The following is a 144,179-nucleotide window of genomic DNA, read 5'->3' as shown; positions in this document are numbered from 1 at the left end:
GTCTTCCATTCCTGTGGTGGTCCTCATGAGATCCAGTTCCATCATAGCGCTTGATGGTTTTTCCGACTGCACTTGAAGAAACTTTCAAAGTTCTTGAAATGTTCCGTATTGACTGACCTTCATGTCTTAAAGTAATGATGGACTGTCATTTCTCTTTGCTTATTTGAGCTGTTTTTGCCATAATATGGACTTGGTATTTTACCAAATAGGGCTATCTTCTGTGTACCCCCCTACCTTCTCACAACACAACTGATTGGCTCAAACGCATTAAAAAGGAAAGAAATTCCACAAATTAACTTTTAAGAAGGCACACCTGTTAATTGAAATGCATTCCAGGTGACTACCTCATGAAGCTGGTTGAGAGAATGACAAGAGTGTGCAAAGCTGCCATCAAGGCAAAGGGCGGCTATTTGAAGAATCTCAAATGTAAAATATATAGATATTGATTTGTTTAACACTTTTTTTGGTTACTACATGATTCCATATGTGTTATTTCATAGTTTTGATGTCTTCACTATTATTCTTCAATGTAAAAAATTGTAAAAATATAGAAAAACCCTTGAATGAGTAGTTGTGTCCAAACTTTTGACTGCTAGTGTGTATATATATATATATATATATATATATATATATATATATATATATATATGTATATATACAGTGCCTTGCAAAAGTATTCATCCCCATTGGCGGTTTTCCTATTTTGTTGCATTACAACCTGTAATTTAAATGGATTTTTATTTGGAGTTCATGTAATGGACATACACAAAATAGTTCAAATTGGTGAAGTGAAATGGCAAAAATAACTTGTTTCAAAATATTCAAAAAAATAAATTACGGAAAAGTTGTGCGTGCATATGTATACGCCCCTTTGCTATGAAGCCCCTAAATAAGATCTGGTGCAACCAATTACCTTCAGAAGTCACATAATTAGTTAAATAAAGTCCAACTGTGTGCAATCTAAGTGTCACATGATCTGTCACATGATCTCAGTATATATACACCTGTTCTGAAAGGTCTCAGAGTCTGCAACACCACTAAGCAAGGGGCACCATAAAGCAAGCGGCACCATGAAGACCAAGGAGCTCTCCAGACAGGTCAGGGACAAAGTTGTGGAGAAGTACAGATCAGGGTTGGTTTACAAAAAAATATCAGAAACTTTGAACATCCCACGGAGCACCATTAAATCCATTATAAAAAATTGAAAGAATATGGCACCACAACAAATTTGCCAAGAGAGGGCCGCCCACCAAAACTCACAGACCAGGCAAGGAGGGCATTAATCAGAGAGGCAACAAAGAGACCAAAGATAACCCTGAAGGAGCTGCAAAGCTCCACAGTGGAGATTGGAGTATCTGTCCATAGGACCGCTTTAAGACGTACACTCCACAGAGCTGGGCTTTACGGAAGAGTGGCCAGAAAAAAACCATTGCTTAAAGCAAAAAATAAGCAAACATGTTTGGTGTTCGCCAAAAGGCATGTGGTAGACTCCCCAAACATATGGAAGATGTTACTCTGGTCAGATTAGACTAAAATTGAGCTTTTTGGCCATCAAGGAAAACGTTATGTCTGGCACAAAACCAACACCTCTCATCACCCCGAGAACACCATCCCCACAGTGAAGCATGGTGGTGGCAGCATCATGCTGTGGGGATGTTTTTCATTGGCAGGGACTGGGAAACTGGTCACAAATTGAAGGAATGATGGATGGTGCTAAATATAGGGAAATTCTTGAGGGAAACCTGTTTCAGTCTTCCAGAGATTTGAGACTGGGACGGAGGTTCACCTTCCAGCAGGACAATGACCGTAAGCATACTGCTAAAGCAACACTTGAGTGGTTTAAGGGGAAACATTTAAATGTTTTGGAATGGCCTAGTCAAAGCCCAGACCTCAATCCAATTGAGAATCTGTGGTATGACTTAAAGATTGCTGTACGCCAGCGGAACCCATCCAACTTGAAGGAGCTGGAGCGGTTTTGCCTTGAAGAATGGGCAGAAATCGCGGTGGCTAGATGTGCCAAGCTTATAGAGACATACCCCAAGAGACTTGCAGCTGTAATTGCTGCAAAAGGTTGCTCTACAAAGTATTAAGGGGGGTGAATAGTTATGGACGCTCAACTTTTCTGTTTTTTGTCTTATTTTTTGTTTGTTTCACAATAAAAAATATGTTGCATCTTCAAAGTGGTAGGCATGTTGTGTAAATCAAATGATACAAACCCCCCAAAAATCCATTTTAATTCCAGGTTGTAAGGCAACAAAATAGGAAAATTGCCAAGGGGGGTGAATACTTTTGCAAGCCACTGTATATACTGTATATATATAGAGTCACCCACAACCAGTGGATTATATGACATTTAATTTTATTCTGTTACTGTGGCATAATGAGCTCTACAGTTGCTTTAATTCAAATCTAATAAGGAACAGGATTTTTAGTTACATGAAGAGAGAAGACTTGAGGATTAAAACTGAATCAGAAATATGAATAAACCATCTAATAAGAAATAACCTGGATGGGTAAGGATGAGGTTTCTAAAGATAGTCCCTACTCTCTGTGATCTGGAATGCTTGACTGTAATCTTTCTCTCTCTCTCTCTCTCTCTCTCTCTATCTCTCTCTCTCTCTCTCTCTCTCTCTCTCTCTCTCTCTCTCTCTCTCTCTCTCTCTCTCTCTCTGTCTCTATCTCTCTCTGTCTCTCTCTCTTTCTCTCTGTCTCTCTCACTCTCTCCTCTGTCTCTGTCTCTCTCTCTCTCTCTCTCTCTCTGTCGCTCTCTCTCTGTTGCTCTCTCTCTCTCCCTCTCTCCCTCTCTCCCCCTCTCTCTCTCTCCCCTCTCTCTCTCTCTCTCTCTCTCTCTCTCTCTCTCTCTCTCTCTCTCTCTCTCTCTCTCTCTCTCTCTCTCTCTCTCTCTCTCTCTCTCTCTCTCTCTCTCTCTCTCTCTCTCTCTGAATATGTCTCTATAAAATTGGGACTTCTTGCCAATGCCGCATACCCAATGGCTACTTATGTCTCGGATCTGATGGTGTGCAAGTCTTCCAGAAAAAAAACATTTTACAATATTTTGTTTCACCGTTGGCCAGTTTTACTATTGTTGAAAGAAGAGCCACATGTTTGGCAGTGGATGTGCATTTTTTTGTTTCAAAGCTCTGATCTGCATGTAATTTTTTTCAGAGATGAGAGAAACAAAGAGTTCTGTCATGTCTTCCCTGCTGTTAGCTTGAGCTGGCCTACTTCCTAAAAATAGCTTCTGATAATGAGGCAGATTAAGAGTTTTAAATGTACTTCCCGCTATCACTCTCTCAGTTTTTCTATTTCCCCCATCTAGTCCCCCCCCCCCCCCCTAACTAAAATTGAACATTGAGAACCCTGTTTATATTTCATCTCTGGCTGCTAAAGTCGGACAGAACCAAGGCTACTTCATTCAGATTTTTCTCTGAATGTATTTGTATAATAAGACTCGTATTCTAAAGTCATACATCCCAATGACCGACAGGTGATTCTGATATCAATGGACTGTGATGCAACAGGTTATGGATGTTGTTTCCTCTGACAGGATCCATTTGATCATCAATCAACATTGAGCCTGTCTGTCTATCAGTGCTTGTCGTAAATAACGCCATGGGGAAACGTTTCATGAGGTAAAGAGGAGGGGAGAGAGAGACAGAGGGAGGGAGATATTGAGGGAGAGAGAAAGAGAGGGACAGAGAAGAAGAGAACTGAAGGGAGGGAGAGGGAAGGAGAGGAAGAGAAGGAGAAGAAAATATATGAAGGGAAAAGAGAGAGGGCGAGGTGGAGCCCATCCCTGGTGTCTGCTAGTAAAGTGTGTGTGTTTATGTGTGATGGAGGCTGATCCAGGGCCTGTGTGTGTGTGGTTGGAGAGGCTGCCTGCCTGCCAACTGAATCACTCAGCGTGGGAGTGTAAATATCCTCAAAGAGGAGTCTGTAGTGCCTGCTGCATGTGGGACCTCTCGCTCTGTCACTCTTTCTCCATCTCCCTCCTGTAGTTCATCTCTTTTCCTCCTTTCAGTCCCCCAGCACTCGTCCCTCTCCCCTGCCCTTTCTCTCACTCACCCTCTCCACCTTTATCTCACGCTCCTATCTCTCTGTCTCTCGCTCTCTTTATCCATCTCCCCCTCAGACTCCCTCCTGTTCACCTATCCTCTCAGCACGTCCCTCTCCCCCTTGCTCTCTTTCTCCCTCCCTCTCCCCTCTCTCTCTCTCGCTCTCTCATTTCTCTTTCCTGCAAGTTTACTTTTGTATTTGAAAACCACCTCTCTACCTTTCTCTCTCTCCTATCTCTCTGTCTCGCTCTCTCTTTATCCATCTCCCCCTCAGTCTCCCTCCCATTCACCTATCCTCTCAACACAAGTCCCTCTCCCCCTTGCTCTCTTTCTCCCTCCCTCTCCTCCCTTCGTCTCTCATTTCTCTCTCCTTCCATCTCTCTTAGATCTCTCTCTCGTTCTGTGAAAAGAGCTCTGTGACTGGACATTGTCGATTTATCAGAATGGTTTGGAGTTTAGTGTAAGGGTCCCCTGTATTTTTTGTCAGTATCTTGATGGCACTACTGTATATATAACCAAACACACAATTTGTTCTCTGAATGTTGTTGCTGTTTTGTTGTTGTTGCTGTTCTATTACTGTGGGACTGAGAAAAATAAGTGAATGGTGGCAATGGAAAACACTTGAATAGCCTGCAAAAATATTTAATAATAGAGTGAAGGTTGTCCACAAGACAATATACAGTATAGAGTAGCCTACATAATGCTTGGGGAAGCCGTGCCTATATTTGGCCGGCAATGCTAATTGCCAGTGAGGTGTAGGCCTATTCAGGGACATCATGCACCCCAAAAATCTGAGGGGGCACAAAATACATGAGGATGGTTGCGGGGTGGTTCCGAGGGGGGCTAGGCCCCCCGTTTGGAAGTTGGGAATTTTGCATTTTGCAAAAATGTGAAACAGCTTTTTCCTTCTATTTAGAGCCATAATTACTATGTTTGATTGTATGTAAAAAAAAAAATATATATATGTCTATTTTTCTGCATGTCTAAGCATACCTCTTGAGCTGTCTGTGTCCTCCTGACTGGTTTCTTTTTTTAAAGAAACTAAATATGCTTCTCTGCATCTCTGCTAAAATCTGGGTAAAAGATATAAAGGAATGTGAGTCTTATTCAGTCCATTTAGTTATTGCTTGCTTTTTTTAAGTCTACCAACCTTGCCAGCTACTCTAACTTGATTGACAGCCTGAAATGGCTTCTTGGTAGCTAGGAGTTTGGGAACCTATCTACGCTAGCTAAAGCCAACTTCATAAAATTGCTAGGTGGCTAGTAGTAGGGTATTAGGCCGACACTGTAACAAAATGCTGGAAATATACAGTAAAAACAATTACAGTTAGCTACTATATTTTTACAGTAAAGCACTGAATTACCTGTTTTGCTGTATATTTAGAGCAGCATACTGTGAATTATGGTGCATTGTGGGAAAGTGTTGTTGGCGGGGAAATAATCTCTGTCTCATTAACATATTTTGAGGTGTCCATTGTAAGAGGCTATAGTTTGTTGCACCTGTCAGTGAGAATGCTTTACCAATTGAACTGATATGTGGTAGTAGTGCCCTAACAACTTAATGTGTATAGTGGACAGATCAGAGTGGCAATAAGTCTTAAACCTTTACTGGTTGAGTGTTTTGCCCTGTAATCATGGCCAGTTTGGAAGCCATGGTTTAGGCCTCTATTAGTGCAAGTGATATAAAACACCAAATATTCATGAAAATGCTGCACTCAACATATACCAAGCAGCCAACCTGCTTGCACAAATTATATGTAATTACAGTAAAATACCAATATTACGATTACAGTAGCATTTACTTTCTTACAGTATAGTAGGCTAATTTTACTGTATAGTTTCTCTGATATTACACTAACTTACAGGAAGCTGGTGGCAGGTTACTGTGAATATTACAGTAAGATAAGAGTTCAGGTGGGCCTTCATGCTTCAACAAACAAAGGAAAGGAGGGGTGCTCAACAACAATGACAAAAATCATGAGAATGGCTTACCAAGAAAAACTTCCAAAAGGACTAATTCGAGGTTAAAAGGAGTTGGAGTGCTCAACAAAAAAAGGCAGAGATTTATTTAGTTTTGCTCACTTTAATCCATTGTACAGCATGTGAACATGTGACTGACGTTTTGACATCAAGCTGATGTCTTCCTCAGAGTGACCTGACCATTGCACTTAGCTTCTATTTATAGCCTTGTAGCACCACAAATGTCATATACTGTACATGCTCAAATGCATCTGCGGGGCTGCTTATATTGGTCAAACTAAACGAGCATTGAAACGTCGCATCGCAGAACATAAGGCTGCTATTCAAAATAAAAACACGGACTATGCTATTGCGCACCACTGCATCGAAGCCAATCATGACTCACCTTCCTCCCTGCGCTTTGTAGCTGATATCGTACATAAACTAAAACAAAGAGATACATTCTGGCAGTACTCCTTAGACACTGTGGATCCAAAGGGGCTAAACAATGATTTTTCACTGTCCTCGTTTCTATAATGTTGTTGCCCTGATTTTTTGGGGTCTCTGTGTCTCCTGATTCACAGACACCCAAATATCACCTATGTATATTTTGACATGGCCTATTGATTAACGAGACACACTATTTATCTTATTATTTTGTGCTATAATTTGCCATTTACCTTGAAACATGTTATCATTATAATTGATTTACATTGTTGTGTCTCAATGGGCAACTAGGATATAAATAGGAGCTAAGTGCAATAGTCAGGTCACTCTGAGGAAGACGTCAGCTTGATGTCAAGATGTCAGTCACCTGTTTGCATCCTGTGAGCAAAAATAAATTAATCTCAGCCTTTTTTTGTTGAACGCTCCAACTCCTTTTTACCTCGAATTAGTCCTTTTGGAAGTTTTTCTTGGTAAGCCATTCTCATTACAGTAACGTACTTGGCACTAGCCAGAGATGTGCAAAGATACATCAAAATACTAAATACTTTGAAGACCAATGTATCATTAACTACAACATTCCCAGAAATGGTTACAGAAACATTTTACTTGATATGACTGTGATGCGTAAAAAAATAAATAAACCTTAGTTTAATGCACTTACTGCACTGAGCTCATTAGAGTAATACCCAGCAATGTGCTTTGCAGGTGTTCATTTTTACATTTTGGTCATTTAGCAGACGTTCTTATTCAAAGTGACTTACAGTCAGTGCATTCAACTAAGGTAGATAAACAAGAACATATCACAGTCATAGCAAGGACAAATATTACGTTACTGTTACCGAGAATGGTGTTGTTGTTAAGTGGGCTACTTGCAAGTTTACTTTTGTATTTGAAAACCACCTCTCTACCTTTCTCTCTCTCCTATCTCTCTGTCTCGCTCTCTTTTTATCCATCTCCCCCTCAGTCTCCCTCCCATTCACCTATCCTCTCAACACAAGTCCCTCTCCCCCTTGCTCTCTTTCTCCCTCCCTCTCCTCCCTTCGTCTCTCATTTCTCTCTCCTTCCATCTCTCTTAGATCTCTCTCTCGTTCTGTGAAAAGAGCTCTGTGACTGGACATTGTCGATTTATCAGAATGGTTTGGAGTTTAGTGTAAGGGTCCCCTGTATTTTTTTGTCAGCATCTTGATGGCACTACTGTATATGTAACCAAACACACAATTTGTTCTCTGAATGTTGTTGCTGTTTTGTTGTTGTTACTGTTCTATTACTGTGGGACTGAGAAAAATATGTGAAAGGTGGCAATGGAAACACTTGAATAGCCTGCAAAAATATTTAATAATAGAGTGAAGGTTGTCCACAAGACATCTGCAACAGTTTACTAACCACTGCACTTCCAATAATGCACTGTAAATGATAGAATTACAGCATGTTTCTCTAGTCAGGTGGTACAGTAATATGCTGTACATTTGTGTTTCAGTAAAGGTCCTGTAAATCTACATTAATTTACTGGCTTCTGTGCTGTCAGTATTTTACTGTAAATGTATAGTAACCTACTGGCTACTGTGGTGCCAGTAATTTACTGTAAAAATTACTGGAAATAGTTTACAGTGTACAGAGAAATAGGGACTGAGAAAAATATGTGAAAGGTGGCAATGGAAACACTTGAATAGCCTGCAAAAATATTTAATAATAGAGTGAAGGAAGTCCACAAGACATCTGAAACAGTTTACTAACCACTGCGCTTCCAATAATGCACTGTAAATTATAGAAATACAGCATGTTTCTCTAGTCAGGTGGTACAGTAATATGCTGTACATTTGTGTTTCAGTAAAGGTCCTGTAAATCTACATTAATTTACTGGCTTCTGTGCTGTCAGTATTTTACTGTAAATGTACAGTAACCTACTGGCTACTGTGGTGCCAGTAATTTACTGTAAAAATTACTGGAAATAGTTTACAGTGTACAGAGAAATAACAACTAAAACAATGTACTTTTTTTTTCAAAAGCAACTGAAGCCTATGTGTGGTGACGCGCCAGCATCTCCCTCCCTTCCCTGCTGGCCGCGGTCGCTGCCTGGTGTGACATGATGCTTGGTATTCCATGCAGCAGCCTCCCACGCCCCGCAGCCACCCACGCCAGGATCTGCGTCACGCAGCCGCGTGGGAGTGAGAGAGAAATGTAGCAAGAGAGGAGCAACCAACTCGGAACAGTATAGGGGAGTAGGGATAAACCAATAGTTAGCAGGTCCTTTGTACTAAACTTCTATAACCCATACTCATTTGGCTTCTCGCCGTGAGGGGAGAATTGAAGAGCAAGAAAGGAACGAGAGGTTGGATGAGCGGTGCAAAGAGTTCTGCAGGTATATACGCGCCCGCGTTGGCCGCTTTCTTTCAATTTCTAGCAGGGAGCAAATTTCAGATGGGTCCATAGATGGACTAGAAAGTATGCTAAAGACAAACAACTTTAGATTGGATTTTAATAGCCTAAATAATTGTGTGGACACGGAACAGTATTACGGATAATATAAAGAAGAGAGATAGGCTAGGATAGTCGTTTATAATAGCCTATTGATGAATATTATTGATGAAGGGAGTGCACATCCTACGGTAACTAAGCCTCATTCATTCTGTTGGCACAACATTACGACGTTTTTTATGACTTGTATATGCGGAAAGTGGAGTTTTGCACTGTGCATTACACTGGCAGACAGTAGAAACAATATATATATATATATATATATATATATATATATATATATATATATATATATTACTCTCGCAGTGGGAGACGCAAACCCGTTTATTCCCGGGCGCAGGGACGGCGGCGGTGGGAGTCTATCGGCAGCTGTGTAAAGAAAGCATCTGCTTGCTCCCTCCCTTGCTTCTGTCGTTTTCCCACAATTACTTAAATAACGTATGCTTTCCTGGTGGATTTTAAGCATAGTTGGCATCGAGTACGTGACTGAGAACTTATTTGGTGCATAGGCCTGCTTGATTCAAGGCTTTCCAATAAGGAAGTGCGAGATGCTATCCTGGGAAGTCAATTGTCGTGATTTCAGGGTTGATTGTCATCATATTTACAATAATTTGAGATGACATTATGATAATTTCGAACAGTGAGAGAAGGCTTGAACCAATGACTCTGCAGTTACAGGGCCAGTGCAGTAGCGTACCTCTCCTGTGCCATAAAGGTCAGGACATCATGGCAGGACATAAGCCTAACCTAACAGGGGCCCCAGATAGCAGGAACACACTTCCTGGGAGAAACTGAGGCATTATCCCACCACTATCACCTCTGTAGCATTCTAGCAAAGGGTTTTCCTCAGATTTTCATTATTTTTTTGGACCGTGATTCAGCTTTTTTAAAGGGTTTCAAGTCGGAAGTAAGGGTACCCAAACACCAGCTAGAACATCTAGTAATAAATGCTTCATAATAGAACATAAGACATTGACAGAATTTGATGTTACCCAATGTCCACAGATGATGAGCATGGCTCCCAGTTCTTGGAAAAGCACTATCTTCCTTGTCTCTGAACCAGAATCTGGGTTTACAGGAGACGTTGAATATGGTGATTCTCCTTTAAGCCCAGGAAGCAGTCATTCAACTTGCCATTCACCAGCTTTTCAAGCTTAATAATGTCAAAATACGTTCAGTACTCATTGAGAAACTGTTGTCATTACTGCCATACCGGATGGTATGTACTTCCCAAAAAGGTAAAAATAAAAAGTTACATGCAACCAAAAAAATGCCTTGTCTGGAAATAATCTAAGTATTGTTTTTGAGCAAGTGTGCTGGCACCAAATCATTCATTACTGCCACGTACAGGTCGGCTGAAACAGCAGCAGGAAAGGTAATTGATTTGATCACCTACAACAGTGTATGAACGCCATATCAATCTGTTGTTTCACCCACGCTACACGGAATGCAATAATATTTAATGTAAGTAGATTAAGTAGACGATATAGGGTACGTTTTTACAGTGATTGTACATTTATAGATAAGCTTTATTTACTGTATTTTAATTCCATTACTAATATTGCAGGAGGTGCAGAAGAGGTGGATTTAAGAGATTTGAAGTCTAGGTTTGAAATAAAATATGGCATCAATTACTGTTCCAAAAGGCATTTGTCAGAACTTTTACTTAATGATGGTGCTCTAAACATGCGCAAATTCCCATAGGAACACAGCCATGTTAAAAGCGCAGGGCTTGTCTAACGTGCCATAGCTTCATTTTTCTCTTACAGGAATGATGGTCATATACATATGAGGAGAAAGCTGAAGTCGCTACCTACTGTATCCATTGATGTAAATATATCCCCTGTCTGATTCCCAATTCGTCCACTAGAAAGCAGTAGTAGATCACATGACGTCTCGTGGCCTCTTGAAACCAGTTGCGTCTGGTTTGGGTAGTGAGTCACTGTGCCAAAATTGCTGAACTGATTTTGAAGCCTGACATCTTAAAATGACCCTAGCAATTAAAAATAAACAAATAAGACACAGACAGGTGAGGAAACGTAAAATTAATTTTCCCATTCACTTTTCCTATTTTAAACGAGTGAGATAGATCACGGCGCATGTGGAGGATGCATGTGGATGGAGAAGGAAATGCATTGCTTTACAATGACCATCAGGATGTTCCCTTTCCATGCATACTAAATGTTTGCAGTTTTGATGACTTGCCCTACATTGCATACTCTAAGAATATGATGATAGCGCATTAGTTATGGTCTTTATGGGGGGGGGCGGTGGGGGGGGATTCTTATGACAATATTTGATTTCAATTTCCAAAAAGACAAGGGCCGTAGCGGGGGAGGGGGACAGAGCCCAAAACAACCATTCAGAGTTTAACAGGTTAATGTGTAATTTGAGAGCACTTTCCCAGGAACTGCAGTGCTGAGGCAATGGCCCGAAGCCATCCAATGTTATCACGCATTTGGTGAGAGCAGTGAGGGCTCTGATGAGGTTGTATAGCCTAAATGGGTTTCAGCAACTACCCCAGATAACAAGCCACTGAGCTCTCAGACTGTCAGTAGGACACAGCTTCTGTGTTAAATATTCAGCTTGAGTACAGCACAACCTAACTCTCTCTCCAGCACTGACAAATTGACCCTTTCTCTCCTTTGGATGATTCTTTACAGAACACGGTGGTTCTTTTGAGAAAGTTAGAGGTGGTTGATGCCATGTGCTATTTCTGAGAATAGCCAAAACATTGGATGCTTAGAGGGGTTTGGTGAAGGAGCAACTGCTTTGACCTCTGATATTAAGGCGTAAATGTGACTCAATCAACAATATCACAATGGAGCTTGAAAAGTTAATAACAAAACAGACAGAAACAGACAAATTAATTGATTCCATATTGGTATATGTAGCATGACAAAGGCACCAGTTATATTGTAAGTATCGAGTAGAATACATAGCAGTACAACAAGGTGTCCTTCCACCACGCAAATGGACATGTAAATTGCATCGCCTATTGGTTAGGTCTTATCTTTCTTCTTTATTGCAGGGTCAGAGAGGGTGAACAAGAAGCCATTTGTCACTGTCCACAAACATGTAGTCCACATGAAACAAGTGACTGTTCATCGGTGCCGTCTCAGTGTTCTGTATACAATAACAGCCAGTTCTTTCTGTCAGATTCAGCTTCTAAGGAAAGACGGAAAGAACTGGCTGTTATTGTAAACAACAACAGTATCTATCTTGTGTGTCTTTGTTCCGTAGTGTGCTCGGTAAAGGTGTGAGTGGGTAGGTGTGAGGCTTGCTCCATCGGAGAAAGGGGTAAAAAGGAAGCCCCTTTCGGCACGCGTTTGTCTGGATAAGGCTGACTCGCAGACAGGGAGAGAGAGAGCGAGAGAGAGAAGGAGAAGGAGAGGGGGAGTTGGAAAGAGGCTATGTGGGAGAAAGAAGAGATACAGAGTGGGGAAGAGAGTAAATGTGTTTGAAAAACAGACTGATGAAGACAGACAAGACAAACAGAGAAGGGGGGTGGGGGGGAGTCTGCAGCCAGGTGAGATGCTGACATTATGTTTGTGCTAGCTGCACTCATCCTCTAGCCTTCATACCCTGAATCAACGTTGTTTCCACATCATTTCAACCCAAAAATTCAATGTGATGATGTTGAATCAACGTTGAAAACTGATTGGATTTGCAAAAAGTCATTTTAACCTAAATCCAATGGCATGGTGATTTTTTGTTGTTGATTTCGCGTTGAATTCACGTTAGTTGACAACTCAACCAAATGTAAATGAAAACTAGATGTTGAACTGCCATCTGTGCCCAGTGGGTGTTCACTTGTGATTGACTTTTAATCGAGTTGTCAACCGACTCCATTAAGTACTGGGACTCAGCCACAGAGTGTGAGAGGAGGCACAGTGTCAGAGTAATAATCAGTTGATGAGGTGAAAAACACTGGCTACTGGGTTTAACTAGCAATAATATGGCAGACAAACAAACATTATATGGCTGGTCCAAGGGATAGAGCTGATTAGAACTGCACATCGGGATAGGCAGAAGTGTGAGTGTGTATGTGTGTGCGTGCGTGCGTGCGTGCTTGCATGGAGGGCACAGATGAAGTGGAGGGTGAGTCAAATCTAAATCAGCCTCTGTGCTAGCCAGCAACCTGCCTTGTATCCCGCCCTCACCCTTGCTCCATTTCACTCCCCTCACTGGCTGTGTTAGGTAAGCTATAAGCTGTACTGGGGACAGGGAGTGGGGGAAGAATGCACACACGCACGCACAGTGGTTGACTCCATGCTGAGAGAGAGAGAGAGAGAGAGAGAGAGAGAGAGAGAGAGAGAGACCACCTACGTGTGCTGCAGAGGTGGTGTCTGGAATGTGACTCTCCCTGGTCTCCAGGAGTGTGGCAGGCTCTCCTTAAGCTGTGTTCAGATCTGCCTCTCTGACTAATGATGCACCATTATCACAGCTTCACATTCTTTATTCTGCTAATCTAGCTACACTACTACACTACTTATTGGTTAGGCCGTAGTAGTATGTCTTTTTTATATTTTTGCTGTGTTTGTATATTCATAGATTATTTATGATGTATTTATTGCTCAAGTCTTTCAGATCTGAACTGTGCTTTGTTTCTCTGGAGGTTGATTTGTCTGTGTGTTTCTTTCAGGTATGGCGGCAGCGTTGCCCAGGACCCTGGGGGAGCTCCAGCTCTACAGGATCCTCCAGAGGGCAAACCTGCTGTCCTACTACGAGGCCTTCATCCAGCAGGGCGGCGACGACGTGCAGCAGCTGTGTGAGGCGGCCGAGGAGGAGTTCCTGGAGATCATGGCCCTGGTGGGCATGGCCAGCAAGCCCTTGCATGTAAGGAGGCTCCAGAAGGCCCTGCGAGACTGGGTCACCAACCCGGCCCTGTTCAACCAGCCCCTGGCCTCTCTCCCTGTCTGCAGCATCCCTGTCTACAAGCTAGAAGCTAACGGTAATGCTAACGCTAGCACCCACATCAAAGTGCCCAAGCTTCTGGCGGCGGCATGTGTGGGGGAGCCCAGGAGAGGCGAGGCGTCGGCATCAGGGGTGGGGGGCGAGGGAGGAGGGGGTTCGGCCTCAGGGTCTCCACTGCAGAGGGGCAGCGAGCCCCGCTTCTGGGCCTCCTTGTACTCCCACACCGGGGGAGGGGGACCGGAGAGCGAGCACAGCCTGTCCCCAGTGGAGTTGACCCTGGGTCTGGGTTCGCCCTCGCCCTCGTCCCCCCGCGGCGAGGAGGTGCTAGATGCCGCAGCGTTGAGGTCAGTGGTGGAGTGTGTGGAGCGGCTGGCCCAGGCGCTGCCCCGGAGCGACCCGGCCGACGTGAAGGAGGGGCTGAGGGGCAACAAGAAGCTGGCCAAGATGATCTGCCACATCCTGGACATGGACGAGGACGACCCGAGGAGGGCGGAGGAGATACGCAAGTACAGCGCCATCTACGGACGCTTTGACTCCAAGAGGAAGGACGGCAAACACCTTACGCTGCACGAGGTAGAGGGGGAAAGAGAGTGTGTGTGTTTGTGTCTATCATTGTGCAAAGAGTAGAACATTTTCAGATGTTTGGGAACTTGTTCGTTGGTATTCTGCTTTAGATACTTTTGACCACATGCTTTCAAGCTATTGAGAAAACCTGCTTTATAACTGCATAGAACATCTCTCTCTATCTCACCTCCACTCTCTTCTTCTCTCCCTCCTCTCCTCTTCCTTCTCCCTCTCTTCCCCTCTTCTCCTCCCCCTCTCTAACCCCCTCTACCTCTTCTCCTTCTTCCATCTCTCTATCTCTATCTCTCTATCTCTGTGTCTAGCTGACAGTGAACGAGGCAGCAGCTCAGTTGTGTATGAAGGAGGTGTCCCTGCTGACCAGGAGAGATGAGCTGTTTGGTCTGGCTAGACAGGTCTCCCGGGAGGTCACCTACAAATACACCTACAGGACCAGCAAGTGAGAACAGCTACCACACACACACACACACACACACACACACACACACACACACACACGCGCACACACACACACACATTCATCTTGAGGATGAATGGTAATACTTTCATGTGTCTGGGTGAAAGCCTTCTCATGAGTGGTTGATGAACAAAGTTGAAGTAAAAAATGTCACCCGATTTTTTGAGTATCAGATATGGTGCTCCACCCTCGTAGTTGCCAGCCAAGAAGTGTGTTTGTGCGTGTTTTTGCATGTGTGTTTGCGAACATATTTCTGTGTGTGTGTATGTGCTTGCCACTTCCCTCTCACTCCTTCTAGATGACAGAGGTCTAATCTGACATGCAGGTGCTTCCTGGCTGGCAACCACAAAGATGGAAAATTCCACCCAGCGCCGCGTGTCTCTCTCACTTGTTCTTGTCATTATGACGTTGCATGTTGGTTGTTGCCTTTGTGAAGTAGGCCAAGCCTAAGAAATGGGCATGTTTGTATATTGCAATCTGTGTACTGCTTTAAAATATAAGTTGTTGTCCTAAAGAACTTTGTTTGAAGTGGGTTTCATTCAAGCTTAGTATGTTTTTAAGAGACAGCAAATGTTGATACATGATCAGTTGCGCCATTGGTGTTGCACCAGAGGTTAAAGGGAAATGAATAAACATTTGACTATGTTTTACAGAAGTTTCCATATTTACAAAATCTTCTTGAGGCATTACAGATCAAGATACTGTTATCATGTACACTATTAGAAGGGTTATGCTCTTTAAAATGTTCATCTTGTAAACTCTCTCTGTCTGTCTGTCTGTCTGTCTGTCTGTCTGTCTGTCTGTCTGTCTGTCTGTCTGTCTGTCTCTCTCTCTCTCTCTCTCTCTTGCTCTCGCTCTCTCTGTCTCGTTCTCTCTCTCTCTTCATCTTGTAAACTCTGTCTCTCTGTCTGTCTGTCTGTCTGTCTGTCTGTCTGTCTGTCTGTCTGTCTGTCTGTCTGTCTGTCTGTCTGTCTGTCTGTGTCTCTCTCTCTCTCTCTCTCTCTCTCTCTCTCTCTCTCTCTCTCTCTCTCTCTCTCTCTCTCTCTCTCTCTCTCTCTCTCTCTCTCTCTCTCTCTCTCTCTCTCTCTCTCTCTCTCTCTCTCTCTCTCTCTCTCTCTCTCTCTCTCTTTCTCTTCTGTAGGTCCCGATGTGGTGATAGAGATGAGATTTCTCCCAAGAGGATTAAAACAGAGGTGAGCTCATCTCTTTCGTCTCACACCACATGATCCAACAACCACGGAGCTTTCCACAGAGTTTGACTTTATATAAGTTAAAGCTCACTCCTATATCCCCAGTTTCCTAACACCTTGTGTGCTGTTAGATTAGAAAAGGTAAATCCCTTAACAATCCCGGATTCCCACAGACAGATAGTGCATGGTTCTGGATGGGTGTGTCCAGCTCCTTTTGTTTGGATAGCTGCCTGTCAGCCAGCTTGGCCGTGTGGATGGGGCTCGGCGGACAGGGGGTGTGTCCCTCAAGACTACTGGGTGTCATAATGTAGGGGAAAGATCAAAGTTCACCGGAATAAAAACTTCCTCTGTCGAATCAGGTCACCTCCTCCTCCGCGCCTTACATAACACCCTAAGGACCCACAGTGAGAGATTGACTGACACACCTCATTGCATCCACTCCTTGTCTTTTGAAGTGCGTTGGATACAGCGTAGTAGAGGGCTTTTTCTGTCAGTGTGTCAATGCTTCTCTAGTTCCATTCCTCATAGTGTAGTGCAGGTGTTGAGTAAAGAGTTCCCTCAGAAACTCAGCTGAGTTGTTTTGAGTTGTTAAGTAAAGAGTGTCTTTGTGTAGGGAGCTGTTGTGAGCTGAGCTTATGGCAGCTGTCCATTCATCTCTCTCCAGTGGTATGTTTGATGGCAGTCCAAACCTCTGATGTGAGTGAGCTTCCCCTACACCTCCACAGACCAGGGGTGGGCCAGGGTGGGACTAGCTAGCTAGCAGGCCCACTCCCCCCATCACCTTCCCCCTGTTTCACAGTCCTCCGTGGGAGTCACATAGCAGACCTTGGTAGAACATATACATTTGTTTGAATTAATGAATTTGTTGAAGTGAATTATTTTCATATAAAATATATTTTCTGAAATGTATTGGAGGCTACTGAAAATACTTGCTACAATTTAATTTGATCACTCTTTTGTGCTGCAAATGTTCCTGCACAGCAGGAAATGCAAACTTGTAGTGTATTCAAGGTTAGAAAGGCTTCTAAAGTTTGTAATTTCCACTTTAAAATGTCAGACTTGATTTGCCCTAATGAAAAACGTATCAATTAATTATAATCCACATTATAATTCAACATTTCCTGTTGATGCAGGATTATTTTCCTGCTGTAGAAAGGCTCAAATTAAGATCCTATATCTGTACATACTTGACACACCGCTGTCCGTTTTTCAAAGATTTTCAGTTTCTGGCACTTTTCTCTTACTAAGGGCGAATTATTCCCACAACCTGGTTGTTTTCTTTTAACTAACACACACACACACACACACACACACACACACACACACACACACACACACACACACACACACACACACACACACGTACACACACACACACTACCGCCACCCTCCCATTAAGAGCCAACCACACGCCCACATGGACAACACAAAAGCCCAAATGAGCTTTTACATGATATCACCGCATGGGCGTGCTCGGAACCACCCACCCCCATGCACTTGCGCAGTTGGGTTGTCCGCACGCACACACAGTACGCATATGCTCTTTGTCTCTCTCTCTCTGTCTCTCCCCCTCTCTCACATAGACACAGTCTGACTCCACGCCTTCTGTGGGTGCTGTGAAGGCGTGATAAATCATAAGGTGTGGCGGTAGGGTGAGCTCAGATTTACGTCACCAGCAGACATGCGTTAACCTTCCCCCTACATCCTTCACTAACCCTGTACGGAGAGGAAGGACTTCCCTTTCAACCCAACCTGGCAACCCACTGTCTCCTTATTCAGACCTCAATTTCAACTTCAGAATCCCACAAACAGATCTGATGGTAGACATGCTGAAAATAAAACAGGTATTCTTCACAGGAGATAAGTGTGACAAGCATCCTCTGGAGAGACTGGGTGACATTATTTCAGCTAGATGGCATCATGAGTAGATTAGAGTATAAAAGGAGAGATAATCAGAATGGGACCATGGTCTGATAGTGGCATTCCTCACTGTCTCTGTCTCTGTCTCTGTCTCTGTCTCTGTCTCTGTCTCTCTCTGTCTCTGTCAGGAGGGCTTCTTTGACCTACAGGAGGCCCTGCAGGCCATCCACATGAGACAAGAGACCCTGAGGGAGCAGCTGGCCACAGCCAAGTCTAAAGGAGAGGAGACCACAGGACGCAGCATCCAGGTGACTACACTACCCCTCACTGACTGAATGTCTGAGGGACAGATGGACAGACTGACGGACAAACAGACATAAAGACTGGCTGGCTAGCTAATGGCTTGCTGTCTGACTGCCTGTCTGTCTGATTGACTGACTGACTCGCTGGCTGACATTCAGTCTGCGGGTGGGTGCATAGGCTGGGTAGTACAAATGAGAAGAAATTAAGTGAGAAAGCGAAGATTCACCACTGTATATAATCAGCAGAGTTATTGACAAGCTCTTTTGTTTTATAATACAGTTTGTATCCTCTCGCCATTTCTCATTTCTAATTGAGGAAAAACAGAATCATTAAAGCAGTAGCACGTCGGTGCCTTCTTCCCCGTCTGTTACGACATCATCACCATGCTTAAAATACCCGCCTAATTATCCCTCTTCAAATTGCAGGCTTCTTTTCTGTATTCTTTGGAGAGACAGACGAGACAGGAAAGTGTAGATGCAGGAAATGGCTGACAGATACGCGTAAACAACGAGTATCTAGACTAGAGAAGGGACTTGAGATTGTGATGCCCTTTTAGATGGTCTGTGATAGAACTTCAGGCTCAGTTCTTTGTGTGTTATGTGTTTTCTAATGTGTGTGGATGTGTGTGAAAAAATCGTACGAACTTCATTTGTATTGTGCGTAATATCTTTAACTCTGATTATGTGCATCTGTGTGTGTGTTATAGCTGCAGCTGGAGCATCTGCTGGCCAGGCAGATGGAGATCCTCCACGAGGCCAAGGCCCAGGACAGACTTCAGACCCTGGAGTGGAGGGTCCCTATGGGGGGCTTCAAATTCAGACACAGCACAGACCCAGAGCACCGCCACCATGCCAACGGAGGCTCCACTGACAACACCGGACTACAACCAGGTCAGACGTTAGACATTTATGTTGGGAAGTGTATATTACACCTGCAGAACGAAAACATAAGGTTAGCCATAGGGGTCAGAATTACACTGAACAAAAATATAAACGCAACATGTAAAGTGTTGGTTTCATGCGCTGAAATAAAAGACCCCGGAAATTTTCCATATACACAAAAAGCTTATTTCTCTCAAATGTTGGGCACCAATTTGTTTACATCCTTGTTAGTGAACATTTATCCTTTGCCAAAATAATCCATCCATCTGACAGGTATGGCATATCAAGGAGCTGATTAAACAGCATGATCATTACACAGGTGCACCTTGTGCTGGGGACAATAAAAAGCCACTCTAAAATGTGCAGTTTTGTCACAGATGTCTCAAGTTTTGAGGGAGCGTGCAATTGACATGCTGACTGCAGGAATGTCCACCAGAGCTGGATTGACAGTTCGTTTCAGCCCAGGACCTCCACACCCGGCCTCTTCACCTGCGAGATCGTCTGAGACCAGCCACCCGGACAGCTGATGAAACTGTGGGTTTGCACAACCAAATAATTTCTGCACAAACTGTCAGAACTGTCTCAGGGAAGCTCATCTGCATGCTCGTCATCCTCACCAGGGTCTTGACCTGACAGCAGTTCGGCGTCGTAACCAACTTCAGTGGGCAAATGCTCACTTTCGATGGCCACTGACACGCTGGAGAAGTGTGCTCTTCATGGATGAATCCCGGTTTCAACTGTACCGGGTAGATGGCGTTGTGTGGGCAAGCAGTTTGCTGATGTCAACGTTGTGAACAGAGTGCCCCATGGTGGCATTGGGGTTATGGTATGGGCAGGCATAAGCTACGTACAACGAACACAATGGTATTTTATATATACAGTGGGGGAAAAAAGTATTTAGTCAGCCACCAATTGTGCAAGTTCTCCCACTTAAAAAGATGAGAGAGGCCTGTCATTTTCATCATAGGTACACGTCAACTATGACAGACAAAATGAGAAAAAAAATCCAGAAAATCACATTGTAGGATTTTTAATGAATTTATTTGCAAATTATGGTGGAAAATAAGTATTTGGTCAATAACAAAAGTTTCTCAATACTTTGTTATATACCCTTTGTTGGCAATGACACAGGTCAAACGTTTTCTGTAAGTCTTCACAAGGTTTTCACACACTGTTGCTGGTATTTTGGCCCATTCCTCCATGCAGATCTCCTCTAGAGCAGTGATGTTTTGGGGCTGTCGCTGGGCAACACGGACTTTCAACTCCCTCCAAAGATTTTCTATGGGGTTGAGACCTGGAGACTGGCTAGGCCACTCCAGGACCTTGAAATGCTTCTTACGAAGCCACTCCTTCGTTGCCCGGGCGGTGTGTTTGGGATCATTGTCATGCTGAAAGACCCAGCCACGTTTCATCTTCAATGCCCTTGCTGATGGAAGGAGGTTTTCACTCAAAATCTCACGATACATGGCCCCATTCATTCTTTCCTTTACACGGATCAGTCGTCCTGGTCCCTTTGCAGAAAAACAGCCCCAAAGCATGATGTTTCCACCCCCTTGCTTCACAGTAGGTATGGTGTTCTTTGGATGCAACTCAGCATTCTTTGTCCTCCAAACACGACGAGTTGAGTTTTTACCAAAAAGTTCTATTTTGGTTTCATCTGACCATATGACATTCTCCCAATCCTCTTCTGGATCATCCAAATGCACTCTAGCAAACTTCAGACGGGCCTGGACATGTACTGGCTTAAGCAGGGGGACACGTCTGGCACTGCAGGATTTGAGTCCCTGGCGGCGTAGTGTGTTACTGATGGTAGGCTTTGTTACTTTGGGCCCAGCTCTCTGCAGGTCATTCACTAGGTCCCCCCGTGTGGTTCTGTGATTTTTGCTCACCGTTCTTGTGATCATTTTGACCCCACGGGGTGAGATCTTGCATGGAGCCCCAGATCGAGGGAGATTATCAGTGGTCTTGTATGTCTTCCATTTCCTATTATTGCTCCCACAGTTGATTTCTTCAAACCAAGCTGCTTACCTATTGCAGATTCAGTCTTCCCAGCCTGGTGCAGGTCTACAATTTTGTTTCTGGTGTCCTTTGACAGCTCTTTGATCTTGGCCATAGTGGAGTTTGGAGTGTGACTGTTTGAGGTTGTGGACAGGTGTCTTTTATACTGATAACAAGTTCAAACAGGTGCCATTAATACAGGTAACGAGTGGAGGACAGAGGAGCCTCTTAAAGAAGAAGTTACAGGTCTGTGAGAGCCAGAAATCTTGCTTGTTTGTAGGTGACCAAATACTTATTTTCCACCATAATTTGCAAATACATTCATTAAAAATCCTACAATGTGATTTTCTGGATTTTTTTTCCTCAATTTGTCTGTCATAGTTGACGTGTACCTATGATGAAAATTACAGGCCTCTCTCATCTTTTTAAGTGGGAGAACTTGCACAATTGGTGGCTGACTAAATACTTTTTTCCCCCACTGTATTTGATCCCCTGCTGATTTTGTACGTTTGCCCATTGACAAAGACATGATCAGTCTATCATTTTAATGGTAGGTTTATTTGAACAGTGAGAGACAGAATAACAACAAAAAGATCCAGAAAAACGTGTGTAAAATTTTTTATCAATTGATTTGCATTTTAATGAGGGAAATAAGTATTTGACCCCTCTGCTAAACATGACTTAGTACTTGATGGCAAAACCCTTGTTGGCAATCACAGAGGTCAGATGTTTCTTGTAGTTGGCCACCAGGTTTGCACACATCTCAGGAGGGATTTTGTTCCACTTCTCTTTGCAGATCTTCTCCAAGTCATTAAGGTTTCGAGGCTGACGTTTGGCAACTCGAACCTTCAGCTCCCTCCACAGATTTTCTATGGGATTAAGATCTGGAGACTGGCTAGGCCACTACAGGACCTTAATGTGCTTCTTCTTGAGCCACTCCTTTGTTGCCTTGGCCGTGTGTTTTGGGTCATTGTCATGCTGGAATACCCATCCACTACCCATTTTCAATGCCCTGTGCTGAGGGAAGGAGGTTCTCACCCAAGATTTGACGGTACATGGCCCCGTCCATCGTCCCTTTGATGCGGTGAAGTTGTCCTGTCCCCTTAGCAGAAAAACATCCCCAAAGCATAATGTTTCCACCTCCATGTTTGACGGTGGGGATGGTGTTCTTGGGGTCATAGGCAGCATTCCTCCTCCTCCAAACACGGTGAGTTGAGTTGATGCCAAAGAGCTCGATTTTGGTCTCAACTGACCACAACACTTTGACCCAGTTCTCCTCTGAAGCATTCAGATGTTCATTGGCAAACTTCAGACGGGCCTGTATATGTGCTTTCTTGAGCAGGGGGACATTGCGAGCGCTGCAGGATTTCAGTCCTTCACGGTGTAGTGTGTTACCAATTGTTTTCTTGGTGACTATGGTCCCAGCTGCCTTGAGATCATTGAAAAGATCCTCCCGTGTAGTTCTGGGCTGATTCCTCACCGTTCTCATGATCATTGCAACTCCACGAGGTGAGAACTTGCATGGAGCCCCAGGTCGAGGGAGATTGACAGTTCTTCTGTGTTTCTTCCATTTGCGAATAATCGCACCAACTCTTGTCACCTTCTCACCAAGCTGCTTGCCGATGGTCTTGTAGCCCATTCCAGCCTTGTGTAGGTCTACAATCTTGTCCCTGACATCCTTGGAGAGCTCTTTGGTCTTGGCCATGGTGGAAAGTTTGGAATCTGATTGATTGATTGCTTCTGTGGACAGGTGTCTTTTATACAGGTAACAAACTGAGATTAGGAGCACTCCCTTTAAGAGTGTGCTGCTAATCTCAGCTCGTTACCTGTATAAAAGACACCTGGGAGCCAGAAATATTTCTGATTGAGAGGGGGTCAAATACTTATTTCCCTCATTAAAATGCAAATCAATTTATAACATTTTTGACATGTGTTTTTCTGGATTATTTTGTTGTTATTCTGTCTCTCACTGTTCAAATAAACCTACCATTAAAATTATAGACTGATCATTTCTTTGTCAGTGGGCAAACGTACAAAATCAGCAGGGGATCAAATACTTTTTTCCCTCACTGTATATCTTTTTTTTTGTGTGTGTCATTTAGCAGACGCTCTTATCCAGAACGACTTACAGGAGCAATTAGGGTTAAGTGCCTTGCTCAAGGTCACATCAACAGATTTTTCACCTAGTGGGGATTAGACCTTTCTGTTACTGGCACAACGCTCTTAACCACTAAGCTACCTGCCGCCCGATGGCGATTTGAATGCACAGAGATACCGAGACAAGATCCTGAGGCCCATTGTCGTGCCATTCATCCGCCTCCATCACCTCATGTTTCAGAATGATAATACACAGCCCCATGTCGCAAGGATCTGTACACAATTCCTGGAAGCTGAAAATGTCCCAGTTCTTCCATGGCCTGCATACTCACCATACATGTAGATTTGACCTAGATAGTTTGTGTATCTATTGATATGTAGGCTACATGTGCCATTTTTAAATGTTTGTAGTTCTGTTCTTGTCTATTAATGTTCTGTATTATGTCATGTTTCATGTTTTGTGTGGACCCCAGGAAGAGTAGCTGCTGCATTTGCAACAGCTAATGGGGATCCTAATAAAATATAAAATACCAAATACCAAATATAAACTGTAACTCAGTAAAATCTTTGAAATTGTTGTATGTTGCGTTTAGGTTTTTGTTCAGTGTAATCAAGTGTGGAAGTTAGGTTTAGGAACGAAGGTTAAGGTTCAGGTTAGGTATAGTTTCAATGACGCTTAGGAAAGGGTTAGGGAAATGCATAAAAAGTTAACATTGTGTAAGCATACCACCATCCGCCACCATTCTTTTTGTGCTGGTTAAATATACTGCCTTTATGTTTAGTTTCTCAGTCACGCTTTAATTTCTTCCATTCTATTTCTCAGCTGTTTGTGGAGATTTTGGGGAGTTTCAGGAAGGATCCACGTGTGTGTGTATGATCCTCATATAGGGAAAAACAGACTTATGTAACCATAAATGCTATGAGATGCTTTCAAGCTTGCTTTGAGTACCATAGGCTGCTATTGTATTGATCTGAAGCCCTCTTAAGAGTGCGTGGTGAACACAAAGGATAGAGGGTGACACCTTTCACACCCACAACCTCACACAGTCAACAGCATGACACTGCAGTATTAATACTGCCTATTCTCTTTCCCTTCATGCACACTCACACACACAGACATACACACTGAAACACACACACAGGCACACACTCACACCAGTGGAGGCTGATGAAGCGAGGATGGCTCATACATGTACACAGCGTGAGTTATCTTCCTTTGTGCTCTACCTCTGGCTGATCTAATGGGTCTTCATTGACAGCAATGTGGCGTGACTAACACCTTTTTATTTCATACACAGTACACACACCACTCTTTCATTTAACAGCCTCTATTCAGTGCAGAGAGAGACATAGATAATGGCATTTTCTACAGAACAGACACAAATCATTATTTTGAGTAACGGGTGTTTTAATGGCTTTTTATGAGTTGAATTGAGTGTTAGAATAGAATGGAATAGATAAGTACTTTATTGTCATTCTGTTTTTATAAAATTGTTGGCCTTACCTAGCTGTGTGTTCCTGCAGGGGAGAGGCCACTGAACCTGCGGGTGGCGGGTCAAAGGTCGGATGGAGACATACCCCTGGGGAAACAGCTAGCCAATGAGCTGAAGAGGCATCACAGCAACGGGGAGGGAAAGACCCCGGTGACGAGTCACCATTGCAATGTCGAGGGCAAAACTCTGGCCACAGGTCTGCACCTAGAGATTCTCTATTATAGTTCATTCACAATGAATCATTTGATATGGAATCAGCTCAAAGATTCCATCACATTTATCCTTCATTCTGAATCATTTGATACTGAATCAACTGGTTGATTCTCTGTCATACTTCACTCATGCTGAGTCATCTGATAAAAATCCAACTCCTCCTATTTGTTTTCTCTTTCTCATTCCAGAAAATGGGAACGGGGCCGACTTCTCCCAAGGGGCTCTCAACCTTTCCGACAAGAAGACCATCAAATCAGAGCCAGAGGATTCCAGATAGCACCTCCTCCTCCTCCTCCTCCTCCTCCTTCCTCATCCCTCTCTCATAACACAGTCGTCGTCAGTCAATACTAAACAAGCACAGCTACAGTAGAGCCTTAACAACCAATGTTGCCTCAAGAAAAGGGATTTTACTTTTTGTTTATTTTTTGCCAAAGCACCTAGAGAGCCTTTGTTTCTTTCCTTGTAGAAGCCCAGTTTTTTGTGTTTTCACTGACTGTGTTGATTCACCCTCCCCTCTCTCCTTTCTTACTATCAAGACTGATGGCGAGGGGTCTGTAGATGTCATTTTTGTACATACATAATTCTGACTCTGAAAAGTGTTTGTTTGTCATTGATGTTATTTAAATATATGCTGTGTAGAATAAGGAAATTTATTTTTGGTGGACTATAGGACGTCATTTACGTCCAGATTGGGAAGTTGGATGTCTCAGTTGTTACGAGAACAGGTTTGGCTCTGGTTTGTTAAGAGTGTACGAGGACAACACCAGCAGATCCTGGTGGTATTCCCTTTCACTTTGAGTCAACCAGGATTTGGCTCAGAAAAGTCTTATTCAATTTGACAATGTGGTCCGATTTGATCAAAGCACTAACAGTAGGGTGTACAGTGAATTCGGAAAGTATTCAGACCCCTTGACTTTTCCCCACATTTTGTTACGTTACAGCCTTATTCTAAAATGGATGAAATACATTTTTTTTCCTCATCAATCTACACACAATACCCAATAATGACAAAGCGAAAACAGGTCTTTAGAAATGTTCGCCAAAAACAGAAATATCTTATTTACATAAGTATTCAGACCCTTTGCTATGAGACTCGAAATTGAGCTCAGATGTATCCTGTTTCCATTGATCATCTTTGAGATGTTTCTACAACTTGATTGCAGTCCACCTGTGGTAAATTCAATTGATTGGACATGATTTGGAAAGGCACACACCTGTCTATATAAGGTCCCACAGTTGACAGTGCATGTCAGAGCAAAAAATAGTCCGTAGAGCTCAGAGACAGGATTGTGTCGAGGCACAGATCTGGGGAAGGGTACCAAAACATTTCTGCAGCATTGAAGGTCCCCAAGAACACAGTGGCCTCCATCATTCTTAAATGGAAGAAGTTTGGAACCACCAAGACTCTTCCTAGAGATGGCCACTGTGAAATCGGGGGAGAAGGGCCTTGGTCAGGGAGGTGACCAAGAACCCGTTGGTCACTCTGACAGAGCTCCAAAGGTCCTCTGTGGAGATGGGAGAACCTTCCAGAAGGATAATAATTTCTGCAGCACTCCACCAGTCAGGCCTTTATGGTAGAGTGGCCAGACAGAAGCCACTCCTCAGTGAAAGGCACATGACAGCCCTCTTGGAGCTTGCCAAAAAGCACCTAAAGGACTCTCAGACCATGATATTTTTTTTAAATCTGGTCTGATGAATACCAAGATTGAACTCTTTGGCCTGAATGCCAAGCGTCACGTCTGGAGGAAACCTGGCACCATCCCTACCGTGAAGCATGTTGGTGGCAGTATCATGCTGTGGGGATATTTTTCAGCGACAGGGACTGGGAGTCAGGATCAAGGGAAAGATGAACGGAGCAAAGTACAGAGAGATCCTTGATGAAAACCTGCTACAGAGCGCTCAGGACCTCAGACTGGGGTGAAGGTTCACCTTCCAACAGGACAACGACCTTAAGCACACAGCCAAGACAACGCAGGAGTAGCTTCGGGACAAATCTCTGAATGTCTTTGAGTGGCCCAGCCAGAGCCCGAACTTGAAGCTGATCGAACATCTCAGGAGAGACCTGAAAATAGCTGTGCAGCGACACTCCCCATCCAAACTGACAGAGCTTGAGAGGATTTGCATAGAAGAATGGGAGAAACTCCCCAAATACAGGTGTGCCAAGCTTGTAGCGTCATTCCTAAGAAGACTCAAGGCTGCAATCGCTGCCAAAGGTGCTTCAACAAAGTACTGAATAAGGGTCTGAATACTTATGTAAATGTGACATTTCAGTTATTGTATTTTTTAAAATTTGCCCAAAAATTGAAAAACCTGTTTTTGCTTTGTCATTATGGGGTATTGTGCGTAGATTGATGAGAAAAAACAAAACAATTTAATTTATTTTAGAATAAGGCTGTAATGTAACAAAATGTGGGAAAAGTCAAGGGGTCTGAATACTTTCCGAATGCACTGTATATGGGATGACAACTTTAGAGACAATTTTATGTGATAACGTCGGGTGTGTATTATATCCATCAAGAATAAGCACAAGTAGTCCTAGCTGCCATATTTTTCAAATGGAGACGTTGACCTTCTCGATATTACTAAATGGAGGGAATTAAAAATATTGTGAACCACGAAACAGTAATAACTTAATTTGAAAGGAGGGTTTACCATCGCACCTTCTCACTTTGAGTAGTACAATACCAATTGTGTGTTAGTAGAGCAATACCGTCTTGCTGTTGTTGAGGAACCAAGTGCAAATGTCTAGTTGTCCCAGTTGTGGGGATCTTGTTCACTGTACAGTTGTTATATTTCTTGTTCACTAGCGTTAGCCATAGTCCTAGGTCCCCCCGGCCCACACCCATCCTCTAGATGACCTGGAACAGATATGCACTATTGTTTGATTCTAAAATGCATCCTCATGTTTTTAGAATTTCCATCAAAGTATTTTGATCGTTTCTCATAGTCTCCCATGAATGACGTGCTGTACATGTTTGTATAGAAACGTTTGAGTAATGTAGTCAATGACATGCATTTCTGGGGTACTAGGGTCCTCTCTTAATGTCACTTTAGATCAAGCCGTTTTAGAGCCACCATCATATGAAGTAATTTGTCAGGTTTCCCTCTCATATTCATATTTTAGTCACGTACCAGTTCAGCTGTCTCACTAATTGTATTGGTGTTTAAAATGATTACCTCTTCTTTCAGTTACACTGATAGATTATGTTCTCTATTCTCATGCAATAGTTAAATGGACAGTTCACTAAAAATATACATTATATGATTTACCACTTACCATGTTTCATGTTTTTAGAGCACAGTATTTGATGACAGTGCCTGCAATGGTGTGGTTAGCTTTTGGTCAGGAGTGGCTAGCCAGAGGATACTGACACGTACACAATAACCAGGATAAGCCTGAACAACTTTAGGGTTGATCATTGCAACACCATGGAGTAAAAAAACATGTGAATTTGTATATTTAGTGAACTAACCAAAATGTGAGGATAAAATATACATGTTTATAATCTATTGGATGAATGTATTTTTGTTCAGAACACAAATAATTTTTAGCATGCAAATCTTTGTTAATTTACCTAAGTGGGGATTGTTATCTAATGGCCTATTGAACATCTACATTCACCCTCACTTTGAAAACCGTATTGTTAAGTAATTTGAATGTCTAAATAGTTTCCCACTACGTCATGGAAACATTTTGGCAGTATGATTGATTCATAAATGTTTACCTAATTCTACCTAATTCTGTACCTGACTGTTTCTGTATTCAAAATAGCAATCTCCAAATAAAGTAAGGCAACCACAAGTTGGCTCCAACAGAAACAGACTGGCACCCAGGCTACCACCAACCAGCTTCACAGAAGGAGGTTATCTGAACCACCTTAGTTCCTTGTGAGTTCCTGTTCCTCTGCACCACCTACCTTTGTTCTTGCACTCTGTTGAACTTGTAACGGCTTTGTATTATACAGTAGAATTATACATTTATAACTGTGGGATGAAACTATGTTTGTTGTCGATAGAATTTGTTCTTATCACTGTTGTTGTTGGTAAAAACGTCATTAGGTTATGCATTGTCATGCCCCCTATTGTTTTGTAAACACTAATATATTTACTTTGTTATACAGCACATGAACATTAAACTCTATTTTTTGAGATCTGATGGTGGATTACTTTTCATGCGGCTGTCCTCAAAATAATTGATGTGCTTTATATTTAACTAAATTGAACAAAAATCTAGTTATTAGTGGAGAGCTCAGAGTTCTGAGAAGTTCTTAGCTTGACAAGCCAAAACAACTTCTGAGAACTCATTTGAGGTAAAATTGAGGTAAATGTCCTCTCCCCTATGATAGGGTTGCAGATGCTCTCTCTCTCTGAATCGAGATAACAACCTGAGTAGATGAGATTTGGGCGGCTTTTTGTGTCCTTAGCAAATACTGTGCTAGTTTTGCCTTCAGAAAACCCCAAAGAGGTGGATGTAAGAGCATCTACGAGGGTGTACATCGAGAAAAGGCAATTCAGCCTGCACAATTCTCCATCTCTTTCAAGTCCAAAAAAACTACCTACAAAACTACATTTGCATACAAGATTAGGAAATTCTGCCGCTGCAGTGCTTCTGAACAGAGTGATTCTGATTCTCCAGCATACAGCATACTCCAGCTCATACTCTCAAACCTTTGACTCTCAAAACCATCTTAGTGTCCTTATTCATGTTTAGCCATTTAAACTCAGTTACCATTTGGATGTTTTTGAAAAACTTCAGAGGAGAGGACATTTTCAAGTCACTGCTATGTGCTATGTTCTTGGAAACAAACAGTTATACACAGCATGTATATAGGTCTGATAGGTCCTATCAGATGCCTTGGTGTGGGTGTGTTACACATAGAAATAGAACTCTGATATATTGTATGTACAGTGCCTTGCAAAAGTATTCAGACCCCTTGGATTTCATCAAATTTTATTGTGTTACAAAGTGGGATTAAAATTGATTTCATTGTAATTTTTTGGTTAACATCTACACAAAACAACCTGTAATGTCAAAGTGGAAGAAAAATGAAATGTCCTTTTAAGATAAATAAAAAATTGTATAACTAAAATATAGTTGTTGTATAAGTTTTCAGCCCCTTTGTTTAGGCAAGCCTAAATTAGTTCAGGAGTAAAATTTGCCTTAACAAATCACAGAATAAGTTACATGGACTCACTCTGTGTGAAATAATAGTGGTTGACATTATTTTTTTATGACTAATCCTTCCTCTGTCCCCCATACATACAACACCTATAAGGTCCCTCAGTCAAGTATTGAATTTCAAGCACAGATTCAACTACAAAGACCTGGAAGCTTTTCGAAAGCCTCATAAAGAAGGGCAGTGATTGGTAGATGGGTAACAATAACAAATCAGACATTGAATATCTCTTTGAGCATGGTCAAGTTAATAATTATGCTGTGACTTGTGTATTAAACCATCCAAACACATCAAAGATACAGTTGTCCTTTTGAACTGAGCTGCAGGACAGGATGAGGCCATTGGTGATTTTAAAACAGCTACAGAATTCAATGGCTGTGATGGGAGATAATTGAGGATGGATCAACAACATTGTAGTGACTCCACAATACTGACCTAACTGACAGAGTGAAAAGAAGAATACAAAAATACAGAATACAAAAATTCCAAAACATGCATCTTGTATGCAACAAGGCACTAAAGAAATACCGGGGGAAAAAACACAGCAAAGGAATACACCTAAATGTAAAGCCTTATGTTTGGGGCAAATCCAACTCATCACTGAGTAACTGCCTCCTTATTTTCAAGCATGGTGGTGGCTGCATCATGGTATGGGTATGCTTGACATCGCTGAATACTTATGCAACAACAATATTTTAGATATTATATTTGTATTAATATTTTAAAAATATGTATGCATTTTTCTTCCACTTTGAAATTACAGTATTTTGTGTAGATTATTGACAAAAAATGACAATTAACTACATTTTAATCCCACTTTGTAACACAATAAAATGTGAAGAAATCCAAGGGGTCTAAATACGATTGCAAGGCACTGTAGTGTTACACAATAAAAAATGAGTCTCATGTGACTCATCATGTAGTAATGATACACCTGTCTGTTTGTCTTCCTAAAGTCTCATCAGTCTATCACTTTCTATTCAAGGAGTAATGGTTTTCCTCTAGTGGCTTGCGAAAGTATTCACCCCCCTTGGCATTTTTCCTATTTTGTTGCCTTACAACCTGGAATTATGGATTTTTGGGGGGGTTGTATCATTTGATTTACACAACATGCCTACCACTTTGAAGATGCAAAATATTCTTTTTGTGAAACAAACGAGAAATAACACAAAAAAACAGAAAACTTGAGCGTGCATAACTATTCACTCCTCCAAAATCAATACTTTGTAGAGCCACCTTTTGCAGCAATTACAGCTGCAAGTCTCTTGGGGTATGTCTCTATAAGCTTGGCACATCTAGCCACTGGGATTTCTGCCCATTCTTCAAGGCAAAACTGCTCCAGCTCCTTCAAAATGGATGGGTTCCGCTGGTGTACAGCAATCTTTAAGTCATACCACAGATTCTCAATTGGATTGAGGTCTGGGCTTTGACTAGGCCATTCCAAAACATTTAAATGTTTCCCCTTAAATCAACTCAAATCAAATCAAATTGTATTTGCCACAAGAGCCGAATACAACAGGTGTAGACATTACCGTGAAATGCTTACTTACAGCCCTTAACCAACAATGCATTTATTTCTTAATAAAAATGTAAAATAAAACAACAACAACAAAAAAGTGTTGAGAAAAAAATAGCAGAAGTAAAATAAAATAACAGTAGGGAGGCTATATACAGAGGGGTACCGGTGCAGAGTCAATGTGCGGGGGCACCGGCTAGTTGATGTAGTTGAGGTAATATGTACATGTGGGTAGAGTTAAAGTGACTATGCATAAATAATTAACAGAGTAGCAGCAGCGTAAAAAGATGGGGTAGGGGTGCAAATAGTCCGGGTAGCCATGATTAGCTGTTTAGGAGTCTTATGGCTTGGGGGTAGGACCTAGACTTGGCGCTCCGGTACTGCTTGCAGTAGCAGAGAGAACAGTCTATGACTAGGGTGGCTGGAGTCTTTGACAATTTTGAGGGCCTTCCTCTGACACCGCCTGGTATAGAGGTCCTGGATGGCAGGAAGCTTGGCCCCAGTGATGTACTGGGCTGTACGCACTACCCTCTGTAGTGCCTTGCGGTCGGAGGCCGAGCAGTTGCCATACCAGGCGGTGATGCAACCAGTCAGGATGCTCTCGATGGTGCAGCTGTATAACTTTTTGAGGATCTGAGAACCCTTGCCAAATCTTTTCAGTCTCCTGAGGGGGAATAGGCTTTGTTGTGCCCTGTTCACGACTGTCTTGGTGTGTTTGGACCATGATAGTTCATTGGTGATGTGGACACCAAGGAACTTGAAGCTCTCAACCTGTTCCACTACAGCCCCGTCGATGAGAATGGGGACGTGCTCAGTCCTCTTTTTTTCCCTGTAGTCCAAAATCATCTCCTTTGTCTTGGTCACGTTGAGGGAGAGGTTGTTATCCTGGCACCACACGGCCAGCTCTCTGACCTCCTCCCTATAGGCTGTCTTATCGTTGTTGGTGATCAGGTCTACCACTGTTGTGTCGTCGGCAAACTTTATGATGGTGTTGGAGTCGTGCCTGGCCATGCAGTCATGGGTGAACAGGGAGTACAGGAGTGGACTGAGCATGCACCCCTGAGGGGCCCCTGTGTTGAGGGTCAGCGTGGCAGATGTGTTGTTACCTACCCTTACCACCTGGGGGCGGCCCGTCAGGAAGTCCAGGATCCAGTTGCAGAGGGAGGTGTTTAGTCCCAGGATCCTTAGCTTAGTGATGAGCTTTGAGGGCACTATGGTGTTGAACGCTGAGCTGTAGTCAATGAATAGCATTCTCACGTAGGTGTTCCTCTTGTCCAGGTGGGAAAGGGCAGTATGGAGTGCAATAGAGATTGCATCATCTGTGGATCTGTTGGGGCGGTATGCAAATTGGAGTGGGTCTAGGGTTTCTGGGATAATGGTGTTGATGTGAGCCATGACCAGCCTTTCAAAGCACTTCATGGCTACAGACGTCAGTGCTACGGGTCGTTAGTCATTTAGGCAGGTTATCTTAGTGTCCTTGGGCACGGGGACTATGGTGGTCTGCTTGAAACATGTTGGTATTACAGACTCAGTCAGGGACATGTTGAAAATGTCGGTGAAGACACTTGCCAGTTGGTCAGCACATGCTCGGAGTACACGTCCTGGTAATCCGTCTGGCCCTGCGGCTTTGTAAATGTTGACCACTCAAGTGTTGCTTCAGCAGTATGCTTAGGGTCATTGTCCTGCTGGAAGGTGAACCTCTGTCCCAGTCTCAAATCTCTGGAAGACTGAAACAGGTTTCCCTCAAGAATTTCCCTGTATTTAGCGCCATCCATCATTCCTTCAATTCTGACCAGTTTTCCAGTCCCTGCCAATGAAAAACATCAGCATGATGCTGCCACCACCATGCTTCACTGTGGGGATGGTGTTCTCGGGGTGATGAGAGGTGTTGGGTTTGCGCCAGACATTTTCCTTGATGGCCAAAAAGCTCAATTTTAGTCTCATCTGACCAGAGTACCTTTTTCCATATGTTTGGGGAGTCTCCCACATGGCTTTTGGCGAACACCAAACGTGTTTGCTTATTTTATTCTTTAAGCAATGGCTTTTTTCTGGCCACTCTTCAGTAAAGCCCAGCTACAGTGGGGAGAACAAGTATTTGATACACTGCCGATTTTGCAGGTTTTCCTACTTACAAAGGATGTAGAGGTCTGTAATTTTTATCATAGGTACACTTCAACTGTGAGAGACGGAATCTAAAACAAAAATCCAGAAAATCACATTGTATGATTTTTAAGTAATTAATTTGCATTTATTGCATGACATACGTTTTTGATACATCAGAAAAGCAGAACTTAATATTTGGTACAGAAACCTTTGTTTGCAATTACAAAGATCATACGTTTCCTGTAGGTCTTGACCAGGTTTGCACACACTGCAGCAGGGATTTTGGCCCACTCCTCCATGCAGACCTTCTCCAGATCCTTCAAGTTTCGTGGCTGTCGCTGGGCAATACGGACTTTCAGCTCCCTCCAAAATGTTCTATTGGGTTCAGGTCTGGAGACTGGCTAGGCCACTCCAGGACCTTGAGATGCTTCTTACGGAGCCACTCCTTAGTTGCCCTGGCTATGTGTTTCGGGTCGTTGTCATGCTGGAAGAACCAGCCATGACCCATCTTCAATGCTCTTACTGAGGGAAGGAGGTTGTTGGCCAAGATCTCGCGATACCTGGCCCCATCCATCCTCCCCTCAATACGGTGCAGTCGTCCTGTCCCCTTTTCAGAAAAGCATCCCCAAAGAATGATGTTTCCACCTCCATGCTTCACGGTTGGGATGGTGTTCTTGGGGTTGTACTCATCCTTCTTCTTCCTCCAAACACGGCAAGTGGAGTTTAGACCAAAAAGCTCTATTTTTGTCTCATCAGACCACATGACCTTCTCCCATTCCTCCTCTGGATCATCCAGATGGTCATTGGCAAACTTCAGACGGGTCTGGACATGAGCTGGCTTGAGCAGGGGGACCTTGCGTGCGCTGCAGGATTTTAATCCATGACGGCGTAGTGTGTTACTAATGGTTTTCTTTGAGACTGTGGTCCCAGCTCTCTTCAGGTCATTGACCAGGTCCTGTCGCGTAGTTCTGGGCTGATCCCTCACCTTCCTCATGATCATTGATGCCCCACAAGGTGAGATCTTGCATGGAGCCCCAGACCGAGGGTGATTGACCGTCATCTTGAACTTCTTCCATTTTCTAATAATTGCGTCAACAGTTGTTGCCTTCTCACCAAGCTGCTTGCCTATTTTCCTGTAGCCCATCCCAGCCTTGTGCAGGTCTACAATTGTATCCCTGATGTCCTTACACAGCTCTCTGGTCTTGGCCATTGTGGAGAGGTTAGAGTCTGTTTGATTGAGTGTGTGGACAGGTGTCTTTTATACAGGTAATGAGTTCAAACAGGTGCAGTTAATACAGGTAATGACTGGAGAACAGGAGGGCTTCTTAAAGAAAAACTAACAGGTCTGTGAGAGCCGGAATTCTTACTGGTTGGTAGGTGATCAAATACTTATGTCATGCACTAAAATGCAAATTAATTACTTAAAAATCATACAATGTGATTTTCTGGATTTTTGTTTTAGTTTCCGTCTCTCACAGTTGAAGTGTACCTATGATAAAAATTACTTACATGCTTTGTAAGTAGGAAAACCTGACAAATCGGCAGTGTATCAAATACTTGTTCTCCCCACTGTATGTGGAGTGTACAGCTTTAAGTGGTCCTATGGACAGATACTCCAATCTCCGCTTTGGAGCTTTGCAGCTCCTTCAGGGTTATCTTTGTTCTCTTTGTTGCATCTCTGATTAATGCCCTCCTTGCCTGGTCCGTGAGTTTTGGTGGGCTGCCCTCTCTTCGCAGGTTTGTTGTGGTGCCATATTCTTTCCATTTTTTAATAATGGATTTAATGGTGCTCCGTGGGATGTTCAAAGTTTCAGATATTTTTTTATAACCCAACCCTGATCTGTACTTCTCCACAACTTTGTCCCTGACCTGTTTGGAGAGCTCCTTGGTCTTCATGGTGCCGCTTGCTTGGTTGTGCCCCTTGCTTAGTGGTGTTGCAGACTCTGGGGCCTTTCAGAACAGGTGTAAATATACTGAGATCATGTGACACTTAGATTGCACACAGGTGGACATCTGAAGGTAATTGCCATCCAGGACCTCTATACCAGGCGGTGTCAGAGGAAGGCCCTCAAAATTGTCAAAGACTCCAGCCACCCTAGTCATAGACTGTTCTCTCTGCTACCGCACGGCAAGCGGTACCGGAGTGCCAAGTCTAGGTCCAAAAGACTTCTCAACAGCTTCTACCCCCAAGCCATAAGACTCCTGAACAGCTAATCATGGCTACCCAGACTATTTGCACTGCCCCCCCACCCCATCCTTTTTACGCTGCTGCTACTCTGTTAAGTATTTATGCATAGTCACTTTAACTCTACCCACATGTACATATTACCTCAACTACCTCAACTAGCCGGTGCCCCCGCACATTGACTCTGCAACGGTACCCCCCTGTATATATAGCCTCCCTACTGTCACTTTATTTTACTTCTGCTCTTTTTTTTCTCAACACTTTTTTTTTGTTGTTGTTTTATTTTTACTTTTTTTGTTTAAAATAAATACACTGTTGGTTAAGGGCTGTAAGTAAGCATTTCACTGTAATGTCTGCACCTGTTGTATTCGGCGCATGTGACCAATACAATTTGATTTGATTTGATTTGGTTAAACCAGATATTATTTAGGAGGTTCATAGCAAAGCGGGTGAATACATATGCACGCACCACTTTTCCGTTATATATTTTTTAGAATTTTTTTAAACACTTCACCAATTTGGACTATTTTGTGTATGTCCATTACATGAGATCCAAGTAAAAATCTATTTAAATTACTGGTTGTAATGCAACAAAATAGGAAAAACGCCAAGGGGGGTGAATACTTTTGCACTAACCTTTCTATCCTCTGACACATAAACTTTACAGTCTTCTTAATGCTTCTTAATGTACAACAACCTCACTCAGAGGGCCTCTGTTACTGATAAGGCTATATGGAATGTCATTCACATAAAGGGGTCACTGGGCAAAAGCTTTAGTCTTTGTTGTCCTTTGACATGTCACATCATATCAACACATTCTGAAACTTCAAAATGACTCATCTCTGACGCACTGCCTGTCTCCCTACGCTTCACATGCACTTGGACTGATAATACAATAGTCCCCTCCACCCACTGCAACCCACAGCCCTGTGTCTACATGCATACACACACACACACAAGCCACCATGGCGTGACTCGGGGACACACCGTCGAGCCTAGCAGGACTGAAAAAAAGCGGGCACTTTGTCATGCTCATTTAGAAGGCGTTAAACTGACATTCGAGAAAGTATGGGCTGTGGTATATTATCCTGTCCTCTTTAGAGGACTTTTTAAAAAATATAATCCGTTACAGATAAACCTGAGTAGTGCAGTTGATGATTACTCATTAAAAACCTCCACGACCTTTTTATCTTACAAATGTGCAGGCAGGCGTCTGCAATGTAGTCAGCCTGGAACACAGCCATTGTGTTTGCCATGCGTTATTTTTCCACAAGAGAGCTATTTTTGGTCTAATTTTAGATTATTTTAGTGAATAATCTTCACTCTTTTTTCTCACAATAGGCTATGTTGGTAGCTATTTTTTTATTTTCTGTACGGGTGTGGTAGCGAGAATAGAGTCAGAATGAAGCTTGTCTGTGCACATTCAAAAACTCTTTCATTGTGGTTGCTGAAATTGATATGAATGCATTTAAAATCAATAGAGAGGAATTCATGAAGTGTCAGAGTTTACAATTTCAGAAGCAATGTTATAACTTTGTGTAATGGCCATCTAGTGGAAAGACTGCTGTCATTACACTAATGGATGCACCCTATATGGTTTTGTTTCCCCCAAAATGCTTCCTAAATGTTGTTTTCTCAGAAAGAGTCTGAGCTCCAGTCTTATGGTCTTGTTCACATTGATGGTGATAACTTGAATTACTATTGAGGACCAATCAGGTAAAATCCCGGGAAACAATTTTCTTTATTCTTTTAGAAAGTTTCAGATTAAGTGATATAATTCTGACATTATTGAGATGTTTTTATTATTGGAAAATGTATACAAATGTACTAAAGTAATGTCCCCATTCTCCTGGATTATTATCACATTGTTTTGAACTGTCATTCAAATTTGTATTTATCATCAATCATGAATACCACTTCTGTAATTTGCTGTTGTAGGAAAAGATGAATAGCAAGGTTAAAGTGATGGGTTTGTAATTCAAATAAGAGATACTTGTTTTAGATGTATTCAATATGTGATACTTGAAGATTAATCCCCTTGTCCTAAAACTTACATATGTTTTCAAACTCTCTTCTGTACATTGCATGTAGCTGTATTTGTTCATGGGTCACAGCAGAGGTTCAGCATCATTACAGTGAATGACAAAAAACTATATAATAATTATCAGTATGGAATAAACCACCAGATGGCAGTATAGACTTGTGGACCAGAAATACATGTTTGCCCTCTGAAACAGCTAATGTTTATGTTATTTAACTAGGCAAGTCAGTTAAGAACAAATTCTTATTTACAATGACAGCCTACACCAGCCAAACGTGCACCACCCTATGGGACTCCCAATCACAGCCGGTTGTGATACAGCCTGGAATTGAACCAGGGAGGCTGTAGTGACACCTCAAGCACTGAGATGCAGTGCCTTAGACCGCTGCGCCACTCGGGAGCCTCTGTCCAGTTGAAAACAATTTTTTCATGACTTTCTTTCCCAGTTAGAATATTATAATACCTAACACTTCTCTGAACTCTTCGCAGAAAGGAAAGACATTGCTGAAAATAGAAAAGCCTTTGCTGAAATTGGTTGCAGTGAAAATAATTAACATATTCCCACATTAATTAAGTTTGTGACCAAGGATTTAGGCGACTTTGGCGATGTTATTCCAGTTAAAAATAAAACTACTGTATGTACACAGGAGAAGTATTTCCATATTGTATCATATAGCATCATAGCATAGCTCACTCATAAAGGATATTGTGGTGAATCCTCAGTTGAAATACATCTCCAGTTTAGGTTTTTCAGATATTGAATAAGAGAAATAACCTGGATGCCACAGTCCTGGAAATTTGCTTCGGGCAAAACTTTAGTCTATAAGAAATGCGGTGAATAACAGCTGCATCTGCAGTATCAACATCTGATACATGTGTTTGTGACATACTTGAGTTGGGCCATGATGACTAATGTGTGAGACTCTAGTCAGCATGTGGCATGTGGAACGTCTTATCTCAGGACAAAGGAAGTGATTGATTAGTTCTGATTATGAGGAACTGTGTAGGAAAGGTCATCAGTCTGTAAGTCTGGGGTCTGTCACTTCTCAGATGGTAAATTAAAGACTTTAGATAGACTCCAGGTCTGTTACAGTGTGGATCACCAGGCTATAATGCAATAAAATGCTGGTTAGATTACAAGTTATTTACCTTTAGGGGAGATTGGGGTAAATTGAGGCAAAGGGGTAAGTTGAGCCACCCTTGTTTCTAGGAAACCATACAATAAATTAAGAATCAGTTGGGGTCTCTGTAAGCTTCAATATGAGGTCCTAAACTTAGCATGAAAGTGCATCCTTGTAGCTGTGTGGGCTAATATAATCAAGATGTTTGCCTTGGGGAAAGTTGAGCCAATGGCTATAGAGTAATTTGAGCCAATGGCAAGTTGAAGAAATTGGAGTGGTTTTCCCAGGCGTAATGCCAGGCAGGTAACAACAGGGCCTATGTTAAAAGTGTTTTTAAAAAAGTACAATGTGTTAGGTATTAAGCATGGGTTAAAATATGCTTCAAATGATTAAAAGACAAAAAAACAAGTGTGATTGTGTTGAATTGTGTTTGGAAAATAAAGCTAGACATGGTTTTAAAAAGGTAGTGGTAATATTTCATTCAGTACAGGCTGCTTAGCTTAAATTGATTCCCCTTCTCACCCATGAATAGCAAGGTTTTTGTAAGTCACTCTGGATAAGAGCGTCTGCTAAATGATGTAAATGTAAATGTAAATGTAAATCTACACACAATACCCCATAATGACAAAGTGAAAACATGTTTTTTTATTTTTTTTATTTTATGTATTAAAAATTAAATACCAAAAGATCAACTTACTTTACCACATACAATGTGCCAAGAGACCACTTTTTTTTGGACAAGCTATATTATCAAAACTGTAATGTTAACATGAATTCTGAATATTTCCAGGGATGCACAACATCCTGAAATATACTGTATGTAGATATCTTTGTTAGAAAGAATACTATATTTCCCTTGAAGGAGTGATGCTGAATGTAAAAAATGGCTCAACATTCCCTGCTCTCCCCTACAGTAGTTATTGGATGACTTCAATCTCATAGACCTATGCTGTTATGGCAGTTTGCATTGTGTTATTTAGATCAAGTGATTTTAGACAGGAGTTGTGCAACCCTTTAACTTTATCATCTTGAGTGTTTTCAGTTTTTCTAACAGGTTGCCATACATAGGCCTTAATCAAAATAATACAAACATAATACAGATGGATGCAGTGATATTTTTGTGAAAATTGATTATTCGTTTTAAAAAATGTGCATTTTCCTTGATCTGGGTTCGTAGACTAGGCTGTAGATACACTGCAACTAACAAGCTCTCACAGACTCCAAAACATTAGCTGCTCAATGCTCTCACTTTTTAGTTGTGCAGTTGGTAACAGATAACTAGTGTAGCTGCCTGCCCCTGTGAAACGCTGTCACATAACATATAATTGATCCGTTAGAATGGACTACTTTGTCAGGTTGCCTGTGCCCATGGCCATCTTTGCCAAATTAAAGGGTACAACAGTAATGTATTCAGTGTGTGTTTGTTGAAAAACTAGGCCAATCTTTGGGCTTGCCTGAGCAAGCTACCCTCGCTAGCCTTGATTGTCTTTCTGGTTCTGATCCATACTCATTTGGCCGGCATATTTTGTTCCAGCGAATGTCTAGGTTGTGTATCAGTAACTCGGCATACCTCATATGTCAGAGTTGATTGATTTATTTTATTTTGAGTAAATCAATTTGTACCGTTTAAAAACTGTTTTACAAGGAATCCAGAGGATGACACATGAACGCGTGAAACCACTTATTTCCAATGTGGTCCTCAGTGTAGGACAAAAATAGGACATAACACACAGGAAAATACAGTTGTCCTACTTTTTATTTTGACTAGCCTGGTGAGGACATCCAACCAGAAGGACAGTTGTCTTCTATGAGGGCTCTACTATACTAGATAAATGCCTCCTTTATTCTGTGTCTCCTCCGGTGTCAGCTAGTGAGGTTGGGAGAGTTGCAGTGACCCAATTATCTTTGGAAGCAGATTCACAAGGGTCCGCTTAGATGCTCTTTGTTTACCACTTCTCAGAACAAGGCTGTCTGATTCCGTAGAATCTGGCTGCTCCGAGGCTCTTTCCCCCCAGAACTCTGCCGCAAATCAGGGGCAGCAGATGCGACAGGACTTACCGCTCGGCTGTTCTCCATTTGAATATGTCTGTCTTTCTCTTTAAATTTGTCAAAATGTACAGATAGCAACCAAGAACTGTAAAGAACAGATACACCATATTTGTCGTTGGCCTCTATAGGTCTAAAAGTTACCCAAGCAGCCAAAGAAACAATGATTTCCAGCATATTCTCACAGTTTGTAGGCCTACGTTTACTCTTCACAGCACACTGCTCATTTTTCATCCCTGGGGTTCATAACAAAGGTTTCTTTGTTTTCCCCCCTCTGTTCCATGAGATCTCGAAGAGATAGTTGTAGATATGACTTCCACCTCCCTTCCCTAGCCCCCAACAGTTGAGCTGTTTTCTGAGTGCCCTCTCCATGGGGCCATAGGGGTGATAAATTACATGAGCTCAGTTCAACACTGGCTACATCCACTGACCTCCATGAGTAGGTCGCCACAGCCGCACAGCCCGCCCCATCACAACTGTCTGTTTTGACGTTAATGGAAAGGCTGTCTGTTGCATAGTGATCCTCGGAATGTAATGTCCCTCTGTACCCTGTTGAATAAATTACAGAAAACATTCAAATATTCATGGTATTACATTTTTCTTCTCACATCCCTGACTGATTTTTTACATCTGTATGGCAACTTTGCATAGTGAATCTTTTTTCCTCTGTATTACAGTGCATGATGTGTAGTGTCTCGTGATTGAGATGAATCACTCTAGTCATTTGTAAGAATATCAAAATGAACATCACAGGATTCCTTGTTTGCCTGGGTTCTAAACTGGAACTGTGATTGCATTACCCCAGTGAACCAATGTGGTCTGCTGTTCTATGTGCTCTGGTGGTCTGGTGGACCTCTCCTGGTGGTCTGATTGTCCTCTGGTTGATCCTCAACCAATCTCCATGTAAGCTACATGATTATTGATTAGTCCCTATGAAGGTCCAGTGAGGTCCAATACAGACCATAATCATGTATCTTACACTCTCATTCCACGAAAAGCAGACAGAGACAGTAGACAGACGGACTCCGAAGCTTGACGTTCAATAAAGTATAAAGACATTTAAATGGAAATTGTTTTAACTATTTTGTCATGTAAGAGGTAAGTACTGTAGGATTAACTGATGCTTGAGTACAGCAGAGAACAGCTAGTCAAATTCCATAATGCATAAAGTAGACAGCCACGCAGGCAACAGATGCTTTCCTTTGTTTTTATGTCTCATCCTAGTGCAGAATTTAGTTGTACAGGCATTCTTTAAAGGGATAACCAACATGGCAAATTCTTTTGATAGCGTCTTGTGGTCCGTGGTAAACAATATGGTTCCTCTATATCTGGTTTCAGATGGCAATGAAACCTCCTTTTCTAGAATGTTAAAACAGATGTCAGTGTTCCATGACTATACCTCATATGTTGTTGACTTCAAAAACTAGGTCAAAGGCTTTAGTAGTGACATTTCTGTTGGAATGCAAATTAACCAATTAATAGTTGTATCTCTATATTTCACCATAATTATTCCAACCCTTCTTCATTTTCTATTCAATTATTATTTTTTATTTTTTATTCAGATAAGCATTCATTGCCCTTATTGAATTTCAGATTACAATTCATTTCATTTTCCATGAAGTATTGGATTGAAGTGATGTAGCATACATTGGAATGAGCTACCCAGCTTCAATTTGCTGAGGTGATTTAACCCCAAATTGAAACTTGTTCCAGAGCGAAAGAAAAGCGTTTTGCTCATCAGCTGGCTGCTATAGCATGCTTTACATGTACTGGGACGATGACACGATGTAGAACCATTCTAGAAAGGTCGGAAGAATGTAAATCATTCCAGTGAAGGTCACCTAAGTCATATGTTGGGATGTCTGCTGGATTCACGATATGACAGTCCAGTTTAGTACTAGTTTTCTCTTTGTTCTCCCTTAGTCAGCCAGTCTTCTTTCCAGATGATCCAACTCAGGGAAAAACAGTGAGAGAAAAAATGTGCGTATGGAATTTATTGTTGTGGAAGTATGATATGGGCAGCTGAATACGTCAGACTTTGAAGCAATTTTGCACTTACTTCATCATAAACCCTGACTCATTGCAGCACAAAGGGTGTGTAAATGAGAACTAATTGGATCTGTCATATGGTTCATGTTGCAACATCAGTGCCTGTTGGCACAGCCAAGAAATTCACAAAAAGATTGGAAACATTGAAAAGAATGTAATTTGTAATTTGCATTTGAGTCATAGATTAGCACACACATTTTCAGTCTTTGATAATGGAAAGGAAGGACATCTGTTGTCTCTTTTGGGCTGTATTGAAACTAAATCCTCATCCTTGACAAATATTTGTGAGTTTACAGTCTTTATGTACTGTCATGTTGTTATCATACTCTATAAGCAAGTCTATAAGCAAATTCATTTTCTTATTCCTCAATCACTTTTTCACATTTGATGTCCAAACTAAGTCCAAGTTTTTAAAGAAGTTTAACTCATGTCCTACAACACTGTGTGTACTAGTGCCTGTGCCACTCAGGCTGGCGTCAGTCAGTCCAGTGACGGTATTCTTCTCCTGCCATTTTCCCTGTGGCTCAGTAACCATGGTGGTAATTTGGTTTATTTGCAATTAATACACACACACACACACACACTTTCCAATAGTCGACTAAAGGAAATACGAAAATGAATAATGCGAGATATGTTGGTGAAAACGCTTTTATACACAAATATTGATATAATATCCATCATATCGAAGTAAACTTGGAGTCACGCGATGACATGTTATGTGGTCCTCCCACTACGACTCGTTGAGAAAGTATGCAGTTTATTAGGATACAGATGAAATATATGATGATGAACTTCACAGGGTGGTGAAAGTGCAAGGTAATAAGCTTGATCCTCCTTTCCAATACATATCGAGGATCTTATTCTGGTGACATGATCATCGATGCTTGTCTGCCGTTAGACAAATATAAATAATCTCGCTCTTTTGTCCATAATAATCTCATCATGTAGTAGGCTATACGTGCGCCCTGCGCACTGTTGGCTAAAGCGCACGTGCCAATATCAGAGTGCGCACACTCTCTATATCGCAAATGTTTTTGTGAGAAAACCATCAACAGAGTTGAAAATAAGATGGAAACACATTTAACTTGTATTCTTTATTTGGTACATGGGAATTTAACCGCAAAAGGTATTTTTAGGTGCATTGCGTCATCACGCACAGTTTTTTATATGCAACAAGTCAATTTGATGGAAACACATCTCTGGTGGGAAAATGCACATATTGTTTTTATGCGGATTTGTGAGTATTCGCATGAAAATCTGTCGCCAATTGGATGGAAACCTAGCTATTGACAGACATTGGTAGCAGCATAACGTTTCATAGTTCTTCATAGGAAGGGAGTTAGGGTGGTTATTCTAGTGACATTGTCTCTATAGACGTCTCAACAAATGTTATTATTATTTTGGTCTACTTGTGAATATAAATGGATGTAATTGAACCTATGGTCAGTCAATTAGTTGTTTAATTTCGGTTAATCGCTCAGCACTATAAGTCAAAGTAATTGAAAAGTAATTATTACTTAAAATGTGTATGTGGTACTGACTATAAAACTAAATGAGAAGTAACAGCAACTAAATGTTTTGGATTTCTGTTAACAAATTAACTTTTTACCCAGCATGCTCTACTGCAGGTTGGTTTTTTGGAATTGTTTTTAATATCTTCTTTTTGCATTTACATTGAGTGATTGATTGATTCATCTTATGCAACAAAAAGATAAATAACATACATTTTTCTAAACTAATCCAATCATTTAGTTAGATATTTGTTTCACCCGTTACTGAATTGGTTGTTCCAGTTTAAATGGCTTATGTATTCTCCTCATACTATTCCTAACCCTGGCAGTTATTATGAATGCAGGTTGTGGGTAAATAAAAATTCCAACTGCTGGATATCCTAATTCCAATAGGAATTACACATTGTTATGCAAGCCAGCATAATGTGACTTGCAGGTAGGGTTGCAAAATTCTGGTAAATTTCCCAGGTTTTCCAGAACTCCTGGTTGGAAGATCCTTGGAAATCCTCCAACCAGGATTTTTTACCAGAAAGTTACAGAATTTTGCAACCCTAATTGCAGTCCTGATGTGGCCTGTAAACCATGAGGTTCAGGACACTGTATGGGTAACGCATGGGCTCAGAATTAGGGCAAAAATATATGTAATGTAGCGTCATATAGAGTTTAATGATAATATTCACCTAGGAATTCACTTGGTGAAGGCCAAAGGCCTGAACAAATTCAACAACCATGTCTCTGGCACTAACAAATACAATCATGGGTGGTAACTCTACAGTTCACATGAAAAGGCAAGGCACACTGGGAAATTATATTTGAGGCGTAGCTTAGTGGGGGCGTTACTCAAAACTTGACCCCCTACAGGGTCACAGTGACTCTATCATTTTGAGTAATGACTACAAAATCACTTTAAGTAACTGTACTCAGATACAGTATATTAAGTGCAATGGGTTTTCTCAAAAGTTTAGAATAATGACAGCACATTAGGGTTTACAGTGATCAAGTGCTCAGTTGGCAAACGCCTAGATTCTTGAGATCTGTGCAATTGTGAAAGGAATGTTTGGCAGAATTGACTCCTTCCTCGCTACTCCAGGTTAGGGGAACCACGGCCAACAACAATAGTTCCATTGGGTAAATTCACAATTATGTTCTGAGAAATTTAGGGCACATGGTTTTGCGCTATTATTTCTGAATTGTTCTATGATCTAAATACAGATTTTTTATATGAATCGATTTTTACCAAAGTGTATTTTTTCCATGGTAACATATGCATTTAAAATGGAACATCAGATTTGTAACATACAGTAACAGATGACCTTCAGCTAAGGGAAGCTAATTGAAAAAGACTCTTCTCATCCCCATAGTGACACTGAAGAGCTACTCAACTATCCTGCCATGCAAACTAGCTCCCTTAGCTCCCCCCCTCTCGACCCTATTCTCAACAAGCTGCTGATTGTAGTCTTACAAGTCACACAGATTCCCCAATAAAGCCACAGTCAACAAATGGGATTTTACAAACAATTCCACAGGAAGTGAAGATCTAAGCTGCCGCTGTTGAGCAAAGGAAATACATCTGCACAATTAAATGTGTCTGTCCCTGCTACCTCTACTCAATGTTAAACTTCTTATACAGGGCAAAATGGACATCTGTAAAAAGAAATATTACCTCAAAGGTCTGGGATTGATGTAACATACTGTAAGTGTTTACTAGCTGTCTACCCCCGCTTCAACAGTTGTCTAGCTGTCTGTCTGTCTGTCTGTCTGTCTGTCTGTCTGTCTGTCTGTCTGTCTGTCTGTCTGTCTGTCTGTCTGTCTGTCTGTCTGTCTGTCTGTCTGTCTGTCTGTCTGTCTGTCTGTCTGTCTGTCTGTCTGTCTGTCTGTCTGTCTGTCTGTCTGTCAGCTGCTGTTCTACTGTACCAGCATGCTCAGTGCTGGAATTCTCCCCTTATTGACTTAGACACATGTAGTACTGTATACAGACATACAGAATCACGGTGTCACTCACATACTATTGTGTTCTAGAAGCTTTGCCCATGATTCATGAACTCTGTAGGTGTTCTTGTTGATATTGATGGCAAAAATATATGACTGAGCCTGATGACAATATTTTACTCTGAAACAGCAACTACTCCAAAACACAATATCAATTCCCTTTTTTCATAAAATGTAGTTAACTGTAGATTTCCCCTCGCTCTCAGTGATACCAAAAGCTTCCCTTTTCTATCGGTTGTCCTTGCCATGTTGGGCGGAAGCCCAACTTGACCATTAAGCAGCCCATTGAGAGTTGGCCATTTGGCGGACAGTGAAAAGACTGAGCCTGGAGAGCACTGTGGCCTCCTTGGATACTAGATAGCAATGCACTGGATCGATGGTGATTGGCATTGTGTGTTTCCCCACAGAGGCCCCTCTTTATTGAGAAGCAGAGGGACTGGAATTGGCAACTTCACTAAGGGTGATCTGGGGCTAACCTCTGATCTGTGGTGATCTGTCATTAGTTCCTTGTCCTTCTTGTCTTTTTTTGCACAGGACAGCCCAGCTGACCTGACAATTTAACACCTTATCCAAAACATTGGATTACTGGGAGCTTCAGGGGTAGATCACAGGATACTGCAGCATTGAGAATAAGCCTTGGCTAACCCTGCAGTGCTAAACCTGTCTCACCAGACAAATATATATTTTTAGGTATAACTTCATGTGTTATTTCATTGGAATTACACGTTTATTACATTCCCTCAAAACATCTCAGCTAAGGCATTATGTGGATAATTTAATCCAGGTATTGTCTTCACTCAGGCAATGGCAAACCTCCATTGATCTAAGCTTATACCAGTAGTCTTTTATCTGGACCGCCAGAAGAATTGTGTGCATGCTGCATAACAGGGCTGAACAAAGATAAAGTATCTGGGGTTGAATGAACAACAAACTTTTCACAGTTGTCCTCTGAAGAGGGGCGAGGTAAGGGGCCCAAGCACTGCGCTGTCCTGTCCTACCCAGACCTACACACTAATCCTCCGGTGGTGACGTCACTCAGCCTGTCTCCAAACGGGACGCGGTGCAGCAACAACTCCAACTCTGTGGACTAGTTTGGCGTTCGTTGTGCATCTCCGGACGCAACATCACCCGTTAGCTGAACTTTCAACAGACTCCTCAACTTCGGAAACTCTGGGAAACTAAAAATGGGTAGGTTTCTATTGAAATATCAATCACTTTTACCTGTTAGACTTAATATTTTACAATGACAACTTTTTCCATGCCTGTTGATTATTTTTGGTCCTCCAATGAGATCTCTCCGCTCAAACCGCATTTAAAAGTGTCATGTTTACAATAGCTTTCCACCCAATTTATTTGTATCTGACCCGGTTTAGTAGGCTATCAGCATTAGAGTAGTTGACCAACTCGTACAAGGCGATTATAGGGAGATAAGTCTGAAAGGATTTCCCTACTGCCAGGCGCAACTCGGCATGGGCTGGGAAGTTCCAACAGGAGTTGATAACCCACGTCACTATCAGCGTTGAGGAAGTACATTCCTCATACTGCTCTTTGGTGTCTCAACCACTAACTAAATGGGTTATTGATCACAAATACATGTTTATAATGGCATCTTGTATGAGTAATTTTCCTTTGTAGATTGGTTTTGATGGAAGAGATCATAATGTTTTGACTATTTAATTTAGTTGATGAATTGGAAATGCATTCTCCAATAGTTTATATAGAGATGCTTCAGATTGTTATTGATTAATTGTTGGTGTAATATCTGTGGAGCTTGTGGAGATTTATTTGCAGCTACATCTGGGTATGCAACTCTGTATTAATATATTGAGCTGTTACTAACGAGTTTGAGAGTTGTGTGAGTGTGGGCAGACAGTGGATGAGTTTCAGTTTGACTTTATAAACAAAAACATATATTATGATATATAATTAAGGTATCAAAACACTTAGAGTCCATAGACTATACACCCTCCATCAAGTTTAGCACTGTGTCTCAGGTAGGCTAGGCAAGTGATGCAGTGCTTTGCCAGTGAGGGGCTGGGAGTTGTACTGGGGTGTAATTCCTGTGTCCTACTTGACTCTCTGACTCAGTCCCAAGTGTTGGCCATCTGTGTTTCCACCCAGGGGATGCCTGCCTGGGAATAGGGAGCGCCAATGCTATGGATGTTCAGCAACTTCTTAAAGGCTCCCAGCAGACTTATGGGCTTTGGGCTCTAAGAGGCTGTCGGCCAGATGGGACAGACAGTATAGAGCACTCTCATTTACCCCCACATTGTCTATGAGACTGTTAATCTATAGTCAGTGTCTTTTATGTTCATAATATCATATCACACGGTCCTTCATTAATAGGAGTAGAATCATTCTCATTAATGCAGAAATAGATAGTTGATGCTCTCCAAGGTAGGCCTAAATGTTGCTTTGTTTTTTGGGGCACTGAGCCTTCCTTCTCACATGATAGATCGATTCTAAGAAAACAAATGGAATAGCGCTCTAACATAAGCCTGTTGATTTGCGATGGTGCAGCTGAGGCTATGGAGGGACTGGGAGGGGAGAACACTGTCAGTGTGAGAATGTGTATCAGCATTCATTAATTCCCCCTGAAGCTCCCACAGTGGCCTCTTTGTGTTCCTAATTTGGATCGGCTCCTTTGTGTGAGACTTTAGTGGCTGTTGATGCTGAGGGAAATTCACTGAATTGCAAGTTGCAGAGTAGACAGACTCCCTGTGAAATAACACATTGCGGCCCCTCATCCTGTATCTCTCTCTCTCTCTCTCTCTCTCTCTCTCTCTCTCTCTCAGGGGATATTGCCTTGCCTTGCAATTGACCATTGTCCACTGCCTCAAGGCTCTGTTCATATTCATATGTCTCTCAGTAGGATATTAAGGCAATGAGAATGAGAAGTTAGATTTGTATTCACTTCATCCTACCATTGAGTACAGTAGTGAGTGCTGGTGAGCTTCTTGTAATGAGGTATTGGCCGGCGCTGTTGTTGAACCTTTCTCTAAGATGTTATCCATAACTCACGAGAAAGACTAATAAGACGTGATCTAGCAGCCTGTAATGTGTTGATGACTGTATTATCACTGTGGAAAAGTGGCAAACAAGCGTGAGGATCTTTCCAGTGGTTCTGATGGTTGACCTGTTTTGTATAATGAAATGAATGTCTAACAGCTGTTTAAGGATATTTGTTGTTCTCCATGCTTCATGGGAAAACACAGAGAAGACTCTGCTGTAAATTAAATCAGGAATGCAGGCATGGACTGGTGACTACATCCCAAAAAATACAGGATGCCTTGAAGACATGGAGAACAGATGATGCCAATCAGAAATGAGACTGTAGGTTACTGACAACTGTCTAGATGGATTCCCTGGTGTCTTTCATCTGGAGGTGGTGTCACATTTAAAACATTCCCCACTGTTTCTCTGATGCCTCTATGGTGTTATAGTGGTATTATAACAGTGGATATATGGACAATGTGGGAGGATGCTTGGGACTGGGACCTCCGAAGTCCAAGACTTGATTCAGTGAGGAAGCAGCATGGAGTTAGATGTTCCAGATGTTCTGCCAACTTCTACTCAGCTCTATAGTCATGTGACTCTCACCTGTTTACTCAGCATCGGTCTACGTTGCTATGCACCTCCTCCATGCCAACAGCCCCGAGTAGAGATTGTGGACTCATGCAGCACTATTATGGGATCTTAACTATTGCCCCTAGGGAAATGACCATGATATAACTGAGGGAGGATAACTGTTTTATAGTGCTTGTGAGGATCATGCATTTTTATGCAATACAGCAGCTAAGAACTTGTGTTTTTGTTTGCAATACAGGGGCCTAGGAGCTGCTTCTGGCTGTTTCATTAGTCAAAGTACTTTACAGATGACAATGATCAATATGTTTCTGCCATTTCTTGATCTACAGCCGGTTTATAGAAACTCTGAAAGGAGAGAGGAGGCAGATGCAAAAAGGGGAAACTTACAAGCCTGTCATTTTCCCTTTTATAGAGACAATTGAATTATATGCTCATTCGCATTTAGGGCTGTCTTGTGACTGCAGGAGTTAAGGCTAATCAAATACAGCGAATGATGGACTTACTTGACTCTGAACAGTTCCTCTCCTCCCCTTGATAGACAAAAAAATAAAAATAGTTTTTCCTGCATGGAAACTCTCGAACCCCAAAAACTGTTTTGATCTGCACTTAACACAATAGTTCTCTGGAAAGAGTGATTCACCACTGGCGTCAAACCTCAAGATCTAAACATTGCACCATTGTTTATGACTGTAATCGGAGAGAGAGAAAAAATCACTTGATTGCTAACCCAAATGGATAATGTAATTTTGAAACTCATTCGATTAAACATCTCATGGGTGCTGTTGTCTGTCCTCCGATTGACTTATCTCTATTACTCATGGTTTACGGGTAGAAATTGGTGGTGACATAAGTCTTGTGTCGATTGTTGTTAATCTCTCTCAATCCCAAAGTCAATGTCTCTATTGACTGTAATTTCAGAACATCATTGTTGACTACATTAACACCAACAGAGAAAACAGACACATTGTTTATCTCTGCCTCATGGAAATTATCTATCCCAGACGTAGTTGAGAAACATGAGTTGAGGTGGTTCCTCCTTGGGACTGTTTTGAACTGCCTCTCTGCCTGGTCTTTGTGCAACCATCTGGGATGTCTGGAAAGTGTCTGATTGTTTTTGTCACTCCAAGCAGTGTTACTGTGACAGGGGCATATACACAGTGGACACGTCTGTGCAGTGACCCTGCATCCTGAGCTGGACGAGAAGAAAGGAGAGGAAAGGAGAGGAAAGGAGAGGAAAGGAGAGGAAAGGAGAGGAAATGAGAGGAGAGGAGAGAGAAGGAGAGGAGAGGAAAGGAGAGGAATCCTTCCATAGCTGTGAAAGTCATGCCACAGGGCAAGTGTTTTTTGCTCTCTGAATCAGCGGCTTGTCAACTGATGCCTGAGCAATAACAGAGGGTGAGATTTCCCATGCTCTGAGATGATTCAAGGTGATCTCAGTTAGAGGTTGTGTGTGGGAGCACAGCTGGTACCAGGCCTGGCCCACTCCAGGTAATGGATACTGGAACAGGGGACAGCTCATGAATAACTTCCCATCCATATTTTTGTGAAGTCTGCAGAGACACAGTTTTGCCTGTTTGCTGTTCAAATGCCTGGTATTCTCACATGTGACCGCTGTCATTTTACCACCTGTGTAAGAATGATGAAGTTAGAAAGGATGATGTAATAACACATTTACCCAGCCACTGACGCAACCATTTGTTTATTATAAAGTTTCATCAATCACAATTTCACCCACTCTCTCCCCACATACTGTATGTTTCTGTTGTTATTATTTAGACAATTTCATTTTCAGCATTTCCGATTTTTCATTACTCTTTATATATGGGTTTGCGGGCATCAAATATGCTTAATATCCATGTTAATGAGGTATTTGTTGTAATAATTGAATGATTTCTGGGCTTCTCTCCATTTGGCAGAGGATCTTACTGAGCATCTTTGGAAATTAAGCAGCAGATGAGGCCCACATATCCTCTCAGACAATCTGAGCTGCTCTGATGTGAAACCACTTAGTCCAACCAAAAAAACTCTGCTATTTAATACCTTTCTCTTTCTCCCCCCTCACCTTTCTTCTCCTGTTCCACCTTCCCACCTCTCCTGCCGTCTCTCCTCCTTCTCTTCTTTTCCTTCTCCCCTCTTCACTGCTCATTCTCTCCACTCGTCCACACCTCTTATCCTCTCTTCTCTGTCTTCACTGTGGATGGTTGATTGCCCGCCACCAACATTGCGGCTCCGTCCAAGCGCTCATTTTAATTTGTTGAGCTTAGTAAGTCCTCCTTCGGTCACAAAGAGGGCCATTGTGTATTGTGATATGAAATGATAGGAATAGAAGTTCCTGAGTGGGAATGCTTGCTCAAGCATGGCCTGTCCCCCTCACTTTTATTAAGGGCCTATTCACCGCCCCACAGTGGGGGGGGGGGGGGGATTCACGGCTCTGACCTCCAGAGTTCACCCTTGTTAGAGAGTTGTCACATTGCCACATGGTGCTGGAAACGGGATGAAATCTCAATGCCTAAAAATGTCCCGAATATGTAAATGAGTACAGCCGTCCTCCTCCAGATTTGCTAGGAGCTGAACACTTGTTCCGTTTGACATTGTCTGTGCAATTTTTTGTTGAGCTTGTTTTTTTTTTCAATTGAAACTAGGTTTTTGTTATTGAACATTACCTACAGAGTAACAAAGCTTTTTTTTTTTACAATAGCCTTTTTGTTAATACATTTTTTTTTGCATTCTGATAGTATAAAGTACCTTAGAACATGAACAAACCCATTATCGACAAAGTGTCTTCAGATACTGTATGCTGGCAGTGGCCCTAGCCTAGCTGAGGGTATAGGGGATATTTGTCCTCCCTGTCTGTGGACAAACACTCTGTATCAGTGGTTTTTGTCTAGCACAGAATGTGTGGTCCACACAAACATTTCCAGAAGGCCTGGGTGAAAGCCGACAGTAGACCACAGACCGACACAAAAGCAGACAGTGGGCCACAGACCGACACACTGCTGATGTGCATTCACACCCTCATTGAACAGGCCACTGTAGTGCATCATGCTCTGCTGCATGCCGCCTAAATCAAATTACACAACACTGGAGAGAGAGAGACACACACATTTTCCATGACACCAACACACCATTTACTTTCTGATACACTCGCTCCTCTGTCCAGCCTACGCATGGGGACTGTATCGATGCGGCGGAAATCAATAACCATTTCCAGCATGACCCAGAACTATTGCCAAGCTTCGGTTAAACAAATAGCCTACACAGATCATAAAGTATATAGGCTAGGGCATAACAGTCACTTTGTTTCAGGGTCAGGAATAGTGGCTTGACGTAATTGGTATATAGTGATAGACAGCATCATGCCTAGCTACTGATACCAGGGGCAGAGACAAGTCTGAAGGGCCCCAACCCTTCAGTACTAGATCAGGATCTGGGCCAGTGAATTAGCTAGTAGGTCAGAGGGTGAAATGGGGGTTAGTGATAGTGTCAGCAAAGATGGGGCTGATGCAATTAACAAGATAGGCTACTTCCTTTGGATTTGTATCTTAAGCTTGTGGGAGCAATAGTCTTTCAATGATACGAGCATGAAATGTCTTACTGTATCTCTGCAGAGAAAGCGAAAGAATGAAATTAAATCCAATAGGACCGAAGGAGCCCCAATAATCTTTCACCTTCCATTTTATAATGTGCCTGAAATAGACAACTGCTAGACACTTTGTGGTGATTTTGCTGTCAACAGTGATGGCTCAAGTGAAACATTGGAGCCATTTTCTCATTGTCTTCTGACCTTGTTCAAAACCACCGCTTGAACTTCTCATGTTGTAGCCTTGATCTGTTTTGTTTGCATTTCAGTTTAGGTCAGTCTTTGCTTTTTATGGATACATAAAAACTGAACTGTTTGACTGTGGATGGCAGTTAGGGTAGCAGCAACAGAGTTAAAGTAAGTCCAAATGGTTTGGAGCTTCCAGCTAATTCCCTCCAAGGTCATCTGCAGAGAGCCAGAGAGAGAATATCCCCAGAATACATTATGCTGTGGGAGACTGGGAGTGTATTGTGGTGGCGGAGGACTGTTATATACCTTTCATACCTAGACGTTTTTCCGTTAACTTGATCATGCCGCCAACCTTTTGACACCTTTTCTTTATATCTGAAAGGTATTGCAACAAAGCCTGTACTTTTATTACTGCCAACCGACCAAGCCACGATTGAGGTAATGTATTTAAAGTCATGCCAACCCCTTAGTACAAACGTCGCCTTTCATCTTACCATCTTTGGCACACATTATACCATGAACATTCTATTGTTGTCCGACATCAAACCACAGAAATGCTTTTAATGCATTTTTTTCTCTCCATTTAAATGTATGTAGTTCTGTCCTTGAGCTGTTCTTGTCTATTGTCACATAAATGCTTTGGCATTTAGCCTGGGGGAATGCACACTGCCATGTCATGTTTTTTTCTTGACTTTGATGGGTAAATATTTAAAGGCATCATATTAATTTTTACTATAAAATATAGGCCATATGTGTGTTGATTGTGATCAGGTCAGTGGAATGTAGGCTAAGTGTGTCTCTTGTCTGTTTAATGAAGAAAAAAAGAACTATTGATTTCATTTGCATGGTTCAGCAGACCTGTAACATAATTAAACTCAAAATATGCTATTCTATTATTTTGAAAATACATTTGATTAGTCTTATAATGTTTCTTAGGACCTGCATAAACAAATTAATAATGGATTTATTTGTCTAGCCAGCTCATATAATTACCAGAACATAGACTGACAACGTTTTGAGTAGCCAACTTTTTATTCACCATAACAGGAAAATGCAAGGTCATTATTTACAAATTATTTACAAGTAGGCTATGACAAGCTGCTAACCTACCGTTGTGAATGTGAAGAAATTAAAGCAGTGGAAGGTCGGAATTTAAATGGAGGAATAGAAACTACAGCTGTCATGTTACCATGACAACGGTCACAACAACAGGGTCAAAGCTGAATGTCTCTTGCTCCTTCCAGGCAAAAGCAATGGCTATATAAAAGGTGAATGCCAACAAGAAAGAGGTAAAAAATAGGGCTGTTTAAAAGAAACATTGACCAATTGTTTTTACAGGCAACATACCGTGAATCCTATGTGAAAGTAATATTAAAGGAGGCTGTAGGACAAGCCTGTTGGCCAGGTGCCCACGAAGCATATTCAACAACTTCACAGATAGCTCTTTGTGCTCGGCTCTTTTAGCGCTGCTGCTAAACAACCGTAAGACAAAGGCATCTGGGGTTCCCCAGTGCAGCGCTGAGAAGTGTTCACCATATGAAGAGGCATGCTGGCCTGGCCCGGGCCATTCACATGCAGCCCAAAGGGTACGCTGGAGATGTATCGAGCAGACTTTTAAATGCAAACTAAAGTAACCTTCTCATACTTCCTCTGGGCCTCTTTAGGACAACATGAAAAGGAATACTTTTGTGAGATCTGGTTTAACACCCAAGTATCTGGTGGTGTTTACCTGTTGCATAGCTGTGGATGGATACTGCTTATGGCATTCTGATGGAATTTGCTAATGGCCCAATAGAGTGAAATCTTATTATTTTGACTAGTTTTATGTGAATAAAGAATTATATTTATCAAATCCAATCAAGCAAATTCCAACCCCCAAATACTGTACAATTTGCAACGTTTACGAAAAGCTGTAAAATGAAAAGATACTAATTAGACCAATGTCCTTATAATCAAATCATAATACATCAATGCTATTTAAAGATACATTTAAGAGATAAATCAGTTTAACTATTCCAAAGGTCATCGTGTACACACATTGCCTAACTCCTTTTAAATGTAGAATATTCTTAGCACATGTTAGATGTTACTGTATGTAATACACACATGACGACTCCCTCTCAGTCAGCTCACTGCCATTCTAAAGCATGTGACTATGGAACCAGTGTCTCAGAGCATTGGCCATGTTCAGCTAGGAATGATTTTCCTGTGTAATGAGGGTTCTGAGTCAAGCTCACATTGTCCACCTGTCATCCTCCTGGGATTGTCTTGATAGACATAGAAGACACCTCTGCCCAGCAGATGAAAATATCTGGAATAGCTGAGCGTTCTGTCCGGATAAAGCGACAGCTGCAGGAAACCCAATAGCTTGTGTATCCAGGGATCACATTTGCCGCTAAGACTGTTTGGGGATTGAAAAAGTGGAATAAAGAATGTAGTTTACAGTATCTAGAGCAATGACTGATCCTCAAATTCTCTCAACACAAATATGAGAGATGTAGAAAGATATCTTGTGTGTTGGCTGGTAAAGAATTATCAATATTATTGGTAACATTTATATCTTGACCAAACTATACCGGAAGTGTTTTTGCTGGTGTATAGGTAGCATCACTGTGGTTCTTTGGTTAATGGGACAGTATTTAAGCTGAGAGGATTTTGTATCATTCTAGTTCATTTATGAGGAAATGAGAAGTGAAAACATTGAGAACAGTGGGAGAGCTGCAAAGCCCTGGACTAAGAGAATGTCAATGAGAATGAAGCTTCAGGGCCTGGGAGAGGAAATCCCAGATGTTCCTGTCTGAAAAACAACTTGACCCCATAACTGTGTTCAGTGAGCACCACAGACCAAGGGAGACCAGGGGTGAGGAGTTAGTGGTGCTGTATGATATTTACACTGCTGCGATGTCTCATAAGTCATTTTAATGTCTGACATCTGCTCTATAAGAAACAAATGCTGTAACAATAGAGAGGCCACAGCTGAGATGAAAACATAATGCAGTGAAGGAGAGAGACCATCTTGAACATAGGGAGCAACCAGCTTCCTGGTTTACTGTTACCCAAACAGGGTTGGGACCAATTAAAGAGCTTTGTACAACCGTATTGGGAATAGTGGACCTTGTTAACCAGTAGGATTCAGTGTTTCCACTCTCCTCGTGCCATACTCACTGCTTTATGAACAGGGTGAGACATCAGTATGTGTGTGTGTGTGTGTGTGTGTGTGTGTGTGTGTGTGTGCGTCATCTACTTGACTTGATCAAGTTCAAAGCTGCTGGTTTCATTTAGGCTTAACAAAAGCTGTTTATGTCGGCTGGCCGGCTTTTCAGTTATGGTCAGTTTTTTTCTGAAAACAGAATACAAAATGGGATTATCTTTTTGTGTTTTATATCTGATGTTTGGCTATCGGCAATGGAATTGAGGGATGTCTGTGTTTTTGGTCTGTGGTTCACAATTGGACTGGGGTAAATCTAATGAGGAATAACATGGCTTCAGGACATATTAAAGTATGCACTGTCAGATGCATGAGCTGAGCTAATTTTAGGCTGCTTTTCAGGGTGCAGAGGGAGGGCAGTTGGAAATTGGAATTCAGCTTGCAGTCTATAGTGTCTCTAAAATGATGTCTGTTATTTTTCACGTTAAGATATACCAAACAGTTGGTTAAAACTGTGTTGTGTCCTTTAGGATGGTATAATGTACACATTCAGCTACAGCTGAGAGCATGAGACATTTAGAAGTACTGTACAGTACAGAGGCTGATGTTAGCATAAATGGGTCATCCACAGTCTGTGTTTTCACCGCTCCCTCTACTCTATATCTCCTTAGGCATACCAATAGATACACAGACAATTATCCAGTGTAAAACCAAAATAGAATGTGGGAATTTTGGGACCCTACAGTTCTGATGTGGCCTGAGGTACAATTATGCACTTATAACTAAAGGTACAAAGGATGACCTTACAGGGTACCACTACAGTGACAAGTGAATGGATGAATGCAACAACCATGTCTCTGTCACTAACAAATACAGTCATGTGTGGTAACTCTACAATTTACTAAAAAGACAGGGCACTCTGGGAAATATTTGAATAAGGCTTTATTTAACACTGAGTATATGGGTCCACATACTCAACATTTTCAGTGTTAATTTAATCCTTTCAGTGTTCATTTCTTATAAAAAATAACACTGGAGAATTTCCGGTGTAGAGTAATGGAATGACCCACTCCCTTACAGGTCAATGTTAATGCCCAATACTATTACTAAAATAGATTAGTTTCCATCTTCATCTTACAACACTTGTGACCCTATATTCACTTAGTCAGAATTGAATAAAGGATAACTGGTCAACACGTCTCCTAGTTGGTGCCTGAGGCGGGGTGGAAATGCCAAGTTCAGGTTGCAGCAGGTCTTTGTCCTTCCAGGATCCAGCTCCAGGATGCGGAACATGGCTCACAGAGCCGGGTTAGGAGGGTTAGGAGTGCTGCATGGCAGAACAAAGGCATTAAAGCGAGCTGCCCCATCCACTCCTCTGTTGTCATAGCGCTGCTGATGAATCCTGACACTCCTTTAGATGCCTGGCCTGTGGAGAGAGAGAGAGGGAGAGAGAGGGAGCTCTGGCTGGGCTGAATGGAGGAGGAGGTCCCTGTGTTGAAGATGTCTGGGAGCCTCAAGCCCCGGAGTTAGAGTAGGGTAAACTGTGGGGTCAGGGGTGAGAGGTTGGCAGCATGAGGCTGGAGACAATAGGTATGCCGATACGGAGACCGCTGGAAGAGAAAGAGCTCCCAGCAGCTGTGAGAGAAGGAGGGAGGAGGAGGGAGTAGGGGGTGGTCATGGGAAGCCCCCAAGATTAGCCTGGGAGTCTTGTCTCTGTGTTTCATTATGTCTCCATTGTGTGTGTGTGTGTGCATGCGTTTGCGTGTGCGTGTACTCTCATGCATGTCCCTACCCCCTGTGTGACAAGTAGCAAAATGAAAGACCTGATCAGAGATAATGTTATGCACAATCATAGCAGCTGTAGCGTGGGAACTTCTGGAAAGTGATTATAGTCTCATTAGAAACCGTTGGGACACAAGTAAAGCACTTTTCTTTGAGAGACTATCTGAACAATAAGCATATTTTTGCCCTTAGTACGATACAGGCTTTTAGCAAATTTAGACCATGAGCAACCTCATGCTTTCATACATGCAAGGAATATTAAATGCATTATAATTCCGTGGACACATGCAATGACCATACTGTATGATCCATACTAACTTTCTCATAGATAGCGAGGCAGGCCTACTTATCCATTCAATTCCAGCACTTTTATAATGAATTCTATAGGAGCAGCTGTTGTTACTAATGAATATTCATGTACACAGTTGATTTCTCAGGTCTGAGGTTATTCACATGGCTGGCTAACAATGTCAAGTTTGTGTGCCTCTTGTTGCCTGAAGGACATGTTCAGATGTACTGAGACATGAGAAAGTAGCATAAAGAGGGCAGGAAAACAGTATTCAAGAGTCAAGTAACACAGTATTCTCACAATGGAGATACAGCAGATGGCTGTTAATATTGGTGTTTACTGCTGAGTAATTACAGCAATGAGTTTTTGAATTATTTATGATACAAGTAGTAGTACCATGAACCTTGTGCTGGGCTGGATATAAAAGGCTTACGATGATGAACATTGTATTTAGGAGATTAAGTTCACTGAGGTGAGGTTCTGTTTCATGCTTGATATGGTCCAGCTCCAATGAACAGCACACACTTCAAATCTGGGCTTAATGAGTTTTCTCTGTCTTCTCTGAGATTATAGCTCAGCAGGACAAGTGGGTGCAATTTCAGTTCATGACCATTATCGTTTGTAATCACGGAGACTGAGAGATTTATTTGCAGGTCTGTGATGTGTCAATGTGCTCCTCTCTTCCCCTGAGAGATAGATAGATAGACAGAGTGAGGAACGGAGGGGACAGATTGACAGATTAGAGGGATATCTTCCCCCCTGGCGGCTGCCTGGCTAATGCCCTTACCAAATGAGTCTTCAGACACACAGAGAGCATACACCTAGAAACAGCTTCTTTAAAAGGGTAGATCTAGCCTGGTGGTCCAGCTTGTTTGTACTTTAGTCAAAGACAATTATAGAAGACTTGGCTACTGTTTAGTATAGTACCAGGCTAGGATAGAGCTGTTATTCTAAAAGCAGAATTGTAGCACCAATTTTGTTTCTGTACTGCTCAATGTCAAATACAGTTTGTTATTGTCACTTGGGAACAATGAGGGTTGTGCCAATTGCTTTTTAAGAGTTCTGTTCATTACCTTTTCTTTGAGAAGAGTCTCCCTGCCTCTCCAGTTTAAATAACTCAAAGACCTTTCTGGAGAAGATGGAATGATTACTGAGCAAAGAAAGGAACCCATGGCTCGCCTGTGGAGTGGAAAATGTCATTCCAAATGCTGCTATTAGTGGCTTATTTTATTCCAGAAGAATTATTGAATGAGCTGCATTTACCCCTGTGAGCCATAGTGATGTGCTTTGTTTGATTTACAACCCACATTTTTCTAGTAGCCCATATTTTCTGGGGTAACGGGAGAGTCTTACTGGTTCGTATTCTTTCAAAACTATAAACATACAGTACATATAGCCCAACTGGAACTATCTATAAGTAGTATGGTCCGTCCATGTCATCTGAACTGGATCTTGGAGAGCTACATGCATACCTCGCTACTTGCTTATTAACTTGATAAGTGTGGCTTTTACCACGAAGATTCAGGAGCCTTGTCCAGACAAGAGGCACGAGTCAAACATCCCTCTTCTTTTCACTTTAAGAATAGTCTTCTATATTCCACCGAAGAATGTCAACAGACCCATGTACTTCTAAAAGGAGACAAACGAGATGGTTTCATTCTACCTGGAAATAACTGCATTACCAAAGCTCTGTAAACTCTCATAATTTTTATTAAATATATATATACACAGTTATAACCCAGCCTTGTCCAGGTGCCAGCGTTAAAATGCAGACAAGGTCTTCAAGCTTTCATCCTCTTTGCTCTCTGCGTTCTGCCCAGCCAATGGCTTTTCAAGCCTGATGGCGGTTTCCAAGGTGGAACAGACAGGAAGCGCGGTAATATGAAGCATCTGGCGCTGCTCACCACAGCCAATCCCAAAGGCCCGCTGGAGGTTCCAGCTCTGGGAGTGTGAAGTCACATGAGAGGGGAAACATGGCTGCCAGGCATCCCCCAGTGTGGCTTCTCTCCTTCTCCTCCTTCTTCTTCCAGACCTAAAACGACAGCAACACAAACATGCAATTAGAGAAGCACTGAGTCAGAGGTCCGGGGGATTATTTAGTCAAACACTAGCTAGCAATTACACCAGGCAGAGAATGTCTCCTAGACCAGAGAGAACAACACAATGGGTGGTGTGTCAAACATCAAACCCAGAGAACCAGTCTCGTCAGCAGATATGGGTTGCTAAAGAGAAGCATAGTATCTATGAAGAAGATAGCTAAGGTTAGCAAAGGTGATGAACTTTCAAACACAGCCAACATGTTGACATTGTGTAAACAACGCCTGTCAGGCTAATGGAGTTTTAAAGCACAAAAGCCTAATGTGTTGGTATGCATGAAGAGACTCATGATGCACCACACAATGAACCTGTGGTTTGTTTTCAAGAGGTTAACAATATATCAAACTGTGGCCCCTGAAGTGTCCCCTCAAGCAGTTGAAGGAGTTATGACATATTCCATGTGTTTTTGATCAGCATTCAAAGGCTACCAGCTTGAGGTGTAAACAACATGGTGTTGTGTTATTTCCCAAGTCCTTCAGTTGTGGATTTGTGTACATTTGAACTTTAGAGACCCTTGTTTAAATCTTGTCTACCCATTTAGCATCACTTGATTCCAAATTCACTCTGTGAGGTTTTCTTTGCAAATCCATGGATGCAATAATTGTAGTTTACAAAGTTGAATTTATCAAATCAGTTGTTATAGCTAGCATGTCAGTTCTACTGTAAACTCAAATATTTTCATAAGGGAAGAGGTAAACAATGTTTTCAAACTATGATTGTATTTCTATTATGGCCATTCAGTAGCGAGTTCTACATTTGTCCTAGCCCGTTGCCTTAATGAGGCTCATTACTGACAGAAAGCCTGTTGTGGTATCCTCCTCCCTACATGGATCCCTCTGTAATGAATGAGGACAGTTATTCTTAAAAGGCAGTTTTTCAGCAATAAAGGAGAGGTATTTCCGCAGAAGAGGTAAGTTCAAGGGCCTCAAACGGTGCATCAGAGCATTAGAACAACGACTGGCAAACATTAGCCTGGGGTTAATTGGAAGCATACGAGTTGAATAATCCTTTCTTAAAGACCTTAGCAATGTTTCCTTTACGTGGACATGTGGACTGCATTTTTTATGGGTTTGGTACATACACTGAGTATACCAAACATTAGGAACACCTTCCTAATATTGAGTTATTTTTCCCTTTTGCCCTCAGAAAAGTCTCAATTCGTCAGTGCATGGACTCTACAAGGTGTCAAAAGCATTCCACAGGGATGCTGGCCCATGTTGACTTCAATGCTTCCCACAGTTGTGTCAAGTTGGGTGGATATCCTTTGGGTGGTGGACCATTCTTGATACACACAGGAAATGGTTGAGCGTGAAAAACCCAGCAGCGTTGCAGTTCTTGACACAAACCCGTGCGCCTGGCACCTGCTACCATACCCTGTTCAAAGGCACTTAAATATTTTGTCTTGCCCATTCACCCTCTGAATGGCACACATCCACAATCCACGTCTCAATTGTCTCAAGGCATAAAAATCCTTCTTTAACCTGTCTCCTCCCCTTCATCTACACTGACTGAAGTTGATTTAACAAGTGACATCAATAAGGGATCATAGCTTTCACCTGGATTCCCCTATGTCATGGAAAGGTGTTCTTCATGTTTTGTAGACTCAGTGTATGCGTGCGCTGCACACTAGGCTAACTATAAGCGGAAGGTTGAGACAGAGACTTGTTCAGATAGATAAACTACAGGGCTCAATGCTATATGTGTTGCATTTCAACTGCCTTTGTTATTGTGGAGCCACTTACAGTAAATGGGTCAACAAACAACAGAATGGATATGCATAACAAATCAGTGACATAATGGATGATGCAGCATGCCAACCATGACGTCAGAAATATAGAGCATATTGACTTATGAAGTCCTCCCACAAAGTGGGTCAACACAGTCTACCGTGGCGTGACGTTATCTGGGGTGATCGCCAACCTAAACCTGCTTCATGGTTTCCTGGCATAAAAGTCTACCAAAATGGCTAGATGTTTGAATATTTCCACCCTGGCCTGCTACACCACATAACTCACAACTCATCAAACTTTATTGTTATCTGTCCTGTCTGTCATAGACAAGGGACAGGATGTTCACAACTCCCTGCGCCCCACCCCACCCTCCTTGATCCAGTCTCCAGTCCCCAGTAAAAGGAGTTAGTATGTTGAGTCTGAGCCTGTTCTGTTGTTAGTGTGTATTAATGAATGGTGTTGGGGCTGAGGCCATAGGCTTAAGGCTTGGGAACTCCTTGGTCCATGAGAACTCCTTCCTCTGTATGGGCCAGGCAGGGCACAGGTCTTCACGGGTGAGTGAGCACTCAGGGAGCATTCAGGACCAGTCTCACGCCATAAAGACTGAGCCCCAATGCAGCTCCCTGCATTCTACTGTGCTTCATCATCGTTCAGATTGTGCCCTTGACAAGGGGGCTGGTACACACTCTTAACACTGGGACTGAGTACGCAGTGACACCCTGCTTTGTCAAGTATGGCCGACTGATCTTCTCATAGTCAAAGTAGTGTTTTGGGGCCTCAATGGCTATCATGTTTCAGGCAGAGATACATTTTTGGTAGTGTTGAGATTGTTCTCATAGAAAGCTATCCATCTAGTCTGAAAGGCCCACTGGTGGTTTATGAAGATGAACAAACATACGTTTACATTTCAGGCTGATGTTATATTTATATTATATCAACTTGTGCACCGCAATAGCTTGGCCCCTAAGTACTGCAACTGTTCATTTGCTGCCTCTGAAATGTTCTGAAGTCCTAACATGTTTTTGGTGTTTGAATACAATAAGGATAGAGACATGTGGTTTGAATGTGGAATGCAAAAGGGAGGGAGTTATTGTTTTGAAGCTGGTACTTACAGAAAAGTGCAATATCCTCACAGTCAGGATTACACAGGCCATTCTTTTGAGGTTTTTTCTCTTCCAAGATCTGGTCTCTTTTCTAGCTAATGTTTTCTCTGTTGGAAATAGGACTAAGTAAAGAATTGATTTGCTGCAGAATACCCTAGGACAATAAACATGAACTTGAGCAAATTTCTGTTCTGATCTTGCCTTGAGTGAATTTCGCAGTTCTTAGAAAAATAGCATTCTACAATGTCATTTAGACATTTTAGAATGTGATCGTTTTGAACAGTGGCTAGAGATTTAGGGTTTGTGCATGCAAAAGTAATAAAATAATGACGACCTTTGCTGCATAACATTACATATTTAGGATGATTTATGTTAAAACAACAGTCAACTGCTGATGACCTGATTAAACAAAGCCCTATTTAGCCAGGGGGAGAGAGAGAGAGAGGGGGGGGGGGGAAAGAGAGCGAGAGCGAGAGCGAGCGAGCGAGCGAGAGAGAGAGCGAGAGAGAGAGAGAGAGAGAGAGAGAGAGAGAGAGAGAGAGAGAGAGAGAGAGAGATACTGCTTTCACATAGGATTTACGGTAGCTGTGTCCGAATACCCATACTAGTATACTACATACTTTAACTGCATACTATGTACTCATCATCGCATACTATTTAGCATGTACCGCTTAGTAAAAAGTATGCTGTATGCCACGGCCGCAACACGTATGTAAGTCGCTCTGGATAAGAGCGTCTGCTAAATGACGTAAATGTAACAGAAATGTAGCGGCTCCTGACTGGCTGAGTAGGGGCGGGGCCCCCAATTTGATTAATTTCTCTAAACTCTGGATAGAACAGAAATGGAGTTATAGGCCTACTCAGGCTGGTTATAGGCAGACTATCAAATATGACCTATACCGTAGCCCATATAGCCCATCTATCCTATTTAAAAAGGACAGAAACAGATAATTTGGTTCCATTTCAACATATTAGTGAAACCAAAGTGCTGTAACATACAGTACAAGTCAAAAGTTTGGACACACCTACTCATTCAAGTTTTTTTTATTTTGTTTTATTATTATTTATTATTTTCTACCTTGTAGAATAATAGTGAAGACATCAAAACTATGAAATAACACATACGGAATCATGTAGTAACCAAAAAAGTGTTCAACAAATCTAAATATATTTTATATTTGAGGTTCTTCAAATAGCTACCCTTTGCCTTGATGACAGCTTTGCACACTCTTAGCATTCTTTCAACCAGCTTCATGAGGAATGCTTTTCCAACAGTCTTGAAGGAGTTCCCACATATGCTGAGCACTTGTTGGTTGATTTTCCTTCACTCTGCGGTCCAACTCATCCCAAACCACCTCAATTGGGTTGAGGTCGGGTGATTGTGGAGGCCAGGTCATGATGCAGCACTCCATCACTCTCCTTCTTGGTCAAATAGCCCTTACACAGCCTGGAGGTGTGTTGGGTCATTGTCCTGTTGAAAAACAAATGATAGTCCCACTAAGCGCAAACCAGATGGGATGGCGTATCGCTGCAGAATGCTGTGGTAGCCATGCTGGTTAAGTGTGTCTTGAATTCTAAATAAATCACTGACAGTGTCACCAGCAAAGCACCCCCACACCATCACACCTCTTCCTCCATGCTTCACGGTGGGAACCACACATGTGCAGATCACATGTTCACCTACTCTGCGTCTCACAAAGACACGGCGGTTGGAACCAAAAATCTCAAATTTGGACTCATCAGACCAAAGGACAGATTTCCACCGGTCTAATGTCCATTGCTCATGTTTCTTGGCCCAAGCAGGTATTTTCTTCTTATTGGTGTCCTTTAGTAGTGGTTTCTTTGCAGCAATTCGACTATGAAGGCTCGATTCTCGCAGTCTCCTCTGAACAATTGATGTTGAGATGTGTCTGTTACTTGATCTCTGTGAAGCATTTATTTGGGCTGCAATTTCTTAGGCTGGTAACTCTAATGAACTTATCCTCTGCAGCAGAGGTAACTCTGGGTCTTCCTTTCCTGTGGTGGTCATCATGAGAGCCAGTTTCATCATAGCGCTTGATGGTTTTTGCAACTGTACTTAAAAAAACTTTCAACGTTCTTGAAATGTTCTGGATTGACTGACCTTCATGTCTTAAAGTAATGATGGACTGTCATTTCTCTTTGCTTATTTGAGCTGTTCTTGCCGTAACATGGACTTGGTCTTCTCCAGAGTGGCGCAGTGATCTAAGGCACTGCATTGCAGTGCTAGCTGTGCCACTAGAGATCCTGGTTCGAATCCAGGCTCTGTCGTAGCCGGCCGTGACCGGGAGACCCATGGGGCGGCGCACAATTGGCCCAGGGTAGGAGAGGGAATGGCCGCCAGGGATGTAACTCAGTTGGTAGAGCATGGCGTTTGCAATGCCAGGGTTGTGGGTTCGATTCCCACGGGGGGACAGTATAAAATAATGTATGCACTCACTAACTGTAAGTCGCTCTGGATAAGAGCGTCTGCTAAAATGTAAATGTCTTTTACCAAATAGGGCTATCTTCTGTATAACAGCCCTACATTTTCAAAACTCAACTGATTGGCTCAAACGCATTAAGAAGGAAAGAAATTCCACAAATTAACTTTTAACAGGGCACACCTGTTAATTGAAATGCATTCCAGGTAACTCCCTCATGAAGCTGGTTGACAGAATGCCAAGAGTGTGCAAAGCTGTCATCAAGGCAAAGGGTGGATACTTTGAAGAATCTCAAATATAAAATATATTTTGATTTGTTTAACACTTTTATGGTTACTACATGATTCCATATGTGTTATTTCATAGTTTTGATGTCTTCACTATTATTCTACAATGTAGAAAATAGTAAAAATAAAGAAAACCAGTTGAATGAGTAGGTGTGTCCAAACTTTTGACTGGTACTGTATATCAATTAAATAAAGTAGCCTACACACCAAAACGTTTTAAAAGTTCAAATCAAAAGGCTATTGCACAGAAAAACGTGGACAATCGAGTGCATCACAAATTCAGAACCGCTGGACAGCAACATAATGAACTAAAGCACTGATTATTGGGAACGAGATCAGGATAACTGCTAATGCTTGATCTATAAATAGAATAATTAAATAGGTAGCTTAGCCTACAGAATTAAAACAATCCATGTGTTCAAATCAAAAGGCCTGATCACATCAATAACGCAGCCACATTCCGAGTCCTCGGTGCTGACACATTCAGAAATCAAAAGATGGTTTAGTATTTAGTTTAAAAGCTCTGGCGAAGGCCAAGAGAACAATAAACACTTCAATGAGAAAACTGAAATCCACTTTTTTTTGTTAGCAATACTTCTGTTTTCAAAGATGTAGCCCAGGGTTCTTCAATTCCGGTCCTGGAGGGCCGAAACACTTCTGTTTTTTATTTCTACCTGGTAGTTAATTGCACTCACCTGGTGTCCCAGGTCTGAATTAGCCGCTGATTAGAAGGAGAGGATGAAAAACAGAGGTGTTTCGGCCCTCCAGGACCGGAATTGAAGAACCCTGATGTAGCCTATGATGCAATACTCAATAAAAACGACTTAGCCTACATTTATTTACAACACCACCGCAGAAGCTTCGCTATTAGGCATCTTCCCAATTAAGTAGCCTAGTTTTGTTTATTGGCTACTTGAAGAGAACTAAGAATAATAAAGCCCCCTTTACTGGCTCAAATAGCCAACCAATTAGCCTGTTACCAACCCTTAGTAAACTAGTGGAGGAAATTGTGTTTGACCAGATACAATGCTATGTTACAGTAAACAAATTGACAACAAACTTTCGGCATGCTTATAGAGGAGGACATTCAACAAGCACAGCACTTACACAAATGACTGATGATTGGCTGAGAGAAATTGATAATAAAAATATTATGGGGGCTGTTTTTTTAGACTTCAGTGTGGCTTTTGACATTATCAATCATAGTCTGCTGCTGGAAAAACGAATGTGTTATGGCTTTACTCCACCTGCTATATTGTGGATAAAGAGTTACCTGTCTAACAGAACACAGAGGGTGTTCTTTAATGGAAGCCTCTCCAGTATAATCAGGATCAGGAATTCTCCAGGGCAGCTGTCTAGGCCCATTACTTTTTTCAATCTTTACTAATTACATGCCACTGGCTTTGAGTAAAGCCAGAGTGTCTATGTATGCGGATGACTCAACATTATATATGTCAGCTACTACAGGGACTGAAATGACTGCAACAAAGAGTTGCAGTTAGTTTCAGAGTGGTTGGCAAGGAATAAGTTAGTCCTAAATATTTCTAAAACTAAAAGCATTGTATTTGGAACAAATCATTCACTAAACTCCAAACCTCAACTAAATCTTGTAATAAATAATATGGAGATTGAGCAAGTTGAGGTGACTAAACTGCTTGGAGTAACCCTGGATTGTAAACTGTAATGGTCAAAACATATTGATATAACAGTAGCTAAGATGGGGAGAAGTCTGTCCATAATAAAGCGCTACTCTACCTTCTTAACAGCACTATCAACAAGGCATGTCCTACACGCTCTAGTTTTATCGCACCTGGACTACTGTTCAGTCGTGTGGTCAGGTGCCACAAAGAGAAAAATTGCAATTGGCTCAAAACAGGGCAACACGGCTGGCCCTTGGATGTACACAGAGAGTAAACATTAATAATATGCATGTCAATCTCTCCTGGCTCAAAATGGAGGAGAGATTGACTTCATCACTGCTTGTGTTTGTGAGAGGTGTTGACATGTTGAATGCATGGAGCTGTCTGTTTGAACGACTGGGACACAGCTCAGACACCCATGCATACCCCACAAGACATGCCACCAGAGGTCTCTTCACAGTCCCGAAGTCCAGAACAGACTATGGGAGGCGCACAGTACTACATAGAGCCATGACTACATGGAACTCTATTCCACATCAGGTAACTGATGCAAGCAGTAGAATCAGATTTAGAAAACAGATAAAAATACACCTTATGGAACAGCAGGGACTGTGAAGCTACACAAACATAGGCACAGACACATGCATACACACACGATAACATACGCTCTATACACACACGTACACATGGATTTTTTGTTGTAGAAATGTGGTAGTGGAGTAGGGGCCTGAGGGCACATGCTTAGTGTGCTGTGAAATCTGTTATGAATGTATTTAAATGTTTTTTTAAATGTATAACTGCCTTAATTTTGCTGGACCCCAGGAAGAGTAGCTGCTATCTTGGCAGCAGCTAATGGGGAGCCATAATAAATACAAATACAAATACTAGGGGCTATCACTTGCAGCCCACCTCGAATTCTACTAGAAGAAGAGCCGAAATGAGTATAACATCCTGGCATTTAAACCATACTCGATTTTAGAAAATTAACATACTTTAAAATGTTTTATTTTTGCATACTGAGAATGCGTCATGCGTTGTGACGTAGGCAGTAAACTCTTCTCCCATCCTGCCTCCCCTTTGTACGCCCGGTCCGGTCTGGACCCCGGCGCGATGCTCCCCCTCTCAGTCCTCCCGCGATGCACCAAGTCCTATCTGGACCCTGGTGTAGGAGCCCTCGACCCTGGAGCGGGGCTGACGTCTAGTCCCGGCCCAGCAGTCCTCCCGCGATGCACCAAGTCCTGTCTGGACCCTGGTGTGGGAGACCCCGACCCTGGAGAGGGGTTGACGTCTGGCTCCGGCTCGGACCCCAGTGGAGCGGATGGCTCCAGCATGGGGGAAGAGTAGACGACCGGACCCGGACTAGGAACCGGTGAAGCGGACTGCCCTGGCTCTGGTAGGGAGCAGATAACCGGAGCTGGACTAGGCACCGGTGGAGCGGACTGCTCTGGCACTGGAGTGAAGCAGCTGACCGGAGCTGGACTAGGCACCGGTGGAGCGGACTGCTCTGGCACTGGAGTGGAGCAGATAACCGGAGCTGGACTTGGCACCGGTGGAGCGGACTGCTCTGGCACTGGAGTAAAGCAGCTGACCTGCGCTGGACTAGGCACCGGTGGAGCGGACTGCTCTGGCACTGGATTAACGCAGCTGACTGGAGCTGGAGACTCTGGACTGCAGACCATCGCTGGGCCATGGACCATCACTGGAGTCATCGGGCCATGGATCATCACAGGAGGCTTCGTGCCATGGATCATCACTGGAGGCTTCGTGCCATGGATCATCACTGGAGGCTTCGTGCCATGGATCATCACTGGAGGCTTCGTGCCATGGATCGTCACTGGAGCCCGACAACAACCGACAGCTGCCTCTGATTGGGAACCACACCCGGCCAACATAGAAATATATAAATTAGATTTCACACCCTGACCAACCCAACTAGAGATCTCAATGTCAGGGCGTGACACCAGGAAGGAGCAAGAGACATTCAACTTGGACCCTGTTGTTGTAACCGTTGTCATGGTAACCCGACAGCTGCAGTTTTTTATTCTTCCATTTAAATTCAGACATTCCACTGCTTTCATTTCTTCACATTCACAACAGTAAGTAAGCAGCTTGCCATAGCCTACTTGAAAATAATTACCTTGTATTTTCCTGTTGGCTACTCAAAACGTTGTCAGATAGCCTATGTTCTGGTAATTATATGAGCTGGTTAGGCAAATAAATCCATTATTAATTTGTTTATACACTATGCAGGTCTTAAGAAACATTATAAGACTAATACAATTTATTTTCAAAAGAACAGAATACCATATTTTGAGTTTAATTATGTTACTGGTCTGCTGCCCCATGCAAATGAAATCGATTGTTATTTTTTTCCTTCTTTAAACAGACAAGAGACACACTTAACATACATTCCCTTGATCACAGTCAATACACATATGGACTATATTTTATAGTAAGAATTAATATAACGGAATATAACAGGCTAAAATATTAATAATATTTTCCCCACACATTCTAACTTGAATGTCAAGAACATGTGGAACCGCTGTCATGTGACATGTCCACATTTTTTGGCCCATGTCCTCATTTGTTTTTGCTGTAGAAGCATTAGAATCTGCTCTGTCCGATCATGTAAAGAAATAAATAATCGGACCTGGATGAACCTCTGTAGGATGATTTCAGAAAGATGCTTTTTTGATCCACGTTGGATGTGATAACATCGCACACTGTCTCGTCTTTGAAACTCCCCAACAGTTATTTTGGCTGAAGACAGCCTACTAGCGATTTGTAGTTTAAGTTAGAAACATATGCATATTAACCTCTTAAGGATCGGACTATTTTTTTCAATTTTCGCCTAAAATGACATACCCAAATCTAACTGCCTGTAGCTCCGGACCTGAAGCAAGGATATGCATATTCTTGATACCATTTGAAAGGAAACACTTTGAAGTTTGTGGAAATGTGAAATTAATGTAGGAGAATATAACATTAGATCTGGTAAAAGATAATACAAACAAAAAACATGCGTTTTTAATGTTTTTTTTGTTCCATCTTCTTTGACATGCAAGAGAAAGGCCACTAGATGGCAGCAGTGTGTGTGCAAAGTTTCAAATTGATACAGTGAAGCGTTGCAATACTGGACTATTTTGTATCAAGTCTGCCCAAATGTGCCGAATTGGTACATAACATTTTCAAGTACATAGCTATAGAGAACATACAAAAATGATATGGTAATACAAAATGTAAGTTTACACACTCCCAGGAATGTCATACATGATGGATCATTAGCTTATACACTAACTTTCACACATCTAGATGGCCGGGCGGGGTGGGTGTGGAGCCAGAGAAAGCAGGGGTTCAAACTGTAGAACCCAGTTCCTACATTTGAATATAAAAATTGATTTTATCAAACAAAACTATGCTACATTTTATCTCTGGGACCCTTAGGATGACAAATCAGAGCAAGATTACTGAATGTAAGTACATTATTTACCTTCAGAGGTGAATGTATCAAACCAATTGCCGTGATACATTTGTTGTTGTTGTGCACTCTCCTCAAACAATAGCATGGTTTTTTTTCACTGTAACAGCTACTGTGATTGGACAGTGCAGTTCGATTAACAGGAATTTAAGCTTTCTGCCCATATAAGACATGTCCTGGAAAGTTTGCTGTTATTTACAACAGTCATGCTAATCACATTAGCACACGTTAGCTAATGCACCAATCCCGTAGAGGTTAACCCATCATTTATTAGCTAAATATAAGTGTCACGCTCTGGCTCCGGGACTGTGTAGTTTGAGCCAGGGTGTATTCATTTGGTTGTGTTGGGTATAGGGTGTGTTCATTTGGTTGTGTTTGGTTTTGGTTGTAGTGTCTTGTCTCGTCATGTGACTCCCAATCGGAGGTAACGAGTGTCAGCTGTCGGCTCGTTATCTCTGATTGGGAGCCATATTTATACTGTCAGTGTTCACCTTAGGGTTGTGGGTTTTTGTTCCATGTTTCAGTCTGTGTACTGAGGACTTCACTATCCGTCATTGTTTATTGTTTTCTCGTTCGTGCACTTTAACTTTAATAAAGTCATGTTCGCTACAAACGCTGCGCTTTGGTCCACTCCTTCCGTAGACGGCCGTGACAGAAAAACCCACCAAAAAAGGACCAAGCAGCGTGTCCAGGAGCAAGGAGACTGGACATGGGAGGAAGCGCCGGGTAAGGAGATCGAGAGGCTGGCGATGGCCCAGGTGGGCAAATCGTGGTCCTGGGAGGACATGCTCGGGGGCAAGGGACCTTGGGGGAGGATCAAGGCCCTGGCGAGAGAGGAGCAACGGCGTCAGCAGGGCCATCGTCGGAAGGACGAGAGGCAACCCCAAAAAGTTTTTGGGGGGGGGCACATGGCTTGGGCGGCTGGGCAGCAGGAGGCTGCCACAGGGAGACGTGGAGAGAAGGCTACCGGATTACGGGAGCCATTGGCGAGTAGAGGGAGGGAAGTAGTGGAGGCACGGCGTGAGAGACTGAGGTGTGTTACCAGTCCGGTCCGGCCCGTTCCTGATCCCCGGTTAAGGCCAGTGGTGTGTGTTCCCAGTATGGACCGGCCTGTTCCTGCTCCACGCACAAAGCCTACGGTGTGCGTCGACAGCCCTGTCCGGCCTGTTCCTGCTCCACGTACCAGACCTACGGTGTGCGTCGCCAGCCCAGCCCGGCCTGTTCCTGCTCCACGCACTAAACCTACGGTGTGCGTCGCCAGCCCAGCCCGGCCTGTTCCTGCTCCACGCACTAAACCTACGGTGTGCGTCGACAGCCCTGTCCGGCCTGTTCCTGCTCCACGTACCAGACCTACGGTGTGCGTCGCCAGCCCAGCCCGGCCTGTTCCTGCTCCACGCACTAAACCTACGGTGTGCGTCGCCAGCCCAGCCCGGCCTGTGCCTGCTCCACGCACTAAACCTACGGTGTGCGTCGCCAGCCCAGCCCGGCCTGTTCCTGCCACCCGCACCAAGTCTACGGTGCGCGTCGCCAGCCCGACCCGGCCTGTTCCTGCCACTCGCACCAAACCTACGGTGCGCGTCGCCAGCCCGGTCCGGCCTGTTCCTGCCACCCGCACCAAGTGTACGGTGTGCGTCGCCAGCCCGACCCGGCCTGTTCCTGCCACTCGCACCAAACCTACGGTGCGCGTCGCCAGCCCGGTCCGGCCTGTTCCTGCCACCCGCACCAGGTCTACGGTGCGCGTCGCCAGCCCGACCCGGCCTGTTCCTGCCACTCGCACCAAACCTACGGTGCGCGTCGCCAGCCCGGTCCGGCCTGTTCCTGCCACTCGCACCAAGCCAAGGGTGCGAGTCGTCAGCCTGGTCCAGCCCGTTCCTGCTACTCGCACCAAGCCAAGGGTGCGAGTCGTCAGCCTGGTTCAGCTCGTCCCTGCTACTCGCACCAAGCCAAGGGTGCGAGCCGTCAGCCTGATCCAGCCCATTCCTGCTACTCGCACCAAGCCAGGGATGCGAGTCTTCAGCCTGGTGAGGCCTGTTCCGGCTCCACGCACCAGGCAAAGGGTGCGTATCGTCTGCCAGTTCCGGTCCATTCCTACCTCACGCGCCAAGCCAGGGGTGCGCGTCGGAGGTCCTGATCCAGCAAGCTGGGTTAGATCGGACCGGGGGCACTACGGGGGGAGTGAAGTGGGGTGGTGGTCAAGCCCGGAGCCGGAGCCGCCTCCGAGGAGCAACACCCACCCAGCCCTCCCCTATTTTGGGGTGTAGGCGCGGTCGGAGTCCGCGCCTTTAGGGGGGGGTACTGTCACGCTCTGGCTCCGGGACTGTGTAGTTTGAGCCAGGGTGTATTCATTTGGTTGTGTTGGGTATAGGGTGTGTTCATTTGGTTGTGTTTGGTTTTGGTTGTAGTGTCTTGTCTCGTCATGTGACTCCCAATCGGAGGTAACGAGTGTCAGCTGTCGGCTCGTTATCTCTGATTGGGAGCCATATTTATACTGTCAGTGTTCACCTTAGGGTTGTGGGTTTTTGTTCCATGTTTCAGTCTGTGTACTGAGGACTTCACTATCCGTCATTGTTTATTGTTTTCTCGTTCGTGCACTTTAACTTTAATAAAGTCATGTTCGCTACAAACGCTGCGCTTTGGTCCACTCCTTCCGTAGACGGCCGTGACAATAAGGGCCTTTAGATATTTACCAGTCTAAGTCAAGAAAAAAAAAGAAATGGCAGTGTGCATTCCCCCAGGCTAAATGCCAAAGCATTTCTGTGACAATAGACACGAACAGCTCAAGGACAGACATACATTTAAATGGAGAGAAAAAATGCATTTAAATCATTTCTGTGAAGCTTTGTGGTTGACAAGGACAAGTTTGATGTCGGACAACAATCGAATGTTCATGATTTAATGCGTGCCAAAGACGGTAAGATGAAAGGCGACGTTTATACTGAGCGGTTGGCGGGACTTTTAAATACATTACCGCAATCATGACTAGGTTAGTTGGCTGAAATAAAAGTACAGGCTTTGTTGCTGGCAATACCTTTCAGATATAAAGAAAAGGCATCAAAACATTGGTGCCATGGTAAAGTTGGCGGGAAAATGTATTGGGGTGAAAGGTATAAGAGAGAGTGAATGAGAGGAATTCTCATGGGGAGTTCTACTGTATCTCCAAAAGAGAGAACTGCACTATATCTCCTGGCCAGAGAAAGAAGAGCTGACTGTTGATAGGGAGGGACATGAGTGTCATCATCACTAATTTGTTCACTCTGCAGTTCTCACAATCTATTTAATTGGATAATTACAAGGTTCACCATAATGCCAAGCCTCAAATGAACCACTTATATCAATTAGCATCAATCACATCCAAATCACCACAAAGCTAAATCTTTGTCATCCTCACATGTACAATGCAAATCTGCATTTCTATACTATGAGATTTAGCTCATGTAGAATTAACTTTAGATGTAGTTAGCCGTACTCATGTTCTGACATTTTTTAAAAATTCTTCAAACGATGACGTAAACTCTTTCCCTGAGGTTTTATAGGGGAGATAAATGAAAAAGCTTGCAGATCTGTGCAGCCCAGCGTTTGTTGTTATAAGATCCCTGCTAAGTTCACTTCCCTGACCCCTGAGGCTCCCCTCTCCTCTTCTCTCCCGCTGCTCCCCCTCCTCTCTGTGGTGTGGAATCCGTGAGAAGACCCCACTTTACCAGCACTCCAGCAGCAGGGCTCCACACTCAAAGACGACTCTCTCATTAGCATGCCTCAGGACTCTCCCCAGACTCAGACTGCTTCTGACAAACAAACACAGCCTCTCTCCAAGTCTCCTCTCTCTGTCTCTCACTGTCTGTGTCTGAATGTCTCTATCTGTCCCTACTCTGTCTCTGTCTGTCTCTGGTCATCTCTCTTGTTGTCTCCTTGTCTCTCTATCTCTGTGTCTATCAATCTATCTGTCGCTCTGTTTCTATCTCTAGGAGACTCTTTTTTTATTTCCCTCTCTCTTTCTCACTCTCATTATTTCAGGCATCCTTTGTCAGACTTTTCTTCACTTCTCTCTGTCTCCTTCTATTTCCTAATGCCTCTACCATACTCATGTTTTTTTTTCTTTCTCTTTCGTCCATTCTCTCCCCGTCTTTCCTCTTTCACCCGTACAAACAGCGGAGATGCTCCTTTTTCTTGTTCGGAGGGGAGGGATCATCCACCTTTTCTTGTGTCCTTTTATGTGCGAGTTAAAAGTTACCAGATGGAGGGGAGACAGCGGTCAGAGGTTGTTAATGTATGCCACGGGAGCAGGGGGCATTTGGTGCAAATCAGAGGCCTGCCCCCCTCCCCCAAACTCCTCCCGTCCCCCTCCCCCACTTTAACTGTGGTCGGATGGGAAAGAGAGGCTGGCAATTGTGAGCTGACATACATTCTCCCCCATTCTCCCCCAGCAGCACACAACACAGAGTGGGGCTTTCATCAAGTGGAGCCCCCCAGCAGCCAAAGGAGGGGGTCCCTACTCTTCCACACACATCCCCTCCTGTGATGTAACCAGTCCATTCTAACCAAGCAGGCAGGCAGGGCAGGCAGCCCCCTAATTGTCATTCATGGTGCGCCTCCCTGAGCCCGAGACGCCTCAGAGGAGGGAGTGTCTATGGGGGGTGAGCAGTGGGGTCGGTTGATGCATAGCAAGTGGATCCATAGCTACCCAGGCTGAATGCCCAAACAGTCAGTCAGTGTAAATAAAGCAGACTTCCTGGGAAAGTGGGATCTCAAGTGACGTATGGTGGAGCATTAGGTTAGCTGGCAGCGTTGCTTGTGGACCTCTAAGCTACAACCAAATCTCATCCGACAAGACCTCTGCATCTTGGAAAGGAACTGTGATATACTAGGAGCTGTGCTTCAGTCAATCAGGGCAGCACAAGAGAGAGAGTGCAGGACAGCAGGAGCGAGAGGGAACGTGCAAGTGAGAGAGAGTGAGGGAGAAAAAAAGAGAGAGCGAGAGTGAGTGGAGGAGAGAGAGCGAGGGAGAGATAGGAGGAGAGAATTCTGCTGAATGGAAGCATTTTTGGTGGATGGGATAAAACCAACCATGGAAACTACATCAGAAGATAACCAAGAGCAGAGCCAGGAGAAAAAAGGTACCAGAATGAACAGTAACAAAGGAGATGTTTAGCTCTTCTCACCACCTTGTTTACTGGGGCTTTAGCCTACTTGAGGCTGCTTGGGTTCACACCACACAATAGCAGGGTGGACTCTGTTCAGCGGGGGCTCCATTCACACACTCAGTGTCTCATCGCTCCGCTTTAAGCAATTGCAATCTCACTCTGTTTTTCCTCATTCAATACAGTCGATGATGTGATGGTTGTATGTGGTGTTGTATTTCTGTGTGTATTTCTGTTGGACATTGCACAGTAGATTACCCATGCAATATGTGGAATATGAAGAATATATGAGAGGCTGTTGCAAGTGTATTGGGAAGGCATTGATTGCTTGTGCATGAGACCTTATTTGTTTTCTATGTCGGTGTCTCTGTCTCTCAGCGTGTGGAGGATGATTTATTTTATGTTGCTGTTGTCACTGTCATTATTGGTCCCCTTATGAAGGACATATTTCATGTCTCATCATTAGTGAATGTTTATTACTCTACTGTGAGTATTGGCTGTTATCGGTGGGTCGCTGGTAATGAGGTTGATGAGAGTGTGTGTGTGTGTGTGTGTGTGTGTGTGTGTGTGTGAGGGGGGAGGGGGGGGGGGGGGGGGGTGTCAAGACAAAGAGACAAGCACATCATCAGTCCCATACACAGCGCTACAGATTAATCACTCCTCTGGGGCAGAGGCTGGCTGATCTGTCAACACCACACACATGCACACACAAACACGCATGCACACAACGGTAGACATTCTCACACAAACACACAACCACATCGTCAGGAATCAGTTGCAGGACAGGGATATATTGATTTGTTCTCCTCCTGTTTCTTCTGGTTCTCCCCCAAGAGAAAAGGCTACCTTTCATATCAAAGCACACAAATGATCAAATCAAATCAAATCAAATTTTATTGGTCACATGCGCCGAATACAACAGGTGCAGACATCACAGTGAAATGCTTACTTACAGCCCTTAACCAACAGTGCATTTATTTTTTACAAAAAATGTAAAAATAAAACAACAACAAAAAATTTCGAGAGAAAAAAGAGCTATATATACAGGGGGGTACCGTTGCAGAGTCAATGTGCGGGGGCACCGGCTAGTTGAGGTAGTTGAGGTAATATGTACATGTGGGTAGAGTTAAAGTGACTATGCATAAATAATTAACAGAGTAGCAGCAGCGTAAATGATGTGTGTTTTTATGTCATTGATGTTAGATGTATCGAACAGTAATCAAATACATCAAAGGCAGATGGGATGTTGATTTATTGGTCATTATATTAACCTTTATTTATTGGAATTATTATGTTTTGGTAGTACCAGCTCACATTTCTCTCTGTTCAGGTGGACAGTTCCAGCAGGATTGTTGCTTTGGAGCGTTGGCTGTTTTCCAGAGCTAAAGCTTTTGACAAGACCAGAGAGGCTTTACCAATGCACTCTGTTTGTCACTACCTTTGTTTACAGTGCATTTGGAAAGTATTCCGATCGCTTGACTTTTTCCACATTTTGTTACGTTACAGCCTTATTCTAAAATGGATTAAATGTTTTTTCCCCCCTCATCAATCTACACACAATACCCCATAATGACAAAGAAAAAACAGGTTTTTAGAGATGTTTGCAAATGTATTAAAAATTAAAAACTGAAATATCACATTTACATAAGTATTCAGACCCTTTACTCAGTACTTTGTTCAAGCACCTTTGGCAGCGATTACAGCCTCGAGTCTTCTTGGGTATGACGCTACAAGCTTGGCACACCTGTATTGGGGAAGTTTCTCCCATTCCTCTCTGCAGATCCTCTCAAGCTTTGTCAGGTTAGATGGGGAGCATCGCTGCACAGCTATTCCTTCTGGAAGGTTCTCCCATCTCCATAGAGGAACTCTGGAGCTCTGTCAGAGTGACCATCGGGTTCTTGGTCACCTCCCTGACCAAGGCCCTTCTTCCCTGATTGCTCAGTTTGGCCAGGCGGCCAGCTCTAGGAAGAGTCTTGGTGGTTCCAAACTTCTTCCATTTAAGAATGATGGAGGCCACTGTGTTCTTGGCGACCTTCAATGCTGCAGACATTTTTTGTTACTCTGTGCCTCGACACAATCCTGTCTCGGAGCTCTACGGAAAATTCCTTCGACCTCATGGCTTGGTTATTGCTCTGACATGCACTGTCAACTGTGGAACCTTATATAGACAGGTGTGTGCCTTTCTAAATAATGTCCAATCAATTGAATTTACCACAGGTGGACTCCAATCAGGTTGTAGAAACATCTGAAGGATGATCAATGGGAACAGGATGCACCTGAGCATAATTTCGAGTCTCATAGCAAAGGGTCTGAATACTTGTGTAAAAAGGTATTTCTGTTTTGTATTTTTAATAAATTAGCAAACATTTCTAAAAACCTGTTTTCACTTTGTCATTATGGGTATTGTGTGTAGATTGTTGAGGATTTATATTTATTTAATACATTTTAGAATAAGGCTGGAAAAAGGGAAGGAGTCTGAATACTTTCCGAATGCACTGTATACCTGAAGATGTCATATCACACACACACACTCACACACACACTCACACACACACACACACACACACACACACACACACACACACACACACACACACACACACACACACACACACACACACACACACACACACACACACACACACACACACACACACACACACACACACACAAACAAACACACACATCTCAATGTCATTATGAATTACAGTAAACAGTAGTCTGAATAGGCAACCCCAGTCATTGGCAAGCATTAGCCAGCATAACATTTCTTTGCTCTGCAACACAAGTAATCAATACGATCCTTTGATGTGTGAGCGAGGTTAGACCACTTCATCCCTAGAGAATGATCATTGCTGTCTTTCTAACTGCTGATCCACCTCGTGTCTAGGAGTGTGGAAAATCCTAATACCTCATAAATAGTGTTTTGGCCGCGCCTCAGTGAGTGGAACAACAAGCAACAACACTTAGCCCTAGCAGCAACCAGGGCACATCTGTTAATAATGAAGCTAGATGGCAGATTAGGCCTGAGAGCTGTTATTAGCTGCTCAGTGCTGCTCAGTGCTGCCAGGCTGACTGGGTTTAGTAACAAGGGTGAGGAGGAGTGCTGGGGTGTGTGTGTTGCTTGATGTAGAACAGAAGATAATTTAAGAGAAAAATTGGAGGACGTTACTGTTTTTATTTTGTCGTTTGTGTTCTCTGTTGGCAGCTTCTACCTTGATACTGCAGTAGGAAATACAACCCAACACATGTCAAATGGCATAACTGTCCTGACTGTAAATCACATCTCTATAGTATTAATAGGGAGCCAGGAAGCCACAAAGTATTTAATATATACTGAACAAAAATATAAACGCAACATGCAACAATTTCAAATATTTTACTGAGTTACAGTTCATGTAAGGAAATCAGTCAATGGAAATAAATTCATTGGGCCCTAATCTATGGATTTCACATGACTGGGAATACAGATATGCATCTGTTGGTCACAGATACCTTAAAAAAGAGGTAGGGGTGTGGATCAGAAAACCAATCAGTATCTGGTATGACCACGATTTGCCTCATGCAGCGTGACACATCTCCTTCACATAACGTTGATCAGGCTGTTCATTGTGGCCTGTGGAATGTTGTCCCACTCCTCATCAATGGCTGTGCGAAGTTGCTGGATATTGGTGGGAACTGGAACACGATGTCGTACGTCGATCCAGAGCATCCGAAACATGCTCAATTGGTGACATGTCTGGTGAGTATGCAGGCAATGGAAGAACTGGGACATTTTCAGCTTCCAGGAATTGTGTACAGATCCTTGCGACATAGGGCCGTGCAATATCATGCTGAAACATGAGATGATGGCGGCGGATTAATGGCACGACAATGGGCCTGAGGATCTCGTCACGGTATCTCTGTGCATTCAAATTGCCATTGATCAAATGCAATTGTGTTCGTTGTCCATAGCTTATGCCTGCCCATACCATAACCCCACCGCCACCATGGGGCACTCTGTTCACAACGTTGACATCGCCCACACGACGCCATACACGTGGTCTGCAGTTGTGAGGCGAGTTGGACGTACTGCCAAATTCTCTAAAACGACATTGGAGGCGGCTTATGGTAGAGAAATGAACATTCAATTATCTGGCAACAGTTCTTTTGGACATTCCTACAGTCAGCATGCTAATTGCACACTCCCTTAAAACTGCACATTTTAGGGTGGTCTTTTATTGTCCCCAACACAAGGTGCACCTTTGTAATGATCATGCTGTTTAATCAGCTCCTTGATATGCCACACCTGTCAGGTGGATGGATTATCTTGGCAACGGATACATTTGTTCACAACATCTGAGAGAAATAAGCTTTTTGTGCGTATAGAACATTTCTGGGATCTTTTAGTTAAGCTCATGAAATATGGGACCAACACTTTACATGTTGCATTTATATTTTTGTTGAGTGTACAATGGAAGTGTTTTTCCTCATGCAATAGCTACCTGTCTGCAGTTATCCTCCCCATACAATAATGAGAACAGCTGTCATGATCTGCATTGCTCAGCCTAAAGATTCAAGATTTTACTGGTGGGCTTTATTCGGTTCCCACAGAGGGTCCCAGGCAGCTGTTGGGGATTGAGGGGGTCTGTGTGGGGGCTGTGTGGTGGTGTTGACAGGCTTTGGTGGGTCACGTGACAGCTGGTGTTGAGGGATGGACGGGCATGAGGAAGCAGCCCTAGCTGTGGAGGTGGAGTCGATGGAGGGGTCTGGAGCTAGAAACATGTGGATGAGCTACAGCAGCAGGGTTTTAGGTCAACCCCCCTCTTCCATATCACTTTCTCTCTCTCTTTCGCTCTCTCTCGCTCTCTCTTTTACACACAAACGTCTCTCTCCTTCTATTTCTCTCTCTATCTCTGTATCTCTCTATCTCTAACCCTAGTCTCTCTTTCTCCTCCTCTCTCTCTCTCTCTCTCTCTCTCTCTCTCTCTCTCTCTCTCTCTCTCTCTCTCTCTCTCTCTCTCTCTCTCTCTCTCTCTCTCTCTCTCTCTCTCTTCTCTCCTCTCTCTCTCTCTCTCTCTCTCTCTCTCTCTCTCTCTCTCTCTCTCTCTCTCTCTCTCTCTCTCTCTCTCTCTCTCTCTCTCTCTCTCTCTCTCTCTCTCTCTCTCTCTCTCTCTCTCTCTCTCTCTCTGGACAGTCTGCTCTCCCCATATCTCTCCTAATGAGCCATCTGATTGACACAGGGGATGATTCCTGTTGTCTTGTCAGATGCCCAGATCAACAGGATGCTTCTGGAGTGTGAAGTGGGCTGCCACCCATCTCCTCCGCCGCACTTTGTGCCAGCGCAATGCATGCTGGGCGGACAGGATGGAGCTCTGTGGTTGGCCTGCCCTGTGCTCCAGTCCAAACTAAGAGGCTGGAAGAGCAGGGCCCTGGACCAGTGCTGCTCTGAATGGGACTTTGAGACTGCAGCTTGACGGGCTACACACACTGGCTCTTTGTGTCAGGGCTCTTTTGACTGCCATCCATACGGCAGTTTCTCTCTCTGTCTCACTCTCTCTTTGTGTTTCTGACTCAGGCTCTATAGCATGACCATAGTAATGAGAGGCTCAACAGTTTGGCATGGTGTGACTGCAGATGGTCACAGTTGTTCTGTTCACTTCTCACATCCCTCCTTGTCTCTCTGTTTGTCTGTCTCTCAGAATACCTCTTTCTGTCTCTGTCTCTCGCTCTCTTGCTGCTTAATCTCAGCCTCTGTCCCTCTTTCTGTCTCTCTCCCTCTCCCTTGCTCTTTCTGTCTGTCACTCCCTGTCACTTCCCTATCTCTCTCTCTCCCTCTCTCTCTCGGTCTGTTCTCAGTCCCTCCCACTCTTGCTCAGTCTTTCTGTCTCTGTCTCTCCCTCCCTCACCCTCTCTGTGTCTTTTCAATCATGAGGGAGGGGATGAGTGGAGGGAGAGTTATGGGAGTGGTTTAACCAGGATATCAGGCAGACCCTAGGAGCATGTGAAAGTCATCAAAGAGAAGAGGGCCAATGTGATTTTCATTTGGAGCAGCACTCTATTCGGGGAATGCCAGGAGGCTCCATCTTGTGTGTGATTACGTGTGTGTGTCATCCAGAGAGAGAGTAAACAAATCCCCTTCTCTCTCCCTGAGGAGGACTTTACTACAGAACTCAAGGCCTGTAATATCCTGTAATATCTGGTGTACTATAAAGGCCTAGATTTATAGAGAAGAGGTTTATAGAGAATCCTCTGATCTGAGTTGTGTGGCAGGTTTAGCCAGCATGAAGGGTTTGTGTGTTGTTTCTGATCTAGTCCCTGGTGCCAGGTGTCACGCCCTGGCTCTGGGGACACTGTTATGTTGAGCCAGGGTGTGTAGATCTATGTATTCCATTTCTATGTTGGCCAGTGTGGTTCTCAATCAGAGGCAACGAGTGTCAGCTGTGGCTGGTTGTCTCTGATTGGGAACCACATTTAAACAGGCTGTTTGCCCACAGTGGTTGTGGGATCTTGTTTCTAGTTGGTTTGTGTTAGACCGTGAACTGTCACGTTATCGTTTTGTTTAGTTTGTCGTTATATCGCTAATAAAGAGTATGTTCGTCTGCAACGCTGCGCCTTGGTCCTCATCTCTTACCGACGATCGTGACAGAAGATCCCACCAAGACTGGACCAAGCAGCGTGTCCAGGAGCCATCGCCAGGGAGATCTCTAGCAGATCTCCTTCGCCTCCTCGACTGGGTCAAGCCGGGTGAGGAAGAGAAGGGCCGGACTTGGAAGCAGAAGGGCGAAAGTCTGGCGAGGGACATGGAGACCTGGTCCACGGGTAGGAGAGACGGCCAGACATTTTTTAGGGGGGGGCTAACGCCGTGGACGACGGGCCAGCAGGAGACCGCGACAGAGCGGCCCAGCGGGTTGGCAGAGGAGGCCGCCAGGTTACGGGGGCCACTGGTCGAAGAGGGGATGGAAGGTGTAGAGGCACGGCGAGAGGTACTGGGGTGTGTTACCAGTCCGGTCCGGCCCATTCCAGATCCCTGCGTAGGGCCAGTGGTGTGTGTCCCCAGTACGGTCTGGCCTGTTCCTGCTCCCCGCACCAGGCCAATGGTGCGAGTCACCAGCCCGGTCCGGCCCGCTCCTGCTCCCCGCACCAAGCCTATGGTGCGCGTCGCCAGCCCAGTCCGGCCTGTTCCTGCCACTCGCACCAAGCCAGGGGTGCGAGTCGTCAGCCCGGTCCAGCCTGTTCCTGCTCCACGCACCAAGCCAGGGGTGCGTATCGTCAGCCCGGTCCGGCCTGTTCCTGCTCCCCGCACCAAGCCTATGGTGCGCGTCGCCAGCCCGGTCCGGCCTGTTCCTGCCACTCGCACCAAGCCAGGGGTGCGAGTCGTCAGCCCGGTCCATCCCGTTCCTGCTCCACGCACCAAGCCAGGGGTGCGTATCGTCAGCCCGGTCCGGCCCGTTGCTGCTCCACGCACTAAGCCAGGGGTGCGCATCGTCAGCCCGGTCCGGTCCGTTCCTGCTCCACGCACCAAGCCAGGGGTGCGCATCGTCAGCCCGGTCCGGCCCGCTCCTGCTTCCCGCACCAAGCCAATGGTGCGCGTCGCCAGCCCGGTTCGGCCCGCTCCTGCTCCTCACACCAAGCCAGTGGTGTGCGTCGTCAGTCCAGCGCGGCCCGTGCCTGTTCTCCACACCAAGCCAGTGGTGGGCGTCGTCAGTCCGGCACGGCCCGTGCCTGTTCCACTGGTGCCTGGTCCGGCACCGGTCAGATGCGTTACGCCGGAGCTAGAGCAATCCGCTCCATCAGTGTGCAGTCCAGCTCCGGCCAGCGGGGCCAGACCGGACCAGGGGTACTTTGGGGGGTTGGAGAGGGAGTGGGGATCAGGCCCGGAGCCGGATCCGCCGCCAAGGCGGAGTGCCCACCCGGTCCCTCCCCTGTGGTATTTAGTTGGCGCGGTCGGAGCCCTGGCTCTGGGGACACTGTTATGTTGAGCCAGGGTGTGTAGATCTATGTATTCCATTTCTATGTTGGCCAGTGTGGTTCTCAATCAGAGGCAACGAGTGTCAGCTGTGGCTGGTTGTCTCTGATTGGGAACCACATTTAAACAGGCTGTTTGCCCACAGTGGTTGTGGGATCTTGTTTCTAGTTGGTTTGTGTTAGACCGTGAACTGTCACGTTATCGTTTTGTTTAGTTTGTCGTTATATCGCTAATAAAGAGTATGTTCGTCTGCAACGCTGCGCCTTGGTCCTCATCTCTTACCGACGATCGTGACACCAGGCCACTACCTGTTGATGGCCAATCTGTTCTTACACTGTACATCACTCCTCTCACAACCGTATGCCCATTTACTCTCACTCCTGTACTGAAGCTCTCTGGTAAAAAAGTAGTTTCAATATCATCTTTGATAAAGTTGTAATGTTCAAGTGGTGAATGGGAGAGACACTTCAGCGATACAGATTGAATAGAGCCCTAGACTGCAATAGCAAAAACGGGGACTGAGAATCGTCTAGTGGCCCTGGAGACTTCAGTTATTGTTCCTATACTACAGTGTTTCTCACAGTCTGATATTTGGACAAGAAGAGCAAAAGGGTTAACACTGCTGTCCTCCTATAGTGTACTATTTAAACTGACAGGGAAAGACTACCACACTATGTATGTGTGTGAGAGAAACTGTGCTTACTGCCCATCACTGTGCTAAAAGACTTACCCATAGGGGACCTCCTATCTCACATCCATAATCAGTACCGGATATTATTACTCCTCTGTACTGAATGAATCTCTGCAGAGTTGAGAAGACATAAGAAGAGATTAGTACCACATAATGCAAACATGATGCATGATGGTCAATCCAGACAGCCCTCTCTATGGTCCTTTGTGAAGTACCCATTGAGGATCTGTGTAGGCGATAAATTTTTTCAATTTTCTCCGACTCATGTACCAAAGAACAAGTCCTTTATAGTGGTTCTATGTAAATAGAGTGGTATTATTGTGGTGGTTACACGCTAAACCATGTTAGTGGGCCTGTCTTGGTGCCAGTTTTGTTTCAGGGTTAGGGTTAGACGTAACACACTATCCAGTCAGCAGCATGGCGAACGTTACTCCAGCTGAGAAAACACCACCTCCGATTTATATAGTTATTAAACGCAACACCTTAGGAGAGAGGCACAAGGCTTCTCCATGGAGAGAAAAGGAGCTTTGTGTGTGTTTGAGGAGTGGTGTTTAACAGCATTCCAAGTTGTAATAGCATCACAGTCAGTATTGAGGGGACAGAGAGTTCACATGACAGCGTACTGTAATACAGTAGAGTACAGTACATTAGCTTTCCAGTTTAACTAATGTGTTCTGGGAATGGAAAGCAGGCCAGGTGATTTTTGTTAAGGACCTCTTATCAAATGGATGGTAAATTGATCGGATTTATGGCCTCTCTCTCTCTCTCTCTGAGTTAGATGTTGACATTGCAGCTTGACCTTCTCTCTCACAGTACAGGACAGGCAACAGGGGATGTAGGCCACTGGGGTGAAGCTGATAGATAGAGTGCCTGCCTGCTACTGGGCAGCTTAGGGGTTAAAGGTGAATGGATGCAATAGATTCCCCTTGGTTCAGTCATGTGTTGAAAATTGTGATGGACTAGAGACAAATGTTGCCCTTCATGGTTGGATCTAATAATATCAGGGCATGAGATGTACAATATATGTAAAGTGGCATATGATATCATGAGTGAGTAGGTGATGTGCTCTGGTATTAGTAATTCATCCAAATGAGTGATATGATGTGGACAGAGGCTTGTCTTTACAGCAAAAAGACACTTAATAAAGCCATCATGTCCGCATTTCAACCATGACGTGCCACTATTGATTGAGCTCCAGTGAGTTCATAATGGGGCAGTGTGAACGTTGTTATTGCTTCTGTCACTCAAGTGTCTATTTGACACAAGAATGATTTTGTTATGCAGCTCAGTCTTTGTCACGCTCCCCATCAGCAGTGATATTCGTTACTTTAGGAGGGGGATTGGATTCACTGGTTGATTGTGTTAGTTGGTTGTTTGGTTGGTTTCATGACACATGACTTCCATGACTTGGAGTGAAAGCCAATTTATTTCCCCCAGGATCAGACATATACCTGACAGTAATGGATGATCGAGGACCAACACAAGAACAGCCCGTCCTCTGAATGTGCAGTGTTTCACTGTGGCTGAGCTCTATATCCTGCTGGTCCTGCCTGCCATGTGTGTCTATGTGGGAAATGTGGTCCGAGTTAGCCGTTCCGTCGCGCCTAACCTCGAGCACACTCACTGGGTTGTGGTTAACGTGCTGCCATGGCAACTGTTATTCACCAAACCTGGGACAAAAATGTTTTTATCCCTCTGTGTGACACAAAAGACTACGGGATGAACTTTCTGACAACACACAACTATTGAATGGCCCTGTTCTGGCTCTAATATATCTGTTTAATTTCCTTTGTCGCCAGATAAAGAGGACAAACACAAACAAACTTTCAGGATTCCCACCTCATGGAAGAGGCTTGGATTTCGATAGGCATATTTTGCCCTGTCTCTCTATCTCAGACTTTTGCATTGGAGTAGTCTCTAGAACATGCACCAATGGGCTTTTTATGTTCTGCTGAAATCATGGCTGTGCATTTATTGAGTGCCATGTCTACTGACAGTTAGTAAGCCTCCATTCAGGCCATATCCAATGGAGGAAACAGTTGTCTGTAACACCATTTTCCACACTTGAACAAATCAAGGTGAATCTATGAATCTATCCATACAGTTTTATGGAACACACATTAGTAAGGCCTTCACATATGCACATCACTCTCCAACCAGGACCAGGCCATGCTATAAATCTACAGCCTGCTGTTTGAAATACAACAGCCTTCTAGACAAACATGTGGATCTTATTGGCACATTGTGGTCTGTTTACATACTGTCTGTCCAGAGGCACTGCTCTGCTGGTGCGTCTGTACCAAATAGGCTACGGTGTCTTCGGAAAGTATTCAGACCCCTTGACTTTTCCCACATTTTCAGCCTTATTCTAAAATTGATTAAATAAATAAAAATCCTCAGCAAGCTATACACAATACCCCATAATGATGAAGCGAAAACAGGTTTTTTGACATTTTTGCAAATGTATTAAAAATAAAAAACTGAAATACCTTATTTACAAAAGTATTCAGACCCTTTGCTATTAGACTGGAAATTGAGCTCAGGTGCATGCTGTTTCCATTGATCACCCTTGAGATGTTTCTACAACTTGATTTGAGTCCACCTGTGGTAAATTCAATTGATTGGACATGATTTGGAAACGAACACATCTGTCAGCCATCTCTGCAGCACTCTTTATGGTAGAGTGGCCAGACGGAAGCCACTCCTCAGTAAAAGGCACATGACAACCTGCTTGGAGTTTGCCAAAAGGCACCTAAAGACTCTGAGACCATGAGAAACAAGATTCTCTGGTCTGATGAAACCAAGATTGAACTCTTCGGCCTGAATGCCAAGCGTCACGTCTGGAGGAAACTTGGCACCATCCCTACGGTGAAGCATGGTGGTGGCAGTATCATGCTGTGGGGATGTTTTTCAGCAGCAGGGACTGGGAGACTAATCAGGATCGAGGGAAAGATGAATGGAGCAAAGTACAGAGAGATCCTTGATGAAAACCTGCTCCCGAGCACTCAGGACCTCAGACTGGGACGAAGGTGTACCTTCCAACAGGACAACGAACCCAAGCACACAACCAAGACAATGCAGGAGTGGCTTCGGGACAAGTCTCTGAATGTCCTTGAGTGGCCCAGCCAGAGCCCGGACTTGAATCCGATCGAACATCTCTGGAGAGACCTGAGAATAGCTGTGCAGTGACACTCCCCATCCAACCTGACAGAGCTTGAGAGGATCTGCAGAGAAGAATGGGAGAAACTTCCCCAATACAGGTGTGCCAAGCTTGTAGCGTCATACCCAAGAAGACTCAATGCTGTAATCGCTGCCAAAGGTGCTTCAACAAAGTACTGAGTAAAGGGTCTGAATACTTATGTAAATTTGATATTTCAGTTTTGTATTTTTAATAAATTAGCAAAAATGTCTAGAAACCTGTTTTTTCTTTGTCATTATGGGGTATTCTGTGTAGATTGATGAGGGAAAAAAGCAATTTAATCAATTTTATAATAAGGATGTAACGTAAAAAAATACTTTCCGAAGGCACTGTATACCATAATACAGTAGGGGAGATGGATACTACAGTACAACTCATCTGGGTCATTTCATTCTGCCATTATGAATTGCCATTGATTTCCATTAGGGTTTGGCTGGCATCCACAGGACAGTAGTGACCTGTCTGCCTCCCATTAGTGCACTTCAATTCTAGCGATGAATAGTCAGGACAGGCTGCCCTCGCTGGCTGCACAGACAGACAGACAGACAGACAGACACAGCTAGATGACCATACTGAGTGGCAACGGTGAAGCTCAGTCTCATTCTAGCATGATGATCAAGGTATGATCAACCATCACTCATCATAAATTGTCATCAAAATACCACTCCACTCTCCACTCTGTCTGATGAGGAGTGTGTGTTGGCGGTGTATGTTCATTGTTTTGTAGTGTATTGGTAGATGAGGATTCTGGGATGATGAGTCATTTAGAGGAGGTTGAGAAAGTCAGTACATGTTCTTATTGAGTTCTGATGAATAATGAATAAGTAAATGACCTCTATTGTACTGTCATTGGTTACGCAACAGCTAATTTGAATGTTTCAGTGAGTTGAACTTGAAATGTCTCCCTAAACTCACTACTGCAAAGATGGCTATGTATATGATTTAAATGCAGAGTGCACCAATACTTCAGCTCTTCTGTGTATGATAGAGTGAAACACAATCTCCTTATATGGACTTTGCAATGTTTCTGGGCAGAAGAAGTGTCACTGTTACACTGCAGCCTACAGTGAAAAGTTCACAGAACAATTTAAAGAGAATGTCAGAAAGAAAACAACTTCACTTTAACTAGTCTGTGATGAATGATGATTTCAATAAATTGACTGATCTCACACTCTTTTTCTCTCAATCTGTGTTTCCATGTAGGTTGCTTTGAGTGCTGCATCAAGTGTCTGGGCGGGGTGCCGTATGCGTCACTGGTGGCCACAATCTTGTGTTTCTCCGGCGTGGCCCTGTTCTGTGGCTGTGGCCATGTGGCCCTTACCGGCACCATCAGCATCCTGGAGAACCACTTCTCCAAGATCACCTCTGACCACGCTATGCTGACTGACGTGTGAGTGACCGCACCTCTTTATACTGACCCCATGAGTAGGGTTAGGAGTTGTAGACCATAACCTGACCATGAAAAACAGTGTTCCCTAGTTATAGACTATAACTAGGTAATTACCTATAAGTAGGGCCTGGCTAACATAAGTATCCTACTGTATGGTCAGAGTAGAGCATCAATAAGATACTATTGGATCCCAAGCAACACAAACATAGGCACAGACACATGCATATACACACATGATAACATACGCACTATACACACACGTACACATGGATTTTGTGTTGTAGATATGTGGTTGTGGAGAATGGGCACACACGTGTTGTGAATTTTGTAATGAATGTATTGTAATGTTTTAAAAATTGTATAACTGCCTTAATTTTGCCGGACCCCAGGAAGAGTGGCAGCAGCTAATGGGGATCCATAATAAATACAAATACCTCATCCCAAAACATATACATCCTGATTCAGGCAGTAGCACAGTGACTATATGTCTACAGCGATATCTTGAAACACATTTATTTCCACTTATATATCAACCCCTTTTATCTAAATGAGCTGAGCCTCCTAGTGTAAGCGTAGATAAGCCCTATCCATAAATTACAAGTACTTCTATATAGATATGTTCTTTCTTCAATGAGCTCATCACGACGACTATTTTTAGCTGTTAATAACCCCTGTCTGAACCTTATCCTGGAGACAAGGCCTAATATGGAGCTCTTCTTATTTTAATCCATTAGTCTAAGGAGAAAAACAGAGGAAAGAGAGGACAGGACAGAGCATATGTTTTGTGTTGAGGTTGAAAGGGGAGTCTCTGTGAGTGCACTGTTTAATTGAAGATGTCTAGCAGGCCAATCGGTCTTTTAGTAGGTTATTTCCCCAGGCATGTATCACCTGTTATCTGTCCAGGATGGGTGAAGGGTTTGGGACTGTTTCTCCTTTTTTGGGGGAAACTGAGCCAGTCATCCTCACTCGAAGACATCTGTTTACAGTTCATCAGACAAAGTTGTTCATGATTTCAAGATTTTCACAGAATGAATGGTGTAGGTTGCATTTTTCCAACCCGAGCCTAATGTGAACTGATTAAGCTCTGTGCCTTTGATCACGCACGGGACACTAAGATGGTTTGTGTGTGATTTGCTCCTATACAGAATACAGCTGATGCAGTACGTCATCTATGGCATCGCCTCCTTCTTCTTCCTCTATGGGATCATCCTGCTGGCCGAGGGCTTCTACACCACCAGCGCTGTCAAGGAGCTGCACAGCGAGTTCAAGACTACCATCTGCGGGCGCTGTATTAGTGGGATGGTACGTCACTATCAACACCACTGGACTGTGATTACCATGCACTGAACTTACACGAAACACAACCAACCAACTCACTGCAATCTCGACTGGCTATCAGACCATTTGTTCAACAAGATCGAAACAACATTTGTTTAAATATTTCCACCAAACCACATGATGCTTTAATCCTGGTTAGATGCGATCAATCAAACAAGTTGATGAAAACCATAATGAGCAAATATTGTTGCAAATGAACACACAAACAGTCCCTCCCTTATAGACCTACTCATCAAATAGGCTGCGAAAATGCTGTTTATGATTCCATTCTGCCTAATGCTAATAAGATGCTGTGTATTTCTGTCTGTCTGTGTGTGTGTGTGTGTGTGTGTGTGTGTGTGTGTGTGTGTGTGTGTGTGTGTGTGTGTGTGTCTGTGTGTCCCCTCAGTTTGTGTTCCTGACCTACATCCTGGGTATTGCCTGGCTGGGTGTGTTTGGTTTCTCCGCCGTGCCCGTCTTCCTCTTCTACAACATGTGGTCCACCTGTGCCGCCATGAGGTCACCAGTCGCCAACTTCACCAACGTGGACTCCATCTGCGTGGACGTCCGTCAGTACGGTAAGAGAATGCCTCAGTCACAATCAGGGTCATCTTCATTAGGTACCATGTGATAGAAAACAGACTGAAATTAGGGAGGGACTACTTAAACTTGTCCAATAAGAAACACGTGTTTTTGTTTTCTGTTACCAACTTCTTGTTACGGTGTGCTTTACTGAATATGACCCATATTTCACCATAGTGGCTGAGAGCCAAGACAGTAGTGTGATAAATAGTGAATAGGATAACAAACCACATGTGGCATCTTTTCTACAGCTCGATTTGCCTCCCTGTGTCCTCTCAGGTCGAGTTTTATAGCAGCAATAAGACATAATGTTCAGTGAGTCGCGTTTTACAGCTTTAATACACTCAACTCTCCAATTATGACATTTTAATGGTGATTTGAAGTTACAACCATTCTGTAAATTCTAATGTGATATGTGACTATGGGCCATTAACGATTTTACTCTGATTTGTTTACTGCATGACTATCTGAATTATATGAAGACGTTTTATGAAGACATGATGTGAAGAATTTGCTCAGTATAAATATTAACCTTTGACTTTAACGACTGACTGCAGGTATCATCCCCTGGAACGCTACACCAGGCAAGGCTTGTGGGTCCACACTAGGAGACATCTGTAATACTAGTGAGGTAAGGCTTCTCTCCTCTAATTCAGAGTCATTCATTCACAGGTGACATACTGTCTATTATTTGGTGTCATTACTTTGAGATGCATGCGCTCACAACCATATTATGTGTTGGGGGCCACAGAGAAACAACAAATTGTATTCAATGAAAACACCCTTGCCTTTCCTGAACTAACACTTGCACTTGTCTTTTCTTACTTGCTGACAGCTACTTTATTGAGGACAAATGTACTTACTATGACTGTGATATGGGGTTGTCTCACCTAGCTATCTTAAGATAAATGCAGTAAGTCGTTCTGGATAAGAGCGTCTGCTAAATGACTACAATGTAAATGTAAGTTACTGTACTGTGGTACTGTGTTCAATCACATAAATCAATGTTTTTTCTTGTCTTTTTTAGTTCTACCTGTCCTACCACCTGTACATTGTAGCATGCGCTGGAGCCGGGGCCACCGTCATTGCTCTGGTAAGCTCACCTCTCTCTCTCTCTCTCTCTCTCTCTCTCTCTCTCTCTCTCCTCTCATCCTCCCACTCAGTCCATCCTTGCACGGTTTGTATCTGACTGTAGAAAATGAATCCAGTGCTCCTCTCCTCATTTCCCATATGGTTTATGTAACCTCTGTAAAGCAGATTACACATAGGCTTTTCCACATCTCCAATCCCATTCGCTGTAAACTATCTGCTTAGATGCCCCTGGCCCCAGTCTTATTTTAGGAAAAAGGAAACAGGGTGGAGGCTTGCCTTGGCAATGTGTATACAGTATCAAGGAGAATCTCTGTAAGGATATAAACATTTGTAGACTAAATCAGAGTGCTTTGAACTAAGGCCACCACATTTCCAAAGAGTCCCATCTTGGGTGTTTTGAAAACAATGAGTATGATAGAACAGGAAAATTATTTTAAAAGTCTAGGCCATCGAGTTCATTTTGTTCTCTGATTGCTTCCAAAGATAGTTTCACAAGTTTCTACTTAACGCACATCTGAAAGTGACAAACATTTATATTTTACTAATACTTTTTTTTTTTTTACAAGTAAAAATGAAAGATCAGTTGTTGCCCATATGGCAGCCATGCACATTCCTGGAGTGTTCTCTTACCGCCTGTATTCTGTTCTCTTCCACCAGCTGATCTACATGATGGCTACCACTTATAACTTTGCCGTTTTGAAGTTTAAGAGTCGAGAAGACTGCTGCACTAAGTTTTAAATGGTGTTCAGAGACACAGCACAGTACAGTCTATGACACTAAACTGAATAGAGACAGCAGCCACTTACTACATGGACTAAAAACTGACAGAAAATAGACAAAAACATATCTCCATTAGTATTCACCTAAAGTGTAAATAGCTGATTGTATGCGTCCTTTAGCATTTGATATCCAGGTATAGGCCTGTCGGAAGGTTCAACGGTACCCAAGGAGAGTTGTCTTCAGAATGGGGTGGTGTATAGTTGGCAGGGTTATGCTTTTCTCCAGCACATGTTAAGATCTGATTAGAACATTAAATCAGTAATAACTCCCTTAAATGAATAGGAAGACAAAAAACACTTAATCACAGGACAATACAGTATTTTGAATGAGTTCTCAGGCTTCAGTCAGTGCTATGACTATCGCTCTTACATTTGGGGTGAAAAAAAGTATTCGTTTTTTACTAATGGTCAATTTGTCTGAGGACCAGCCAGCCTTGTCATAGTGCCTTTTCCCCATTCATGTTTTCGGTTTGATCATGTGTACTTTTGTATTTTCTTGGTGCAAGCCACAAAGTGTTACACAGAGAATTGTCAGTATTACAAGCTTCTGTCACAAACTAGCTCCTAAATCGTATATAGATGTAGACACTCTTCATCTGTAAGATGACATAGACAAGATGAACAGTGTTGTACAGTAGCACTTCAAAAATAACTGCACATATAACTAGTATTTTGAAGGGTTAGGCCAGTACCAGGGGTATATTTTTGCTCAAGGTATATAGCCTCAGTTTATGACTTCATACATTTTATAAAGGAGGTTTTCCTATTTTAGAGGAGTAATGTGATTTTTTTATGCAAACTGATGCATTCATAGCTTCAGCTGATAGTTTCATGTTTTGTTTAATTCTTTTTTCTCTGACTCATCCAGAAACTGCCAATCAATTGTTTAAAGAGCCACTGTTGTTTTTTTTAACACTGAGCCTGCATGCTTACTTGTAGTTTTTTTGTATTCCTTAATCTGTTTATGATTACTTATATTCCATATTTCATAAATATTTAATTATTTCCTAAGATTTCTGAAGACTGTAGTTATTATTTTTCTCTTTCTATACAAAATAAACAATCTTTGTGTACAAAATATCCTTAATGGTCTATTTTATTCTCAAATGAAAGACAGACGCTAACTGAGAACACTACCAATGACAGAACACAGGAAGATAGGGTCTACTCCATCTCACATCTCAATCTAATTTCCCACTAACCTCTGACCTTCACTAACCACCATCCTCATCAAGCTTGCACGCAAAACCTCAAACCCCACTCCCCTTCAAAATGTCTCTTCTGTAGTACTGTTTGTGCATAGTGTAATAATAATGTTAGTTGTGTCGATAATAATGATATAACATTACTGTGGTTTGTCTGTTGTCAGCTTAACGTTGTGTTATATGTGTGTGTGACGTAGCTCTGACTCCTGTAGCCTGCTTTGCATCTTGACATGCTCACCGGCCATCCACCTCACCCTTCTCTTCCAGATCCACTTCCTCATGATTCTCTCAGCAAACTGGGCCTACCTAAAGGACGCCAGTCACATGCATGCCTACCAAGACATCAAAATGAAGGAAGAGCAGGAGCTGCACGACATCACCTCTCGCTCAAAGGAATGTCTCAATTCCTACACATAAGGATTACGCCCTCGTCCGCCCCTTACACCTCTATGGCTACACACACACACACACACACACACACACACACACACACACACACACGCAGCCGCACCCAGGCTAGCTCATGCGGCCTACCGGCCCAAGAGAACACTCAGCTCCCATAACCTGCCAGCTGCCCTCATGCAGCACAGTAACACAGCTCCTAACAAACTAATGCATCAATGTCGCTTTCTGCAACTAACTAACCAAGACGTGTCGGAACCTCTGTTTTGTGTTTTGTATGTGAATATACTTTTGTTTTTATTTTTCTAATTGTCGAAGAAGACAAATACACCGTTTAGAAAAATGCTTTTTTTTGTTTTCTTCCTAATCAGTCTTTGCTGGTGAAGCTTGAAACATTGCACTATTCTAACACAAGAATGTAAAGAAATAGTGAAACTTGTTTTAGAGTGTTCTGTTATGATTCTGGCCTGACTGTTGGGCATTTATGAATAAGAGAGAGCAGGAAGTTCGTGTCAGCGAAAAGAGAATCTGATTTTTTTAAATCAAAGATGCAGTTTTGATAACACTTCATAGCACAACATGAAACGCCTTACAAAATCACAGTTATATTAAATGTGTTGTTTTTAATTGCACACTTGTTTGGTCCTCCTGGCTTTGAATGGAGAGAATATAAGGAAGAGGAATATGAAGGCACAACAACATTCCATTGTAGAACAGAACATGCATTTGTTGGCTTCATTGACAATGTATTTATGTTACCCCTCTGCCCATTAAAACTACGTTAGGTTTAGATGACTTTTCTCTTGATAGTAGTTTTCCTATTTTAGGGCTGACATTGAGTTGAAATAGGTATGCTAATTCTGATTCTAGAATTTCACAATTTACATTCATCACGTGCATAAATAATGATGCAAAATACTAATTCCCTCAGGTGTACAATAGTGGGCCTACGTAGGTACACTTTATGTACATACACAGGTATTTTACTTAACCACGTGCCCATGTAACTGTAAGCAAAACCGTGGTGGTTTCAGATTTTAGTCCTTTTGGAAGGCAGAATACCTTACACTAAAATACATGTAAAGACTTTTTAAACTCTGGCAAGTGAATGGTGCCAACAAGAGTTATACTGTTAGACTGACCAAAATATTTCATCACCAAAGTGTGATACCATGAGTAATAATTAGTATCATTTTTGTTTATTAAATGCAGCATTTTTATAGCCAGTCTACATATAATTTAAAATGTCATGGTTAATGTCTTTGTGAGATGAAAAATAAATTTCAAATTTGACAATAGAGCATGAGGATGGTATACTACCCTGTTGGACAGTGGGGCTTGTACATCCAAATTATTGTTGGGATGAATAAATGCTTCCTATTGTATAGTGTATATCTCTCACAGTTAATTCCAAATTCCCATGTGACTTGAAGTTCCCTTTTGCGATTGTTAAATGTTCATCCCTATAACTACAAGATACAGGATGCTTACATTTTACTTGGTTGAGAAAAAAAATGGCTATCTGTAACGAAACATTATTTGATTGAATGTGATGTGCTTTGTTACCATGGCAGACCTTACGATTTAGACAGTGCAAGTAAGATGTGTGAATGTTATCCCTTCTACATCCAGGCTAACTCAGTCTTAGGATGTGGATCTACAAAAAAATCAGTGCTTGTATGTGTACAGTGTAAAGATGTTACAAGTCAGGAATCTTTTTGTGATGTTTCAATCTTGTTTTTTATTGAATATATAACCACTTAAGAAAAAAAGTTTCAAAATCTCTTCAATTGCATTTCAGTATTGTTTTTGACATGCAATTGTTAAAATACTGACATAATTACTGATGTAATATTTTTCTGTTAGGTAGAGGAGACACAGGGATATTGATGTTTATTCATTATTGCATGAAGGAGAAAACTGTTTCTGCAGTGATACAGGTGATGTGTAGTCATTTGTACTGACAACTATGGTAGGCAGTGTTTGCCTGTTTCCTTTTTTTTCTTTTTCTAACAGAGAACAAATTAATCCATTGTATGTCCATTGTATGGCATAGTAGTCCTAGGTGTTTCTTAGTTCTTATTTTTCCAAGTCTGAAGTATATGAATCCTCTGTAGTATTTTGTAACCTAATAGTGTACCCCATTTTTTCTATGAGTGTCAAGGGCTTCCTTGTGAATTTATTTCAAGTGATACTTAACGCCTCACAGTATTATGAATATTAATCATCACCATATAATTGAAAATGGCAATCTGACCATGAATAGAATACGGTTCAGACAAAGTTTATAAGCCACTGTAAGTGTTGATTGACAACATCTTATTTTGTGAACAAAGCGGTCTCAGAAATATTGTAGAACAGATTCAAAAGTGGCCTGCAGGAAGATGACTGATGTGAAGTGAATTACTTTGATCATACAGTCTCATTATACAGTGCTTCCTGTGAAAAAAGTACCAAAAAATAATAGAAATCAAAATGGCTACCGATCAATCCCCAGGAGGACACCAATCCAACATCCTGTCTGACTGGGATCCACTGACATTTCTCTCTCAACCAGCCTGTTAACTGTTTTTATGAAAATAAAAAAGACTAAAATGAACTCCATTCAATTATGTACTGCATTTCTTTTCCATGTCAATGGGTATAGAACCTAATGTCATGGTACACACACACACACGCAAAAGTTGTAAGCAAGTGTCGATAAGTCACTTTGAGGCACTGTGTCATTTATAAATCGAAGGTTTATTAGTTAATGAACCAAGACTGACATTTATACAAAAAAACAATAAAGTAAGACGTACAGTAGTATTGCACCTTTCTCACATACGTCTTCACACTCTGTACCACCTCACCAGAACTCATCTGCATCTTCATGTGAGAAAGCAACGCTAAAGAGGAATAGAATAATCGTTTATTAGTATTAGTCTATGGATAGGATTGAAAAACACGTTCTTGATAAATTGGTCTAAAAACCAAAATACTGGTATATCAGAGGAGAGGAGGTCCTTTCTTGTGAAGTGAGTCAGGAAACCTCACTGACAGTCTCTCTGCCAGATCTCAAATCTGCCAAACTCTTCTCCTCTCTCACAAGCACTGTGAAATGTTTAGACTTACCTGTCATCTTTCTCATCAGACAAACTCTTGGCCTCAGGGCTCCTGTGTTCTGGCTCCTCTCTACCAGCAGGGCTCTAAAATAACAACACAAATTCAAACACTCCACTGGATACACTCACCTGCTGCTTCAGTTCCACAAGAAAAACAAAGCTTGTCAGCAGATTTGTTGACACCAACAGGTCTTCACAGAAAAGTGTGTGTGAGTGTGTCGCACCTGTACATGCTGACTCCGTCTTTGCTCCATGATCATCTTCATGTACTTCTGGAGTGGATCTTTGTCTGAGGACGGGGCTTTCTCCTCCTGAGGCTCTTCTGCCTCCTTCGGTTCTTCCTGCCCTCCTCTCTCCTCATCTTCCCCCACCTCTTCATACTGCTGCACTTCTTCCAATAGCTAAGAAACAGATAGGTCAATCCATCAATGTTAAGGTCATTTTAGAAGGAGTCTAAAAACTTGGAAATTAATGAATAAATCAATAAAGGTGAATGTCAGCGCAACAGTCTAGTAGTTCATCCCTACCCTTTCTTGCTCCAATCTCTCCAGTTCTCTCAGCTCCCTCTCCTGGGCTTCCTCCTTTTCCCTCCGTCGCTTGTCTTCTCTTTCTCTCCTCTCTCGCTCCCACCTCAGCTCCTCCTCTTCCTCCTCCTGTCTGGCAGGTTCATCCAGAGTTTGTTGAACTTCTACAAATCAAAGTGGGTTCACTTGAGTTAAAAGAATGAGCTGAATCGGTGCTCCCTGCACAGTGGTTTTAAACGGGACTACCATATTGCAGTATAGTGGTGAGTTATCAAACATCAAGTTGGATAAAACATGGCCAGAGTATGGCCATTGCATTGTGGGTGGAGTGACAGATCAATTAGTCTAAAAGTTGGGTGTGCTCTTCTAGGGAGAGGGGATGTGCTCCATTACTAACCCCCCTGCAGCTGAGTCTCTGTGAGGTCCCAAGGGGCCCGAGATGGGGGGACAGTCAGGGGCCCATCAAGGGCCTCCTCCTCAGGGCCTGCCGTGTCCAGGAGCAGCTCTGGAATGTGTCTGGGCTCTGGAGGGTGGGGGGGGAGAGAGAGAGAGTCACAATGAGGCCCTTTATGCTCTGGCCATAAAGCAGTGAGGCCAGGAGGACCAACACAGAATACATAATCAGCTGCCCTTCATCCATTGTGCCGGGCCAGTGAGGCCACTCTGGAGGCCAGTCACACATTCATTAAAACACAGCCATTTGAAAACAGACATAACTGATTTAGTAGTATGTGTTGTTGTTACAGTGATTTATAGATAACCTGTGTAAATGTATGGAAAGAGTAATTCCTGATTAAGGCCACCTTAAACTGATATGCATTACTAGCAGTCATTCTAAATGGGATTCACCAGTAAAAGTATGAGAATGAAGGCAACATATGGGGTTAGGAGGGGCATTTGGTATGGGCAGACATATGGCATACTATATGGTCCGTACCCTCTGTTGGTTGGCACTGATTCAGCACTCAGATTTTAAGATGCTTCTCATAGGTGAAAACATGCCTGGATTTGCAAACACTCCCAAATCTAATATGGATCAGTCAATCTGCAACATCAGATGCAGAAAACCTTGGATGCATCATTTATAATGAAATATGTGAATATTTCAATGCCACTGGTCAACAACACAAGCAAATATCCCAACACCATTCCTGCAGTGCTGAAGGTGCTGCTGCCCCCCCGCCCGCCCCTGCCCTTCCCAAGGTATGATTCCAGTATTACAGCATTACAGTGGGGAAACGCACAGGTGCTGTATGTTTAGGAAGCAAAGCATGCTGGGAGCACAGAGGGCTGTGTCATCTCTGCCTGGCGTCCTATAGAGAAGGCTTCTGCCATCTCAGATATCTCCAAGCCACAGCAGATATTAATAGACTGACTCCAGCATGGCGAACAGCTGCCCACGAATTAAGGTGACATTTTAATCATAATGCCGTTCAATGGTTACGGTCAACAGAGATTATATAGTGGAATGTAATAATACGACTGGAAACAGACACATCAATCATAATTCAGCTTGGTGTTATAGTGCTTTGTATTTTTCACGGTAGAATGGAAAGGTTGACTGGTTATGAAGTAAATCCCACTATTTAAGGACGGGGGACGATGTACAATAAAATGTACGTAGTAGCACATAGTCAACATAATGTGAATTGAAGTACATTAGAGTCATCAGTAGTGAAAAGTATTATGTAAACTAAACCCCATATTGAAGAAAGAGAGATGGATGAGTCATTTTGGTCCAATTTCAAGTACATATTAAAACTGAACACACCCCCAGCACAATATCCCAGGAATATACCCTGCACCTGTTGTGTCATCTGCTGCTTCTCAAAAAGCAAGACGGACACCAACACAAGATAACAAAACTGATCTGGGATTAAGAGTACCTGGCAAAGGCTCTGTGAGATCTTCAATGGTTATCTTCTCAGGCTGAGGGGAAGACTCTGACTCTGAACTGGAGAAGATGATTTGCTGTACCTGTGGTGGACTACAGACAAACAAACAACTGTACCACTGAACTGAATCAATCGTAATATATTGTTATAATGCCCTTCATGTGGTGAACCCTGGTGCTACCTGCATTGGCCTCGTGCGGTGCTCCTGAGCTGAGGGCTGAGAGGTGGGGAGAGATTGGAGGTAAAATCCCCTGCGCACGCCACCTCTCCGTGGAGCAGGGGGAGGGGGGAGAGCTGCCTCTCAGGAGACAGCACAGGAAACGCCACAGACGATACCTCAGCCTCTGAGAATGAGAGGAGGAGCAACTGTTAGCTACAAAATGCAGCAAACGACAGAAGATACAGCTTCAGCACTGTCATATGGGGTTTCAAAACGCTTAAAATGGTAGGGCTTAAAGTGGGAAAAAAGATGGAGATGACAAGATGTCGACTAAAACTCAGTATATGTTATGGACTGACTCAATGAATCACAAGTTATGAATGGGATATAAAATACTAACTATACACCAAGACAAGCATTATTTTGAGCAATGACAATGAATTATTTCCAAAACACATTTTACAGTTTTGGCAGTAAAGCGCTTGGGACATTAAATCCGTTTGAAGTGAAACAACCCACTAAAACAGATTGCACGCTCCTACCTTCCACAGGCTCTGTGTGAAGCTGCCTCCTGGAGAGGGAGAGGGGTGTGGAAGACAGGCGTCTAGGGGGAGAGGAGCTGCCTTCCTGGGGGCGTCTGTCTCCTGAAAACCGGGCCTCACTGAAGTCCAGGGACTGGATGTCCCTTCCACTCCCTGGACCAGGGTACTGATGCTGGGCCTGGTCTTCAGCGAAGGTCACTCTGGGCTGGGGAGAGGTGGGGACTCTAGTACGCTGGGGAGGGGGTTGTCGTTGAGGGGAGAGAGGTCTGTGTGAGACCTGTGGATGCTGGGGTGAGTGGGGCCGAGGGTGGGGGGTGACTTGTTGTCTTTGGGGCGAGCGAGGGCGTTGGTGAGAGATATGTTGCCTCTGAGGTGAGTGAGGGCGGGGTGATACCGGTGCTCGTTGGGTTGAGAGACATCGCGGGGGCAGCATGTGAGACACCGCCCTCTGCTGGTAGTTCCTGTAAGCTTCCTCCAGCGTCTCCGCCTCCTTCTCCAGCTCTCTGATCCTGGCCTTGGCCCCGGCCACCAGCTCAGCGTCAGAGTCTAGGGAGCTGCTCCGCCCCCAGCGAGGCCTGCGCCCTCGAGAGGGCATCACACCTGCTTCACACACATCATCATAACCCGCTGCCCAGGCTCTCAGGACACCTCTGTCCACATAGATATCAGGGGGCACTAGTTTATCAGGACTGAGCTCCAGCACTGAGCGGTCCACTAGGGAGGGCTTAGGGTTACGCAGGACCTCGTTTTCTAGAGCTGCCCACCGCAATCACACAGAACCAAGAGATGAAAGGGGGAAAATAAATGGGGAGAGAAAGAGGAGAAGATGAGGGCAAAGACAAAATACCAACCACCATAAGGAGATAAGATGGAGAAAGTGATTTGTAAACTAAGTCTAAGGGTGCTTGTCAATATCATGAAGTGGATTCCTCTCCTGGTCTCCATTCCTTCATCTGTACTGATCTGAGAACAGCGATTAAGCGAAAGTAGTGTGTCGAAAGCCTACTGTAGGACTTGCTTTCACCTGTTCAACTTTTGAAGATCAGAGCAGATGAAGGAACAGGAATGAAGAGAGTCAGGACAGGCCACTACTGAGATGCAGACTACTACACAAGCTAAGCTACAAAGGCTAGGCTTCATGAAAAATACATAGTTGTGTAGCAGAGCTAGATCCAGAAACTACAATATGCACACATGATTCAGGGTGACTAGCCATGTCAAAAAAAAAAAAAAACACGCCACAAGGACCATGTACCTAGTTGTGTTTGTCGGAGCTGCATCTTGATGTCTTCTGCATGGGTGGTCATCCACTGAGTCCTCTCCTCACATTCTATGAGCTGGGCCTTCAACTGGGCAGAGCGCTCCACCTGGTATACACAGACACAGTCAACAAGAGGTTAATACAGACAGAGAACACCTCCAACAGGTGGACACAGCCAACAAGATGTTACAGACAGAGAAGAAGACCCTGCAACAGGTGCAAGATGACATGCAGGCTCCCAATTGGACCGAAACCCAGATGTAAGGCCTAACTATAACCATGAAGAACTAAACGTCAGGCCAGTTGTGTGTTAAAGAGAAGAAGACGCTCTACTCTCCACATTGTTTCCCACACTATCAGAGAAGCATTGTGTCACTGACCTCATTATGGAGCTGGGCCTGCAGCACCTGTCTGTGGCTGTCAAACTCCTCCTCCGACAGCCTCCTGGCACTCTCCAGCCTCCTCAGCTCCGTCTGTAACGCCAGCTGCTCCACCGACGGCCTGCCCAGATCTACGGGGAGACAATCGGATAGGAGAGTCACAACATCCCGGCTAACAGCTTACACATTAGAGCACTCATTGTACAGTATATCCAATTACCAATCTTTAACTTTTCAACTATGGACAAGTAATAATGGGCTTAGGTTGAGTATTTTTCTTAAAAGCATTGTGACAATGCCCCAGAAATGTCAAGGGAGGTTTTGTGGCAAAAACTTTCATGTCAGGTGAAAATCAGAAGTTATGTGATACGCTCCAGTTAATCTCCTCAGCTAGCTACAGTACATTGGTTTGGCTGAGATGGTGCTGGGAGGTTGACATTATCGAGCACATGGTACTAGCCTAACTCTGTGGTTAATGAAGCCTACTGTTAGTAAGAAAGAGAGAGGAGGGGAGGGGGGGGGAGAAAGAGAGCGGCCCATTGGTCCCCCGTCCACCCTTCTCCTCTGACAGGAAGAGCATTGTGTCCCTCAGAGAGGGATGAAGCATGGGCCCTCTGTCCCTCCTCCCCTCCGTCGCTTGGCCCCATCCACCCCCACATCCCCCCTGCTTTCACTTCACAGAGCCGTCTGTAAAGCCACAAACACTGCAGAGAGGCCCCGCATTGACAGTCATCTAGAGCACATCCAAAAAGACTTTGCCACAGTGCCAAGACCAGTTGGGCAGAGTAGACTGAATAGTTCCCACTACAGTGTCTATACAGACTCCACACAGCCAAAAACAACATACTGTATCCTCTCTGGGTTGGAAAAGAATTTCATGCATTATTTGTATATTTCTCAACACATTCCATTTGACCAGAAAATAGAGAGCATCTCTAAACTATGTAACCTCTGAACTAGCGAAAGTGATAAAACAAACGTTTCCCACTTAGAGAAAAGTACTAGTCAGAGAGAGATGCTAGAGGGTAAAATGGAAGCAAAAAGGAAAGGAAAATGTCACTGGTTGCCCACACGCCCAGACTGAGCCCACCTATGCAAAACTGAAAGAAGAAGGCAGTAGCCTATCTCATCTGGTAAGGCCATCGTTCCTCACCTGCCCGCAGGCGCTGGTTCTCCTCCTGAGCTTCCTCCAGCTGTTTCTTCAGCAGCCTGAACTGGGCCTGCTGCTCCACCCTCTCTCGCCTCAGGGTGGGGTAGTCATTCATGGTCTCCAGCCTCTCTCTCAGCAGCTCATTCTGCTGCGTTAGCAGAGAGAACTGAGACTGGGACGTGTCCAGCTCCATCTAAATGACAGAGAGTAGCATGCATACAGTAAGGGCCAAATCAGTATGTGAAAATGTTATGTCTGTGGATCTCATGTTATGTCTCAGTTGTACACATGAACTTAGTCAGCTTAAAACTGTGAACCATCTGATGACAATCTGTCTAAGGACAATCCTACAAAGCAGGGCCACTCTCTGCATTACAGTATCATTGGTTGCCAAGTTTACCTGCAATTGTCTCAACTCCGCACAAGCTCTGCGGTGTTCCTCTAGCTTGGCATCGATTGCAGCCGACTCCTTCTGCATACGAATAGTCTCCACTGAGAGAAAAGGAATGGGCGATGATAAGACATTCGTATAAAATGATACAAAGCACAACAGTTAATACATTGTTTATAATGAAGGCCTACAGGAAAAACACAGACCTTTGGTTCTTTTCTCATTCTCTGTGAGTGTTTCGGTCCTTTTGATGTACTCTTCATTCAACTCAAGCTGATATCTGATAGAGAGAAATACCAAATAATCACTAAGGTTATTTATACGAGGAAAGCATTGACATAAACAACATGGAATAATTACTGACAGTAACATAAATGCCATAGGCCTACATGTTAGTAATATAAGACAGTAATGTAACATATTATAAACTGGGTGTTTCGAGCCCTGAACGCTGATTGGCTGACAGCCATGGTATATCAGACCGTATACCACGGGTATGACAAAACATTTATTTTTACTGCTCTAATTGCGTTGATAACCAGTTTATAATAGCAATAAGGCACCTCAGGGGTTTGTGATATATGGCCAATATACCACGGCTAAGGGCTGTGTCCAAGCACTCCGCGATGCGTCATACATAAGAACAGCCCTTAGCTGTGGTATATTGGCCATATACCCCACCTCCTCGGGCCTTATTGCTTAAATACAGCGTGACGGTAACATAATAGTTTCCTGAAGTGTTGCACTGCTTAGCGTACATCAAACTTCTTATACTTAGACTGTAACATGCAAATGAGCCACCTATCTCAAAACCATGACATGATAGTGCACGACAGTGCATTATGAGACTGGCACTGGGTAGATGCTCTATTCAAGAAGCCATGCATCTGGACTGCTTGTTGCACAGCCTCTGTGCCCAGTCCTCGTGCATGTTACACTAATGCTAACTGACAGCTGGCTATACTAGCCAGATTTACGATCTAAAAATAAGTACCTTGTGGTTGTAGGGTTTAAGAGGTGATAGATGTGGTGAGAGTCAAACTTATTAGCATTCAAAGCTACTTAGCCCAATTTTCAAGGCTGTACAATACACTGTACAGTATCATCCCTGCAATCCCTTTTATCAACTGAATCAGAAGGTGAATTAATTGTCCTTGATGAACTGGATCCAAGCACACAATACATCAACAAAATATGCATAGAGGATATGATGGTGAACGTCAGAATACTCATATTTTTGCTCTACACAAGAGTGCCACCTTCTGGATGCAGAGAGAATATATGTCATGGAATGATGAGGCCTTCTATGTGCTGGGAGGTGAAGGGAAATCCAACCGATAGAGCAGGTAACTATTATCTAAAAAAAGTACAGAACAGTCCAAGTAGGCTACATTTTGCAAAATGACATCATAATACCTTGAAAGCTCATTCTTCAGCTTTTGGTCATAGGTGTCCTCCGTCATCTTCACTGCAAACTCTCTTCTTCTCAGCAGGTCCTCCATGGTCTTGGTCTTGTCTTCCTGTATTTTGCAAGTCCTGTGGTGAATACGCATTCTGTGAGTAACATGCTAAACCAACCCTGATAACCCCAGTATGACAATGATTCAGCATGAGTACGGCAATATGACTTCATCTTACTTTTCAAAAGCCTCCATCCTTAACCTCAGCTCAGCTTCTCTATTCCGCACAGTTTCTATTTCTTTCAACACAGCTTGTCTCTGCATATAGACGTCTTTCTCCTCAATCTGAAAAACACAAATGAAATACAAAGTAATCCATAACATCACATAACCACACAACACCGAAAGCAAAAAGTTTAAGAAAATAGAACGACCCAAGTAGAACATGAATTGGCCACTGAATCTATGATTGGAGAACTGAGTATCAAGTACCTCTTGTTGTTTCTGTAATCGATCGATGGCGTTCTTCTCCCTATTGATCAATGTCTCTGACTTCATCTTATAAGTCCTCTCCATGTCCTGCCTCAGCTGCAAAATCTCTTTGCGAGATTTATCTTTTTCCTCCATCTTCACTTTGGCTATTTCCACATCTTTATAATGTTGCAGCTGAAGAAGCAAAAAGCACCACGTTTCTCAATATAAACATTTCCAACACTAGAACATCAGAATGCATAAAGAGGCGTTGAGAAACAGAGTCATACCTTTGCATTCATTTCTGCTTGAACCTGTGCTTCAACTTCTTTTCGATATGCAGCAAGCTTAGATTCATAGGACACCCACTTGTCCCCTTTGTAGCGGAGAGCTTCATACTCCTCATCGATCATTTTCATCTTGTCAACTGCACACACAAAATGTCCATTATTTAGTTATTAAATGTATGTCAAGCAGTATTTTACTGTAATACTTGGTTAATTTGAGAGTGCTTCATACATACCAAGAGATTCTCTATAAGCTGGCATAGTGGTGGTCTGAGTCTCAGCATCACATCGTTCTCCATGCAGATGATGGTCTGTTAATTCTATCAGGAGACTCATCAGGAAACCTGGAAGAGACATCAATAAGGGACATGACAGGATGCTCGAGCTGACAACAGGGGGCTTGGAATATGAAAGTAAACATCACGCAACATGCAACATACCCTTATTATCTTTCTGTGTGCTTGATGCCTGTTGAAAAAAATATTAATAACCATCATTCACATCATAGGTACAAATTATTATCATTTTGTATGATTTTTCCAAGATGTTGTCATTACCAGAGATTTGTAAAGGGGTGACGGCGGGCTGATTTTCATGAGTTGAAGAAGGTCTCTTGAAGTGAAAATCTGGCAGGGTGTAGATGAGAGCATAGTCAACAAAGAGTATACTGTAAAGGAAGAAGCTGAGAGTTCAGCACCAGCAAAGCTGACCACACATTACTGGAGTGGGGTCATTCAGAGCTCCAACATAATACAATGCATTGTACAGGACCAAACATAAAGTACTGCGTAGTGATGGTGGGAAAGAAATCGATAGTTACATATCAGGACCTTATTTTTGACGATATATCGTATCATTTTGACAATATCGCAATATTATTTTTGCGCTAGTTGGCTGTACCTGCACCAAAATGTCATAGCTTGTTCTCCATCTTTTTTAACATAGGGAGCCAATTTGTTTTCAGCACTTTTATTTCCATGACTGATCATAACCTTTGTTTCATGGCTTTCTTTTGTCCCTCTGCTGCAGACATATAGTGAGCAATATGTTTGGAACATTGAATCGCAATAAAATCACAGTATTGAATCACAATACATATCGTATCGGTATCATGATAATATTTTATCGTTGATGTCCCTGGCAATTCCCAGCCCTAGTACTGTGTTACTGCTCCAAAGCATAAGTGCAAGTGCTCACCTTATCTTTGCCCATGCCACATTCAGGGTAGAACACAGACAGGGTGTACTCATACCCAGAATTCCTCAGATGATCTACCACCAGACTGTTAGAAGCAGTGACCAGGACAGAGTCTGACTTCATAGGGACTGGCCTGGGAACAGTTTCTCCACTCAAGATGGGGTGCTTCAATTCATGGATCAACTGATTACGAAGCTGCGTCTGGAACAAGGAAATAACGTTTGACAAAGGGGGAAACAATGGTCTTTGGTAGTAAAATACTAAATACTAATGTAAATACTTACTTTAAGTGTGTCAAGCACTCCTCGATTCTTAAAGGTTTGGTAAAGCCTCTTCCTCAGCTCATCTGGGGATAAAGCCTCCTCCTTGGCAACAGACATGTTGACCTCAGTTGGGGAACAGAGGATCAATCAACGAATACTTGCTAGCTGGTTTTTCTTGCTGGAGACAAATACCAAATTCTCTGTAACGCGACTAACATGTATATAGCTAGTGTTTATGGCACTTATTTCAACGTATTCGGGTTTAAATGACCTGCTTAGTAACCAACGGCGTCCTCTCCAAGTGCCCACAGCTTTGAATTCAACGAACTGGCATGTTATCGTTCTAGTTCCGGTCGCACAGTTATGATGCATATATTATGTATTTGAAATCAGAAATAAAAACAAATACATTAGTCAACTAACAGATATATTATTACATATGCATACATCAAATGTAATATAAGGTATACAAAATTACAAAATCGCCTTGTTATTGCAAATTTATTTTATATTCAACTTTTTCATGTCGTTATCAAACAGCGACGTTATCCCCGTAAAGGAGAGGCTCGTTTTTAACAGGTAAACAAACATTTGATTTATCAAATTAAAACCATTGCTTTAGAGGTCAAATGCATGTACCTATGGGATCTTTATGAAAATTAAGACTTTTGTAGTTTGCTTCAATGTGTTTAGCTTGACGATAATCACGTATTTGCAGCACGATAGCTACATTAAGGTTAGCTACAAGCTAATTTAGCTAGCTAGTTAAGGATTTAAGTCCAGTGTCCATATTACTACTATCCAATAATGTATATATTTCTGTTCACACAGAACATTGCAGGTTGCTGGAAAGAAACATGTCTGGGAGTTTCTATTTTGTCATGGTTGGGCATCATGATAATCCTGTCTTTGAAATGGAATTCTTGCCTGCTGGTAAAGCTGAGTCAAAGGAAAGTGTCTTTATGGTATCCTCAACATCATATATATATATATATATATATATATATATATATATATATATATATATATATATATATATATATATATATATATATAGGCCTATGTTCCTGGTAACTGTCTAAAGGGGCAGCTAGCCTATATAACTGTGTATTGATTTTATTTTATATTATAGATATTGGTCTACATCCAGTAAAAAGAAGAGGCTACTGTAATGCCCACTCGATTACCATTCTGTCTCTTCTATGTAAACAGGATGACCACCGGCATCTAAACCAGTTCATTGCACATGCAGCCCTCGACTTGGTGGATGAAAACATGTGGCTGTCTAACAACATGTACCTGAAAACTGTGGACAAGTTCAACGAGTGGTTCGTCTCTGCCTTTGTCACTGCAGGACATATCCTTTTCTAGCTATTACCCAATACCTACAGGTAAGTAAGTAGCCTTGTCCAAGCCAGAACAGTCCATAGGGCAGGAGCATATCTCCTGTTTCTGTAGCTTGTGGCAGCTTGATGTACAATTGAACTCTGCATAGGACGCTAGCCTATCACAGGGACATATCCCCAATCTTGAGTGCTGAGTGCCAGGCAGAGAAGCATCGGGTCCTGTTTTTTTTTGTCTTTGGGATCTGGTAATGAAGTGTGGCTGTTCAGCAAGTTGAGGAGACTTAATTACTTGGTGTTACCTTAGATTGTAAACTGTCATGGTCAAAACATATTGATTCAATGGTTGTAAAGATGGGGAGAGGTCGGTCTGTGATAAAGAGATGCTCTGCTTTTTTGACACAACAGTCCACAAAGCAAGTCATGTAGGCTCTAGTTTTATCTTATCTTGATTATTGTTCAGTCATATGGTCAAGTGCTGCAAAGAAGGACCTAGTTAAGCTGCAGCTGGTCCAGAACAGAGCGGCACGTTTTGCTCTTCATTGTAATCAGAGGGCTAATATCAATACTATGCATGCCAGTCTCTCTTGGCTAAGAGTTGAGGAAAAACTGACTGCATCATTTCTTATTTTTATAAGAAATATTAATGTGTTGGAAATTCCAAATAGTTTGCATAGACAACTTACACACAGCACTGACACACACACTTACCCCAACATACATGCCACCAGGTGTCTTTTCACAGTCCCCAGGTCCAGAACAAATTCAAGCAAACATACAGTATTATACAGAGCCATTATTGCATGGAACTCCCTTCCATCTCATAAAGCGAAAGTGAACAGCAAACCTGTTTTAATAATTAAAAAAATTAAATAAAGCAACACCTCACGGCACAACGCCTCTCCCCCATGTGACCAACGTTTTGTGTGTATGTATTGACATGTATGTGTAACTGATAGATGCACACACATGTAAATGTCTCCTGAGTGGCGCAGTGGTCTAAGGCACTGCATCGCAGTGCTAGCTGTGCCACTAGAGATCCTGGTTCGAATCCAGGCTCTGTCGCAGCCGGCCGTGACCGGGAGACTCATGGGCGGCACACAATTGGCCCAGTGTCGTCCAGGGTAGGGGAGGGAATGGCTGGCAGGGATGTAGCTCAGTTGATAGAGCATGGCATTTGCAACGCCAGGGTTGTGGGTTCGATTCCCACGGGGGGCCAGTATGAAAAATATATATATATATATATGTATTCACTAACTGTAAGTCGCTCTGGATAAGAGCGTCTGCTAAAATGTAAATGTAAATGTTTTTAAATGTATGTAATTTGTAAAGTATTTTGTCTGTAATGTATTTTTCGCTATGTGTCGGACCCCAGTAAGACTAGCTGTCGCCGTTGGCATGGGGATCCTAATAAAATCAAGACTCGACTGGGGATTGAACCTTCAACCTTCCAATCTCAGGGCGGACACCAACCACAAGGCCACAGAGACCTATATAGCCCTCTGGAAACATTGCAACAAAACATAAATATTATGTCTACAGTGTTGAATTCAACAAATCATCATTGTTACTAAGGGCCCAGACAAATAATTAGTGTGTGTGTGTTCCATTTTTCCCTTAACCATCTCCATCACATATGAGATTCATCATGCTTCATGATGTACGACAAGAAGATGGAATCAAAAACTTCTTCAATGACGTGTATGATTTATACATTAAGGTGAGTTATCCTTTCTATATACAGTATGTTCATGTATAATTAATATTCTGATGATTTATTCTTGTTCATTATTCTGTGCTCTTTACCAGTTTGCAATGAATCCTTTCTATGAAACCAATGCTCCAATCCGGTCGACGGCATTTGACAGGAAAGTACAGTTCCTTGGAAAGAAGCACCTCTTGAGCTGATGAACTAACCTAGACAACATGGTTGTGTAGCTTTTTTAATTTCTTAATTGTGTGCAGTTTCCATTTGAAATATGTTTTAAGACAGACATAATATACAACTAATTTGTCTATGATCACCTGTTGTATGTTTGATAAATTCAGTATGTATTACTGATACTTCCCAACCAATGTATAAAAGCTATTGTAAGCATGGAACATTGTTGCATAACGAATGGATGGTACACTGTATATACAAAAGTATGTGGACACCCCTTCAAATTTATGGATTCGGCAATTTCAGCCACACCCGTTGCTGACAGGTGTATAAAATCGAGCACACCACCATGCAATCTCCATAGACAAACATTTGCAGTAGAATGGCCTTACTGAAGAGCTCAGTGACTTTCAACGTGGCGCCGTCATAGGATGCCACCTTTCCAACAAGTCAGTTTATCAAATTTCTGCCCTGCTGCCCCGGTCAACTGTAAGTGCTGTTATTGTGAAGTGGAAACGTCTAGGAGCAACAACGGCTCAGCCGCGAAGTGGTAGGCCACACAAGCTCACAGAAAGGGAAGGCAGAGTGCTGAAGCGCATAAATATTGTCTCCTCGGTTGCAACATTCACAACTGAGTTCCAAACTGCCTCTGAAAGCAACGTCCGCACAATAACTGTTCATCGGGAGCTTCATGAAATGGGTTTCCATGGCTGAGCAGCCGCACACAAGCCTAAGATCACCATGCGCAATGCCAAGTGTTGGCTGGAGTGGTGTAAAGCTCGCCACCATTGGATTCTGGAGCAGTGGAAACACCTTCTCTGGAGTGATGAATCACGCTTCACCATCTGGCAGTCTGACTGACGAATCTGGGTTTGGCATTGTGCCAACTGTAAAGTTTGGAGGAGGAATAACGGTCTGGGGCTGTTTTTCATGGTTTGGGCTAGGTCCCTTAGTTCCAGTGAAGGAAAATCTTAACGCTACATCATACAATGACATTCTAGATGATTTTGTGCTTCCAACTTTGTGGCAACAGTTTGGGGAAGGCCCTTTCCTGTTTCAGCATGACAATGCCCCTGTGCACAAAGCGAGGTCCATACAGAAATGGTTTGTCGAGATTGGTGTGGAAGAACTTGACTGGCCTGCACAGAGCCCTGACCTCAACCCCATCAAACACCTTTGGGATGAATTGGAACGCCGACTGTGAGCCAGACCTAATCGCCCAACATCCGTGCCCGACCTCACTAATGCTCTTGTGGCTGAATGCAAGTTAAAAAAAAAAAAGATTTTTAAAAAATGTCCCCGCAGCAATGTTCCAACATCTAGTGGAAAGCCTTCCCAGAAGATTGGAGGCTGTTATAGCAGCAAAGGGGGGACCAACTCCATATTAATGCCCATGATTTTGGAATGAAATGTTCGACGAGCAGGTGTCCACATACTTTTGGTCATGTATGTGTGAGTGCCACCAGCATTGTTTCCTAGTTTGATAATAATGACACGGTTTGTATGAGCTTTTATCTGACCTTGAATGAGCTTGTTAAATACTAGCCCATTCAATAGACGGTAATGTTAAACATTATGCTGTCTTCCACCTTAGGGGAATTCTCTGACGCTGCCCAAATGCTCTGTCTAAATGCAACTACGCCCTGCACACAATAGTTTTGGAAACATTTGCAACCTAACTTTCATATAAGCGAGAAATCATTTTTCAAATACAAAACATACAATGAATGTACGCAGTTTAGGAAAGTTGCACCCGGCTGTATTTTGAGAAACACTGGAAATGTGGAATGGCATGTGTCGTAGCCGGCTGCAACTTTGCTAAACTGCGCAAAGTAAGTGTACCTTTTGTATTTGAAAGAATATTTCTTGCTTGTATGAAAGTTAAGTTCCAAAGGTTTCCAAAACCGCATTGCAAGTGAAGCGTATTTGCGTTTAGACAGAGTGTCGGGATTGTAGTTCACATGGAGGCAGCAGTGGTCCGTACCATTAACTGAAAACCCAAAAGGGGGGCTGGCTATACTTCTCGAGAGCTAGTTAAAAATATGTATATTTGGCTGAGTTTACACAGGCAGCCCAATTCTGATCTTTTGCCCAATTATTGGCAAAATATCTGATCTGATTGGTCAAAAGACCCATTATTGGCAAAATATCACATTTAGGCTGCACGTGTAAACTAAGCCATTCATTCCTGAGGTTTATGAAATGCTCTATGACTCACTGTCCAGTTTCTCTGATTAAATACTCTTTCCTTAACATAATTTTGGGATTTCTTCTGGTGACCTTGTTCCAAATAATTCACTGGTTTACATGTTTGTGCCGTACAAGGTAATATTGATTCACTAATCAATGGGTATGTAAGTTACCGATAGACACACACTCACATTCTGCTAAACTGAAATCGCATGACAATTGACTGAGGGAATGGTCTGCCTGTAATGGGTCCTTTATGAATGCAACAATCATACCAAACATTTCTCAATGACTTCCTGCTGAAGTCTTACTCTAACTGATATCTTTATATTTTCTGAAGTGTATGTTTTCATAATGTAGTTTTCTTTCATAGTGGGGATGAAATACAAACATGTTTTCAGGGGAAATGATTCATTCATGGACAGTTTATTCAAATAACATTTTCCATTCAACTTGCATTCCAATCATTCTGGACAACACTGCTGCAGCTAAATAATATGAAAGATGATCAAAAACAAATGTTCTCAGCACACTACCTAAATTAGATGAAATATAAACAAGGGATTTGTGATAATGTACAATACTGTAAAATCAATAAGCAATAACTGTTGAAATCCAAAGTCTTAGTATCAAAACTATACTAGTAAGGAAGAAAATGAAATTGATCTCCATGAATGTAAATAAAATGCATGTAAGATTAGATGTCCATAGAAAAACTGGCAACGGTTTTTGCTGACGACATGACGGTGGTAGGCCTGATCACCGACGATGATGAGACCGCCTATAAAGAGGTCAGTGACCTGGTAGTGTGGTGCCAGAACAACAACCTTGCCCTCAACGTCAGAAAGATAAAGAAGCTGATCGTGGACTACAGGAAACGGAGGGGTGAGCATGCCCCCATCCACATCGACGGGGCTGTAGTGGAGTGGGTTGAGAGCTTCAAGTTCCTTGGTGTCCACATCACTAAGGAATTAACATGGTCCACACACACCAACACAGGTCGTGAAGGCAAAACAACGCCTCGTTCTCCTCAAGAGGCTGAAAAGATTTGGCATGGGCCTTCAGATCCTCAAAGTTCTACAGCTGCACTAACTCTTTTGACTCATCACATACACTGCTGCTACTGTTTTATCTATCCTGTTGCCTAGTCACTTTATGTACATATCTACCTCAATTACTTCGTACCCCTGCACATCGACTCGGTACTGGTACCCCGTGTATATAGCCAAGTTATCGTTACTCGTGTATTTATTCCTTGTCTTATTAGTTTTCTATATTTTTCTCTGCATTGTTAGGAAGAGCCCATAAGTAAGCATTTCACTGTTTACGAAGCATGTGACAAATACAATTTGAGGTACATACAGTATTTTAACTTGTTCAATCATATCCACCTACTTATCACCCATCTTTTAATTACAATTAGCCAAGTTATTGGATCACTGAAATTCTGGTATGATAAAAAAAACTATTCTTTACAAACTATTAGTGGTAGTGAGCATAATATGTCATGCAGGACATACACATAGGATACCAACTCAACTATTTATTGAACATTCCTTATCTCTTGTCGTTCTGTGCAGGTGTTAAAACATGGAGTCCATTACATAATGATAACTTATTAATTACGGTATGTTCAGAACAAATATTGCAAGGCCAGCAAGTTATATAGAATTCTCAGCTACCAGCACCTCTAATAAACAGTAAGAAATCACAAATGCCTTAATTTCTGCTTATATTTCTCCCTCTGTACAATAAAGTAGTGACAGTAGACCATAAACTTCATCAAATAAAAATACTTCATAAATTACTCTGCTTTGTATCAACATTGATGTTATAAATATGAATATATTATGTATATTCCTAATCCCATTCAGGTCAGTTGATTAAAGTGACTTGCTTTTAAAGTATCACATTTGGGGTCATATCTCTGGATAAGGTCCTCAATACATTTTGAATGGAATCAAATATATTTTCACTGTTAAGGCAGCTCATCTCAACCTTGGTTTCAGTCACAGTGTAAGAAACACTTTCTACAAAAAAAGGGTACTTTGAGTGTGTAACATGAATTGGAAATGAAACTTTGTAAATATATATGTTGTAATAATATAATGTAATGTTTTAAGATATATATCAATCAAAGATGGCACAGATTGAAATTATAATAATACCCTTCTTCAGTACCCTCTTTACATCAATGAGTCCAGAGACCAACATACCCAGTGGATTATCATCCACTGACACTAGCCAGTACTTGCATACAGTATTTGAGAGAGCATGAGTGTTGATAAGCCTGTGTGTGTCTTCCTAGCTCCAGTTCTTTATAGGTTGTAGGCCCTACATTATATCAACAGCAGGAAGCACTGGAGCGGGGCTTTCTGTGGAGGTTAACTGTGTCTGTGGGGATGAGGTGGTCTGCCCTTTCCTCCATGGCTAGCACATTCCGCACCGCCTCCTCAAAGGCTATAGCTACGTTGGTGGAATCCTTGGCACTGGTCTCATAGTAAGGGTGATTGCCGTTATCCCGACACCACTGTTGAGCATCCTCAGTAGACACCTGCCTCTCCGTCACATCCACCTTGTTCCCCAGCACCACGAAGGGGAACTTCTCGGGCTCCTTGACGTCGGCGTAGTAGATGAACTCCTTCTTCCAGTTGGCCAGGTTGTGGAAGCTCTGGTTGTCGTCCACGCTGAAGGTGAGCAGGCAGCAGTCGGAGCCGCGGTAGAAGGGAGTCCTGAGGCTGCGGAAACGCTCCTGTCCAGCCGTGTCCCAGATCTGCATGGTGACCAGACGGCTGTCTACCTCCAGGTCCTTGTTGAGGAACTCCACGCCGATGGTGTGGAAGAGGTGCGTATCAAACTTGTTGGTGACGTAGCGGTTCATGAGGGAGCTCTTCCCCACTCCTCCATCTCCCAGCAGGATGACTTTCAGCAGGGATGACTTAGCGGTCATGGCTCTTAAATGACAGTGGACTCTTCCTCTGGAGAATAGGACCTGGGGGACAGCAATGTGTAACTAACAACTGTAGCAAAATAGCCTTCAAGTTTCTCAAACCTGTTTTTCCACCTAAAGAGTATATGTCTAGGCGCTACTTACCTTTACTGCTCAGTGTAGATATTCTGAAACCTATGGAAAACACTTGCATGTTAGCAGTTTATCTTACAGCAATTCAACACTAGTCAAAAATCCCCACACAAATTGGGAGAAGGGGAATGTGGTTAACCTTGCCGGAAGAGACTTGACTTACCCGTGAGTTAGTGAAGCCTCCTACGGTCTCTGCTGGCCCGGATCAAGTGTTACAGACGGTGGCCGGGTCCTTAGTCACGTGTCGGTCATTATAATGTGAAGAGTAGTCAACATTAAACCAGCTGGAATGAAATATTAGCAAGCAATGTGTTGACTGAACCTTCAAGTATAACTACATAACATAAACATTCAGTGCAGTGACTGCACAGCTGTCTGTATTACCGGCCCTTTTACAAAAGATACTGATAACGTTACATAGCTAAACTGACATGTCATTACTACTGTTAGCTAACAGTAGCTAACAAGTGAAATTGCTAAATAGTTAGCTAGCTAACGTTAGTTCGTCTTGTATAGCTAGCTAGCTAAACAGCTAGGTAATTATGATACGGGAAAAAATCATGGTGAAATATTGTTTGTAACTAACTTATAACAAATAGGGCACAACGCCCTCACAACAGTCTGAAGTTGGATGACAATCAATATTTAGCTAGCTTTGTTATGCTAGTTAGCCTAGCTAGCCATCAAGCCTGCTGAAAACTATTTAGCTAACGTTAGCTAGCTAGCTAAACCTTCAGACACTTAGTTACCTTACGGTTGGCAAGTTTTGAAGAACACATCCGAGGACTGTGATGGTTGATAGCTTTTTTCTAGTTGTCTATTGTTTGGCTTCGATGGCAGTTAGCTAACTAGCTGGCTCTCACTCGATCAACACTGATGGCTGCGTCGGCGGCCTAGCCTCTGTTTCCACTCATGTGACCTAAGAAGTCTCGAGCTTTTTACAGTACTGTCAAATATTCTCGAGTCTCATCACTCAGTTTGCAATTGCAGATTATTTATAATAAAAAGCCATTTTAAACAAATACAACTATACTGGTGACTGTTTTAACCATAGAGATTGATAGAGGACTCATCTTTGTATCTGTGCCATTATAGCGTCTATGACAGCAATGAGGCTATCTCCATGTTAAAGTAATTGACATTTTAGTCATTTTAGCAGATGCTCTTATCCAGAGCGATTTACAGTTAGTGAGTGCATACAGTTTTCTTCTTTACCATTGGCTAATCCTTCCTGATGACCCAGTTGGACATGACTCCAACAGGGTCACCAGGTGGGATCTGCCAATAAAGTTGGAAGTCCCAGCCATTTGGCTGTATTAAAGTGGTGGAAGCCCTCAATGCAAGGGGCCCGGGTTCCTAGAAGCACGGTTTCGGCTGCTACAGTTTTGCTTAGGTACTGCTGTTTAACTGACGCCCGGCCCAGAAATACAATTTCCATACATGCCCACATAGAGAAGTCAGATTAGAATATTCCTAATAAGACACTTTAGTCAATACCTTTGTGCACAAAACATCCATTGAATTATTCAAATAATTGTTGCGGAGGACACATTTTTTTTCTTCACTCCCAGCCGAAGATATTAACATTTTATATTCATCCAATGTCTGCCATGTTTTTAGATGACATGATGACTTCTTCGCTGCTCCCGCTGCTCCCTGTGCGCACTGAGTGCTACCCGGATATAGACGGTCCATGAATCGGCTTATGCAAACGTGAGTAGATTACCTTGAAAACATCTTGGACGAGGTCTCCAGTTCTTATTATATCTCAGTGCCTCAATGGCGCTGCCCATGCTAAAATAGCCTTTTGGCCGCTAGAGGCCTCTATCATTTTCTATGGTTTTAGACAGTAAATAGCTAGCTAGCTGCAGTATTCAATCAACACCACTTCGGATTCTTACAGAAACAGAGCCACCAGAGGGCGACAAAACACATGGTAGATAGGACTAGACCAGACTACCAACATCTAGCTGCTTTTTGCATAATCTTTGACCGGTGACCAGAGGACAGACGAAGTTAAATATAAAGCATTAGCCTGGCATGGACTAAGATACAGAATAATATTATAGAATAGAATGCAGTATATACATATGAAATGAGTAGTGCAAGATATGTAAACATTATTAAAGTGACTAGTGTTCCATTTCGTAAAGTGGCCAGTGATTTCAATAGGCAGCAGCAGCCTATAATGTGCTAGTGATGGCTATTTAACAGTCTGATGGCCTTGAGATAGAAGATGTTTTTCATTCTCTCGGTCCCAGCTTTGATGCACCTGTACTGACCTCGCCTTCTGGATGATAGCGGGGTGAACAGGCAGTGGCTCGGGTGGTTGATGTCCTTGATGATCTTTTTGGCCTTCCTGCTGTATGTGTCTTGGAGAGCGGGTAGTTTGCCCCCGGTAATGCGTTCGGCAGACCGCACCACCCTCTGGAGAGCCCTGCGGTTGTGGGCGGTGCAGTTGCCGTACCAGGCGGTGATATAGCCTGACAGGATGCTCTCAATTGTGCATCTGTAAAAGTTTGTGAGGGTTTTAGGTGCCAAGCCGAATTTCTTCAGCCTCCTGAGGTTGAAGAGGCTCTGTTGCGCCTTCTTCACCACACTGTCTGCGTGGGTGGACCATTTCAGTTTGTTAGTGATGTGTACGCCAACTCCCTGCTATATCGCACAGTTCTGGCTTGATCTGATTTATCTCTAGAGAAACTGCATCCAGCTCACAGATTTTTTTTAAAGAAATGGAATTAAAATAATTGAACCGTCATCAATAATTAGTTGCTTAAAAACCTAAAAATAACAGACATTTCGGTTAATCGCTCAGCAATATCTAGCAGTAATGACAGATCAAGCTTGAAGGTGTGTGAGAGGTTGTGACAGTCTTAGTATACAGTGCCTCATAGACTCAGAGTGACAAGCAGCTGGTGACCGCAAGCAAAGACCATGAGAATGAAATATGGACAGAGTCCTTATAAAAACATTTTTTATGTATTACGATATGAAAGCACAATTTACAGCAGTTTATTCATTGTTACATACACATAATATGATCTTAAAACCCAGTAACCTTCAAGTGAAGGCTTCTTGATTAATCTAATATTCATATTTTGATTTCACATAACTACACGTCTTAGTATATCTTATTTATTTCTATATTGCAGCTAACTGCAATATTTCACTATCACTTAGAAAATGAAAAAGCAACACAATATTGTTTTTTGTAGACAAGCCTGCCATATCCTCACATATAAAAACCAGATATTTAATGTGAAAATATTTGAATAACATTAAAAGTATTTGTGAATATTGAAAACCGCACTGTATATATGTATCGGATCATTTATTTGTGGACATTACTCTTTGTCTTGGTGGCTCAAATTAAAGGAAAAGTTCAAAAGCAGAGTCTTGTAAACTTGCAGAAATCCCTCCACATACTATTGCTCAAACCCTTGTGCAACACTTTCCTATGTGGACGGCTGAACAATACTTGTTGCACATACAGTACAGCAAAAAAATACACCCTTAGTTTGGGATTATGAAGATGTGTGTGTGTGTGCTCTCTGAAAAGAGCAGACTAAAGGTAGATACTTCTGCTAGCTCTGCCTTTGAGGTGTGTGTCAAACACAGTGGACTGATTCTACAGGTTCACTGAGTTGAGCAGTTTAAAAGATGGCAGCATCTTCCTCTTGACAGGAGCCTGAGGTCAGCACCACGTTGTCCAGCCCAATCTCTCCCCTAACTCCATTCCCACGCTCAGCTTCAAAGATGATCTGCAGAATGAGAGCAAAGATGTTGATGAGATGTTCTGGAAATTGGTACTGATTAAATTAACAACCTCTCTAAACATTGTGCTAGTAAATACGGCATACATAGAACATACAGTGCATTCGGAAAGTATTCAGACCCCTTGACTTTTTCCACATTTTGTTACGTTACAGCCTTATTCTAAAATTGATTAATTTGTTTTTTCCCCTCATCAAAGACACAGCAAAAAAGGTTTTTAGACATTTTAGCAAATTTATTTTAAAAATCCCAAAAGAAATATCACATTTACATAAGTATTTCGACCAGGGTTCTTCAATTCCGGTCCTGGAGGGCCGAAACACCTCTGTTTTTCATCCTCTCCTTCTAATCAGGGGCTAATTCAGACCTGGGACACCAGGTGAGTGCAATTAACTACCAGGACCAGAATTGAAGAACCCTGATTTAGACCCTTTACTCAGTACATTGTTGAAGCACCTTCGGCAGTGATTACAGCCTCAAGTCTTTTTGGGTATGACGCTACAAGCTTGGCACACCTGTATTTGGGGAGTTTCTCCATCGAGTTCTTGGTCACCTCCCTGACCAAGGCCCTTCTCCCCCGATTGCTCAGTTTGGCTGGGCAGCCAGCTCTAGGAAGAGTCTTGGTGGTTCCAAACTTCTTCCACTTAAGAATGATGGAGGCCACTGTGTTCTTGGGGACCTTCAATGCTGCAGAAACTTTTTGGTACCCTTCCCCAGATCTGTGCCTCGACACAATCCTGTCTTGGAGTTCTACGGACAATTCCTTCGAACCTCATGGCTTGGTTTTTGCTCTGACATGCACTGTCAACTGTGGGACCTTATTTAGACAGGTGTGTGCCTTTCCAAATCATGACAAGTGGACTCTCATAGAAAAGGGTCTGAATACTTATGTAAATAAGGTATTTCTGTTTTTTTTATTTTTATAAATTTGCAAACATTTATAAAAACCTGTTTTCACTTTGTCATTATGGGGTATTGTGTGTAGATTGATGAGGAAAACAATTAATTTCATCCATTTTAGAATAAGGCTGTAATGTAACAAAATGTGGAAGAAGGGAAGGGGTCTGAATACTTTCTGAATGCACTGTACTATTATCTACTGACACTGGCATCATTCTATGGGTCCTTTATTATTCTAAGCGTTTGAATGGAATTGTGACTCACAGATTCTGGGGCCTGGTTCTTCCAGGCTACAGTGAGCAGTTCTGTCTGCCAGTCCTGGTCTCGGCTGCGGCTCTGCTCCCACACCGGGTAGGCATTGTTGTTCAGGAGCACCCGCAGCGAGCCCACCTGGTTGCCCGTGACGCGATAGTTGAAAGTGAGGCAGAAGCTTCCCTGCTGGGCCCGGTCACTGATGAGTAGCTTTAGCCTGGCCTGGTCCTTCTTCTCCCCCAGAAGACCACTCATAGCCATGTAATACTCCATACCTGGGGGTTAGGGACCAGGGAGTGGACACAGGCTGATCAGTGATAGTCGTTAACATATGACTAGCAGCTATTTGGGAATACATAGATTAAGCACAGCAAAGAGCAATTTCTGGAAGATAGATTCAGATGATCATGTGGACAATAACATATTTACCTTATCAGTCAATGTATAAAACTATATGCATCTACATGGCAAATATAGGAGGTAAAATACTATTCATGCCCTATTAACAGTATGATTTGTACCATTTTCATGGTAGGACACGCTCCAGTCGAAGTTATCGTCCTTGTCCTGCACCCACTCACACGCGCCCTGATCGAAGTTGCAGTCCATGAAGAACTCTGGAAGGCACATTCAGATGTCAACGATACACAGTAATTACCCACATCATGTCAACAAGTAAACCAAGGATTACCTTCCTGTGCTGGAGTTATTTCGATCTCTTTGACTTCCGTTTCAGGACCAAATACTGACTCAAAGTCCTCTGGAACTGCTTTGGGAGAGAGATAACTCTGTTATAATATGGTCCATCAAATGTCAAGATAATGTAGTTCACTTTCACAAAAAGCACAAAGAAACAAGACATAAGACAAGACATATTGAAACAGGATATTAACCGCCTTGATAATTGTGTATGTATAACATTGTCTAAACAGTTATACATTCTTAATTTAGCTCTATCAAAACAAGTCATTTCAGTTACAAGCATTCTTCTTAAGAAATGTGATCCCTGAAGATCATCCAGATGATTATGCAGTTGAGAGATTTCCCCTCATAAAACAAAAGCCAGTCAGGGAAGTGGAAGCCTGCAAGTGGAAGCCTGCCCTGTTGACATTTATCTCTCAAGATGGTGCATTTCAATCGTAGGATATTATAACTGAAGCATCTTAAAGCTCTCCCAACAAACTTCCCCCTTCACTGAGTTGCTCTAGACAACCAGATGTACAGCGGCTTTGCTAAGTGAACCTGCCCAGCCAGAGAGGGCTGGTGTGTGAGGGGATTTGAGGAGCTGATGACAGACTCTCTCTGTCAGGGAGTCAGATCTGTTTGCTCAACAGCTGTTCTGGGGGACGATAATAAAAGGCTTGGAGTCTCTGCATCCCTTCCTCCCCCTCTTCCTAGTGGATGGGGAGTGTAGGCGCAGGGAGAGCTGAGTGTATCCCAAGGCGCTCACATGGCGGCAGAGTGAAATTCCTCCATGGAGCTGATGAATGTCTCGGGGCCTGTCTCCTCTTGCTATTTGAGTCGTCCTGACGAAGGCTCAGGCTGCTGTCTGACTTGTTTCCTTAAAGAGATCAACACTAGCAGCAAAACGCAGCCTTGTTACTGTCTCACTGAGAGGCATACCATCACATGTGTGATCCTTTGCCCACACTCAAATGGGTTTTCATCTTAAGATGGAGAGCCAATAATAATAATAATAATCCTATCCATTTTAGCCAAATAGCTACAGAGGCAACTTCTGTGCATGTGTTCTATCCCAAGAGCTATAAGCTCCACTGTCTTTGAGGCCATATGTTGTCTCTGAGCAAAAGGATTGATTTGGCTTGAAAGGCATATTTCATTGCTTTTATGCATCCTGGCCTGATTATACTCATCTCAGCAGTGAACGGCTCATAATAATGGCTTGAACAGAGCAAATGGAATGGCATCAAACCATGTGTTTGATGTATTTGATACCATTCCACTGATTCCGCTCCAGACATTACCACCAGCCCGTCCTCCCCAATTAAGGTGCCACCAACCTCCTGTGCTCCTCATGATATTTCTTTCCCACAACTCAAATGAAATGACCTTCTCTCAAGGGTTTCTATTTGCTTTTCAACCTTCAGTTTCAGCCCATGGCCAGAGAAGGTTAGAGAAGTGGTTGTGTGTGACAGTTTGACTGATGGCCTCAGTGCGTCCACCTCTTTCCCAGGCCTGGCTGTGTGGGATTGTCACACTGGTATTCAGCACAGCTGTTTTTCTGTCCTTAGTCTCCTTTCAAAGGTCAATCGCAAATGACATGGGTGAAACAGAACACTCTTTCAAACACTAGGACCAGATCTGGTTTATTACATCAACCTACATGCATAGAGCATGTATTGAACTATACACAGCATTTAACACACAGCATTTAACAGTAACTTAGTTCAACTTCATGGTTGAATATATTCACTCTCTTGCTACATTTGATTTACAGCTTATTTAGAGCTGGAGGTAACACATAACACTGTAAGAGCTCTTCTAGTGTAAGCTAATGTGTTGTTGTATTGTCCTCCAACCACATGATCTATTTATACCTCACAGGATGTGTTGTATTTACAGCATGTGAATCTAATATGTGAAACAGAGGCCATTCTCTGCTTACCAGGGTTGGGCTGAATTAAACATTTTGGATTTGACTCCCATTCAACTCATGAGTTGAAATTCAAATTTAATTGGACGTACCCCACAGGATGTACTGTAGAATTAGAGTTAGAGTGACAGGAAGTAGAATTGAATTCAGTGCAATTCAAATAAATTCCACTCATTCATAGAACATGAGAGTTTAATTTAATCTGACAGGTCATACTGCCAGATACCAAAGAATATATCACTTTTCTCTGAAAACAATGTTCATATACTCTTTTAACTTTAGTGCTTACAATAGCCAATTATATTTCCACCAACCATTTCATTTGTTTGGCATCTTTTTGAAGTCAATTTGAGGGGTAAACTAATGCACACAATTTAAGTGATTAATTAAATATAATAACTTAGAATATTTGCATACAGGTTTTGTTTTGTTTTCCTTGATCATTCATTTCAACAGTTTCCCCATAAACTATATGCATGTATATAATGACATGTTTGATGTTTTATGTACAATATTTATATTTAGACTACACCTAATAATAGAAGAGGCATTTGAATTTCTGTGAATTTCACTGAATTAAATTATATTTATTTTAATTCAAATTCCAATTGTAATTCTGTATCCCGTTTACTACTTCAATGCAAATTCAATTCAAATTCAAGAATTGAATTAGAATTTATGAGGCATTCTCAATTTAATTTGAGCCCAACCCTGCTGCTTTTTTATTCTGCTTACTGAGAATGAGCTTTTCAATCTAAGCCATAGACCTACTCAGTGCCCAGAACATGAAGCAACAGGTTGGATCCTGACACACACTCAGGTCCAGGGCTTAGAACTGACCTTTTATTGTGGAATGGTAATCCTCAAGCTTACACTGCCTGACAGACTGACATCACATTGCAGCTTTGAGATGTCTTAAACAAGGTTAGCGTCAGAAGGGACTCAATCCATGCGTTTAGTCCAGCTAACCATGGATCTTTAAAGGAATCCAAAGCACTCCTCAGTCCTCGCTTTCTCTGAATAAAACTGTGAAGTGACAGTGGCTCATCTGACTCCTATAGATAAAAATAGAAGCTCAGGTGTTGTTTATACATAGTTTCCAAGATATGTGTGCATGCATATGTGTGTATATCAAGTATAACTGTGTTTGATAAGCGATATAGGTTTTATTGTGTACCTCAGGTTTATGTCAAAGACACCTAATAAATAGTACCCTTCATTTTAACAACTACGATGAATTTAATTAAACAACTCCCTGGCAGTTGACAAGAGATACATAGGACAGATAGATAAGACTAGACTTCCTTCAAGCATGGCCAAGAAGCCTGAGGCCAGCCGGCCGGAGAAATGTGCAGTCAGGTTTGGGGGGCCTGTAATTAGGCCAGACCTTAAACTCCATACATTCCCCCTGTCCAGAGAGGATATATTGTAGGTCTGTGTGAAGGCAAGGGGGTAGCTAATAGAAAGAGTAGACAGATGGGCAGCTTGGTCATAGGGTCGTTGTAGGCTACGCTAACCCTCACACAACAGAGCATAGAGCAATAACCCTGTGATATATGTCCTAAATTTGACTTGTAGAGATGTGTTTGAGAGCGTCCTGTTCAGTGTTATATGAGGCCATAGAAAATGTGTAAACCTAAATATGACTGAGTGAAAAGAAGAGTATACATCACAAAGTTCTTGCCATTTTGATTTAGCTGAAGCAACTAGGGGATTGTATTTCTGAATAACTACGAGTTCTGCACACTACCACAGCAGTAATGGTGTGTGAAAGTCCATATTATCAGCGTTAGTGTAATCATATTTGGGACCACCCACGATGGCAATAAATAGGGGGATTGGTGGGAAGGAGTTAGAGGGAAAGGAGGCTTACTGAAAACATCTCCTCTTGGATTGAGTTGGTTGTCCACATCTGCCTCCTCTTCCTCTTCTTCCTCCTCCCCTACATTAGTGAAGTCCACCTGGCCCACCTTCTCTGAGCCACCGATGTAGGTCTCGCCATCGTAGTCGAAGGGCTGCATGCGGATCTGAGGGGGGACGGTCACTTGGGGCTCGGGGATGATGTTCTTGATCTGCTCATTGTCCAGCTTTCCTGGCAGTCTGGGTCTCACTGGGGAGTCTGGGATAGCTGCAGGAAGAAGAACCAGGTCAGACCTCTGGAACTACAATCACAGGTGGAATCTGATGCAGTTATACCAGAGCTTAGGCAAAAATCCTGAGGTTATACAGCCATTATACACTACCCATCAAAAGTTTTAGAACACCTACTCATTCAAGGGTTTTTCTTTAATTTGACTATTTTCTACATTGTAGAATAATAATGAAGACATCAAAACTATGAAATAACACATATGGAATCATGTAGTAACCAAAAAATGGTTAAACAAATCAAAATATTACTTTAAGACATGTCAATACGGAAAATGTCAGGAACTTTGAAAGTTTCTTTAAGTGAAGTAGCAAAAACCATTAACCGCTATGATGAAACTGGCTCTCATGAGGACCGCCACAGGAATGGAAGACCCAGAGTTACCTCTGCTGCAGAGGATAAGTTCATTAGAGTTACCAGCCTCAGTATGCTTCACAGAGTTCAAATAACAGACACATCTCAACATCAACTGTTCAGAGGGGACTGTGTGAATCAGGCCTTCATGGTTGAATAGCTGCAAAGAAATCACTACTAAAGGACACCAATAATAAGAAGAGACTTGCATGGGCCAAGAAACACGAGCAATGGACATTAGACCAGTGGAAATGTGGAGTCCAAATTTGAGATTTTTTGTTCCAACCGCTGTGTCTTTGTGAGACGCAATGTGGGTGAACGGATGATCTCCGCATGTGTATTTCCCACCGTAAAGCATGGAGGAGGAGGTGTTATGGTGTGGGGATGCTTTGCTGGTGACACTGTCTGTGATTTATTTAGAATTCAAGGTACACCTAACCAGCATGGCTACCACAGCATTCTGCATCGATACGCCATCCCATCTGGTTTGGGCTTAGTGTGAGTATCATTTGTTTTTCAACAGGACAATGACCCAACACACCTCCAGGATGTGTAAGGGCTATTTTACCAAGAAGGAGAGTGATGGAGTGCTGCCTCAGATGACCTGGCCTCCACAATCCCCCGACCTCAACCAAATTGAGATGGTTTGGGATGAGTCGGACAGCAGAGTGAAGGAAAAGCAACCAACAAGTGCTCATCATATGTGGGAACTCCTTCAAGATTATTGGAAAAGCATTCCAGGTGAAGCTGGTTGAGAGAACGCCAAGAGTGTGCAAAGCTGTCATCAAGGCAAAGGGTGGCTATTTGAAGAATCTCACATATAAAATATATTTTGATTTGTTTAACACTTTTTTGGTTACTACATGATTCCATATGTGTTCTTTCATAGTTTTGATGTCTTCACTATTATTCTACAATGTAGAAAATAGTAAAAATAAAGAAAAACCCTTGAATGAGTAGGTGTTCTAAAACTTTTGACCGGTAGTGTAGATTATAAAGCCATTATAGTTTTTAAAGCCGAAACATGTCAGAGAGTATGTCATGGGAATTTGTTCTAAATCACTGAATGGATGGACAAAAAAAAGTTGCTTTTACAGCTTTTTCTTTTTTTTGTTTGTTACATGTACACACATTTTACAGACATGGCGCTTCTCTCTTTCGTTCCAAATCTCCCAACAGTGGTATTTGTAGGGTTAATTTTAGGTAAATGTTGTGATTTTTTCAGTCATTCCTGAACCTGTGACCAGAAACAAGCTACATAGGGGCAGCACCAGAATAAGTAATCTATTGATTCTGTCTCTTTGCAGCAAAATCTGCAGAGCTGAGATGGTTGTATGCCCCTTATACATAACATTCTGTTGGTGGCATAATAAATTAAATAGAAAAACTCTACGTTTTGAATCAAGCTTTGTTTTGTGTTTAAATTCATAAACCATGTGCTATGGAATCGGCACACTGAAAATCTCTTCCCAATTATTTTGCAACCTCTATGGTGCAGCTGTCAACATTTTGGTCCTCAAATGAAACTGGTATATATTTCTATTTATGCCAATTTTGGTCTTTAATAAAGGGCAGACAAACAAGTTCCCTACCTTCTCCCCCTTTCACTTGCCTTCTCCATTTTTGCTGTAATGCTGCAATCAGTTGGTTGTAATTTTGGAGAGAGCAAACATTTCCATATATTTTTGTTAGCTGCACATGTGACATAACTCCACCTTTCCTATTCATAATATCATTAACAAAGATAATTTGAAAAAGGTGATATTTTGAAAAAGGTTCAATTTTGAATTAACTGAAAGGGAGATGTTGTCATCTGGATAAAGGGAAAAAGGCAATTTTGTAACAAGGGATGAGACATTCTTACTAATCTACTGGAGAACCAGTTCAGGTTTAAGTATAACTTTTGTATGACATGCTTGTATGACATGCTTTAATATTTAGCCCCCCAAACTCATATTCATTAAATAAATAAGCCTGTTTCATTTTGTCTGGCTTGCCGTTCCAAATAAAGTGAAGTATTTTTTTGCTCCTATAATTTAAAAAACAAATAGTTCGGCGTAGCCATATGTAAATTGGTAAACTGGGATATGACTAAATCATTCATCAGACTTACCTTGTTCATTGAAATACATTCATTTTCTTTTGTGTAAACATGTTGTCATAGACATGACAGATGAGCACAGAGGGTAGGACGACAGACAGGAATGTCATACTCCATGCATGGGTGCATGACAGCCAGCTTCAGCCATATATACTGTATGTACTTGCAAAGTGTAAAATGGTTTCATGCTGACTTCTACATGGCAGATCAAGCTGTGTGTGGTGCGGATAGGACCTAGCCAGCCTTAAGCCATGAGAGAGGGAAGGGAGGGGAGGGGGAGTTCATAAAGCAACAGTGGTAGGCAGGGGGGGGGGGGGTGCGAACAGAGGAAGTGGAGAGCCTTGTTGCATTCCATACACATCTCACCATTGAGGAAATTATCATCTGTACTGCCTTTGTCTCCCTGGTCCCACGAGCTTTGATAAAAGGGCTTGACTACAAAAAGATAAAGGCATCTTCGTTTACACAAAGCCTCAGCGCACCTATCATGTCACCTAGGCTACATCAGCTAGTGTCAACTGCCTGGTTCAGAGAGTGCACTGTGGCCCCTCTGCTACTCACAGACAGACAGACAGACAGACAGACAGACAGACAGACAGACAGACAGACAGACAGACAGACAGACAGACAGACAGACAGACAGACAGACAGACAGACAGACAGACAGACAGACAGACAGACAGACAGACAGACAGACAGACAGACAGACAGACAGACAGACAGACAGACAGACAGACAGACAGACAGACAGACAGACAGACAGACAGACAGACAGACAGACAGACAGACAGACAGACAGACAGACAGACAGACAGACAGACAGACAGACAGACAGACAGACAGACAGACAGACAGACAGACAGACAGACAGACAGACAGACAGACAGACAGACAGACAGACAGACAGACAGACAGACAGACAGACAGACAGACAGACAGACAGACAGACAGACAGACAGACAGACAGACAGACAGACAGACAGACAGACAGACAGACAGACAGACAGACAGACAGACAGACAGACAGACAGACAGACAGACAGACAGACAGACAGACAGACAGACAGACAGACAGACAGACAGACAGACAGACAGACAGACAGACAGACAGACAGACAGACAGACAGACAGACAGACAGACAGACAGACAGACAGACAGACAGACAGACAGACAGACAGACAGACAGACAGACAGACAGACAGACAGACAGACAGACAGACAGACAGACAGACAGACAGACAGACAGACAGACAGACAGACAGACAGACAGACAGACAGACAGACAGACAGACAGACAGACAGACAGACAGACAGACAGACAGACAGACAGACAGACAGACAGACAGACAGACAGACAGACAGACAGACATGCCTCTCCTTTCCTCTGTCCTTCAGATGGCTGGGTTCGGTAGAACAGCAGATATTTACACAGGTGTAATTTGAATCAAGGGCTCTCCCTGAGTAACATCTGTAGAGTGCAGAAGTTGTCTGAAAACAGGAAACTGGCTTTGGCAGTGTTGATGTTTGCTGATGTTTTAAGAGTACAGTTGAAATATGCTATCATAAAATAACTGTCTGAGAGACTTTTTACTCTTGTATCGATATAAGATCTGAATATTGTATATGCAGTCTGGGAAAAAAACACTGTCCGATTGTGGCCCCCTTGCACATCAACAACATTTCTATCAAATGTTTTTTACTCTAAGAATGTTTTGATGATTGATGAATAGTAAATCTGTTCAGTTCTCACCAGAGCATTCGAAGCCACTGCCACGGAAGCCTTGTTTGCACTTGCACTTGTAGGATCCCTGAGTGTTCAGACAGACTGCATGGTGGCTGCACTTGTGTGTGTTGTCCGCACACTCGTCATTGTCTGAAAAATACATTTACTGATTTGATATCTCCTCACAGATTTTTTAAAAGCAAATTGTTGTATATATGAAATGATTGTATACCTTACCTACACAGTCATATTTTCCATGAACATACTTCAGGTCGTAGCCGTTCTGGCACTTGCAGTAGTAGCTGCCAAACGTGTTGACACACTGTCTGTTGTATTGGCACAGGTTCTTCCCAGTTACACATTCATCAATATCTAAAGGCATAATGAAGGGAGGAAGACAGAGACAGATTTGAATAAACACGAAATGACTGAGTTCTGTTTTCTACATTGTAGCATAGGGTTAAATATTTGGATCAATGTCAACCATCCCTTACTGACACTTTAGTTTAGCACCACAATTGGACACTGGCTCCCACTCAACTCAAGCAGTTTTGTGGTAAGAAACACTACCCCATTCTATCCAACTGGCTGCTACAGATGATTAAGTTCTTATGTGAGAAGCCTTGAGATGGAGCAGGAATGTGAAACCACATAATGGAGTCTTCACAGAGCTTTACAAAGCTCCAAGATGTTGACCCCTTCTATTGTGTTCAGTAGCTGCTAATCTATGAGGTGGAGTGGTCCAGTGAGAACCAGCATGAAGTCCTCATGAAGTGATATAGTGTCAGGGTTGGTGGTCCAAGGTGGTGGTACTCACCCACGCAGGTCCTCTCGTCTGGCCCCAGCTGCAGACCTGCAGACGGGCAGAGACAACGGATCTCCCCCTGTACCTCCTCGCAGCCATACTGACAGTGGGCCAGGGAGCACGTCCTGGAGTCTACACACACACACACACACACACACACACACACACACACACACACACACACACACACACACACACACACACACACACACACACACACAGGAAAGAGAACTTCTTAAACACTACAGGTACAGTGTAAAACTAACACTATTCTTGGAGTGAATAGCAGCAGGTAAAGTAGGGGTTACAGTGCCCACTCACTGGAACAGGAGCCATCAGGCATTAGGGTGTAACCGTTGAGGCAGTAGCACATGTAGCTGCCATGGGTGTTCATGCAGCGATGCTCACAGGGACGGGGCTTCAGGCCACACTCATTCAGATCTGGACAGAGAGACAGACAGTCATCCTCAGTTATGTACTTCAGGGATATTTATGGCTATACTATATTAGTTTGTAATCAGAAATAATGCACCTATAAGTCTATTGTGGCTTCGCCAGAGACATCAAACTTGAATATTGTCCCACGGACATCATATCTTACGTGGTCCCAGGGGCAACATATTGAATACATTTTAGGTTTCTCCAGATTAAGTATTCTACATAGGCAGAAAATTAATAGTTTGATATTGAAATATTGAGGCATCTTTAAAGGTGTCAAAACATGATGATCAAGTGATCAATCAGGGGCTTGTGAAGTAGAGAGGGATAACTACAGAGACAGGCTACAAATCTGAGCTGCAAGTTGATCTCCATAAACAGACCACTTTGGCTCACATTTCTCTGACCTTTGACCCTCATTCCATTGACTCTAGTTACCCCACTGACCTTGATTGCACGTCTTTCCGGTGTATCCTGGGTAACACTTGCATTTGTTGGGGCCAACACACTCTCCGTGCTTGCAGCCATGTTCACACTGAGCTGGTAAAGCATTCAAGGAGAGAAATACCACCAGCGGCAATAAGAGGGTTTATGCAGGTTCACTGAGGTTCAAACATGCCAGTTTTACTATAACTGAGGTAATTTAGTCCACATTTCTTCTGGTGCAGGAAAATACCCCGCCGCAAAGAATAACAAATGTGAAAACCCATTATTGTGGAGAACAATTAGAATTCTTAAACTTGAGGTTTCCATTCATTGAATATCCATTTACGTAGCCCCATGTAGCTCAGTTGGTAGAGCATGGCACTTGCAACGCCAGGGTTGTGTGTTTGATTCCCATGGGGGACCAGTATGAAAGAATGTATGCACTCACTAACTGTAAGTCGCTCTGGATAAGAGCGTCTGCTAAATGACTAAAATGTCAAATGTACAGTATATGATATTTTCATTCAACGAAACAAAGAAAAAGTTACTTTGATGAGCACAGCTATACAAATACATTTCTAATCACCGTACAAACAAACAACATGACAAGGTCAAATACAGTACATCTTGACTAACCGTAACCACAACTTGTTTTGTTGAGATGCTTACCTTCACATTGTCCTTTGCTGTTCTTTTTCCAGGCATAGCAACACTCTAGTCTCCTGCCATAGCGACACACACCTGGTTGGCCACCGGCGGGGACTTGTCTGCGGTGCCTGTGCACATAAAGGACAGGGAAAATAGGTGATTCACAGCTCTACCCTGTTAGATATTTGGTTCCATTCCTTGAGGGCCAGTTGAATGTGAGTTTATTGACTAAAGCTGCTTGATTAGGAATAACACAATTGGTGAGTAAAGTTTGATCATAATACGATCATGAGTATAACTTTATAATGGATCGCAGAAGAAAACAAATACCCAAATAAACACAACTTGCAGTAAATATGCTGCAAATGGAGAAGAGAATTGGATCACTAAATTAGTGTACCCGCCCCCCCAAAGACAAACAACCCCAAACAACCCCAAACAGGTACTCCAAAGCACCCCAAACAACCCCAGGTACCCCAAAATACACCAAGCAACCCCAAACAACCCCAAACAGGTACCCCAAAGTACTCCAAACAACCCCAAATAGGTACCTGAAAGTACCCCCAACTTTTATAGATCTGACCCAGGAGAGTGCAGCCAAGTAGTGAAAATATAGGTGGGAATCAGATAGCTGCGAGAGTATAAGTGTAAATGCATATTTGTATATTATTTACAGTATACATATTATTTTTGACAAATTCCCTGTGGCTCAAATGTTGATAATTAAGGCTTTTTTTCATTTCAGGCACACTGTCCAATAACAGATCATGCACAGGCTTCACCCAGACAATGCATGCCTTATTTATTTTTAAAAGTATAGCTTAAAAGCGGTAAAGCAACAACACCTCCGCCACACTGACCCTCAACACGGTGGCCCCCCAGGGGTGTGTGCTTAGTCCCCTTCTGTACTCCCTGTTCACCCACGACTGTGTGGCCACGTACAACTCCAACACCAAAATCAAGTTTACTGACGACATGGCGGTGGTAGGCCTGATCACCTACAGCGATTAGACAGTCTTCAGGGAGGAGGTCAGTGACCTGGCAATGTACCTAAGGTACCTTTTTGTGGTACTTTTGGGTACCTGTTTGGGTTACTTTGGAGTACCTGTTTGGGGTTGTTTGGGTTACTTTGGGGTACCTGTTTGGGTTGTTTGGGGTACTTTGAGGCAGTGCTCGAGTCCGAGTCGAGTCACAAATCCCTATGGCTAAGTCCGAGTCGAGTCCAAGTCAGAGTCACCAATGGTCGAGTCACGAGTTGGTGTACTTTAGGGTACCTGTTTGGGGTTGTTTGGGGTGATTAGTAGGACCCATCGCCGGGTGCTTTTTGGTGATAATTGACTTCAACACATAGTCTAATTTAGTCATCTCAAATGCAGCCCTGCAGTCAACCCAGCAAATTGTGGCCTTAATAGCACCATGGCAGTGGTGTGGAAAACTAACAGGCCAAATAAAGTTTCCCCCGGCTCCCTCCTATAGGAAGAAAAAGGGGGCTACCTATGGAGAGCAGTCAGCCTGACAGGATGTAGATTACAGATGGGGAAATGAGCATGTTACACTCTCTACTTACACTTAATCAGTCACTCCTTAATGTCCTTACAGTGTTACATGTTAACCTCAAGCAGGAACCTATTCCCTCCATTTTCATGACCCTCATCTGATTACTCTTAAAGTGACCGTCAACAAGTCAGCACTTTGGAAATAATATACATAGTGATTGAATTGCACGTGTATTTTTAAACTGTAAATTAGATTGGGATGGGATGTCAATCTGCTGCTTCCCCTTTCATTGCTTGAAATGCACCCTCAAGGATCACAAAATAACTTTAACTTTTGAAACGCACATCTGGCTGGGGAAACCTTCTGATCTGAGGAGCCCTCTAACCTCTAGCCCAGTGCCAATCTCAAATGGCCCAGATATTTGGCATTCTGGCGTTCCACGCATGGCTTCCTAAAAGCAGCCCTGGCTCAAGGGGGACTGGAAGAATCTGAGACCTGGTAGAAATCAACCAGAATAGCCTAGGGGCCCCTAAGTGTGACAGGTGTCCTTCAGTGATTAACAGTTGCCGTGCCAGGAGCAACATTTAGCTGACAGCCCCCATACCTCACATAGTCCCTGGCCAAGGCGCAGACAGCCTGAGAGTGAGTGCATGCATTGCACCAAAACACCACTTTTCCCATTATTACATATTGAAACCAACTGACATGCCTGTGATTGTCATAAGCTAAACTGAGTCACTCTAGATATGTGTCTGCTAAATTACTAAAATGAGCTTGTCACATGTCTCATTAGTAAAAATCAGGAGCAGGCTACTGGTAATGGCAGTTCAATAAGAGGCGACTGCTACTACTGTATAAGTAATGGTATATAATGCATTTACAACACTTACAACACACAGCTGTGTCTGGCCAGAGTGTTAGCTAGTAGCTGTTAGGAGTGTTACCTAGGGATGTGACAATTGCTTTTGCAGTGCTGTTCCCTTGACACTGCAATGGAATGTCCATACTGAATCCTCTACTATCCAGATGAATCATACCAATAAACACTGAGCTTTACACCTGCTGCAGGCTTCAGAGTGAACAGATACAATGACAGCAGCATGAACTACATTATAATGTATGAACATTTATATATCTCTGACAATCGTTTCCTACAGCAGTCCATAGGATTAATTGATTGCTCACTTACCTGTTGGCGTCTGCATTTCCAGAGGAAACATAGAACAGGAAGAAGAGTGCACCGATCCAGCTGAGGGGCTGCATGTTTTTCACTGGGTACAGCTCACGTTCTCTCACTCTCTCTCTATCTCTCTCTGTGTTTCTCACAGAAGCTCTCACTCGCTCTGTTTCTTGCTCGGTTGTGCTCTGCTCCTCCCAAGGGCTTGCTCTTACTCCATGCACTCACACAGGGGTCCCAGCCCAGGAACAAGTCTCAATTGAGTCTTGTGTTTCCCCACCACACACACTCCCCTCTAGTAGGTAGACTTTGCTTTCTCTCTTTTTCTCTCTCACTCTTTTTCACTCTCCTGATAAAAGTGTATGTGATCTGTATCCTCCTCTTCCTTCTCTCCTCTCTCTCTCTCTCTCTCTCGCCCTCTCTCTCTGTCTCTCCTACTACCTTTCTTTCTCTCTGTCTCTCAGCTGAAATTCCAGAGGTAGGTTTTCATTACAATGAGTGACACTGGGGTGTGAGCATGGTAAGGAGTCTGGAGTGGTAGAGGGGACGGGAAAGGGACTGAAGGGGGTCGGGGCTGTACGTTGGAGGGTGCACCAGACATCTCCACTGGTAAACCCAATCCAGGGACATATGACTGATAATAGTTTTACTGCAATATTTCACCAGCAGGGACAGATATTTGATCACATTTGCGACTATACTTGAAGCATTAAATAAGATGTACAGTGTAGTATTAAATACCAGATATATGTACAGGAGGTCTGTGAACTTCACCTACATGCTTGCCCTGACCTGGTGTTAAAAACAGTGTTTATTTGTTGCTTCATGATGATACCACTCCTATCTTGCAATGTTCCACCGTACTTGGCTCTTTATGCCATGTCTTGCTCTGACATTGTCCTGGTTGGTAATTAGCTGGATCTCCTGTGTTAATTGCAGGGCCCAGTCGTGACCAGGCCTGTCATTAGGAGCTGCACTGTCCTTTGATGTCCTGCTCATGACCAGCACCCATGAAGCCCTGCTCTCACACATGCTTATACCAAATTCAAGTGAAGCTAATCTCAAGCCATAAAAGCCCTTAATGAGGTAGCAAACTTTCAAAGTGAACTCTAACATCTGGTCTAGATCTGGCTATGCCCCCAGTATACACAACAGACAATGGTGTTGTGGGAATGTTTGGGTGTCAGGTTTTCCTTTAAATTCAGAGAAACACGGCAATGTGTTATTACCGTTTCTTATTGGATGTCTAAGACCCAATGGCTTAAGTTTACAATGACTTTTGCCACATATTTGGGGTTTAGATTAAATACTGTATGTCTGAACTTAATAAGTTGCCTTTGATATTCCTCAGTGCTCTTTCAATCATTAAATAAAAACTACACACTCTTAGAAAAAAAGGTGCTATCTAGAACCTAAAAGGGTTATTCAGCTGTCCCCATAGGATAACCCTTTGGAGAACCCTTTTGGGTTCCAGGTAGAACCCTTTTCACAGAGGGTTCTACATGGAACCCAAAAGGGTTCTACCTGGAACCAAAAGGGTTATCCTATGGGGACAGCCAAATAACACTTTTGGAACCCTTTTTTCTAAGACTGCAGTATCACTATTACATCTGCACCCCCCTCCTGTTCTTTCCCCCTCAACTAATGATTTATGGAGAGTACCATTTTATGTTTGAAAGCTTTGTGCAGTATTGCCCATATTACGGAACCACACCTTCAAAAGAGTCTGTCTACCTCCAAGCTTTCAAACAATGATTTTGGAGGCACAACAGAAATTGCTTTCACATGAGGAGAAGAAAGCCTTTTCACAGTCAGGTAGTGTAGTTAAGCTGTAAAATACAACCCTGTGATTTATCTGCCATGGCAGGATATACTGTACTGTACTAACCACAACCAAAGCTGGGAGTGGGGGTAGGCAGGATTTGTGGGGAGCTCCCTTTAACTGCGGAAATCTGAGAAAGTGAAGGCCGGAAAAGTGGTTAATGTTTCCCGACTCATTCAGGAGTTCAGTAGCCAAAGGGGTAACAATAATAACATAGAATCAGATTATATGTTAAATGGACCTGATCATAACTGGGTCATTCCACCAATTAGGTGCCTTTTGAGTAGTGTAACTTGGTCCCCCAAAAAATTATGTCATAAAGAGCACGTTTAATTTCACAAAAAACATGTTTTCCCATCTCAAGAGGTTAAATACCAAAATTACTATATTAAGTGCCTAGTAGGTGCCAACCAGGGTTGACTGTAACAGGGTTGAGGATTTCATCTTAAATCAGCTTGTGACGGGGAAATCAAATCAAATCAAATCAAATTGTATTTGTCACATGCGCCGAATACAACAGGTGTAGACCTTACAGTGAAATGCTTACTTACCTTAACCAACAATGCAGTTTTAAGAAAAATAAGTGTTAAGTCAAAAATAGATAAGTAAAAATAAAAAAATAAGAAAAATAGAAAAATAAAACATTATTAAAGACAGCAGTAAAATGACAGTAGGGAGGCTATATACAGGGGGTATGGGTACAGGTTAGTCGAGGTATGGAAGTTTGTTGTGTGCAACAGGGAGGGGCAGAATGCAAGCTTCACCCCAAAAATGTAATTGTTAAAAAATATCTAGCCTGTCTATGGCTAACAGAGTTGACGTGTGAAGCCTGACCCACTCAGTTTTCCACCACAAAACCAGAAAATGCCCAAAAAAGAATAGAACTAGCTCAACTGCTTTTACAATATGATTTGACTATTAGATGTTCAATATACTTTTGTAAAAAATATTTTAAACGGAATAGTTTCACCAAATTAAAACGAGAGTTCAGTTCACGTAACAGTGCTGACCTTAAAATGAAGGAGAGACGTAAATGAATCACTAATCACATGAAATAAATACTCATCTTCAGAAGTGACTTTGTCAAATCAACAAAAACTAAAAATAACTACGGCTTTACAATGATGGTGAAAACTTGGAGACACTTTGGTGATGCACAGAGGGACATGTTAAAGTGCTGAATCTTGGCACTTTAGCAAGTCTTTATTCATATAAGTCTCCTGAGTGGCGCAGTGGTCTAAGGCACTGCATCGCAGTGCTAACTGTGCCACTAGAGATCCTGGTTCGAATCCAGGCTCTGTCGCAGCCGGCCGCGACCGGGAGACTCATGGGCGGCGCACAATTGGCCCAGCGTCGTCCAGGGTAGGGGAGGGAATGGCCGGCAGGGATGTAGCTCAGTTGATAGAGCATGGCGTTTGCAACGCCAGGGTTGTGGGTTTGATTCCCACGGGGGAATGTTAAAGTGTATAAAAAAAAAATAAAAAAAATGTAAATGTAAAATATATAAAAAATCTGATTTATTGAATTAACCTGTGGTCTATATTAAAGGGTACTTGATATAACAGGCTTTTAAAATTCAAGGTTGGTGCACAATTTCTACTTAAAATATCAAAGGGATGCAAAAGGCACTCATTTCGTGAAAAGACCCAACTATTTGATCCACATTGGAGTTGAAAGTTAAAGGTCCATTGCAGTCATGGTTAACAATTAAGTACCTTACTGTGATTGTTTTAAACTTAAAATGGTTAAAAATAAACAAAAATAGTTTCTTGGCAAAGAGCAATTTCTCAAGCAATAATTTTGTGGGGATGGGAAAACGTGAAATCATGTGGTTTTGGAACACTTCACATGTGATGATATTTTACAGGAAGTGAAATTATGCCTGGCGAAAACCAAACACTGCATTCCACAGTAAGAACCTTATACCAACGGTCAAGCATGGTGGTGGTAGTGTGATGGTTTGGGGATGCCTTGCTGCCTCAGGACCTGGACGACTTGCCTTAATAGAAGGAACCATGAATTCTGCTCTGTAACAGAGAATTATACAAGAGAATGTCAGGCCATCTGTCTGTCAGCTGAAGCTGAAGCATAGCTGGGTCATGCAGCAAGACAGTGATCCAAAACAAACAATCAAGTCTACATGAAAATGGCTAAAAAGCTAAAAAATTGAAGTTTTGGAATGGCCTAGTCAAAGTCTAGACCTAATTCCAATTGAGATGTTGTGGCAGGACTTGAAACGAGCAGTTCATGCTTGAAAACCCACAAATATCTTTGAGTTAAAGCAGTTCTGCATGGAAGAGTGGGACAAAATTCCTCCACAGCTACGTGAGAGACTGATCAACAACTACAGGAAGTGTTTGGTTGGAATCATTGCAGCTAAATGTGGCACAACCAGTTATTGAGTGTAAGGGGGCAATTACCTTTTCACACGGGGCATTGGGTGTTGCATAACTTTGTCTAAGAAATAAGTATGTAATTGTTGAGTTATTTGTTCACTCAGGTTCCCATGATCTAATATTCGGTTTTGGTTGAAGATCTGATAGCATTCAGCATAAAAAATATGCACAAATAGAAAACATTTTAAAGGAGGCAAATACTTGTTCACAGCACTGTATAAAACACTGGAAAATCACATGCCTTTAAAGAGGCAGTCAAGTCTCCTTTTCACCTCATTTAACACCTGATTTACTTAACAAAAGGCACATCTCAATAGGTGGTCCAGGTGAGTCATGACATAGCACAATTGGGGGGTGGGCCTTTCCTCTTTTGCTCCTCTATTGTTCCTCAAGCAAGGGGGGAGGCCGATGACATCACGGATTCCCATCAGACCAACTGCTTGAATGCCCTACTCCTTGAAGTTTGCAGTTGTGTCTAAAAAACACTATTTTGCCCAAAACATGATTGTTTTACACTTTAATGTGTGAAAATCTTTAAATTGAAACTCTCAGTGAATACATGCTATATTGTGTGACATAGGCCTACAGTAACATGAATCAACATGACATATTTCTTCATGTAGCCCATAACCTTGACTTGACTTGAGCATAAATCTCAGTCTGAGTTAAAAGCAAATTAGGTTTATTCTGTCTCAGAGATAATCTGCAAAAGCAATCATGGGGCGGTCTACACTGCTAAATGGAGAGACATGGTTTACAAGTCTGCAGAAGGAAAATGAGACGAGACCAGATCTTTACTAGGAATAATAATCTAATCAGACGTCTGAAATGTTCAGTATGACTGCCTGTCCTCTGACTTTGAAGGGATAACCTTTCTATGGAGTCGTATACATGTATGGCATCTAAGAAGACATGGTTGTAGTACAGTAAGGAAAGAAACGGAAGTCAAATATAGGCCTACGGCAGACGCACAATACAGGGAGTATTCAGACCCCTTCCCTTTTCCCACATTTTGTTATGTTACAGCCTTATTCAAAAATTCAGTACCCCATAATTACAAAGCGAAAACTGGTTTTTAGAAATTTTTGCAAATGTACAAAATATAAAAAACAGAAGTACCTTATTTACATAAGTATTCAGACCTTTTGCTATGAGACTCAAAATTGAACTCAGGTGCATCCTGTTTCCATTGATCATCCTTGAGATGTTTCTACAACTTGAATGGAGTCCACCTGTGGTAAATTCAATTAATTTGACATTATTTGGAAAGGCACATACCTGTCTATATAAGGTCCCACAGTTGACAGTGCATGTCAGAGCAAAAACCAAGCCATGAGGTCAAAAGGAATTGTCCGTAGAGCTCCGAGACAGGATTGTGTTGAGGCACAGATCTGGGGAAGGGTACCAAAAAGTTTCTGCAGCATTGAAGGTCCCCAAGAACACAGTGGCCTCCATCATTCTTAAATGGAAGAGGTTTGGAACCACCAAGAATCTTCCTAGAGCTGGCTGCCTGGCCAAACTGAGCAATCGGGGGAGAAGGGCCTTGGTCAGGGAGGTGATCAAGAACCCGATGGTCACTCTGACAGAGCTCCAGAGTTCCTCTGTGGAGATGGGAGAACCTTCCAGAAGGACAAGCATCTCTGCAGCACTCCACCAATCAGGCCTTTATGGTAGAGTGGCCAGACTGAAGCCACTGCTCAGTAAAAGGCCCATGACCGTCCGCTTGGAGTTTGCCAAAAGGCACCTAAAGGACTCTCAGACCATGAGAAACAAGATTCTCTGGTCTGATGAAACCAAGATTGAACTCTTTAGCCTGAATGCCAAGCGTCATGTCTGGAGGAAACCTGGCACCATCCCTACAGTGAAGCATGGTGGTGGCAGCATCATACTGTGGGGATGTTTTCAACGGCAGGGACTGGGAGACTAATCAGGATCAAGGGAAAGATGAATGGAGCAAAGTACAGAGAGATCCTTGATGAAAACCTGCTCCACCTTTCAACAGGACAACAACCCTAAGCACACAGCCAAGACGAGCAAAGGTAACTGAACTAAATGACTATCGCCCCGTAGCACTCACCTCTGTCTTCATGAAGTACTTTGAGAGACTACTCAAGGATCAAATCACCTCTACCTTACCTGTCACCCTAGACCCACTTCAATTTGGTTACCGCCCCAATAGATCCACAGACGATGCAATCGCCATCACACTGCACAGTTCCCTATCCCATCTGGACAAGAGGAATACCTATGTAAGAATGCTGTTGATTGACTATATCTCAGCATTCAACACTATAGTACCCTCCAAGCTCATCATTAAGCTCGAGGCCCTGGGCCTGAACCCCGCCCTGTGCAATTGGGTCCTGGACTTCCTGACGGGCCGCCCCCAGGTGGTGAAGGTAGGAAACAAAATCTCCACTTCGCTGATCCTCAACACTGGGGCCCCACAAGGGTGCGTGCTCAGCCCCCTCCTGTACTCCATGTTCACCCATGACTGCGTGGCCAAGCACGCCTCCAACTCAATCATCAAGTTTACAGACGACACAACAGTAGTAGGCTTGATTACCAACAATGACGAGACAGCCTACAGGGAGGAGGTGAGGGCTCTGGGAGTGTGTTGCCAGTAAAATAACCTCTCACTCAATGTCAACAAAACAAAGGAGATGATCGTGGACTTCAGGAAACAGCAGATGGTGCACCCCCCTATCCACATCGACGGGACCACAGTGGAGAAGGTGGAAAGCTTCAAGTTCCTTGGTGTACACATCACTGACAAATTGAAATGGTCCACCCACGCAGACAGTGTGGGGAAGAAGGTGCAACAGAGCATCTTCAACCTCAGGAGGCTGAAGAAATTTGTCTTGGCACTTAAAACCCTCACAAACTTTTACAGATGCACAATTGAGAGCATCCTGTCGGGCTGTATCACCGCCTCGTACGGCAACTGCACCGCCCGCAACCGCTGGGCTATCCTGAGGGTGGTGCGGTCTGCTGAACGCATTATCGGGGGCAAACTACCCACCCTCCAGGACACCTACAGCACCCAATGTCACAGGAAGGCCAAAAAGATCATCAAGGACATCAACCACCCAAGTCACTGCCTGTTCACCCCCCTATCATCCAGAAGGCGAGGTCAGTACAGGTGCATCAAAGCTGGGGCTGAGAGAATGAAAAACAGCTTCTACAGTGGGGAGAACAAGTATTTCATACACTGCTGATTTTGCAGGTTTTCCTACTTACAAAGCATGTAGAGGTCTGTAATCTTTATCATAGGTACACTTCAACTGTGAGAGACGGAATCTAAAACAAAAATCCAGAAAATCACATTGTATGATTTTTAAGTAATTAATTTGCATTTTATTGCATGAGATAAGTATTTGATACATCAGAAAAGCAGAACTTAATATTTGGTACAGAAACCTTTGTTTGCAATTACAGAGATTATACGTTTTCTGTAGGTCTTGACCAGGTTTGCACACACTGCAGCAGGGATTTTGGCCCACTCCTCCATACAGACCTTCTCCAGATCCTTCAGGTTTCGGGGCTGTCGCTGGGCAATACGGACTTTCAGCTCCCTCCAAAGATGTTCTATTGGGTTCAGGTCTGGAGACTGGCTAGGCCACTCCAGGACCTTGAGATGCTTCTTACGGAGCCACTCCTTAGTTGCCCTGGCTGTGTGTTTCGGGTCGTTGTCATGCTAGAAGACCCAGCCACGACCCATCTTCAATGCTCTTACTGAGGGAAGGAGGTTGTTGGCCAAGATCTCGCGATACATGGCCCCATCCATCCTCCCCTCAATGCGGTGCAGTCGTCCTGTCCCCTT

At 42.9% G+C, this 144,179-nt stretch overlaps 6 protein-coding genes across 8 annotated transcripts; 3 read left to right on the top strand and 3 right to left on the bottom strand.

The window, feature by feature from the left end:
* Positions 1 to 8,744: 8,744 nt before the first annotated feature.
* LOC311129811 (NGFI-A-binding protein 1-like) lies at positions 8,745 to 25,519 on the top strand. Its single transcript, XM_084162266.1, has 8 exons — positions 8,745 to 8,820; positions 13,582 to 14,426; positions 14,741 to 14,874; positions 16,034 to 16,085; positions 18,131 to 18,250; positions 18,952 to 19,135; positions 24,746 to 24,910; positions 25,116 to 25,519. Exons 1-8 carry the CDS (start codon positions 8,796 to 8,798, stop codon positions 25,202 to 25,204), a joined length of 1,614 nt encoding a protein of 537 aa, XP_084018392.1. The 5' UTR covers positions 8,745 to 8,795; the 3' UTR covers positions 25,205 to 25,519.
* Positions 25,520 to 47,272: 21,753 nt separating this feature from the next.
* Positions 47,273 to 95,227, top strand: gpm6bb (glycoprotein M6Bb). 2 transcript variants are annotated; one of them, XM_084161721.1, is made up of 7 exons: positions 47,273 to 47,853; positions 90,197 to 90,383; positions 91,529 to 91,685; positions 92,110 to 92,278; positions 92,840 to 92,913; positions 93,310 to 93,375; positions 94,032 to 95,227. In XM_084161721.1, the coding sequence occupies exons 1-7, from the start codon at positions 47,850 to 47,852 to the stop codon at positions 94,110 to 94,112; spliced, it is 738 nt and encodes a 245-aa protein (XP_084017847.1). In that variant the 5' UTR covers positions 47,273 to 47,849; the 3' UTR covers positions 94,113 to 95,227. The 2 variants fall into 2 exon arrangements, with proteins under 2 accessions (XP_084017847.1, XP_084017848.1); XM_084161722.1 differs by lacking the exon at positions 47,273 to 47,853 and adding an exon at positions 77,080 to 77,131.
* A 3,254-nt stretch (positions 95,228 to 98,481) lies between these two features.
* Positions 98,482 to 109,125, bottom strand: ofd1 (OFD1 centriole and centriolar satellite protein). The gene is made up of 22 exons (XM_084161689.1): positions 108,807 to 109,125; positions 108,523 to 108,723; positions 107,883 to 107,951; positions 107,766 to 107,793; positions 107,562 to 107,669; positions 107,329 to 107,465; positions 107,060 to 107,233; positions 106,806 to 106,912; positions 106,584 to 106,703; positions 105,374 to 105,447; positions 105,177 to 105,268; positions 104,780 to 104,969; positions 103,627 to 103,757; positions 103,241 to 103,352; positions 101,986 to 102,741; positions 101,465 to 101,627; positions 101,275 to 101,375; positions 99,786 to 99,911; positions 99,392 to 99,552; positions 99,089 to 99,265; positions 98,875 to 98,948; positions 98,482 to 98,648 (listed from the first exon to the last, which is right to left on the bottom strand). The coding sequence occupies exons 1-22, from the start codon at positions 108,900 to 108,902 to the stop codon at positions 98,609 to 98,611; spliced, it is 3,237 nt and encodes a 1,078-aa protein (XP_084017815.1). The 5' UTR covers positions 108,903 to 109,125; the 3' UTR covers positions 98,482 to 98,608.
* A 158-nt stretch (positions 109,126 to 109,283) lies between these two features.
* LOC311129926 (trafficking protein particle complex subunit 2-like) lies at positions 109,284 to 114,261 on the top strand. The gene is made up of 5 exons (XM_084162479.1): positions 109,284 to 109,364; positions 109,617 to 109,735; positions 109,998 to 110,142; positions 111,757 to 111,848; positions 111,938 to 114,261. The coding sequence occupies exons 2-5, from the start codon at positions 109,643 to 109,645 to the stop codon at positions 112,034 to 112,036; spliced, it is 429 nt and encodes a 142-aa protein (XP_084018605.1). The 5' UTR covers positions 109,284 to 109,364; positions 109,617 to 109,642; the 3' UTR covers positions 112,037 to 114,261.
* Positions 114,262 to 114,610: 349 nt separating this feature from the next.
* Positions 114,611 to 118,166, bottom strand: LOC311129925 (ras-related protein Rab-9A-like). Of its 2 annotated transcripts, none has more exons than XM_084162477.1 (4): positions 118,032 to 118,166; positions 117,446 to 117,566; positions 117,295 to 117,324; positions 114,611 to 117,192 (listed from the first exon to the last, which is right to left on the bottom strand). In XM_084162477.1, exon 4 carries the CDS (start codon positions 117,148 to 117,150, stop codon positions 116,545 to 116,547), a length of 606 nt encoding a protein of 201 aa, XP_084018603.1. In that variant the 5' UTR covers positions 117,151 to 117,192; positions 117,295 to 117,324; positions 117,446 to 117,566; positions 118,032 to 118,166; the 3' UTR covers positions 114,611 to 116,544. The 2 variants fall into 2 exon arrangements, with proteins under 2 accessions (XP_084018603.1, XP_084018604.1); XM_084162478.1 differs by having other exon boundaries at positions 117,446 to 117,514.
* Positions 118,167 to 120,229: 2,063 nt separating this feature from the next.
* egfl6 (EGF-like-domain, multiple 6) lies at positions 120,230 to 136,227 on the bottom strand (the record flags this gene model as incomplete). Its single annotated transcript, XM_084161404.1, has 13 exons — positions 120,230 to 121,043; positions 122,221 to 122,483; positions 122,730 to 122,825; positions 122,900 to 122,977; positions 126,696 to 126,950; positions 129,793 to 129,861; positions 131,178 to 131,300; positions 131,388 to 131,522; positions 131,968 to 132,087; positions 132,277 to 132,396; positions 132,841 to 132,933; positions 133,489 to 133,595; positions 136,154 to 136,227. The coding sequence occupies 13 exons, from the start codon at positions 136,225 to 136,227 to the stop codon at positions 120,936 to 120,938; spliced, it is 1,641 nt and encodes a 546-aa protein (XP_084017530.1). The 3' UTR covers positions 120,230 to 120,935.
* Positions 136,228 to 144,179: the final 7,952 nt, after the last annotated feature.

This window comes from Coregonus lavaretus (assembly GCF_964263955.1).
Source record: "Coregonus lavaretus genome assembly, chromosome: 5".
Lineage (NCBI taxonomy): Eukaryota > Metazoa > Chordata > Actinopteri > Salmoniformes > Salmonidae > Coregonus > Coregonus lavaretus.
This window is presented reverse-complemented; position numbering and strand designations above follow the sequence as displayed.

Bases quoted from the DNA above. Each gene is read 5' to 3' on its own strand.
- LOC311129811 (XM_084162266.1), top strand. From the start codon at position 8,796: ATGAGCGGTGCAAAGAGTTCTGCAG. The intron at 16,086-18,130 runs GTGAGCTCATCT...TGTCTCTGTCAG, and splicing joins CCAAGAGGATTAAAACAGAG to GAGGGCTTCTTTGACCTACA. The intron at 19,136-24,745 runs GTCAGACGTTAG...GTGTTCCTGCAG, and splicing joins CAACACCGGACTACAACCAG to GGGAGAGGCCACTGAACCTG.
- ofd1 (XM_084161689.1), bottom strand. From the start codon at position 108,902: ATGTCTGTTGCCAAGGAGGAGGCTTTATCCCCAGATGAGCTGAGGAAG. The intron at 105,269-105,373 runs GTCTGTGTTTTT...CTTTTCTCTCAG, and splicing joins GAATGAGAAAAGAACCAAAG to TGGAGACTATTCGTATGCAG. The intron at 104,970-105,176 runs GTAAACTTGGCA...TCTGTCATTTAG, and splicing joins CGGAGTTGAGACAATTGCAG to ATGGAGCTGGACACGTCCCA.
- LOC311129925 (XM_084162477.1), bottom strand. From the start codon at position 117,150: ATGACCGCTAAGTCATCCCTGCTGAAAGTCATCCTGCTGGGAGATGGA.
- gpm6bb (XM_084161722.1), top strand. From the start codon at position 77,083: ATGGAAACTACATCAGAAGATAACCAAGAGCAGAGCCAGGAGAAAAAA. The intron at 92,914-93,309 runs GTAAGGCTTCTC...TGTCTTTTTTAG, and splicing joins ACATCTGTAATACTAGTGAG to TTCTACCTGTCCTACCACCT. The intron at 93,376-94,031 runs GTAAGCTCACCT...CTCTTCCACCAG, and splicing joins GGGCCACCGTCATTGCTCTG to CTGATCTACATGATGGCTAC.
- LOC311129926 (XM_084162479.1), top strand. From the start codon at position 109,643: ATGTCTGGGAGTTTCTATTTTGTCATGGTTGGGCATCATGATAATCCT. The intron at 109,736-109,997 runs GAAAGTGTCTTT...CTATGTAAACAG, and splicing joins CTGGTAAAGCTGAGTCAAAG to GATGACCACCGGCATCTAAA. The intron at 110,143-111,756 runs ATATCCTTTTCT...CTTAACCATCTC, and splicing joins TGCCTTTGTCACTGCAGGAC to CATCACATATGAGATTCATC.